Raw genomic sequence first — 144,179 nt, 5'->3', positions numbered from 1 at the left:
AGTTACACGCTTGTCATTTCTTGTACATTCACTCAGAACTAATGCACATCACTTTTTCCAATTATAATCATTCCACCATTTAACAAGCACAAAAGGCCTTAGATTCCAATTTGCCAGCGATGCTTCACTCTCTCCCTTGCTTATTTCTTGGCATTTAGGGCTGGATAGGTTGTGCAGAGTTCCAATAATGGGAATATATTCACCCGGCTTACAAGCAGGCTCACGCATGATGAAGGTAGGAGCAGCTCGTCTGGCAATAAGGTAGCAAATCATTCTACTGGTATGATAAATAATTTTTCTCTTCATACTTTTTCACTTATCAAAAATACAGTTAATAGGCCTTCGTTTGTTTATTTCTAAAGCTGATCCAGAAAGAGTACAATTAATTACATGATGGATTCAGTTCCCACCACTTTTCCTAGCTAGCTACATCAAAGATCTTTCTACTTGGCATTTTTCATTTTATGGAGCTTTCCCCACCAACCTAGCTTTCCCTCCAACATTTCTCAGAGCAAAAAATAAAACAAGACATAGCTCAAATTGTTTATCTTTAATCTTGGTGAGCTTTTTTATAATGATAAGAAGCTGGATTGTAGGATGAAACGCTGAAATCACTTTTCCCCTAAAAGGTATCCATGGATGTGAGGACTTAGGACTCCATCCTATTATATAAAAGGCTAAGCGTATTCAAGACAACTCACTTCCTACCCTGGTGCACCTCCAGAGGGTGCAAAGCAGGTGGCAGTGCTCACCCCCCGCATTCACTCAGCTGGGATCAGGAGTGGAGAAGGTGGCAATGTTCGCCCCCTGTATTCACCCAGCTGGGATCATATGTGGAGAAGGTGGCAATACCCACCCTCCGCTTACCCCAGCTGGGATCAGGAGTGGAGTAGATGGCAAAGCTTGCCCCCTGTCATCACCCAGGTGGGATCAGGCACAGAGCAGATGCCAATGTCCACCCCTGCCTTCATCCAACTGATATCAGGAGTGGAGCAGGTTGCAATGCCCACCCCCTTGAACCAACTGGGATAAGAAGTGGAGCAGGTGGAAATGTCCATTCCCCTTCACCCAGTTGGGAGCAAGTCAGTGTGGAGCAGATGGCAATGCCTGCCTCCTGCCTTCACCTGGCCAGGAGCAGGCATGGAGCAGGAGGCAATACCTGCTGCCCCTTCACCCAGCCGGGATCAGGAGCAGAGCAGATGGCAATGCCTGTCCCCCCTTCACCCCGCTGGGATCAGCTGTGGAAGAGGTGGCAATGCCTGTCCCCCCTTCATGTGGCCAGGATCAAGTGCAGAGCAGTTGGCAATGACCACCCCCTTCCTTCAGCCAGCCAGGAGCAGGAGTGGAGCAGGTGGCAATGCCCGCCCCCCCTCACTCGGCCAGGATCAGGAATGGAACAGGCAGCAATACACGACCCCTGCCTTCACTTGGTTTGGAGAAGGTGGCAATGCCCACTTCAACATGGCTGGGATCAGTTGTGGAGCAGGTGGCAATGCTCACCCACTTCATCTGGCCGGGATCAGGAGTGGAGAAGGTGGCAATGCCCATCCCCCTTCACCCAGTTGGGAGCAAGTCAGTGTGGAGCAGATGGCAATGCCTGCCTCCTGCCTTCACCTGGCCAGGAGCAGGCATGGATCAGGAGGCAATACCTGCTGCCCCTCACCCAGCTGGTATCAGGAGAGGAGCAGGTGACAATGCCCATCCCCTTCACCTGGCTAAGATTAGGAGCAGAGCAGGAGGCAATTCCCGGCCTCCCTGCCTTCATCCAGCCAAAAACAGGCATGTAGCAGGAGGCAATGCCTGCTCCCATTCATCCTGCTGGAATCAGGCACAGAGCAGGCAGCAATGCCCCTCTCCACTTCACTTGACCAGAATCAGGCACAGAGCAGGAGGCAATGCCCGCCACTTCTTCACCCAGCCGGGATCAGGAGCAGAGCAAGTGGCGATGCCCACCCCTGCTTTACCTGGCTGGAATCCGATGTGGAGCAGGCTACAATGCCTGCCCCTTCACCCAGCCAGGATCAGGTGTGGAGCAGGTGGCAATGCCCGCCTCCTCTTCATTTGGCCTGGATCAAGTGCAGAGGAGGAGGGAATTGCCCACCTTCCTGCCCTCCCCTTTCTAAAGCCCGTTGTATTTTTTCCCTGAACAGGCTTTGTTGCTAGTTCCCAATAACAATGGCTTTTATTTTGTTTGCATACTTCAGACTTGATTGTGTCTCTTTCTACATGAAAGTTCTGAGGAAAGTTACATGACATTCGTTTGGATGTGTTCTTAGCAACTTAATTTCAATTTCATCCCTCACAGCTTTGAAGAAATTAGAACCTTTGCTTGAAGGGAACCAGGTCAGGAAAACAAATACCAAGGCTGAGGAACATGATAGCCAGCTTCATATTATACATATTACTTCTGTCGTCTAACTGGATGACAGAGTTCTTAGAATGAGAGAATGGGGGTGGATAATAATAGAATAATGCTGATGCCCACTGAGTTTTTCTTAGATCCTCAAAGGGCAGCGTGGAAACAAACTACCCATCGAGTAAATATAATCCTGCCTTCTGAGTTTCTCAAGTATAGCATAAAGGCTGACAGTACAACCTTAAATACGATTACACATCCCTATAACTTAAATGGACTTAGAATGGTGTTCCTCTTGTTTAGGATTGCACTGTGAGTCTTTGAGATCAGAATATCTTTGGCAGGTACCATCTGTTTCTCTAAGGAGGCCTTTGTATCTAAATTATGTAGGACCTGTGTGTATTTAATGGATTGTGGTTTTCTAGAGGAGTCCTTCTCTGTGAGTTCCCCAGCTACAGACATTATGTGGAAAGTATCAAAGATAAGTCCTTACTTACTGTAATGCCCCACCTCGGGAAAAGTTCCTCACAGAGATTTCCTTAACGCCTAAGGAGTCAGGAAAAAAAAAGTTTCTAAATCTTTTAATTGTGTCTCCCAGTTTTCATAGTGGCTCTGAGTTAGAGCTAGGCACAAACAGCAATATGAACTTTAAAAAAGCCATGAACAGCCCAATCTGCTGTTTGCGAACAAGCTGTTCGTGAGGCCCCATTCTAAACAAACAGACAGTCTGGCACCTGCAATCAATTCCCATGGCAACTCAGGCAGGGATTGTCTGAACTCTGTCTCAACTCCTGCTGTTTCCCTGGAAACCCCAATCTAAGCCCAATTTAGCTTGATAGGCAGGACTTCATTCCAAGTGTGGAATGGAGCTCCAAATTTGTTACAAGAGGAAAAGACCAAGGGGGGGGGGGCTTCCAGCTCTGGATTTCAGGGAGAGACAACTGCTGTTAGAGAGACAGGGTGAGAGCATTGGAGCTTGAATTTTCTTTGTGTGGTGAGATAGGGATCTACCTCTTCGGGTTCCAGGTCTGCTGCCAGGCTCCAGTACCAAGCTATTATTTATTATTGGTACATTTCCTGCTGCCTGCTCAGGTAGGGTTTCTGGGAGTGGTGCAGTAGGGATCTTGATGGCTGGAGGAGAGCCTGCTGGCCCCCATGAACAACAAACAACGAACATGTTCATGACAGGATCATGTTCGTCAGTTTTCATTGTTCATTGTTCATAGATGGCAACGAACAACGAGCACCATGTTCGTGGTTATTTTTCTGTTCGTGCCCATGTCTACTCTGGATATTCTAAAGAAACGGCATTAAAACGAGGAAGACTTTCTTCTGTTTCTCTTTTAGTGAGTTTCTGAAGCTATGTTCAAAAGGGAGCCATAGGTGGGAATGAAAGGTGTGATATGCTTGACAAACTCTTCCATGAAACACACCCCAAACACTAAGGATGGACTTAAATCATATAATCACACAACAATAGAGTTGGAAGGCACCTCCAGGGTCATCTAGTTCAACCCCCTTCACAATGCAGGAAATTCACAACTACCTCTCCCTTCCACACCTACAGTGACTCCTGTTCCATGCACAGAAGATGGCAAAATGAAAATGGACATTTTAATTTCTCTCTCCTATGAACAGCCTGAAGGAAGGATTTAGAGCCCTCTTGTAATGGAGACCAACATTTTACTGATAAGTTCCTTCCTAGGTAGCTGGTGTGAGGGGATGCGAGGCCTAGCTGAAGAAATGCTGCATTATGAGCGTCCAAAAGAAAGAGGAAATGTCTCCCCCTGATATATGGAAGGAGCATTGTAGGGGCTATAGTGAAAATCTATAGTATTGAGCTTTTAAAATGCTCAATTGATTGAATAATCAGTTAAAGCATCATAGTTAATTGACTAGAAAAACTTGAATAGCTTGACAGACCTACTTTAGATGTGCTTTTGGGCAGGGCCTAATCCATCATCACTAGCCAACGGTCCAGAAAAGACGTTTAGCTCTGAATCTTTCCTGCCCCAGTGGGTAACAATTTACACTATAAAACTTGCAGCAGCCTCTATCGGCCACATGGCTGTAGCGAGCAAAGGCATTGAAGGAAATAGCTACGTGTTTGTATAGGCTCCCAAGTCTATGGAATTTATAATGTAAAATAGATGTTTAGACAAGTAGGAACTGCAAGGTCTTGCAGGGGGTATCTCATTTCCCTCCCCCCGCTATTTCATCTTTCCCTTCCCTGAAAGCCCCCATAGCCTGTCCCCCTTTCCTGTTTCCTTTTCTCCTTCCCACTCACCAGCCAGCCTAGTTTTACTGCCTCCCCCCTTATCTTCAGTGGGGAACCTGCAACTACTATTTCCTTTTCCTATCCTCCTGGCAAACCCCATATCCTCATTCTTCCCTGCTTCCTTCTCTTCTTCCAACCCAACTTTTATTTGCCTCCCATCTTCAGCTATATTTCTTATGTATTTACTTCATTTATACACCACCTTTCCCCACAGTCGGAACCCAAAGCAGTTTACATCATTCGCCTCACCTCCATTTTATCCTCAGAACAACTGTGTGTGTAGGGGTGGAGTCGGAGCAAAAAAACCCTTGAAAAAGGCCCCAGATCCAGCCCACCCTGGTGTTAAGGAGAGAGGAAGTGGCAGTCTGCCCCTGCCCTGTCCTCCCAAAGGGGGAGGAAGGAAAGAAGAGGAATCCTGCCTAACCAATTGGCCAGGCACTACTTTCCTTGTGTGGTTGCCAGATCCCCTCACCCTCCCGACAGGAGCGCCAGTACTTGGCACTCACATACCTTGTGTGCCTCACATACCTTGACTAGTATCTGTACGATGATCTCACTTTCGGTGTTGTCACTTCTGGGTGACATCATTGTGCAGGTGCAGGTGTAGGAGCTTGCACATGCTTTGCAGTGGGTCAATTTGGACCTCAACAGGCCCAGTTTGGTTTGTTTGGTGCTTATATCAGCCTGCTGCAAAGCACAGGATTGCTCTCAGGGCAATGCGATGAAATTACTTTCTGCATCTTGCAAGGGCCACGCAATGTCTCACTCACCTCATGTGGTGTTTGGACAGGCCAAGTCAGGCACTACTGTATTCTTTACTTCCTCTTACATGGGCTGAGCCAGGCACCACCACCTCCTTCACCTTGTGCGGGTCAAGTCAGGTGCCACCATCTCCCTTGCCTTGTATGGGTCAAGATGGGGACCCATTGCCTTGCTCAGGGAGCTGGGCACCACTGCCACCCTTGCATGAGGCTTGAGTGAGTCAGGTGCCACCTCTCCTGCTTCATTTTGTACAGGGCTCAGGCAGGCCAGGCACTGCCTCCTGCATCTCCCCCTGCCTTTCATGGAGCTCAGGTAGGCCACATTCAGCCCTTCTGGTACAGGGCTGGCTCGACTAGGTGAGGAGGGAGGCCATCAACCCACTGAGAGGTGTCTGGGTGCCCTTAATGGCCAATCTGCCTCTGTCTGTGAGGTAAATTGGGCTGAGAATGTGTAACTGGCCCAAGGTCACTGAATGAGTTTCCACAGCAGAATGGGATTTGCAGTCCTAATCTGAAACTTTAACTGCTACATCACATTGGTCTTTGTAAGATGGCTGCTGTTGAACAGAAGAAAACAGCCAGGTTTTCTGAGTAGGGTTGCCAGCCTCCATGTAGTGGCTGGAGATCTCCCGGAATTACAACTGGTCTCCAGGCCACAGAGATCAGTTCACCTGGAGAAAATGGCTATTTTGGGGCATGGACTCTATGGAATTATGCCATGCCAAGGTCCTTTCCTTCTCCAAACTCCACTTTCTCCACGTTTCTCCAGGTTTCACCCCCCAGATCTCCAGGAATTTCCCAACTGGAGCTAGCAGCCCTACTTCTGAGTCATGCAACTTAAGTAGTAGCAATTTGCCCAGTGGGTGCTTCTGGGCCTTGCCCCAATGAGTCCTACCTCAGATTACAAGACTGGAAAGTTCCCTGCTCACCCCCTGCCTTTTTGTGACAAAGGAAGCCTAGGAGGCTGTCAAAACTGTTCTAGTTAGTAGCTCTCGATGCATCCATATCTTAAAGCTAAAAGTGCTCTTTTTATAAAAACCCTAATTATTATTTTTTTAAAAAGATCTTTCTGCAAACCTAGGGAGTTTTTCAAGTTTGTAGAAAGATCTGTCTTGCCTGTTCAATCTCTGGATTTAAGTATCCTCAGATTTGGCCAGCTTTGAAATTAAATCTGTTCAAAATGATTTCCTTTTTTTTTGGTTGAAAGGAAAATATAGGACTTTTTGCTGCCTGAGGTTAAAGTTCTGCAAAATAAACAAAAGGCAGGGTGGCTCTGGAATCTTTTATTGTCTCGGATTTCTGCTCTGTTTAAATCTCTGCAAATTTGCATTTACATACCCTATTATATTGCTTATTGAAATGTCTCTAAAATTTGTTGTACTGACTCACACTGTCTAATCCACCTTGAGTGTCAGTGAGAAAGGCAAACTATAAATAGCGTAAATTAAAAAAAAACTAAAATAAAAAAAATGCAATCATGCTGGCGGCAAGGACATCTGTTTTACTTATAAGCCTTAATTACTGGAAGTATCTCCTGTATCCGGTCATGGGTTTCCAAATACATAAGATCATGCACGTTTTCTTTAGGTGGAGTGATTTTTTTTCCTGATTTCCGTCTACTGCTGCAGCCCATGGAGATTTTCTGAGGGGCTGGGGGAGTGTCAGCAAACCCTCAGCAATAGCCCAGGGGGCAAAGTGGGAATCCGCAGCAGGAAACAAAATGAATCACCACGCCTTTTAGAGACAATTTAAGTGCCCTTATTCCTTTATAAGGTGTGACTGGGGACAGTCCTATTTTTAAACATTTATTATATGTTGTAAAGTATCTAAGGGATTGATTTTGCAAAGAACAACTTTTAATTTTTTTTAAAATATAAGAGTCTATTATCATCGTCTATTGATTATCTTTGAACCATTGGTTATCATCTTTACTTATATTCCCATTTTAAAATTCCTTTTCGTGGCTCACTGTTGGAGCAATGGGTGGTCAGGGCACTTTTGTGTTATGTTAAACTGTTTGCATTTGGGATACATCAAAATACATAAAGATAAAAAAAATATTTGCCTGTGCGGCTGTTGTACTTGGGCAATCTTCCCTTCCCCTGTTCTTACAGTACCTATGTCCATTCTTTCGTAAAAGCTGAATTATCAGCTCAGTCCATAGGTGAATTATCCAGCTGTATCCCATAGACTCTACTGTGTCCAGTCTTCCTGGTTTATTTTTTATGATAATTCATCTCTTATGATCATTTCATCATCACTTTCAAGTGTATTTCATATTTTTAACTTAAATCTAAAGATCATCTTTTGAAGAACATGGTACAACAGGTCTGTTGGGCCATGGAAATCGGTGGGTAGTTGTAAGGCTGTTTAGAGGGTATGTGAAACCAAGGCTGTGTTTCAAAGATCTGTCTGAGAGCCAAGCTACAAGTGACGCCTTACACAGGTTGGACACTTGTCAGCTTCCCTCAAGTTTTGATGGGAAATGTAGGTGTCCTGGTTTTACAGCTTGGCTCTCCATTACAGCTGCAAGACCAGGATGCCTACATTTCCCATCAAAACTTGAGGGAAGCTGACAAGTGTCCAACCTGTGTCAGGCGTCACTTGTAGCTTGGCTCTGAGAAACATCTCACACGAAATTGATTTTTAATTTTGTTTTGCTGATTTCTGCAGTTCCTTTTCCTCTCTAAATGGCTTCTGAGGGTTAAAGAAACTCCAGACCAAGCTGAGCATGAGTAAACTTGAAAGGAACCTGCATAGATTTGCCAGTCTCAAGGTAGGGTCTGGAGGTCTCTTGGAATTACAACGAATCTCCATCCTGGAAAAAACAACAACAACGAGTTCCCCTGGAGAAAAAAGGCTGCTTTGGAGGATGGACTCTAAGGCATTATACTTTGACTGATTTTTGTCCTCTCTTTAAATTCCACCCTCCTCAAGCTCCACCCTCAAATCTCTAGGAATTTCCCATCTTGGAGCTGGCAACTCTAAACCTGCCCCTTGTGCTTTTTCTGGCAACAATAATTTCACATTCAGTATCCTCACAACTGTTCCTTCAGGCCCTTTCAATGCCTGGAAAGATCTTGCTTGGAGTTACAAAATCATGTAGACTGTGGATTGATGGACAGAAGTGAGGAGGGACAAGGGATGAAATCAACCCTTTTCCTCACCAGAACTGCACTTGCAGGAGGAGGAGGAGGAGGAGGAGGAGGAGGAGGAGGGATTTCACCCACATTGTCCTTCTTCTCTCCAAGCTTCCAACCCACATGGATGTTCCTGCACGTGGGTCCTTGAACCTTGGGAATTATCTTTCCAGGGATATGAAGGATGTGTATGAACAGAGAAGAATGCAGGAAAATTCTGTGTTCCATGCATTGACTGGTAAGATAGGATATCCAAGCCGAATACACAGTTCAGTGGTGCATGTGCAAATCTGTCACTGTCAGTTTTTTCTTTCTCCTTTCCTTCCTTCTTTCCTTCATATAAAAGTGCCTGCTTTATATATTGGCGTTGATGGTTTTCATACTCACAGGTGCATTGACTTTCCATTGTCAAGGGAGTTTCTTCCTAATGTTTCAAATGTGATTCTATAGTATAAACCTTTGTAATGAACACAGTTTTATACATCAACATACAGAGAGAGACTACAGAACTGGAACCTTTTTTTTTTTTAACTGGAACCAGAGACGCCCCTTCTACAAGTACTTTATATACTCAAATGTGGCAGTGGGGAGCATGCCTCGTGTTTCAGTGTGGGCTCTAAGAAATCCTTAAAAGCCGTTAAGTACTTATCATTTATATGCCCCTTTGGAAAATTCAGGTTTTTTCATATATGTTGTAATTCTTACAGCAATCCTGCAACAGGTCAATATTTTCATCTTGGCCGTTTCCAGATGGCTTACCTGCCTTGGGAACGTTGCGCCATCTTGCGGGGAAAACGCAAAATATCGCGTTTTCTCGCGCGAGTTTTGCGCGATATTTCGCGTTTTCCTCGCAAGATGGCGTGACGTTCCGGAGGCAGGTAAGCCATCTGGAAACGGCCCTTGCTAAGGATCAAGGGCAAGGATTAGGAATAGTGGCTTGCCTAAAGCTTACTTGTGAGTTCATGGCAGAAGTGAGGGTCTCTCTACACAAGACATCTTACTAGGGATTCTCATGTGAACTTCATTCCACATGTCCCCCCTCCAACTTTCCATGAACTTGCTCACACAGTCACACTTCAATTTGCTCCATGTGAATACATTCACGTGTTCCATATCAACTCCTCCTCAATTGCTAAAAGTATCCCCGTTTCCCCCACATCCATTTATTGAAATGCAGATCTTGACACTTTCTCACACCTTAAAGAAATGCAAATTGGCAAGCCAAAGTAGCCTCTCTTTTGTTCTCTCAACAAAAACAGAGCTGTAATGGCGCTCTGCCCTCTGGAATCACTTGCAGATGCAATCACACTAAGGGAGCTCCTGGGAAAGCAGCATTCATGTACACTGAGCAAGAACAGCCTGCAAATGAATGGAGGACTACACCTACAATCCTGCACTTGCGCATCCCTAGGTACTTAATATAACGTGTCCTTCCACCCTGAGACTCAGCCCATGGACTGCCTGATTTGTAAAGCAGTTTGTGCTCATGTTCTCCTGTGTGAATCTCTCCTGCAAGAAACTTATTAGTCAGCCTTGAGAAAGCCACTCTTTGTCTTAATCCTTCCCTCTCCATCTATGGTATGGAACTGTCCTACCTTACATGGTTTTATTTATTTACTTAATTTATACCCTACTTTTCTCCCCAATGGGGACCCTCCACAAAGGGCTTCCGTCCTCCTCTTTTCCTCCGCTTGATCTTCTCTGCAATTCTGTGAGCTAGGTTAGACTAATAATGTGTGATTGGACCAAAGGCACTCAGTAAGCTTCCATGGAAGACTGAGGATTTGTACTTTGGTCTCCCCGATACTGGTCTGATGCTCTTACCACTGCACCAGGCTGGTTTGTGAGGATGACAACAAGTTAATGAACATGAAGCATTTTGAACTTTCCAAAATGCAGCATAAATGCTCGTTATTGTTGTAGTTATTGTTCTTGTTGCCTAGCCAATTGCCTCAAGCCAGCTTGATGCATGTGTCAGCATCCCTGAGCTGAATGAAGAACTGCAGACACAAATGAATGCAGGCTGCATGGTTCCAGACCTGAGCTAACTGCCAGGGGCTATGCCCGATTTAGACAATTGGCAATCATAGCTGTCGGCTGCTTGGAAATAAAGCAAGGGGTTCAGTTTAATCCCCCTTGCTGAACAGGTTGCTGATTTTTCTGACCAAGGTTACATGTGTTCAGTTCCAGCTTCTCTGCGTGTGTGTACATAGTTGGATCAAAGTCAATATCTGTGTTTGTAGATATGTGTAAATCTGACTTCCCCCACTATATTTATTGACTGAGACGGTGACCCACAAATCATGTAAATATTCACAGCGCTTGCAGTTGAAGCAAAAAAGTCTCGCTGAAGTCCCTGGACCTCGGTGCAATTACGTAGGAAAAAAAATATTTGAGGATTGCAGCAAAATGAGGAAATTATTTGAGGAACTGGGGGAAAACAAGTTCTGGAAACACTGATTTCCTATTTATGTTGTTAATGAGGCTGATGCGATTTAGATTCAGTGTAACGCAAGAAGAAGAATTTGGCTGCTTCCTGTAGCAAAAATGGGAGAAGGGGTTGTAAACATTTGATGAAGTTTCCAAGTAGAAGTTTGGTTAATCATGGTGATGGGTAAGCAGAAGTCTTCTTGCATTTATCAGACTATTGGCTGGAGTCAGTCAGGTTTTCCACTGGGAAAAAGGAAAGAAAAGAAACCCTTTTGATCACCAAAAAGAATATGCATGCAGGACATCATGTGACCACCATGGTCAAAAGTCACATGCAATGCCAGTGCCTCCAATGAGGCAACCCCGGCGATCGCCTCCAGCACCCTGCACCCTGGGAGGGATAGGAAGCTGCCTGCACACCGCCCCAGCCGCCTGCCACACCTGGCCTGTAGCTACTGCAGCCTCCCAGCTCTCCTGCACTGCTGCTGCCACCAAACGCACCCCTCGTTGGGAGCAGCAGCTGCAGGCCAGGCGCAGCAGGTGTCCAGGGCAGCGTGCGGAGCAACAGAGTGGGAGCGCTGAGAGGATGCACGTGCGCCTCCCCAGCCACCCGCTGTGCCTGGCTGGGCTGGCAGCCTCTCAGCCCTCCCACACAGCTGTCCACTGCCCCACAGTCTGGGTGCGCATGCGTGCTCTGCGTGCGTGAGAGGGCAGGAGCAGTTCTGAAGCTTCCCCCCCCCCCCCGGCCTCAGGCACCAGAAACTCTGGCGCTGGCTCTGGCCACATGGGACAGGGGCTGTCATTGTAGGGTCTGGTATATCTTAGGAATGGTTTTGAGTCTAATTAAGGAGTGAATGAAGAGAGTTTATTCAGGAACTACAACTTTGATAGGAAGCAGAGAAATAGAATAGATACAAACTACCTCATTAAACTGGGAGAGAGGGACTTCCAGGAAGAAGCAGGAAGTAGCCTAAGAAGGACGGAAGAGAGGCAGAAGGAAGGATCTTATTTTGCTATCTGTCAGATTTGCTGCCCCCTGCAGGTATTCTGTGTCTTCTGCCTTCTCTGTACACAAGACATTATATTTCCAGCAGCAATAAGGGTGAGAATTAGGCGAGACGGTATAAAAAAGCTGCCTGGCTTTTTTGTATATGCTGTTAATTTAACAGATTTTGCATATGTTTTAATATTTTCTGTACAAGGTATTTACCCAACAGCTTTGGTATTTCACTTGCAACTCATGTTTATAGCTTAGAATAATGTCAGTCTAACATAGCTCATCATATTGTCATCTTGTAGCATTTGGGGAGTTCCCTTCTTAAGCATTTGTGTGCTACTTCAGCAAGTCTTTAACTCGGACCATTACCTTCCTCGAAATAAATAATTATATTTTTAACACTACAGTGTAATGACATTTTTAAAAGGTGCATTCTGAAAGCTCTGTGGCATTTTTTTTGCAAGACATTGTGTCAGATCCATGAAGGAAATGTTGACACAAAACATGCACCAGATATTTGTCTCTAGTGCTGAGATCTTTAATGCCATCATATTATTTCTCTGTGGATTCACTTAAACGTGCACTATCCATCTGTTTTCTTTTCATAATTCATTGATACAGGGAAAAGCCCCTGTACCTTTGTTTTTCTATTGATCTATTTTCCTTATTTGGAAGATTTTCATATGTTAAAAGTATAGTATGAACATAAGAAAACAATCACCATGGAGATAACCTTTGTATGTAGTTCCTCTCCCCTCCAGCATTAATGCAGTTTTGAGGTTAAAATATCAAGCACTTTAAAAAGACTTGAAAAGTTAGAATTAAATCTGCTCTTATTATTGTCTTAGGGGCAAACTAGATGTTACACACAAATGCATGTAACAAAAACCCTGACAGGTTTTATTAATGAAAAGCAGCTTTGGGAGCCTGTAGATTTGCACACTGGAATGCAGGGCTGCAGACAGGATTTGCAAGCCTTAACCATGAATTCTTTTTCTCTTAAAAATATCATTTCACCAAGCTACTGTTCCCTGTGTAGGGTTCCAGATATTGTACAAGAGCAAGCGTGTATCTGGAACACCGAGAGGAAAGGCAGCTGTGGGAGACTAGGGGAGATGGAGATTCTGAGTGGGAAAATAACAGTGGGGTGATAAGCACTCCTGTACTAAAAAAAACAACACATGTTGCCTCTCCAGGGACCTGCTTGAGGCAGCTCACAAAGTAAAATACAATAAAAAGCAGCATAATATTGATATCTCTAATTTAACAAACCATAAAAAATCAGCTAAAATGGCATTTGTGGTACAGATTATCTGTTTTCAGAGTTCAAGGCTTAGGCTGTTTCCACACATCCTTAAAGGGATAGCCTACTCACCGAACGCTACTGGCTTTCCCCCTTCACTCCACATGTCTCCAATTTCAAAACAGTAGCAGGCTGTTTGGCTTCCATTTTGTTGGCGCCTTTTTGAGGACTGAGGGAAAGTGCGTTCTCAAAAAAGGCACCATCCCTTTAAGGACTTGTGGAAATGGCCTTATTGAGTCTGAAGAACAGGAGTTGCATGAAGTTGTCTTGCTCTGAAGCAGAACATTGACCTCTGAAGGTCAGTGTTGCCTACTTTGACTGGAAGTGGCTCTCCGTGCTCTCAGGGTCTTTCACATCACTCATTACCTGTTTTTTTTCAACTGCCGGAAATTGAACTCAGGACCTTCTGGATGTGAGCAGAAGCTCTATCACAAAGCCATGACCACTGCCATGTTACCTGATAATGAGCTGAAGGTAGAGGCCATGTTCAGAAAGCCAGTGTGACATAGCAATTTAAAGCATTATAATTGGTGAGTGTGTGTTAGTGGTCATCAAGTTGCAGCCAATGTATGATGGCTCCTCATGGGGTTTTCAAGGCAAGAGACAGGCACAGGTGGCTTGCCATTGCTTGCCTCTGCATAACAACCCTGGATTTCCTTGGTGGTCTCCCATCCAAGTACTAACCGGGGCTGACCCTCCTTAGCTTCTGAGATCTGATGAGATCAGGCTCCCTTGGGCCATCAAGGTCAGAGTAGCTGGGGAGACTTAGGGCCAAGCTACAAATGACGAATGACACAGGTTGGACACTTGTCAGCTTCCCTCAAGTTTTGATGGGAAATGTAGGCAGCTTGGAAGAATGTTGGACAAGTGACAGTTGAAAAGTCCATTGGACAGCAGTCGGAGAGCCAAGCTGCAAGACCAGGACGCCTACATTTCCCATCAAAACTTGAAGGAAGCTGACAACTGTCCAACCTGTGTCATTCATCACTTGTAGTTTGGCCCTAAGTCTCCCCAGTTCTACTCTGACCTTGATGGCCCAAGGGAGCCTGATCTCATCAGATCTCAGAAGCTAAGGAGGGTCAGCCCCGGTTAGTACTTGGGTGGGAGACCACCAAGGAAATCCAGGGTTGCTATGCAGAGGCAAGCAATGGCAAGCCACCTGTGCCTGTCTCTTGTCTTGAAAACCCCATGAGGGGCCACCATATGTTGGCTGCAACTTGATGACCCCTAACACACACTCACCAATCATGATGCTTTAAATTGCTATGTCACACTAGCTTTCTGAACATGGTGTCATGGTCCAGTCTGAGAGTGAGGTCTCCTCTGGAGGAGAGGAGCCTCGTGTAGCCAGCCAGGACTCCTCAGGAGAAGAGGAGCCCTGGGTAGCCGGCCCTAGCCCTGATTCAGCAGAAGCCAGCAATCAGGAGCAACACCTGCTGGCTGATCAGAGCCAGCAGCTGAGACACCAGCACCCTCTAGCTCCAATACCACAGGGGAAGCTCAGCCAGGGACTTCTACAGGTGCAGCGCAGCCAAGAGCCTCCACCCCCCCAGGTTCACCCATGCCCAAGGAACGCCGCAGGCAGCACCAGAGACTGGAACTGCAGGAGAGACGGCGCAGTGCTCGCCTCTTGAGCCAATGGCAGCTGCTGGAGAGTGATGATGAGTAGCGTCAGGATGGAGCCCCAGCAGCTGGCTGAAAACCACGCCTGGCTATAAGAGCTAGTCTGGAGGAGCTGCCGGGCGTGGAAGCAATGTGTCTATTGCCTGCAACCACTCCATGTTCTGTGAACCTTGCCTGTGCCTGCTTTTGGACCTGATGCTATCGGTGACTGATCTTGGACTGTGCCTGACCTCGCTCTTGGACTCTGGACTCACTCCTGGCTTTATCTTGTGCTCTGACCACTGGTTTGACTTGGCTTTCGCTCTTGGAACTCCCCTTTGACTTTGGCCTTAAGGTTGGGACTTGAACCACACTGCTTGGGCTAGCCCAGCCCATGACACATGGCCTCTACCTTCAGCTCATTATCAGGTAACATGGTAGTGGTCATGGCTTTGTGATAGAGCTTCTGCTTCACATGCATTTGGCTAAGAACCTCATTTAGTGACCTTGGGCAAATTACACTCAGCCTAACCTACCTATCTTATAGTGTTGTTACGATGGCAAATTGGAGTCCAAAAATATACTGTTGGCTGCCTTGAGCTTCTTAGAGGAAGAATGGAATAAAATGTGATAAATAGATAGCATGGCAGTGTATTATCTTCTCTGGTAGAGGGGATGGGGTGGACTGAAGCATTCTCAGAAAAGCGCTACGGCCACCATGAGCACAATAGCAATAGCAAGTGTACCTTAAACCTTTAATCCTAGACCATGTGACAAATTTCCAAGGTGCCAATTGGCTTTGTTTCCACTTCCTGCCAATTTACAAGCAAAGAGTTTGCTTATTTACATTAAAAAAAATAATCCCACATTTTGGCCTTGCAGGTGCATAAAGCAACCAGCAATAAGGGAAATATAAATAAATTTCTACAATTAAAAAAAACAAAACCAGTGGAACATTAACCAGTCCCATCCCATCTCCCCCCCCCCCCTCGCATCCATCTGGCTCGAACCTGGATGGCCCAGGTGAGCCTGATCTCGTCAAATCTCAAAACCTAAGCAGGGTAAGCCCTCATTAGTACTCATTAGTACTTGGATGGGAGGCAGGCAATGGCAAACCATCTCTGAATGTCTCTTCCCTTGAAAACCCTATGCAGTCACCAAAAGTTGGCTGTGACTTGATGGCAAAAAAAAAAATCTTGTCATGGGAGCCATTGGTCCCAACAAGTGAACCATTTCAGTGGCTGCCGTCCCTAATGTCCTATTCCAGGTTGTGTGGGAAAGTCTTGAATGAGCAGCTGTCACAACTGACTGCACTTATATTAGGTGCGATACAGTTGCTTTGGCCATTCCAAAATCTATTCAACAATATAATGGAAGTTTATGACAGAAGTTGGACATCAGTGAGTTGTAGACTCAGCATGTAAAGTAGCAAAACCAATATTGCTAAACACACAATGCTATGAGAAATTGAAGGGTGATATCATGCACAAAATGATGGCCAAGTTGTGGAAGCACTCATAGGAATCTTCTACAATTTAGCAGTCACCACAAGTTAGGGTTGCCAGTCTCCAGGTGGTGGCTGGAGATCTCCTGGAATTACAACTGGTTTCGAAAAATCAGTTCCCCCAGAGAAAACGGTTAACTTTGAAGGAGAATTATATAGCAATATACCCAACTGATGTCCCTCCCTTCCCCAAACCCCACCCTCCCCAGGCTCCACCCCCCAAATCTCCAGGAATTTCCCAATGTGGACCTGGCAACTTTACCACAAGTTCTTCAAACAAGATAAGCAGTATACTATTTGAAAGTCCTCTGTATAGGATTCACTGCCCCCACCTCAGAGATTATTACCTTCCTTTCCTTGGGATCATTGCCATAGGATATATATTATCACGAGGGGTCATAACCTAGAGCAAGTGTCTGGAGAGAAAATGCACAAATTTTCTAAACAAATAACCTTAATTTTATATTTGGTCTAGCAGATAACATCTTTGAATTCTGTTGGGCTTTGCTTTAGTTTTGACTCAGAAAATAAAATGTATTAAGCTTTGAATAATTAACTCCAATCCCTTCTGTGAATGATTTTGGATGTAATAAACAGCCACAGGGTGGAGATCTGCTGGGCTTATGTTCTCGTGGGTTATCATAATCTACCTACTACCTCTTTGGCAGCGGTGGCAACTTCCCCATCTCTTTAGCTTGTGTCTCCCCTTGGTGACTGCCACCTCAGCAAGAGGAAGATCCAGCCCTGTTTGTGCAAAGATGGTGATTCAGGCATGAGCACAACAGACACAATCAACAGTATAAATTGTATATTCCAATCAGTGCAGGAAGAAAATGCAGAAGTGCTAAGTGTCCAATAAATACCATAAATAACCTACCTAAAAATACTGTCTAAATGTATCAGTTTTTAACTGAAGTTTATTTATTTGTTATTTATTAATTTGATTTTTAGCCCTCCCTCCCCACAAACAGGCTTAGGGTGGGGTACAATAAAATGCTCAATGAGCATTAATAATATATAAACATATATAAATAAGATTTAAAATACAAAAAACATAATACCTAAATACCTAAAACAGCATATCAGATGGCGGCCCCCTCCAATTTCCCCAATCTGAACATAACAAACCAAGAGGAGTGGGTGGGGGCCATAGTTTGATCATATTCTGGTGACAGCACTTATGGGGCTGTCACCCCCCTGGCGGGAGACTGGTAGGGAGGCACCTAAGCAATCAGAAAGTCACAGACTGGCCTCAACCACATGCCTGGTGGAACAACTCCATCGTACAGGCCCGCTGAAAGGACATAAGGTCTTGGTGTGCTCGGATGTCCTCTGACAAAGAGCTCCACCAGGTTGGGGCCAGGACTGAAAAAGCCCTGACCCTGGTCGAGGCCAGCTGGGCCTCCCTGGGGCCGGGGACCACCAGTAAGTTCTTATTTGCAGATCTTAATGCGCTCTGGAGTACATATGGGGAGAGACGGTCCTGCAGGTATGCTAGTCCCACTCTGTTTAAAGGTTAAAACCAAAACCTTGAACCTAATCTGGAACTCCATGGGGAGCCAGTGCTGCTGCTGAAGATGGGAGTAATTTGTGCCCTGTATGGTGTGCCCATCAGGACACATGCAGCAGTGTTCTGGAGCCACTGTAATTTCCGGGTTAAGACCAAGGGAAGCCCTGTGTAGAGCAAGTTACAGTAGTCTATTCTGGAGGTGACTGTTGCATGGATCACTGTAATTAGGTTGTGGGTCGACAGATGGGGCGCAAGCTGCCTGGACTGTTGAAGATGGAAAAATGCAGACTGGACAATTGCTGTGACCTGGCTCTCCATCGATAAGGAGGAATCCAGTATCACTCCAAGACTCCAGACCAATGAGACAGGCACTAACGGCGCCCCATGAAAAGTCGGGAGCCAGATTACCAGATCTGGCAAGCCCCGGCCCAAGTACAGGACCTCTGTCTTTACCGGGTTCAGCTTCAGCCAGCTCTGCTTTATCCATCCAGCCACAGCCTCCAAGGCTCTCATTAGGACATCAGGGGCAGAGTCAGGCTGGCCGCCCATCAACAGATAGAACTGGATGTCATCTGCATATTGGTGACAACCCAGTCTGTCTTGAACTTTGGAGAATGACATTCTTGTTTGAATAATCGAACTCATATGTTTACTGCAGTTTGAGATGACCTTGAGAAAGCTCGAGCGAAATGGGTTTTTTGGACTAGCAGCCTGTTGGGCAGGGCAAAGAACGGCTGCGTCTCCCAGTCTCTATATACCTGTAAAATACGAAGGACATTTTTTATTCTGGCAAATTAGAGACTGATGTCTGGGATGACACTGCAGCTTGCATAATCTTCTCGACCTGCAGAAGGAAAGAAAAAACAATTTACTTCAGTATTTGTTTATGCACTGTATCTTGGATGTCATGATTGTTGTAATATATTGTAATAACTGATACATTTAGACTGTATTTTGAGGTAGGTTATTTATTGTATTTGTTGTACACTTAGCACTTCTGCATTTTCTTCATGCACTGATTGGAGTATATGGTTTATACTGTTGATTGTGCCAGTGACTGAAAACCACAGGAGGGTGACACCCTACGATTTGGCAGGCCGTTATCTGTGGTAGCCTCTCTCTACTTGTGAGCACAACAGTTCGTTTGCCTCTCTGCAAGGAAGAGGCAGTGAGGAGCTGGTGGCTGCCAGCACTGTAGTTCCATCCAGACTGAGTTAAGGTGAACTACGAGCGGAACTACAAGTGACAAAAGGCACAGATTGGACACTTGTCAGCTTCCCTCAAGTTTTGATGGGAAATGTAGGCAGCTTGGCGGAATGTTGGACAAGTGACAGTTGAAAAGTCCATTGGACAGCAGTCAGAGAGCCAAGCTGCAAGACTAGGATGCCTACATTTCCCATCAAAACTTGAGGGAAGCTGACAAGTGTCCAATCTGTGCCTTTTGTCACTTGTAGTTCCGCTCTCAGTGTCCATACTTTGCGTCTGGTGAGAAATGTAATTATTTCTGTCCCAAAAGAATAAGAAAGGGTATGTACACCAGACAATGTTGAACAAAACATGAAAACAAGGCTGAGATTGGTGGCTGGGTTCCCCAAAGAAGACAATTCAAAGTATAGAACAAAAGGCCAACTCTAGTCTCATCTTCCTACACTAAAATAGTCCTGTTTGGGATGGAATGCAGGATACATTCTTTTCTCTGAAAAAGTCTTTGGAACAATGTTTGATATCTTAAACCTAAATTTTGTTGAGGCTTTCTTTCTCATAACATTTGATTAGTTGCTTAGTGAACTTTATTTTTTATTTTACTTCACTTATATTCCGCCTTCCTCCACAATGGGAATCCAAAATTTGAGCCCACTTAGGCTTTAGGACCATGATGTTATTTATTATATTTACATTATTTGTACCCCACCTTTCTCTCTAAAGGGGACCCGAAGTGGCTCACATCGTTTCCTCTCCTCTGTTTTTTACTCACAACAACCCTGTAAAGTAGGTTAGGCTAAGAGTATATGACTGGCTTGAGGCCACCCAGCCAGCTTCCACGGCAAAGCAGGGAATCAAACCTGGGTCTCTCAGATCCCAGTCTGTCACTCTAGCCACTGCACCACACTGGCTATCTGAGCAATCTAATCAGCCATCTATGTACTCATAGCCATTTTGATTGTTAGGGATTCATCTTGGAGCCCTGGAGCCTGTCGCTTATATGGATGCCACATTGTTGGCTGACTATGAAGCTGATTTTGAAAGAACTAAAGTCTTTTCTAGAAATCTTTAATAGGGGGCTTTGCCTAAAGCCAGTCTTCTACATGTGCCCAAATAACAAATCACTGTTACAGCTATAAATTTCTCACCCTAATTCTGAACTTCATTTTTAAATGACAAAAAAAAAACCCTGCGCTTCTTTGAAACATATTTAATTTCAGATCTGGAGTTTACTGGGAGAAGTTATATGAGAAACATACAGAGATTGTTCAAACAAGGTTTAATGAGGCTAGCAAATGATACTTGTTATATTATGAAGCCTCAGAATTTCAGATTCTTCCTCTGCAAATAACATTCTTCTTTTAAACAAAACAACTTAGGCATACTAATTCACTTTGTGAATGCCACATGTTCATGTAAGGGTCAGCTTTGTCTCTTTTTTTTTGTTTTTTTTTTTAAATGGTTCCATCCATTAATGGCTTTAAAAAATAGTTTCAAGGAGAATAGTCAAGGTCAAATAAATGTCTCTATGCTCACTGTACAACATAATGCTAGACCTGTCAGAAACAAGTTCATAGTTATTAGGATGACTGGATAGAAGTGAAACTTGAAGACAAAAGCTCGTGGACTAAAAAAACACACACCCTAATTCTATTATTAGGGGGATAAATAGAAATAGAAGTGAAATCCAATAAAACAAAACTATCTCCAAACTTCCTTGTTATGTCAAGTTTACAAAAGCATTTCCCCATTAAATGATTGTCATTTTAGTACAATTGTCATTTTAGTACAAAGGTTCCCATTGTGGTGTCTAAGGACCAAATTAGAGATTGTACAGGAGATCCATGATTTGGTCTCCCACTTTTTAAAAAACTTTAAAGCAGCCGTGTGGGGCTGCTAAGGGAAGAGGGAAGAATAAATGTTTACTCCTTCCCCCCATGCCATTTCCCTGGTCTCAATTGCCTCTTGCTGAAGTCTGAGTGGAGGGAGACAGATACAGACATTATACATCCTTTTCTAATAACAATTTGTGGGGTTGGTTAGGTTGGGGAACTGGCCAGGTGAAAGGGTTAAACATCCCACTCTAGTTTCCTGATAAAATTAGGACTTCCATATTTGATGTCAAAGAATATTCCTTAGTGATGACCAATACTGGTTCTTCCATATCACAATTTAAGTAAATATGCTTAGAGTTAAGGTGTAACTCTACCTACATAGAGAACAAGGTAAACAGTGTATGCATGTGTCTGTTTGAGAAACATTTCACTTTCCCCAGAGGTATTTTTGCACTGAAACTATTCATGTGCAAACACTTGATGCAACCCAATTTCTGCTTCTTGTGTTTCAGCTCTAAAATGTAAGAATGATAGGCATCATATAATTGCATATTATAAAACAGAGAATCTTGCTGACTGCTCTATCATTAGTTCTCTCTAACTTAGGGAATGTAGTGTTTAGGGACATGCATCTAAAATATAAATGAACTTTATACTGATGTTTTTATATCTTTATGCTACCTTGTTAATTTTATGTCTTTTGTTGTAACCCACTCCAAGCCTGCTTGCAATTTGGGTTCCCAATTTGGATTTTGGAAAGGCCCTACATTCTGGTTTTTGCGGGTATTTGGGTCCCCTGATAACATTTCAGGCTCAGGTTTTTTTCAGGATTCTGTAGTTATTTGGGTTCCATTATTACCTATGGGGAACTGGGGGGGGGGGGGGGTTTGGAGTGGCTATTTTCCAACCAAATGACACCAAAATAGTAGGGAACCTAGTACTTCCTGTAAATTCAAGTACTTCAAGTAAATTGGACCAAAAGGTTCCAATTTTAAGGGCCCATAAACAAGATGCCCATGGCCATCTTACTTATCTACATATGCCAGGGGCATCTTGTTCGTGGGCCCTAAAGGAGGAAAGTTTAAAGAAATCATAACCAAACACGCAAGAGCAACCACTGGGCAAAAGCCCCCAGATGCAAACAAAACCAACAAATCCAACTAAAATCAGTGTTAAACCAGAGAATCACAACAGAACCACAGGCCTGTGTGGCAAGCCCAGTATAACCAATGTCAAACCAGAAAATCCCATCAGAATCCCAGGGGTTGTTTCTTTATGAGAGTGACGAGAACAGCTTTTTCAGCATTGTATTTATTTATTTTCTGTACAGAAGTGTTCCTCCTAACATCTCATCCCAGTGGCTGGGAGACCTCCCACTGCTTCTTGTTGCCTGGAAAACTTAACGCTGTTGTTATTTCAGACTTTTCAACAAAGAAATAACATGGCTTATTTTTATGTGCTCTAATAATCAAACAGATTGATCTTCAGGGGGTATTGTATAACCCTTGTGGTGTGGATAAGTCTGAAGCCCAAAGTTCTTCTCTCAGGGAACCATTTTTGCTAAACTTTTTTAAAAATGGAAAGTTTACTTGTAAAGGAAATCCAGAATATGGGTTCGTTGAAGAGCACAAGTAGTGGGTGATCCTTCCCTTCCAGGTGAAGCTATACCTGGAACTTCCTTCGTCGCTATTATTTTGCATGAATATGCATATCCTTCTTTTACCTTTTCATGACAAATGTCTGTAGGTTAGTTTTTGACTGTAACAACCTGTGTTCTTGAACAACAGCACCTGGGGGAATAAATTGTTCTTGGCTTTGTAAGTTAAATATTATCTTTATGGAAAGTATTTGAGGATTGGAATGTTACAATCTGCATTTTTACCAGTGTGCTAGCAATTATAACATTCACTTGACTAACAAAGAGCTTACCTCTGATAATCATATACAATGAATATGATCTGATGTGCTAGGATTTCCTTTTATGGTTCCATGATTTAAAAGGCACTTCTGATTAATCTAAATGAGCAAGATTTAGCTCCAGCAGCACCTTAGAGACCAACTAGATTTCCAGGGCCAGACAAAGGGAGCTTTGACTCATAGAAGCTCATACTCTCGAAATCCAGGTAGTCTCTAAAGTGTTGCTGGACCCGAATCTTGCTCTTCTACTACAGGTCAAGACAGCTACCCACCTGAAACTAAATCAAAATAAAACTGAAAATTAAATCAGTATTATAACAGAAAGAAGATTCTAGAATGACTTCTATTATTAAAGGAAAAGCAAAATTCCTTTGAAACTGCAATGAGTATTATATACTGGCATGTATTCTAGTGAACAGAGTTTGAAGCCTTCCTCAATCTTCGGTGATTCTTCCTCCAACATAAATGCTACTGAAGTTGGAGAGAGGCTTCTTCAGTTTGAGGAAGACTCCTTAGGATGAAGGAATGTCCTGCAGCCTAAGGTAGGATACATGCTATAATGTCTGTGTTGTATCTGTAGTGGTTAGAGTGTCAGACTAGGATCTGGGAGGCCCAGGTTCAAATCCCCACTCTGGCATGGAAGCTTGCTAAATGACATTAGGTCAGTCACACCTTCTTAGTCTAACCTACCTCACAGGGTTGTTGTGAGGATAAACTGGAGGAGAGGAGTCATTTTGGGTCCCCATTAGGGAGAAAGGTGGGGTACAAATAACGTAAATAAAATAAAATAAAATAAAATAAATAACATTATCGTCCTAAAGCCTAAGTGGTCTTAGATTTAAAAGATTGCTTGGGAGTGCCTGTGTGCCCATGGGGACGTCAGGCTCCCGCTCCATCATACCGTAGAGTAGACTCCCCCATATCCCATGAAAACTTCCTCTAATGCCCTTTGATTTTTCAGTGTGCCATTTCCTTCATTGTCACCCTCAGAGAGCTGAGCCATGCAATATTTTTATTAGTTGGCCCCTTAGGTGTCTCTGACAGTGATTTTTTTTCACCCTGATAAATGGTAATGACATTTGTGGGGAACTGTGGAAGAGAAACCCCAATGCACAAACTTCAGACGTTATAAAGAGTCTGAATGTATACCTGACTGCCTCTCGTGCATTGTCAGTAGGATATGCAAGCACAGGTCTTTCAGACTTAATCATGATGCATGTGTCAGTCGGTGGTTTTCTTTTCCCCCTTTGTTAAAGACTCAAGGAAGGGAAAGCATCACTGGATAACCCTTAAAGATGCCAGTTTGTGCTTTCCTTCTGAAAGTATTTAATTATCTGTAGGTAACTTGCAGGCTGCCGTTACCAGCTGCTGCAAATCTTTGACCACCAGTTCCTGATCTTGTGTTTCCTAACAGGTTTTGCTTCTGTGTCGTGCTGTACTCCAACACTTATTTTTAAATAAGAAGACCCTGACGTTGGTGCTGTTCCTGTCCTCACTGCAATTTCTCCCCCCCTTAATTCAAACTCACTCCACCCCACCTCCCCTCCCATGACAAACATATCTTATGGGCTCTCCATTTTAACCAAGGCACTAAAGGCTATTTCAATTTGACTACAGCAGTTTTCTGCCAAATGGCTACTCTAAGTTATATTGTGCACATTACCCACCAGAAAGCACAGAGATGATGAGAGTGCACTGTCAACTACCCGGCACATCGATATGGAGGTTATTTGATTTGAAATTGGATTCTAGCCTTCCTTGATCTGTTGTATAAATGGAGAAGCATGTTTTGAAGAAACGCTCCCAAAGTTTATGAAGAATCTGATGGCCTTTTTCCCCCGCTCTCTCTCTTGACTTTGCCTTCTGCTTTGTTAGACTCCCCCACTTCTAGGTTTAATCTTTGTGATAAATATTCAGCAAAAAAGGGTCTATGATTTTAAAGCGGGAAAGAAAAACTTACTCAAATTATTCCCTGCATGAATTTCAGCTCGTATATTAGTCAGCTGTGGGTCACACACTTTTGTAGCAGGCTGCCTTTTTGACCTTTCTTTAAACATTTAAGACTTAGTTCAGGAGTTCACCGATGAGGATGAAACATGTTTCTTAAGTACAGAGTCTTTTTTTTTTAAGAGAGAAAACGTTCTAAACTTCTAAATACATAATATTCTCTGAGAGTCGCATCAGTCATTGTCAAGATGAAAGCCGTTTAAATGATAAGATCCAGATAAAGTGTAGTATCCCTCCCCCCTTAGGACCTTCTTCATAGCAAGTGGTAACATGCTGCATACCCAATGTGGGAATAGGGGGAGAAATACACAATTTCATTGTGGGTCAGATTGAATTTTAGACATTGTGATTCTGAAGGGAGGGAAAACTTGCTGTGCCCGTTACATGCATATCGCCAGCATGTGGATGGCCCTAAGGGCAGCACACAGAACTTCACAGACAACATATTAAATGGGCATGGGGGAAACATCCTTTGACCCACATAAAAGAGGCCTTTGTGCTGATCTCATGAGCACAAGGACTTATTTTGAAACAGATAGAGATGTGTAGTTTTTTTCAGAATCAAAGGTAGTTTGCCAAACTTTTCCCCCTCATGGAAATGGAAACATTCATTAAAAATATCCCTAGCATTAATTTTCAAACACATATCATTCTGAAAGACTTTTTTTTTTTCTTTTAGCATCCAGGAGGACATATTATAGAAGACGCCCGTCAGAAAGTGCTCCTTTTTATTTGGCATTAATTGAGGTTTGGCTTTTGTAAAATGCTTCAGGAGGGTTAAAAGGAGCAGGATGGAGAAGGAAAACACAGTGCCACAGCAAGTCCCTTGCAGGCTGGTCATGTGACGGATTCAAAGCTAAGCTCTAAAGCTGTCAGCTCCAAGGGTCTAAGAATTTTGCCATGGAATGGAGGTACATAAGATGGGGGAAAGACAAATCTTGCAAGGATTGGCATCTGGGGTCAAACTGTACCATTCACAGTAGATTTTATGACACTCTTTTGGAAGTCATTGTACTAGCGCTCGGAGCCCCTCTTTTGACAAAGTTCGCAATTGGGAACTTTTTTTAAAAAAGGGGGAAAAGATTTTGAACTACTTCAGACATATGATCTGAATCCGATCTATTGTGTGTTCATTTCTAAAGATCAGACAGTAAAGTCCCCCAAAGTGCAAGTCTCCTTTTTGGGAAGACTTATTTCAGGAAAAAAAGTTATCTAGTTTGATTTTATTTTTTAAAAAAATTGAAGTTGGACATGTTAAAAGGAACTCCATTAAGTTTATTTTAAAAGGTCTGGATATTCTAGAATTTACTGAAGTTGAGGAAAGTTGAGGAAGGAATATTTTCCATAAAAATGTTTTCTGGATGTTGACAATTCCAGCAATCATATTGTGTGTCTGTCTTAAAAGGCTTTCATTAGATGGTTTAGAAATAGAAAGGATTTACACTTCAATTTGATCTAAGATGTTTTCCTGCTGTGCATTGTTTTGCTGTGCTGGCTGAATCCCCCCCCCCCTTTATGCTACACAAAATTGCAACTTTCAAGTGAGTGTTCATGTTAATGAGATGTAAATAATTCTTGAAAAGCAAAGCTTGTTAAGACATTTCTCACGGTGACGATAAAATGAGGAAATAAGCAATTGATCACTTGCTGAATTTCATTTGCTCTACTAACTGCTAAGTATATTAAACTGCAGAATTATGGTTTTTGTGGGTTCTGGATAGGCTTTTATACATTATGTTTAAAGGGCTACTAGTAAACTATAAAAGCACCCTGGTTTTTATTACACATTAATTCCCTTGCCTCCAAAATACCATCGACACTGCAATTAGAATCTATTTGGTTTTTTCTTTTCAGTTCTGCTGTATTTGACATGTTACACAGATAATTTCATTTTCTGTTTTTAAAATGAAAATTAAACATTAGGCTGTGGTATTTTAAGACTATGAACAAAAGCAGCCAGTCTTTGTTACCCGCCTATCTTGAAATCACCTGTATTTTTTTATTGCTTGGACCGCTTTTTAGATACAAATTCCTTGGCCTCAGGTGTTCTAGTGGTGACAGCTCTCTGCCCCCTTCTCACTTTCCACTGCTTCTCTCCATTTGCTGAAACAGGTCTCCCCTCTAAGTTAACCCAGAGACTCCAGTTATTGTAGAATGCCACACCTTGGCTATTTTGGGGAGCTAGAAGAAGAATTAATATTTCTCCCATTCTGCAGTTTCTGTGTTGGCTACCTATCAGGTCCTTCTGCAGGTGCCACGTTGCACATGGGCAAAATCAGCAGCTGCCTGTGCATGTGCATTCTCTCTGGTGGCTCCCATCTTGTGTAACAGCATACCTAAAGAGATGAGGAAAAGCTCCCCGCTCCTGGCTTTCTGCAAACAATGCAGAACTGAATTATTCAAGAGGGCTTTTACGCAGGTAGGAGGGCTGCACTGTAAAGAAATGGTCTCAAAGAGATACAGGAGTAAAGGGCTGTTGTCTAAGGATGGCTTTTTAATTAGCAGGGGGGATAACTGCCTGTTTAAGTGGCTGAGGGAAGGTGCCCTGAGTTAGTGAATGATATATGATAGACCTCAAGGACTCATTTATGTGGTCCTTACATAATTTTAACAACCAAGATGGGCAAGGATCCTGTGTACAAGTTATGGCCTTCACAGATACTAGGATCCTGTCGATATCCATCATTATAACTGGTCAAAGTGGTCCAGAAGTGAATCAGTGTATTAAGCATTTCTTCCACCTTGCATATGTTACAGATCCGAGTGTATTTGTGGTATTTTGTGGGTAAAAAACTTTGCGAAGGCGTCTCAGCTAATTGTTTATTCATGGGGGAGGGGGAGACTTCTCATTCCCTCCTTGCCAAAGTCCCTTCATTCCCTGCCACCTCAAACATACAGGTTGCAACCCCCACCAGCTCTTAGGACACTGGTGAAGCACTGAATATGCACAAAGTACTAGCAAATGGCTGAGCAGAAGGCCAGTGGGTGAGGCCACTTTTTGACACAGCTTGTTCTTATCTGAAGAATCATCTTTACTGGATTACATTAGAATATAAAAAAAGAAAGATATAGCATGCTAAAGCTACAGCTAAAGGAAAAGCAAAAGAAAATGACTAATGTCTTGCTACAGCAACCTGAGACTTACAAAGATACATTAGTATCCATATTGTTGGAGGGTTTGGGAGTAGACTAGATTCCTCTACCTTCCCGCTTTCTCTATTGCAAATGAAACAAACCACACAAAAGACTGCAGAGATGGGCATGAACCGAAATACGAACCAAAGTTCGTGATGAACCAGCAGTTCATCAGAGCCCATTTCTGAAGAACTGCCACGAACTTTAGGTTGGTTCATTTGTTTTGTTTTTCGGTTCGTCACTGCAGACAGCCTGGCGCCGATCAATCAATTTCCTAGGCAACAGGGGATGGACTTCCTGCACATCTTCTGCTGACCCGGAAGTGGCCTTCTACTGACCCAGAAATTGTGATTTAATGATCTGGGTGTGACATTTTCACAAACCAAACAAACCGGTTCGTGAACCAGGGCAGGTTCATGAAAATTTGTGGTTCGTGAAATGTGACGAACCATGAACCATGTGGTTCCCCCCGCCCCCTGGTTCATGCCCATCTCTACTGCAGAGCTTTTTAAACACCTTCCCCCAAGAGTAGGGAATCCCCCCTCCATCCTTTTGAATGAGGACTAGCCTTCCCAGACTCCATAGCCAGGCTAAACCATAGGCTGAACTCTAGGTATGTAGCACACAGAGTCTAGGTTTTTGTGATGAGACTAGGGCTCTGCAATTCAGTATTCTAGAACCAGATATATACTCCAAAATACCTATTTAGTATTATTTAGGTATATCTAGATATATATGGCTTATTCAGGTATATTTGGATAAACTAGCATTTATATCCCCAAATAATCTGGATGTATGCGGGAGTATCCAGGAATCTCATTATAAAGATTGCAGCAGTTTGTTCCCTCCCCACCACCTTTGCAGGCTTCCTAAACAACAGGAGGGGGGGACGGGAGGCATCATTACTGTGTCAGTGTTGCTTGCTTGCTATATGCCATTTCCAGGTCTGGCTGCTGCCTTGATATTACTGGCTTGTTAGATTGGATGCTGAGATTCTCTGGTTTGATGTTGGTTATGTTGGGATGCATTGGTCCAGAGTTGTGCCTGGCATCTTTGAGTGACACTGGTTCTGTTAGGCGTGTAATAATGTTCCATGCTTCACTTTGCTTTTGCTGGGATTTTCTGGTTTGACATGGCAGTCCTTGTGGAATTCTCTGGTTTGACATTGCTTCTGTTGGGCTTTGTTGGTTCTACTCCCATGAACTCGCTAGTGGCCTTGGGTAAGCTACTCCTTTCAGTACAAGCTCCCTAGCTGTATTGTGGGGATAATAATAACACTGAGATTGCTAACTGCTCTGAGTGTGGCACTAATCTGTCCAGAAGAGCTGTATATAAGCACATGGTTATAATTATTCCCACGGATGCTGCAATCCTCAGGAATCAGGACTCATTTTTCAGGGGCACAGGGGCCCGAAACAGAGAGGGAGAGTCAGGAGTGAAGTGAAGCAGAGTTCACAATTTGTTAGAGCCATCCAGCCCAATATCTTTCAGCTTCAGTTCCCTGGCATCTTCAATGAGGGGATAAAAGTTAGACCGGATCATACAGGGCTGCTAGAAAATTTATTGAGGCACCTGTATGCGTGCTGTGATATGAACTCTAAAGTGCCAAATATTAAATTCCCTGTAAGAAGAGAAGAAGTTGGTTATTTCATTTTTAATGATATGTAGACAGTGAATTTTGAACATCTTAGTGTTTCCCAATGGAAGTTTGTAGGAACATGACCCAACATTCAGCACTAGTTTGCTAGCATAAGGGCTTACCATGCTTTCCTTGAGTTTTGCTCTCTGCCTGACAAAGGACTTTCCAGTGGCATCCGATTGACACGATGCCTGCTGGGACTGTTCTTGGTGGACTGATGGCTTACTCCTCCTCACCCTGGGTTGGGTCAGCCCAGAGGAGCAGGGATGGTGGTCTGGTTGAGCCACATACAACATGGGGAAGATGGCACTGGCTGGCTTGGCAGGCAGGCTGGGTGGGATGGTTGATGGTCTTTTTCCAGGGTCAGTTTTATCTCCCATCACTGCTCCTTTTGAGTTCTGATTAGTGCTGTATGTTTCATCTCTTTGCAGGGGTTCCCATCTTTTAATTTTGTTCAATGATTTCTAGCATTCCCCCCCCAAGTTTAATTCTTTAACATCGGGCAATTCCCCACGCATTAAAAATAGCACCCCACTAAGAGAATGCTGGTGGCTTCTTTTGCATGATTTCTGACATCACAGTTTCCAAAATGGAGATGGGCAGTTATGATTCCATTTTCATGGTGCCACGAAAGTGGTTGCCTAGCAACAGGACAGTTGGGGCAGCTGGAAGCACAGAAGCTGAAGAAGTACAGGATCTGAGAGGGGGATGTCCAAGAGGACAGAGCTTGGAAAGACAGAGGGGAAAAGGTTGGGCAAAGAGTGTGGTTCTGCTGTTGTGAGGAACCCTTGCGTCTTGGAGCCACAGAGAAGACATTTTCATCCAGCCTCTCCATTTTGTTCTGGAGAGTGTGAGTGCGAGCTCAGACTGAGACCCAAGTACTTTGTCACTTTGGATTTGGGACTTCTTAGTTAACAGTGTTTGTCCAAAACACCAAGTTTTATTCCCCTGCTTTACCTTCCCCCTCACCTTTAAATAAAGGTTTTATTTGTGCAACTAGCTGTTCAGGGTTGAATGGGGCATCCAATCGTCTGTGACCAGTAACCTGCCCCTTTTTAGGTGAAAAAGGTTTACACTTGAAACCAACTTCAACAGTTTGTAATTGATAAAGATGTTTATGATGTGGCTTCTATTTGGATGCAAGTAGGTGGGGATTCTTTTAATGCATGCTATTCCTTTTTATTACTATGGAGCAGTCCAAAATAGTTTCAGCCATAAGATGGCTGTGCAATGACAACTGGCTATATTTGACATCTGTGAGGACTGCTAAAAATTCTCATGTTTCCCTCCTCGTTAATAATTGGGACATTAGGCCATGAAGTAGTGCTGTGAGGATACATGTATTGCTGGTTTCCTTCATATTAAATAGAATTGGCACCAGGTGTGTTGTTTATAAGACCTGGCTAATCAGACAAAAGCTTTATGGTCTCGTTTATCAATAAGGAGTGATAAAGGTAGCCAACAGCAGCATTTTTCATCATGTAATTAAGCTTTGGATATAAACATATGAAGATAACTTTATACAGAATCATCTAGGCCGGCATTATCCAGCAACAACTCTCAGAGATCTTTTTGATCCCTGTTGCCTGAGAGAATTTTTAACTGGAGACGACAGAGACAAAACCAGGGAGATCATACATGCAATACCTGTGCTCTACAACAGAGCTATTTCCCTGCAGCTGCATGGACTTTGGTTTCAGTACATGCCCAGACATTTTGGGGTGTGTGTGTCTGGCTTTGTGTTGCATGGCTATCGCTCTTTTACTCCCTTGTTGTCTTGCCTTTTTTCATTACCGTGTCATATATTTATACGGCTATTGGCTGTAAGATACAGGAGATGAAACTTCAGCATGCTCAAATGCTCACCAAAAGTGTGACGAATCACAATGACAAGGTTGCGTTTGTAATACTAGGCATGGCTACTTGTCATACGATATAATCCTTTCCTACACTAAGCAGGCCATGGGATGCGACACAGCTGAAACAGGTCCTTCCTTGACCGCTTGTGGTTATGTTCATCTAATCATTCCCCTTTTTTAAAAAACCCAATTTCCAATCAATTCCTTTTTTCAGAGAAAATGAATGTAAAGTAAATCATTAATGAATAATTATGTGGAGATGATAATGTTCTCTGACTCTGGCTTTCGTGGCAGCTTTCCACTGTAATCAAACAAAATAGCTCCTTTGATAATTTCAGGCAGTGGCATAACTTCTTGTTATGTTCCATGGATGGATTTAGCTAGAAAACACAATGCCTCAAGGTGAAGGGGAAACAGTATAACTTGTTTGATTGTTTTGCGAGAATTGCTGCTGGTTTGAATGGAATTTTCTGGCCCAGTGAATGTTGTCTGCTTAAATGATAGCCAATAACAATTTGCTCCCCTTTGTTAGAGGCTAAGCTGATTTCAACAGCATGCTGAACAATCCAGTTAGCACATGACAACTACTTATGCTAAGGGCCAAACTGGGAATTACACAAATCTGGTTCCAGAAGGGTCAGAATCAGAGCAGTGGCGGAAAGGAGGGGCTTTTAACCATTTCCCTGGTTTGACAATCTCCTGCTCCAAATCATGGAGCCATGGAGACATAGCTCAGTGGCAGACCACCTGCTTTGTACGCAGAAGGTCCCAGGTTTGGTTCTCAGCATCTTCAATTAAAAGGATCAGGTAGCAGGTGATATGAAAGACCTCTGTACCTAAGACTCTGTGGTATGACTGACTGTCATGAGCAGACAATATTGATGCTGATGGACCAGAAGTCTGATACAGTATGAGGCAGATCATTATGTTACATGTGTTAATGTGTTCAGCTGCCCCCCCCCGGGAAGTTTTTCTCCCTGTGGAGTACCAAAGTTGTGTTTGTCTGCATTTGGAATACCACCAAAGGATAAGCAAAATGAGTGCAATTAGGTGTGTGGGGGGGAGATGACAGAGAAAGGGTCAAACAACCCTTCTTTCTAGCAATACCCTTCCCAAAGTGGCTTTTCTGGTTTTAAAAGGGAGGAGATGCAACATCAGATTAAATCAGACAAGCCAATGGTCTTGTGATAGACAGCTCCAATTCCACCTTTCCCAGAGATAGCCATTGAGAGTAGACAGAATGTTGAGGCCAGGATGACAGTTGAAAAATGCAGTTAGAACAGTCATAAGGGAGCTGAAGGAGAACTGTGTAGAGCAGACAAGAAGGTTTTAAGCCAGAGAGAGAGAGAGAGAGAGTGAGAGAGAGCAGTTTAATCTTTCTCTAGCAGATGAGGGAAACTATACTTCGTACTCAAAAAGACTTGAAAGTATGAATAAACTCTATGGTCTATTAAGGAAAAGAAACATACACACACACACACACAAAAACATATAAAGCCTCGGTTGCTCTATGACTACGGATCTGTAGAAATTTTTGGTAGCAGAAAAGTAAAGCATCGTGTAATTCCTTAGCCCGAAATAGCCCTGGACAGTAGATGGGTGAGGGATCATTAATATAGTGAACAGGTCGCTCTGTCTAGTGATGTCTCTGAGAGAAGGAGAGAGAGGACCCAGTGTAAAAATGGGTCAAGCTTCTTTATCTGGTACCTAGATACTAGATGGGTGTCAAATTGTGACTGCCTTACCTGCCGGAATCCCTGAACCTAAAGTAGAGAGGTTTTTATGTGGGGAGGCAGTGTGAAGGAGTTACAACAGGTCTCTATTCAGATTATGATTGACAAGTGAGATATGAAGTCTAGGGTCCAGCCCCTCTATGTTGGCTCGTGTGGGGAGAGTAATACATGAGTTGCAGACAAGTGAGAAGTTACATATAAGGGCCAGACAAGAAACAGTTTGAGGATACTTAGGAGATCAAAACAGTGGTAGCAGAACAAATCCAGGTTACCTTGAGGCTAGACTACTGTAATGCACTCTGCATGGATCTGCCCTTAAAGTTAACTTGGAAACTCAAGTTAGTTCAGAACATGCGGCCCAGTTACTAGTAGCTGCTAGGCAAAACATGCATGTCACACCCATCCTGCAGTTGATCCATTGGCTACCAATCAGTGCAATTCAAAGGCCTCCATGGACTGGCATCCACATGCCTGTGGGATTGCCTCCACGCCTATGTTCCACCATGACAACTTTGCTCATCTGAAAAAAATTTCTGAAAGCTCCTCAGTTGTGGAACAGTGTGCCTGAGGAGACCAGAAAGACTCTCACAGTTCTATTATTCTACACAATGTGGAAAACAGAAATGTTCAGAACACCTTCATATGGTGATAGGTCTGTAATCATCTGCAATCATTGTTGGTATCACTTGTTATTGTAGGTAGGTATCTGGCTTTTACTGCATTGTGTTTATGCAGAGGTTGCTTGAATGTCTTTTGGCTTACTAAAGGCACAAGATGACAAAGGTCTGCTATGATTGATGGCACAGGCTCACTTGCTGTCCTGGGGTTCTTGGTGACCACCGCAGATGACTCTGTTGGGTTCAGTGGGGAGGTGGGTTACTCAAGGGGAGTCCATGGTTGGGCCTTGGCCAATATGGAGGTCCCAGCAGGAAAGAGGGAGGGGAAAGTACAGCTAGCCTGGCTTTGTGGCCCAAAGGAGGGGTGGGAGTTTCCTCAACAAGATGGGTAGGGGCTCTTTTCTTCCTTGAATTTCCCAGGGGTGGGCCGAAAGCCAGCACAGCTACTGAAGCTCCACTATTAAAAAAGGCCCAGACAGCCAATCAGGAAGAAAGTGACTGGGTGGCACTTGAAAGCTAAGAGATGCCAGTCAAGGCCAAGACAGAGTGGGACCTCATGGGTGCCAATAGCCTCCCTCAAATACTTGCCCATTTGACTGAGGCTGTCCAATTGCAGGAGCAGGAGGGTGCTGATTAGAGATGGGCATGAACCGAAATATGAACCAAAATTCGTGACGAACCAGGTCGGTTCGTGGTTCATTAACCAGCGGTTCGTTAGATCTCATTTCTGATGAACCGCCATGAACTTTAGGCTGGTTTGTTTGGTTCGTTTTTCAGCTCATCACTACAGACAGCCTGGTACCAATCAATCAGTTTCCTAGACAACAGAGGATGGACTTCCTGCAGACCTTCTGCTGACCCGGACGTGACCTTTTGCTGACCTGGACATGACCTTTTGCTGACCCAGAAGTGACCTTCTGCTGATCTGGAAGTGGTGATTTGCTGGCCCGGAAGTGACATTTTCACAAACCAAATGAACAGATTCGTGAACTGGGGCAGGTTTGTGAAAGTTCATGGTTCGTGGTTCATGAAACATGATGAACCATGAACCACATGGTTCGTTTTTTCCTGGTTCGTGCCCATCTCTAGTGTTGATACTCCCAAGGAGGTCCATTGTTCATCACATCCCCACAATTTTCTACTTTGTAACCCATATTCTGCACTGCTCACACACAATACCTTGCCTTAGGCAGTTTCTGTTGCTTGCATTGTCTTTGTATTTGTGTATTCCTAGTCCTATTGCATTGTTCATTGGATAACTTATGCTTTATGATCATATTTTGTTTTCTTTGCTGTATAATCCACCCTGAGTCCCAGTGAGAATGTGGATTACAAGTAAACTAAACAAACAAATAATAATGGTGCGCATAATGAAATTCCCAAGCCAAAACTGAGAGCACTCCCAGCCGATCCCAGCTGCAGAGGGCTGCACCCTATCCTTTGTGGGGATTCTCCTCTAGAAGGAGAAAGCCTGGATGAATCAGTGGCTATAGATTTAGAATGCTTGGTCCAACTTACTTGAAACTTGAGTGGTCTTTAGTGGAAAGGCAGTAGTTGCTCCCTTGCAATTTTGGTGTCAGCTTCTTCAGCCACCCAAAAGTTCCCCAAAGGGAATAATTGCAGAACTTCAGGTTGCTTATTCTCTTCATCCTCTTTGTCAAGAGTGGAGGATTTTTTCCCCTCTGAAAGTAGAAAGCCTGGGAGAACCAGTGGCTGTAGAATTGGAACACTTGATCCAATTCGCTTGAAAATTGGGTACTCTTTAGAGGACAGACTGTAGCCACTCCCTTCAGTTTTGGTGCCATTTGGCTGAAAAACAGGCCCTCCACTCTTATCCCTTAGGAAATAACAGAAAAGCTGTCAATGCCCTTCCTTGCTTTGTTAAACAGACTACAACAAAGCATCATGGGATATGAAGAGTTTTCAGCAGAAAGGTTTCAAAAATGTCTGTCAGTCACTGTAAAAGTAGGAAAATTAAATGAATGCAGATAGGGTGTTTTTAAAATGCCAGTGCCCATCTGGAGCTCTCCTGCTAGGCTGCTGCCATTTTAGGAATCAGTAGGGAAAGATGTACGGCTGCACAGAGAGGGACCTACTTCAGGGGTCTGTAAAATCAAGCCCCTTTGTTCAATCTACTTGAAACTTAGAGTGTCTTTAGATTAGAGGGAGAACTCTGTTCTGTGCACATTTGATGTCATTATCTTTATAAACAGCTGCCACAGACCCTTGAATAAATTCTCCATTGAAAATAATATTCTGGACACTCTGGAACTCAAAAAACATCATGGATTTGACTCCCAAACTAGTAATGCCCTACCTAGAAATAAACAATCACAGTACTGCCCCCCAAGTCCCAAACAGAAATGATGATAATTTTTTCTCAGTGCACATCCCTAATAAATAATGCTTACCATGCAACTGCTGCTCTGCTGTTATTGCTGCCAGACCACCTGGCTGCTAGTTACAATAAACTACACTTCTCTAAGAGGATCACCGTACTCTTCAACCGTGTTGCAGATTAGCATACAACCTGTACTTTCAGACATCATACAAAAAATCAGTTGAGATTAGCCACATCTTTATAAAACTGCTCTAGGCCTGAAATCAACTCAATAGCTGCTGATAACATGGGTAAATATAACAGCATCTTCATTGTTATCAAAGTGCAGATGATACTTTGTTATTGTAAAATGACTGACACTGGCTATCTAAATCATCAATATATCTTCATTTAATTAAAAGCAATGGACATCTTTGTTTTTATTTGTCGCATTTCATCTCACTCTTTCCCCAAGGAATACAGGGCAATATATGTTTTTCTCCCCTCTTCCATTTTATCTTCACCACTACAATGCTGAAAAATAGGTCAAACTGAGAGAAACTGACCAACATAAAGTCACCCAATGCGCTTCTATGGCAGAGTGCAGATTTGAACTTGAGTCTCACAGATTCTAACCCGACAGTATAACTCCACTACACCATGACGCACTGAATGTGTAAAATCTCGACAGGCTCTTGATCACTCTGTGTTTCTGCTGAGGTGTGCTCTCCTTTCCTGTATGGAAGGATAAAATCCTACTGCAAAGATGACGTAGGGAGCAGAGGGAATGTGTCAAAGCGGACCACATGGAGAGTCATTACGTCCCTGCTTTGATTAGGAGCATGATGGTGATTAGGAAATAGCAGTGTAGTGCAAGTTTAGTGTAGTCCTATATGGCAAGTCACAGGAAGTAACAGATCCATTTGGAATGGATGCAAAGGACAGCAACTAGGATGATCAGGGACTTGGAAACTAAACTGGCCATGGAACATCGTGCAAAGCTCCTGGGAAGACAGCGTCTTCATGGTGCGATTTTGCATGAGAACCAGAATGATAACGGGAAATCGCGCCAGGAAGACACTGTCATTATGGGAGCTTTGCCCAATGTTCCACAGCTTATAATAAGTGTGAAAATGGCCTAAGCCCTATGAGGAAAGACTGAGGGACCTGGGAATGTTCAGTTTGCAGAAGGGGAGGTTGAGGGGAGACATAATTACTCTCTTTAAGTATTTAAAAGGCTGTCACTTAGAGGAGGGAAGAGAGCTGTTTCTATTGGCAACAGAGGATAGGACTTGAAACAATGGATTTAAACTACAGGAGGGAAGGTCCTGGCTGGACATTAGGAAAAACTTGGTCCCATTAAGAGTAATTCATCAGTGGAACTGGCTGCCTAGGGATGTAGTGGATTCCTCCCTCATTGGCAGTCTCCAAGGAGCGGCTAGACAAATACTTGCCAGATTTGCTTTAGGCTGTTCCTAGGCAGGGGGTTGGATTAGATGGTCTATAAGGCCCCTTCCAACTCTATGATTCTGTGAATCATTTCTTGCATCCCACAGTTTGGGTTCACCTCTTCTGATCTCCTACCTAGTGTTGGTTGTGGGTTATATTAATGACACATGGGGAAAGTCAGGGCACTGCCACAGAGTAAACAACCAGTGGAGACGAATAACTTTTTGTATCCCACTGCCCAGAACTTGTCCTGCTCCTTCACTGTCCTGTAGTTATAGCCTGTGGCAGTCCCTAGTCCTTCCTGCTACCACTCCCCAAGTCTGGGCGATGGCAGTAGTTGCCTGGCAGACAGTGCAACAAGCATTTGTTGTGATAACAGACTTGAAATACAGTCCATCTGAAAAACAGTTATTGAATTAGTAGGAAATAAAAAGGCCACTTAGATACGTTATATGGCATTTTTCAAGTATTTTACTCATTGCTACTGACAAACAGTGGTCTCTAGATAGAACAGTGATCGTTTTGTGAGCATTCTTTTCTCCTGTTCTGTAAATCAGCAGGATGAAATAAAGAACAAATACTGCAGTCTTCGAAGTTGCCCAACCCATGGAGACCGAGAGAGCTCTGACAGACTTGCTCTTATATGGTGGTAAGAAAAGATTTTGGTCTACTGGTTTTTCACATGGAAAAATGCTCAGTTTTATGATAGGCTAATTTTATCCTGTATGCATTTTTTTAAAAAGTACTATCTGTAGGTGAGTAGGAATGTGGTTTTTACTGTCTTTAATTTTGGCATCTACATCAAAGACATTTTTGGTTGCTGTGGAATTCAGTGGGTTGCTTACCTGAAAACAAAGGTTGCCTTTAAACACACACACACATCTGTGAGATGATGTTGACATGTTAAAGTTATTGTACTTGCCTTTTTTCTAGTTCAGGAGAGATCAAGAGAGCCCAAGAAGAGATCTGTTTTGCTTTGTTTCCCTAGGACAGTGATAGCTAATTGATGATTCGAAATCTAGACCCAGTTCCCAAGGGAAAATTATCTATCCCCAAGGATCTCATCACATTTGTATTCATTTATTTATTTATATGCCTTTCTCACTAGGACCCAAGGTGGATTACGCAGAGTAAGTAAATACAATCAACAGGTCTGGAACGTCCAAATAAACATTGCAATAGTATTTGTATAGTAGAGATTTGGAGTCAACCAAAGATCTGAGAATAAAACTGTACCAAAACATAAGTTATTAACATGATGTGTTAAAACAACTCACAAATTGTTTTAACACTACTTACAGCAACAGGCAGTATGAGGTATACACAGTAGAACAAACCATAATCTCTTAACTTTTGCCCAAGTACCTTTCTAAACCGTTTTGTACAATAGTTTCAGTTGGATAACTGTGTTGTTCTGCAGTAGAAAAGCAAGATTTGGGTCCAGAAGACTGTACAATACAATATCATTATCTGTGTTGAAAAGCTCTCTTGAATTATTCAGTTTTGCACAGTTTGTGGAAAGCCAGGAGTGTGGGAGCTTTCATGACCTCATCAGGCAGGCCTGATAAGAAGGGGGCCACAACAGAGAAAGCACATATATTGGCATTTGTTGATTTTGCCCATTTGCTGGTTGGCACCTGCAAAAGGCTATGCAGGTTGTGTCAGAACATAGGGGGAGAGGCAGTCCCATAAATATGAGGGACCGAAGACATGAAGGGCTTTGTATGTAATAGCTTATACCTTGGCCGATTCCAGACGGCCCTCTGCATCCCGAAATGTCGCGTGTAAAACGCGAAATATCGCGTTTTCTCACACGAGTTTTGCACGAGGTCGTACAAAACTCACGCGAGAAAACGTGGTATTTCGCATTTTCCGCGCGACGACGCGTGACATTTCGGGATGCAGAGGGCCGTCTGGAATCGGCCCTTATATTGAGCCTGGTAATGGATGGGCAGCCAATATAGTGACTGCAGAATGGGAGTAATTATGCCTGCTCTATTTAGCTCCCAATAATAGCTGAGCCACAACATTCTGTTCTAACTACAGTCTCCAAGTGGACTTTGAAGGGAGACCAATATAAAGTACATTACAGTAGTCTTGATGTTACTGTGGTGTGGAGTGAAGGGGGTGGGTTTGTCATATCTGTCAACAGAAAAGTCTCTATACAAGCCATACAAGCAGCCCAATCCTAAGGCCTGGCCCACTGCCTGTGCCTGCACATCAACGTAAAAGCGGTGTTGTGCCGCCACTCCCTATGGACTTTTGTGGGAGAGCCATGCCAGTGCCCAAGCTTGGCAAGGCAAGGTGCAGCCACCGCCAACAGCACCTGCCCACCATTCCCCTGACAACTTTGTCCATGCTAGCCAATGGCTGCATTGCTCCCCTGACAGGTGCACGAGGGGTGAACAGTGGTGCAGCCAATGGGATAGCTGCAATCTCTGCTGCCCACAAATACCCCCCTGTCAAGGAGCAGGCAGCCCTGCCTGAGGGGGTGTGTTTAACAGGTAACACTGAAGGTGCAGACGGCACCCACCCTCTTGCCTCTTGCCAGTGGCTGCAGCACACACCTGCAAATCCTACCCCTGCCACCACGAGAAAGAGGTTCCCCCTCCATGGAAAGTGGAACCAGAAAGGCTGCAAAGAGTGAAGAGGGGCCCAGCAACAAGGATCAGCTTCCCAGGGTCCAGGAGAGGCAGCTATGTAGAGGTGAGCAGGGGCAGGTGCCGCAACAACTGACAGTGCTGCCCATTGGAGACCGTCATGGGCGGGCTGGTTGCGGGGGGGGGGGGAAGCTAAGTTTTCCCATTCAATGGGTGCCTATGGGCTACGCTGCCTATTTTCACAGCGTAATTTTCTGCCGCTGCAGGGGGTGTGCCTGGGCCCAGAGCAGCTTAGGAAGCTGGCTAACCCCTGGCCTGCCCCCTCTGGTGCCGGCACCATAATTTACACTGCACTTATGCCTCCATCCAGCTGATTGTCCTGGCCACCACCAGGCTGCAGCAGGGGTGTGCCTTGCCTGGCTGCCAGGGGAGGGGCGATTACATCCATATAAATTCATGTTATGCCGGCATACCCCTTCGTCTGCTCCCTAAGTGCTTTCCTCCCTCCCGCTCAGGATTGCACTGTAAATAAACAAGTGGCACCAATTTTATTAAGAAAGTCTGATCACTTGTTGGAAGGACAGTTTGCGTAGAAAAATACATTTCTTGTTCTTGGACTATTGAGCAAAAGAGGCCCATTCCTCCTCCTTGAAAACAAAATAATGCATATCTTTAATTCCACATCTATTAACAGGAGCAAGATGATGCACATCTGTCAGATAATTCAGATTCATTAGTTACACTTGTAGAGAATGTATTGTTTGAATGAAAATTTACTGATTGCTTTCTCCAGGGACTATATTTCGACCTAACGAAATAAATTGAACAAACATGGCAGTTGTAGGCTATAATTGTATGCATGCTTATTTGGAATGGAACTCACTGAGAATTTACTTCAGATAAATACATGTTGTAGCTAAAGATTTCAAGACCAGCCTTTGTAACCCGCATTTCCAGCAAGCAAGCAGTTTGTGAAGAACCTACAAGAAATCAGCCTCACTCAACTTGTTCCTAGGCCTTGCTATACTGCATTGACTAGTTTTGTGAAATGATGGTAAAATTTCTTTTTCTCTTTTCTTTTTTCCCCTTAAAACACTGCTTTAACAGTTCATGTTTTTGAAACTGGTTTTAAAGAAGACATTTCCTTGGTGCGATTGCTGTTTTTTGTGTGTGTGTGTTTTTTTAACTACAGCTAGGAGTCTTTGTAGCCAATCTCCACTGGGGTAGAACTAAAATCTGGAAGTAATCAGCAACCTCTGAACATCAGAAATTCTTCAGAAAAACATTTAGACACAGCTGGAGTCTGCGAGCAGTTGGGATAGGATTCAGGTACCTTAATCCCTCGAGGTTAGTTGCCGTCCCCCATCTTCCTTATCTTGTATGTGGAACTAAAAAGCCCCAGGGTGTTGATGGTTGTAAAGAAACCACAGCATCTCTCACCTGCTGGGAGCCATAAATAAAGAACTAGACCTGCCATTGTCAGTTTGTGCTCCAGCTCCTTACCACTGCAGTGGAATTCTTTTCTTCCTTGTATGGGGGGATTTGAGAAAGAGCGAGGAACACTAACTGTTTAGCCATGTAAACAAATCAGATAAGTAACAGAAATTGCCTCCGTTAAAGCCAGCAGTTTTTGACACACATGCTTGACCTGTAATACAAGCAAGACTGGTTAAGAAGTAAACAAAATTGCACCCTTCACTTCAAAGAGTTATTGTAGTAATTACTCCAGAAGCCACATTGCCCACTGAGGTTCTTTGGAACCTGCTAAGTTCAGACTTTGTCCTATTTTTCCCCTTCTCTTTTGACGTGTTTTGAGTTTCTTAATTACAGCAAGTTTGGCTGGATGATCTGTGTGGGTAGACAGCCAGGATTTATTTGTAATCTTTGAATGCCTTCACTAAACAATCAATTAGTGAAATTATTTTGCTGTCTTAATGAACAAATGATGATGATATTTTTCTCTGATTTTTTGCAAATATCTGTGCTATGTATTTTCAGCTAGGGGCCAGGAAAAAAATCTTTATGTCATGTTATAGTCAACAGAATTGGAGTGACACAAGCTTTTCTGCAAGCTCTTAGCTGATGGGAGGGGCTATCTAATAGACAATGACTAGTTTCTAAAGTTCCGAGCCAAATCATCTCTATGCTTGAAAAATATCCTAGAATCTTGCTAAGATCATTATCTGCGCCCAGATACCACCAACAGTCTGGGCTGATCCATTCTTCCATAAGGCACTCAGGGATCTACTATGGCAGGCCTCCAAATGGGAAATGCCCTCCCTCCAGGTATTCTACTTTGTACTTTAAAAAGAACCTGAAGAACGTTTTAAACATTCTCCAAGTTCTTTTAGGGAATCCACTCTTGATTTCCCCGGAGACTTCCATTTCCTCCTCCTGTAAAATGTATTTAAGTTCTACTAGAGGCCTTAAGCCAAACATTTTGTGTTTGATGTATTGTCGAAGGCTTTCACGGCCGGAGAACGATGGTTGTTGGGGGTTTTCCGGGCTGTATTGCCGTGGTCTTGGCATTGTAGTTCCTGACGTTTCGCCAGCAGCTGTGGCTGGCATCTTCAGAGGTGTAGCACCAAAAGACAGAGATCTCTCAGTGTCACAGTGTGGAAAAGATGTAGGTCATTTGTATCTACTCAGGAGGGGTGGGGTTGAGCTGAGTCATTCTGTAAGAGTTTCCCAGGGTGTGGAATGCTAATGGCGGGAGGCTTCACTGTAACCTGAGGAGGTTCTTTTGCATATGGATTGGTGCTTGATGTGCTAATCTTCTCTGCAGGGCTATTGTCGGGTGTGGAGTGTTTTGTTGGCCTGGTGTTTTTCAGAACTGGAGCCCATGCTCTGTTCATTCTTAAGGTTTCTTCTTTCCTGTTGAAGTTTTGCTTATGCTTGTGAATTTCAATGGCTTCCCTGTGCAGTCTGACAAAGTAGTTGGAAGTGTTGTCCAGTATTTTGGTGTCCTGGAATAAGATACTGTGCCCTGTTTGAGTTAGGCTATGTTCAGCCACTGCTGATTTTTCAGGCTGTCCAAGTCTGCAGTGTCTTTCATGTTCTTTTATTCTTGTCTGGATGCTACGCTTTGTGGTCCCGATGTAAACTTGTCCACAGCTGCAGGGTATACGGTATACTCCTGCAGAGGTGAGAGGGTCTCTGCTGTCTTTTGCTGATCGTAGCATCTGTTGTATTTTTCGGGTGGGTCTGAATACTGCTTGAAGGTTATGCTTTTCCATAAGCTTTCCCATCTGATCAGTAATTCCTTTGATATATGGCAAAAACACTTTTCCTGTAGGTGACTGTTTTTCCTTGGTTGTTTGATTCATCCTGGGTTTGATTGCTCTTCGGATTTCATTTCTGGAGTAGCCATTTGCCTGAAGTGCGTGGTTTAGATGATTAATTTCCTCATTGAGAAAGCGCGGCTCACATATCCGTCTTGCACGATCCACTAATGTTTTCATTATGCCTCTTTTCTGTCGGGGGTGGTGATTGGAGTTTTTGTGTAAGTACCGATCAGTGTGAGTTGGTTTCCTGTAGACCTTGTGACCTAACTGAAAGTTTGCTTTGCGGATGACCAAGGTATCCAGGAATGAGAGTTTTCCCTCACTTTCTTTCTCCATTGTGAATTGTATGTTCAGGTGGATGTTGTTGAGATGATTCAAAAACTCCCTCAATTCTTCCTCCCCATGGCTCCAAATGATGAATGTATCATCCACAAACCGGAACCATACACTGGGTTTGTGGGGTGCTGATTCTAGAGCTGTTTTTTCAAAATGTTCCATGTAGAAGTTTGCTATAACTGGGCTGAGTGGGCTCCCCATGGCCACCCCATCCATCTGTTCATAGAATTCGTTGTCCCATTGGAAGTAACTGGTTGTCAGACAATGATGGAATAAGGCTGTTACATCCTCTGGGAAAATCTGATTAATCAGTGCAATAGTGTCTTTTACTGGAACCTTGGTAAACAGGGATACAACATCAAAACTGACAAGTATGTCTTGTGGATTGAGTTTCAGAGAACTGATTTTGTTGATGAAATCTGCTGAATCTTTGATGTAAGACGAGGTTTTCCCGATGTGGTCCTGCAGGAGATCTGCCAGATGTCTAGCTAATTCATATGTCGGTGAACCAATGGCACTCACAATGGGTCGGAGTGGGACTGAATCTTTATGTATTTTGGGGAGTCCATATAGTCTAGGTGGCTGTGCTTCAGTCTTGCATAGTTTTCTGTGTGTGTCGGGATGTAGTGAGGAATTCTTGATCAGCGCATTTGTTAGCCTGGTGATTTTGCAAGTGGGATCTCGTTTTAGTTTTTTTGTAGGTGGAGGGGTCCAGGAGTTCCTTAATCTTCTTTTTGTATTCCTCCGTTTTCATGATCACTGTAGCATTGCCTTTATCAGCTGGTAGAATGATGATGTCTGGATCTGCATTGAGGGTCTTGATGGCATTTCTCTCCTTGCGTGTTATATTGCTGGTGGGAAGCTTTGCCTTTCGTAGAATCCTGGCTGTCTCTCCTCTTATTTCCTCAGCTTCCTCTTCAGGTAGATGACGGATGGCAGCTTCTACATTTGCAATGATGTCTTCCACAGGAATTCTGGTGGGGGTGACTGCAAAGTTTCCTCCCTTTGCCAAGATGGAGGTTTCTTCTGGTGAGAGTTGACGGTCTGTCAGATTGATGACAATGCGTGCATTGTCGAGCATTGGGCTTGTCTGTCTTTTTTCCTGTAGTTTGTTAAACTTCTGCTTCTGTCTGGATGTGTGGTTGGTAAACACTTGTTCCATCTTCCTGTAGGTGAGATTATCGACCTTGTCCCAATCCTGACTTCTCATTTTATGGCTGGTGTTGATATGCAAGCAAAATAGCTCCTTGTCTGTGGCAGCAAGTTCTCTGCGGGTAGTGTGGATTCTCTCACGTAAGAGGGCCTGTTCTAGACGGTCATAAATGCGGTTCGCCTGTGTGGTTTTGAAGATTCTTTTAGTTGTGAGAAAAGATGGAATGGTTCTTGTGTCCCTGCAGCGTAGAAGAAAGGTCAAAGAACAGAGTAGATGTGCTTTCTTGTTCCGAAGTGTTTCCAATCTTCGGGTCTGTTGGAATGTTTCCTCCCCGTAGAGGTGTTCGATGTATTGTCGAAGGCTTTCACGGCCGGAGAACGATGGTTGTTGGGGGTTTTCCGGGCTGTATTGCCGTGGTCTTGGCATTGTAGTTCCTGACGTTTCGCCAGCAGCTGTGGCTGGCATCTTCAGAGGTGTAGCACCAAAAGACAGAGATCTCTCAGTGTCACAGTGTGGAAAAGATGTAGGTCATTTGTATCTACTCAGGAGGGGTGGGGTTGAGCTGAGTCATTCTGTAAGAGTTTCCCAGGGTGTGGAATGCTAATGGCGGGAGGCTTCACTGTAACCTGAGGAGGTTCTTTTGCATATGGATTGGTGCTTGATGTGCTAATCTTCTCTGCAGGGCTATTGTCGGGTGTGGAGTGTTTTGTTGGCCTGGTGTTTTTCAGAACTGGAGCCCATGCTCTGTTCATTCTTAAGGTTTCTTCTTTCCTGTTGAAGTTTTGCTTATGCTTGTGAATTTCAATGGCTTCCCTGTGCAGTCTGACAAAGTAGTTGGAAGTGTTGTCCAGTATTTTGGTGTCCTGGAATAAGATACTGTGCCCTGTTTGAGTTAGGCTATGTTCAGCCACTGCTGATTTTTCAGGCTGTCCAAGTCTGCAGTGTCTTTCATGTTCTTTTATTCTTGTCTGGATGCTACGCTTTGTGGTCCCGATGTAAACTTGTCCACAGCTGCAGGGTATACGGTATACTCCTGCAGAGGTGAGAGGGTCTCTGCTGTCTTTTGCTGATCGTAGCATCTGTTGTATTTTTCGGGTGGGTCTGAATACTGCTTGAAGGTTATGCTTTTCCATAAGCTTTCCCATCTGATCAGTAATTCCTTTGATATATGGCAAAAACACTTTTCCTGTAGGTGACTGTTTTTCCTTGGTTGTTTGATTCATCCTGGGTTTGATTGCTCTTCGGATTTCATTTCTGGAGTAGCCATTTGCCTGAAGTGCGTGGTTTAGATGATTAATTTCCTCATTGAGAAAGCGCGGCTCACATATCCGTCTTGCACGATCCACTAATGTTTTCATTATGCCTCTTTTCTGTCGGGGGTGGTGATTGGAGTTTTTGTGTAAGTACCGATCAGTGTGAGTTGGTTTCCTGTAGACCTTGTGACCTAACTGAAAGTTTGCTTTGCGGATGACCAAGGTATCCAGGAATGAGAGTTTTCCCTCACTTTCTTTCTCCATTGTGAATTGTATGTTCAGGTGGATGTTGTTGAGATGATTCAAAAACTCCCTCAATTCTTCCTCCCCATGGCTCCAAATGATGAATGTATCATCCACAAACCGGAACCATACACTGGGTTTGTGGGGTGCTGATTCTAGAGCTGTTTTTTCAAAATGTTCCATGTAGAAGTTTGCTATAACTGGGCTGAGTGGGCTCCCCATGGCCACCCCATCCATCTGTTCATAGAATTCGTTGTCCCATTGGAAGTAACTGGTTGTCAGACAATGATGGAATAAGGCTGTTACATCCTCTGGGAAAATCTGATTAATCAGTGCAATAGTGTCTTTTACTGGAACCTTGGTAAACAGGGATACAACATCAAAACTGACAAGTATGTCTTGTGGATTGAGTTTCAGAGAACTGATTTTGTTGATGAAATCTGCTGAATCTTTGATGTAAGACGAGGTTTTCCCGATGTGGTCCTGCAGGAGATCTGCCAGATGTCTAGCTAATTCATATGTCGGTGAACCAATGGCACTCACAATGGGTCGGAGTGGGACTGAATCTTTATGTATTTTGGGGAGTCCATATAGTCTAGGTGGCTGTGCTTCAGTCTTGCATAGTTTTCTGTGTGTGTCGGGATGTAGTGAGGAATTCTTGATCAGCGCATTTGTTAGCCTGGTGATTTTGCAAGTGGGATCTCGTTTTAGTTTTTTTGTAGGTGGAGGGGTCCAGGAGTTCCTTAATCTTCTTTTTGTATTCCTCCGTTTTCATGATCACTGTAGCATTGCCTTTATCAGCTGGTAGAATGATGATGTCTGGATCTGCATTGAGGGTCTTGATGGCATTTCTCTCCTTGCGTGTTATATTGCTGGTGGGAAGCTTTGCCTTTCGTAGAATCCTGGCTGTCTCTCCTCTTATTTCCTCAGCTTCCTCTTCAGGTAGATGACGGATGGCAGCTTCTACATTTGCAATGATGTCTTCCACAGGAATGCAGATCCAGACATCATCATTCTACCAGCTGATAAAGGCAATGCTACAGTGATCATGAAAACGGAGGAATACAAAAAGAAGATTAAGGAACTCCTGGACCCCTCCACCTACAAAAAACTAAAACGAGATCCCACTTGCAAAATCACCAGGCTAACAAATGCGCTGATCAAGAATTCCTCACTACATCCCGACACACACAGAAAACTATGCAAGACTGAAGCACAGCCACCTAGACTATATGGACTCCCCAAAATACATAAAGATTCAGTCCCACTCCGACCCATTGTGAGTGCCATTGGTTCACCGACATATGAATTAGCTAGACATCTGGCAGATCTCCTGCAGGACCACATCGGGAAAACCTCGTCTTACATCAAAGATTCAGCAGATTTCATCAACAAAATCAGTTCTCTGAAACTCAATCCACAAGACATACTTGTCAGTTTTGATGTTGTATCCCTGTTTACCAAGGTTCCAGTAAAAGACACTATTGCACTGATTAATCAGATTTTCCCAGAGGATGTAACAGCCTTATTCCATCATTGTCTGACAACCAGTTACTTCCAATGGGACAACGAATTCTATGAACAGATGGATGGGGTGGCCATGGGGAGCCCACTCAGCCCAGTTATAGCAAACTTCTACATGGAACATTTTGAAAAAACAGCTCTAGAATCAGCACCCCACAAACCCAGTGTATGGTTCCGGTTTGTGGATGATACATTCATCATTTGGAGCCATGGGGAGGAAGAATTGAGGGAGTTTTTGAATCATCTCAACAACATCCACCTGAACATACAATTCACAATGGAGAAAGAAAGTGAGGGAAAACTCTCATTCCTGGATACCTTGGTCATCCGCAAAGCAAACTTTCAGTTAGGTCACAAGGTCTACAGGAAACCAACTCACACTGATCGGTACTTACACAAAAACTCCAATCACCACCCCCGACAGAAAAGAGGCATAATGAAAACATTAGTGGATCGTGCAAGACGGATATGTGAGCCGCGCTTTCTCAATGAGGAAATTAATCATCTAAACCACGCACTTCAGGCAAATGGCTACTCCAGAAATGAAATCCGAAGAGCAATCAAACCCAGGATGAATCAAACAACCAAGGAAAAACAGTCACCTACAGGAAAAGTGTTTTTGCCATATATCAAAGGAATTACTGATCAGATGGGAAAGCTTATGGAAAAGCATAACCTTCAAGCAGTATTCAGACCCACCCGAAAAATACAACAGATGCTACGATCAGCAAAAGACAGCAGAGACCCTCTCACCTCTGCAGGAGTATACCGTATACCCTGCAGCTGTGGACAAGTTTACATCGGGACCACAAAGCGTAGCATCCAGACAAGAATAAAAGAACATGAAAGACACTGCAGACTTGGACAGCCTGAAAAATCAGCAGTGGCTGAACATAGCCTAACTCAAACAGGGCACAGTATCTTATTCCAGGACACCAAAATACTGGACAACACTTCCAACTACTTTGTCAGACTGCACAGGGAAGCCATTGAAATTCACAAGCATAAGCAAAACTTCAACAGGAAAGAAGAAACCTTAAGAATGAACAGAGCATGGGCTCCAGTTCTGAAAAACACCAGGCCAACAAAACACTCCACACCCGACAATAGCCCTGCAGAGAAGATTAGCACATCAAGCACCAATCCATATGCAAAAGAACCTCCTCAGGTTACAGTGAAGCCTCCCGCCATTAGCATTCCACACCCTGGGAAACTCTTACAGAATGACTCAGCTCAACCCCACCCCTCCTGAGTAGATACAAATGACCTACATCTTTTCCACACTGTGACACTGAGAGATCTCTGTCTTTTGGTGCTACACCTCTGAAGATGCCAGCCACAGCTGCTGGCGAAACGTCAGGAACTACAATGCCAAGACCACGGCAATACAGCCCGGAAAACCCCCAACAACCATTTTGTGTTTGTTGTGAACTTTTTCATCCCATCAATTTTTTGTTTCTAGTGTTTCCAATTCATTCATTCCTTTACTACCATTCTACACCAGTGTTCTACCATTTATACGCTAAAAAAACCAAGTTAGAAATTACATAAATGTGGCACAGGGAAACAAAAGAGAGCATGAAAATAAAAAACGGGTATAATAAACAAACAAACAGGTATAATAAGTAAATAAAAAAGCATGTTTTAAAAACTTTTTTTATTTATAAGATGCTTGAAAAGTTATATAAACCAACGAAGTATAGGACATCAAATAGAATATATAATAAATTAGTAAATAACTTAGAACAGCTGAAGAGGGGAAATAATATGAACAGAAAGCAGATACCCTAAACACTCCCCCCCCAAACAACCCATAGGAGAAATTCCTTAACTGTAACCAAAAATCATATTCTTATTTAAAATTACAGTACCAAACCAGCAAGAATGAGAAATTTGTTAGCATCCCTAATGCTGAGCTACTACTGTTTGTGAATGTGTCACCCATCTGTAGCTCTTCCATTGAGGCTGACCGATAGCAAGCTGTCACTTCAAACAACACAATGCAATACAAGATTACGTGTGGATTTATTACAGAACAATAAATAAAGTGCCCTGCTTGTCCCATCAGTGGTCTGTTGCAATGGCCAGCTAGTTTTCCTGGGTCAACCAACAGGACGTAGAGGTCTTCCCTCTGATGCTTCTTCCTAGCGCCGGTATTCAAGAGTTTTACTTCCTCTATGTGAAGGTTCCTCTTAATCATTATGGCTTGTGGCTGCTGATGGACCTATTCTCATAGATATGTCTGATTTCCTAAAGGAGTGATGTTTCTTAGTAGATCAGGAGCCACATGTGGCTCCTTGACAGGGCTGGATCTAGGCTTGCCGGCGCCCAGGGCAACCCTAGTCCGACCGCTTGCACACATGCACAATGCGTGCTCCCGGCGCTGCGTGATGATGTCATTTCAGTGACATCATCACGCAGGGTGGAGCGGTGGAGGCAGCATGCGGGGCTCGGAAGCTGCCCGCGCTATTCGCCTCCCCACAGGTGAATGGCACGGGCGGCCTCACAGCCTCCCACGCTGCCTTTCACCTGCCCTGCAGGACAGGAGGCAGCTGGCTTGCCGCTTGCGCCCTGTCCTACAGGGCAGGCAAAAGGCAGCGCGGGGCTGCGAGGCCGCCCGCGCTATTCACCTGCCCCGCAGGACAGGGGGCACCCGGCCACCCCCTGTCCTGTGGGGCAGGCGAATGGTGCAGGTGGCCACGCTGCCTTTTGCCTGCCCTGCAGGACAGGGGGCGCGTGGCAAGCCGGCTGCCCCCTGTCCTGCAGGGCAGGCAAAAGGCAGCTCGGGAGGCTGCGAGGCTGCCCGCGCGCTCCCGGCAGCTGGCAGCTGCTCCCGGTGCCCCCTCCCTGACGGTGCCGGGGACAGACTACCACCCCTGCCCCCCTCGATCAGGCCCTGCTCTTTGATACTCCAGCTATAGCTCTTCTGGGAATCGTTCCCTAATGGGGCACCCAATCCATGTTTCAGGAAAGCAAACAAGGTCCTTATCCTGTATTGTGGTTGATAGTTGGTTCCCACTTTTAGAAACAGCCACTACCATAGTGAACGGAGGATGGGTAAGCTGTAAACTGCAGGTCTCATGCCAGGGTTGGAAGTAAAGGTAGAAATTAAGATGAGGGCAAGCTGGCCACAGAGAAACAGCCACCCAGGAAAAGAGCAAGCTGGCCACAGTGGGTGAGGGTGAGTTTACTCCCCTTTCTCTATGACAAACTTGCTTTCCATCGAGTCTTGACAGGCCCATTCTCTCACACGAGCTGCTATTCCTCATACTGAGGAGAGAGTGAGAAGGCAGAGGGGAAACTTTTCCTCTCAATTCAGATATCCAAGGGCTGGAAAACGTTCAGCAGTGGCGGGGAGAGACAACCCTACTTGCTTATCAGTAATCTGTTCATTAAAAAGGTTATAGTAATATCTTTAATATTAATACTTATATTATTGTATGTGTGTTCATGAAGTGGCACACAGAGAATGCAATAGTTATGTGGGTCTTTGGGGTCAATGTGAATGTGTCTCTTCATAAACCATGGAATGAGTACCACTGCCCTAAGGAATATGAGTTTGAATTCATGCTTTATGCAAGGAGCATTAAACCAGGTTGCATGCTTTCTGAAGAAGAGACCCTCTTCTTAAGAAACAGCCCACTCCAGATCAGATCAGGGGAAACTAGAGCCTGTTAATCTCCACATAAGACTTTATTTTCAACTAGGGTTGCCAGCTCCTGGTCCAGAAATTCCTGGAGATTTGAGGGGTGGAGCCTAGAGAGGGTGGGGTTTGGGCAGGGGAGGGACTTCAGCTGGCTATGATGCCATAGATGATAAATAAATCGTTATGTAGACCCCAGAAACCTAATTAAGGATTCCATGTTTGGGCTGTTAGCAGAGTCTATCGTGTGGCATAGGAAGCGTGATTATAGGTGGTTGTGAGCTCGTTCTGTTGGCTGATGTGTGTGCGGGAATAAAAATAATAAATCATACACTTGGTTTATATTTCGAAAAGAAATAAGAGTTCTTTATTGCAGGAACTCCAAACTCTGATAGGAAAGGGAGAGAGATAGATCCTAACTACCTGTCTAGTCTAAAGATGGACATGGATTGCAGGGCAAGGCCTGCATCCATGCTACTAAGATGGAGGGAGGAGAAGGAGAGAGGTGTTGCCTGGAACAAAGCCAGGAAGAGAAGGAGTGAGAGGGAGGAAGTCAGGAGGAGGAAATCCTGAGAATAGCAATCTGCATATTAAAGGACAGTCAGAGCAGTAAACAATAGTTAACAGTAAACAGAGTGCCCTGACCTATCTTTCTAACTTTTTGGTTTGTCCCCCTCTGAAACCTGAAGAGAGAGACAGCGCTGGATCCTCCTCTTCCAACAACAGAGACCACCTTCCAAGGCAGCCATTTTCTCCAGGGGAACTGATCTCTGTCACCTGGAGATCAATTGTAATTCTGGGAGATCTCCAGCCACCATCTGGAGGCTGGCAACCCTATTTTCAACTTTCACAATGGACCTTTTTAAGAGTCTGTATCGTCCTGGTGCAATTAAAGGCAGGCTGGTGGTGACAATTACAAACTAGTCCTTAGCAGATTAAATGGCTGAATTAAGTCTTGGTTTGAGTGTTTTACTCTTTTTCATGCATAGAGAAGTTTAAAAGGAGGAAAAGGCAGAGGAAAAAGCCTTACACGTCTTAAATTACTTATTGAATTGCTTTGCAGTACAGTTCAGTTTTATTCTAGTCAGTTACAACTTTCTAAGGCCACTGAAGTCAATACAGCAGGGGCTCCCAAACTTTTTAAACCTGTGGGCACTTTTGGAATTCCGACACAGCATACTGGGCCTGGCCACAAAATGACTGCCACAGGAGGCGAAGCCAACAACAAAATGGCTGCCCTAGCTTAGCTTCAGTTAAACAGTGAAGAAGATCCTTGCGCTGTGGCAGTTACTACCACAGCAACATTTTTTAAAATCTGCAGAGCCAATCAAATCTCAAGTGGCCAAACAGACGCCTTGCTGGGCAAAAGCTCCTCCTGGGCCGTTTCCACACAGCTTACCTTATTCTGCAAAATAGCGAAATCTCGCGAGAAGACGCTGTTATCGCGTCTTCTCGCGCGATAACAGCGTCTTCTCGCGAGATTTTGCACGAGATTTCGCTATTTTGCAGAATAAGGTAAGCCGTGTGGAAACGGCCCTGGCCTCTCCCTCTTTATAAACTCTTGGTGGGCACCAGGAAAGGTGTCAGCAGTCGCTACAATATTCACTGGCAGCATGCTGGGGACCCCTACAATATAGGGTATGTTTAGTTCATTCTAGGAGGACTAATACTCTTCTCTGCAACTGCCCAGATCGGGCCACTGCAGAGCGCAGCAGCACTCCTGTGCTCTGCAACGGCCTGATCTGAGCCAAATCAGCGCAAATCAGGCCTGGATTGGGCCCAAATCAGCCCCCTGCAGAGCGCAGGAGCACTCCCCGGGTGGCCTGTGTGATGATGTCATTTCCCGGAAGTGATGTCATCACACAGGACAGGAGAGCACACATGCTGTGCACACACGTGAAAGGAAGAACACAAGATAGGTGCCAAGCCTCAAGCCTCCCGTCTGGGGAGTGGGGGGACCTGTCAACCCTATTTCAAGGAGATTTTGTTCAGGGTCCCACTGCTTCATCTTTTATACATACCATTTGGGGGTCCCTTGCTCTTCCCAAACTGCAATTCTATCATTGCTTGAGCTTGAGTTCAGAAGCAGTGAATACTAAACGTAGCATCTCTGAAGAAGAGTGTTGGATTTATGCACAAATTAAGCCAGCTGAAGTGAAGAGCATCTAAAAACAAAACAAAAAATGCTGAATTAACTTTTTTTGGTAATGCTGTGGGGTCTCTTAAATTGACATCATTAGGGCCTCAGCATGTCTTAATTCAGCCCTGCTAGAGAAGTGAGAAAGAGACAGTCACTCTCACGTTGACTTCCTGTCTGCTCTTTGCTTCTGCACCACTCTCTTGTTTATTATATACAGCCTTCTCCTGTGTAGGCTTTTCTTCAACTGGCCTTTTATGTCCCTGCCAATCACATGCTTGCAAGGACTGGACAACTGGATATGAGAAATATCTGCCTGTTTTTCATTCCACTTGAATCTGGTATGGCAGCGTCTAGTCTCCATGACTCATAGTATTGCTTCTTTCTCTGGGTTGCATTGGTAGTTTGGGCGAAGCCCTTTTTGTTTATCTCACATTACAAGTAAGTTCTAAGGCTACTCCCCGGCTCAAATAGCTAATGCAGGAAATTCTGCTGTTTTTTGTAATTTAGATAGATTATATGTTTCCCTGTACACCTTATGCTTCTGATGCAGTAGCAGTAAATCTGGAAAAGAGCAAATAAAAGGCCATTAAGTAAATAATAATAGTGTGAAAATTTATTTGAGGGGTATGTTTTGTGGAGTGCAAGATGTGGGTGAAAATTGTGTGGCCACGATCGTACTTGTGCCTGGGTTTATAAATTCCTATCAGAAAAAGAAAGGCAGTATTTGTGGTTCTTTAGTGGGGTGCAATCATGTTGTAGTTGCCTTGTTTGGGGCAGAATCATAGACTGCGATGTTAGAATTAATGTGAAGCCACTTAAAACATTTAAAATAGTCTACAAACTAGATCCTAGGAAGGCTTTAAAGCTGAGTCGATGATTATGTTTCACTATTTACATTTCAGTGGCTGAGACTATTTTCCATTTCTTCTTACATGATATTTGCTTAAAGTAATTATACCAACTGAGAACAGTGGCAGATTGAAATTAAATGTTTGGATTAAATATTTTGTCAGCAAACATGCAGCAACTGCTTTGCTGCTGCTTCTCTTCATCTCTGCATACTGATTACAGTAAAGATTAGCTTTTATCTTGGCAGGTTTTAAAGAGCTTAGATAAAATGTTATTGGATATGTGACTTTAATATCACCAACAGAGAATCCAAATTCAGAAAACGAAACCTTAAAACAGAGGGAAAAAATAAGTATTGGGACGGGGGATGGGGAGACGGGGGGACGACTATTAAAAAAATCATTCTGTTGAACAGATCTGTCACCATGTTTCTTATTACTCTGGGTGTCAATTAGGAAGCAGGCCTGATTACCTGAAATATCCCCAATTACAGATGAATCAAATGCAGATTTCCCCCCCTTGCTGCTAGACTTGAACACACATACACATGAAGCTGCCTTATATCGAAACAGACAGTTGGTCTGTGAATGTTAGGACTGTATACTCTGACTGTCAACAGCTCTCCAAGGTCTCAGGTGAAGGTCTTTCACATCACCTGCTACCTGATTTTTTTTAAAGCTAGAGATGATGCCGATGGAACCTGGTCAGTTCTATGTGCCAAGGAGATGCTGTACCACTAAGCCCCAGCCCTTCTTTCCAGTGCATACCTCTTCCTGCTCCTATGCAATATGGGCTAGGAACTCAAATGCATAGTGGCCATTTTCACGCATTCTAACTGTCAGACTGTGGCTAAATAAGGCTCTCACTACAGGGTTCCCTTTAGAAGCAAACACAAGTCCATTGTTTGGAAAAGGAAACTTTACTGCAGAAAAGGTCCATTATAGTCCACTGTCCTGAATAGGAGACTCAGGATGGTACATGATCATTGTTACCAATGAAGGGCAAAGCATGAGGTACAGAGTAACAATACCCATCTGGATTAGCCTCCCCCCACAGTTCTCAAAACAACATCTCTCAGTCCTGGGAAGCTGCTCTCCTTCAAGGCCAATGCTTGGTGGAACGGTGTTAGACAAAACAGTCGCCTCTGGTGGGAATGCTGCCTGGGAACTGGTGCACCTGGGAAGAAAGCACTTAAACACTAGAAGCATTAGAAAATGGAGTCAGCACAGTTTAGATATACACTGGACCTGACATTCTGCCCCCCTTAAAACAGATCCCCCCCTGGTTTATATGGGTAGCGAGTATGAAAAGCTTTGGTTAATCTAGGAGCATGAACATGTACAGAATTCACCCACTCATCGTACCCAGAATCAAAGTCCTTCCATCTAATGAGGTAAAAAAGCTGATTTCGTTTGAGTTTAGAGTCCAAAATTTTTTTTTTTTTTTTGTAAAATTTTTATTGGGTTAGAACATTAATATTTTTACATTACATTGCATTCAATTATCCCCTAATTTTTCGTTTCTAACCCCCTCCCTTTCCCCCCCTTTTGTTGACTTCCAACAGCTTTCCCACCCTCTGTCCCTTTTCCCTTACTTCTATTAATTTCCTCTATCTAAAACAAATATATATTCTCCATTATATTAAGCAGTACATCTTTAACTCTTTTACTTACTAAACATCCAAACTATACTTCTTTAGATAAACAATTTATCCCATTTTCCAGTTTTGAATATTTCTGTATGTCATAAACCATAAAAATTTCCCACATTTAAATCAAACAATTTGATTTGTTCTCTCTATATTAATCATTTCTTCTTTTTATAGTATTTCTATATAACTCATCACATAGTCAGTCATTTTGACTCTTCTATACATTCAGTTTGGTGCATATAAGTCTTATCAAGTAAAAAAAAAATATTGTTAATTACTCAATCCTCATGTTTAAACCGTTAATTATTCTCTATCAATATTCTATCAATTAACCTTTACATATCTATATATATCTCAATCAATTAATTAATCTAACTGCTTATAAATTCACATTTCTCTTCCTCCCCCGGTAAAGTCACCCCTCTCTTTTATACTTTTATTGTACTTCAGTAGTTCTCAAACTGCCACAGTTTTCCTCCCACCTCCCACTTCTTCTCCAGATATTGTTTCAGCTTCTCCCAGTCTGTGTTAAACTGCCCTGAGTCCAGATCTCTCAGTTTTCTTGTCATCTTGTCCATTTCAGCCATATACAGCAATTTGTAGATCCAATCTTCAATAGTTGGCACTTCTTGTACTTTCCATTTCTGCGCATACAAAAGTCTAGCTGCTGCAGTCATATAAAATATCAACGTCCTATGGTGGGCTGGGATTCCCTCCATTCCCAAGTTTAGCAGCAGGAGTTCTGGGTTCTTATTTATTTGAAACTGTAAAATTTCACTCATTTCTCTTATTATTTCCCCCCAGAACTGCCTAGCTACCTCACACGACCACCACATATGATAGAGGGAGCCCTCATGCTTTCTACATTTCCAGCATTTATTAGAAGTGTTCAAGTTTCCTAGCGCAATCTTCTTTGGTGTCATGTACCAACGATAGATCATTTTGAAAATGTTCTCTTTAATATTAATACATGTCGTTGTCTTCATTGTAGTTTTCCACAAGTATTCCCATGCCTCCATTGTTATTTCTTTATTAAAATTTATAGCCCATTTCACCATTTGTGTTTTAACTGTCTCATCCTCGGTATACCATTTCAACAGTACTTGGTATACCTTGGATATTCTTTTCTTGTCCTCTTTAAAAAGGGTCTGCTCTAGTTCCGAATTCTCTGTTCGTATACCTCCCTTTACAGAGTCCGAGTTATACAAATCTCTGATCTGTCTATACTGGAACCAATCGTAGTTCGGTGATAGTTCCTCTTGCGTCTTTATTCTAAGTTTAGACACTTCAGTTTTAGTTATTTCTTTGTACGTTAAACATTGTTGTTCATTATCAACAGCTCTCGGATCTATCACCTCGTATGGAACCACCCACAAAGGGGTTCCTTCTTGTAGGTAAATTCTGTACTTCTTCCAGATTGTATATAAACTTCTCCTTACAAAATGATGCAGGAACATCGAGTTGACCTTTACTTTGTCATGCCATAGGTATGCGTGCCATCCAAAAATTTTTTTATATCCCTCTAGGGCTAATAGTTTCTTATTCTTTAATGTCATCCACTCTTTTAACCAAACTAGGCAGATTGCATCATGGTAAAGTCTCAGATTGGGCAGTTGCATTCCGCCTCTTTCCTTTGCATCTTGTAGAACTTTTACTTTCACTCGAGGCTTCTTGCCTGCCCAAACAAAATCTGATATTTTCCTCTGCCATTTTTCAAATTGTTTAGAGTCTCTGATGATTGGTATTGTCTGTAGCAAAAACATTACTCTTGGTAACACATTCATCTTAACTGCTGCAATCCTGCCCAACCATGACAAATTCAGTCTATTCCATTTGATCAAGTCTCTCTCTATCTGAGTCCATAATTTTTCATAATTATTCTTGAACAAATCTATATTTTTTGCAGTCAGCTCAACTCCCAAATATTTCACCTTACTAGTTACTTCACAGTCCGTTGTTTCCATTAACAATTGTTGTTTCTGCTTAGTCATGTTTTTACATAATATCTTTGACTTCTTTTTGTTAATGAAGAAACCTGCCAAGTCACCAAACTCCTTGATCTTGTCTATCACTTTTGGCATGTTCTCCAATGGATCTTCTACAATTAACATTATGTCATCTGCAAATGCTCTAACCTTGTATGAATAGTCCTTTATCTTTATTCCTCGTATTTCCTCGTCTTGTCGTATTTGTATCATCAGAATCTCCAATACTAAAATGAACAACAATGGAGATAACGGGCAACCTTGTCTTGTTCCTTTACTAATCGTCAATTTCTTGGTCAGTTCATCATTCACTACAATTGCTGCAGTCTGGTCTCTATAAATTTCTTTAATTGCTCTGATGAATCTTTCTCCCAATTGTAGCTTTTCCATAGTGGCAAACAAAAAATCCCAGTTTAAATTGTCAAACGCTTTTTCAGCGTCTACAAAGAAGAAACCAACCTCTTTGTCACAACGCTTATCATAATATTCAATAGCATTGATCACTGTCCTTAAATTGTCTCTTATTTGTCTGTCTGGCAAAAAGCCTGCTTGTTCCTCCTCTATGACTTCCGAGAGCCACCCCTTCAGTCTCTCCGCCAATATCTTCGTAAAAATTTTATAATCATTGTTAAGTAGTGATATAGGTCTGTAATTTTTCACGTTAGTCAAATCTTGGCCCTCTTTTGGGATCAATGATATATTCGCTTCGCTCCAAGTGTCTGGAATTCTTTGATCCCTAAAAACTCCGTTCATCACCTCTTTTAGGAATGGTGCCAGTTCGTTGGCCATTGTCTTATAAAATTTAGCCGTAAGTCCATCTGGCCCTGGCGCCTTTCCTAGATTTGCAGATTGTATTGCCTTACTTATTTCCTCATCAGTTACTTCACTATTCAACTTATTTCTCCAAGCTTCCGAGATCTCTGGAAGTTTGGTTTTCTCCAAATATGATGCTATTGATTCTTTGGTTACTTCTTTTTTATTATACAGCTTAGCATAAAATTTATAAAAGGCTCTACTAATGGTAGTCTGCTCCAGGTACGTTTTATTTTCTTCACAGATTTTATTTATTATTTTCTTTTCCCTTTTCTTCTTCAATTGCCATGCCAAATATTTCCCAGGTTTATTAGCACCCTCAAAAGCTTTTTGATTCAGTCTTTTAAGGTTCCACTCCAATTCTTTATTACTCATTGCTGTTAACTGTTCTTGAAGAATTTTAATTTCCTGATGTATTTTCTTTTTCCCTGGTCTCTTTTTTAACTGTATTTCTTTGGCCTTTATTTTCTCCTCAATCTCTTGTCTTTTCTCCTCTTTCTTTTTCCTTGCTCTGCCATTTAAGTCCATTAGTATGCCCCTTACAACCGCCTTGTACGCGTCCCAAACTTTACTGGTTGGTACTTCTTTATTCACGTTATATTGTATAAAAAACTTTGTCTCTCTTCTCAATATTTCCATATTTTCACTTTCCTGTAGCAAGTCCTCATTTATTCTCCAGGCTTTCCTTTTTCTCCTTTTTCCAAATTTCCACATAATTGGATTGTGATCTGAGCCTACCATCGGCATTATTTCTACCTCCTTAGTCCATAACGCTAAGTCCTTTGAGGCCCAGATCATATCAATTCTTGATAATGTAAGATGCCTTGCAGAATAAAAAGTAAACTGTTTGGTTTTAGGATATTCTCTCCTCCATACATCTTCGAGAGTCTCTTGTTGAATCAACTCAAAAAAAAGCTTTGGCAATAGTCCTCTTTTCTTTTGTGCTGTTGTAGTCTTTTTATCTAGTTCCAAATCTGTCACTCCATTAAAATCTCCAGCAGGAATTATCTGGTCATATACAAGATCGTCTAAATGCTTCCTTAAATCCTCAAAGAAGCTTTCCTTTGCACCGTTAGGTGCATAAAGTCCGACTACCAACACTCTCTTTAAATTCCAATTACATTCCACCGCTACAAATCTAGCTTCCACATCTCTCATAACAAATTTTGGCTGCAGCTCCTCTTTTATGTACAACACCACTCCTCTTTTTTTCTTGTTAGAGGCCGCTACAAATTCTTTGCCCAATTTTCCAGATTTTAAATATTTTACATCCTGTTTTCTAATATGGGTCTCCTGCAAACAAACAATATCACATTTTTGTTTTAGTAGCCAATGAAAAATATTTTTCCTCTTATTCGGTGAGTTTAGTCCATTTACATTCCAAGATAATACATTACACTCCATATTCATGGTTTTGTTGGTAAGTCTTTTTCATTGTCCTTGATAAATCTCTCCATCTCCCGCTCAGATCCGATGCGTTTTTTTGCCCCTCCAAACTCAAAGGACACTCCTTCCGGTAACTCCCATCTGTATCTGATATTCATGTCCTTCAAAGTTTGAATTAGCACTCTATATTTTTTCCTGTCCAGTAACACTGATCTGGGCAGTTCCTTCATTATGATAATCGTCTTGCCATCAATCTCCAATGGATCTTGAAATTGTTTTGTCACAATCCTCTCTTTCATGTTTCTAGTTGTAAACTGCACAATCACATCCCTTGGTAGTTTCCTCTGGGTTGCAATTCTCGAGTTCACACGGTACGCCACATCTAGGATAGCCACAATTTCCTCCTCCTCCTTCCCCAGGTAATCAGCCAACACCTCAGTCATCTGTTCTTGCGCTGACTTCCCTTCCACTTCTGGCAGACCACGAAAACGAAGCTGCTTCTCCATGTGTTTAGTTTCTGCAACTGACATCCTCCCCTTCACCAGTCTCATCTCTGTTTGTTGCGTTTCTATTAAATTCTCCATCGCGTCTTCTACTGTTTTAACTCTCTGCTGCGTTCCTTGTAATTCACTACTAATCGTTTCCACGCCTTTTTTCACTTCTGACAGCTCCGACTTTACTGTCTGTGTAACTTCTTTGACCTCTTTAATAAGCTCCAATTTCGTGTCCTTAAGTTCTTTCATCATGTCTATAAGCTTTTTGTCCAAATTTTCTATTGCCGATTGCCACTCTTTTTTCGACATCGTGGGGCTTGCTTTAGCTCGCTCCCACGAATCTGCTCTCTTCCTTAGCTCCGTGGCGTATGTTTAAACGTTTTCCTTTTTTTCCCAATCTTTGCCAAAATTAATTTTTTGTATCCAAAATGTCGGGCGTCTTTTCTCTATGGTTTCTCTATGTTATTGTAATCCAAGATGGCCTACTTCCTCTTCCGCTGAAGCCGCGACCCTTCCCTTTTCAAAAATGGCGATTCCCTACTTCCTGTCCGTCGGCAAGGGCCGCTTCCCTCCAGCCACTCTATTGTTGTTACGCACTTCCTGTCTCCCGTCTTCCCACAGCAGGTCTCGCGATGGTGTCTTTTTCCCACAGCTCCAAAACCACAGGTATTCAAAACAATAGTCCGATTTTTGCAATAACTTCTTTAAATTTAGTCTCTTTTAAAATACAACTCCTGCCGAGTCTTCACCTCCTTTTCACTAGTCTGTTGCAGTTTAAAAATCTACTTTCTTTCCTCTCTGTTTTTATCAATCTGTCCCGTTTCAAGAGATAGCGATCTTTACCTTCTCTTCAACTTTCTCGGGTTGTAATCGCTGTTTCGATCTTAAATTCTCCTCTCGACTTCCCTCCCCGATCGAAGCTTGGGTATGTAGGTCTTATGCCAGCCGAATTGGCCCCAGAACTGCCGCAGAGATTATAGCCGACCCGTCGCAAGGTGGGACCTCAAGGATTGGGGGGGAGACTCCTTGAGTAGAGCCCCCCCTCATCCGAGATCTAGCTCACCCTAGGGTCTTGAGCGTTCTTTGCCTGCTCCCCGCCTGAGAGCAGTCGGCCGCGGGTTATTTTCACCCCTCCGGCCGGTTAAAACGGCAGTCCGGTCAGCTCCGCAAATGGAGCTGCGTTAGACCTCCATGAATCCCAAACCGGAAGTCCGGGTTTAGAGTCCAAAATTTGTTGTACTTCATAGTGTATTTGGTCGTCAATTAAAGTTGGAATGGGTGGAGCTTTGATGTGCCACTTGTCATCGGTAGGAGCTCTTTTTAAAAGACTGACATGGAACGTATCATGAACATGGCGTAAGTTCTTGGGCAAAGTTACAGCAACAGTCACTTTATTTATTATTTTGCGCACAGGGAAAGGTCCCAGGAATTTCAGAGCGAGTTTGCGGCTTGTCTGAGCTAGTTTCAGGTTCTTTGTGGAAATATACACATGATCTCCAGGTTGTAAATCCCATTCGGCCACACGATGGCGATCTGCGTATTTTTTGTAATCCAGTTTGGCTTTTTCAAGATGTTTCTTAATAAGAGTCCACTGTTGCGCCGCCTTCCCCCACCACGAAGATACATCTGGCAAATTAGAGGAATGGAGAGGGGGAGCGTCCAACGGGAAGGGATTGAAGTGAGCTCCATAGACAATTTTGAAAGGGGCCTCTCCAGTAGAAGCGTGTACACTGTTGTTATATGAGAATTCGGCCAGAGGGAGAAGGTCCACCCAATTATCTTGTTGGAAATTAATGTAGCAACGAAGAAACTGTTCTAGTATCTGGTTTGTTTTTTCGGATTGTCCGTCGGTTTGTGGGTGGTGGCTTGAGCTGATGCCTTGCTCAATATTCAACATTCTCAAAAGCTCCCGCCAGAAGTTGGCAACGAACTGTCCGCCGCGATCCGAAATCACCTTGGACGGAAAAGAATGTAATTTTACGATGTGTTTTAAAAATAAATCTGCTAGTTTTCGAGCGGTGGGTATAGCAGTACAGGGAATAAAATGAGCTTGTTTGGAGAACAGATCTACCACGACTAAAATACAATTATGTCCTTTTGAAATAGGTAGATCAGTGATAAAGTCCATAGATATTATTTCCCAAGGTCTGTTGGGTGTTTCCAATGGTTGCAGGAGACCCGGAGGTTTTCCTTTTCTGGTTTTGGCGCTGAGGCAAACGGGGCAGGAACTAACATATTGGGAAATGTCTTTGCGCATGCCCGGCCACCAGAATTGCCTTTGGATTAGATGCAATGTTTTCAGATACCCATAATGACCAGCAGTGGGAGCATCATGACAGCGCTGCAAGACCTCCAGCCTGAGGCTGTCTGGGACATAAAACTTGCTCCCAGCTAGCCAATCCCCTTGTGGGGATTGGACCAGTTTGTTTCGCGGAGCTTTATCCCCCTCCTTCTCCACCTCAGTTTTAAGTTTCGATTTCCACTCCTGGTTGGCCGGGAGGGGCTGCTTGGCTCGACTGCGAGTAGTCACCACGCCCCCAAGTTGCGTAGGCGAGAAGACCGTGTCGACAGTCTCCTCCCGTTTGCTCCTGTGTTGGGGCATGCGCGACAGGGCGTCCGCCAAAAAGTTAGTTTTGCCCGGGAGATAATTTAGAGTGAAGTTGAATTTGGAAAAGAATTCCGCCCATCGCAATTGCTTGGCATTCAGTCTGCGCGGGCTTTGGAGGGCCTCCAGATTTTTATGATCTGTCCAGACCTCGAAGGGGTATCGCGCCCCCTCCAGCCAATGTCTCCAGTTAGTAAGGGCTGCTTTTACTGCAAAAGCCTCCTTCTCCCACACATTCCAATTTCTTTCCGCCTCCGAAAATTTTCTAGACAAGAACGCACAAGGCCGCAACTTTCCATCCTCCCCCTTCTGCAGTAAAACTCCCCCTATTGCCGTGTCGCTGGCGTCGACTTGCACTATGAAAGGGGACTGTTCGTTGGGGTGGGAGAGGATGGGTTCCGTTACAAATTGCTTTTTTAGGCATTCGAAAGCAGTTTGGCAATCGGAGGTCCATTGTAGTTTGGAGGAGGGTTTTTTAGCTTGGTCCCCTTTATCTTTTGTTTTCAGCAATTCTGTTAAGGGGAGCGTGATTTGGGCGAAATTTGCTATAAAGTCTCTATAGAAGTTGGCAAAACCCAGGAAGGATTGCAGTTCTTTACGGGTGGTGGGTGTTTGCCATTCTTGGATCGCTTGTATTTTGGTTGGATCCATTTTTAAACCCTCTTGGGAGATGCAATACCCAAGGTAAGTGAGTTCGGTTTTATGGAAGTCACATTTGGACAACTTGATGGGCAGTTTATTATTCATCAAGGTGGCCAGGACCTTTTGTACCATTTGAATATGTTCTTCCTCTGTGTCCGAATAAATTAAGACATCATCAAGGTACACCACCACCCCTTTGTACAGAAATTCGTGGAGAACTTCGTTTATCATGGACATAAATACAGACGGGGCTCCCGTCAATCCAAAAGGCATAACTAGGTATTCATATTGTCCGAGGGGCGTATTAAACGCGGTTTTCCACTCATCCCCTGCCTTGATACGGACGTGGAAGTAAGCATCTTTTAAGTCTAATTTTGTAAAGATCTTACCTTGGGCCACGACGTTGAGAAGGTCTCGGATGAGTGGTATAGGATAGGCGTTGCTGGTGGACACTGCATTAAGTCCTCGAAAGTCCGTGCACAGTCGTAGTCCCCCATCCTTCTTTTTCACGAAGAGAACCGGAGCGGCGTGGGGGCTGTTGGCTGGGCGGATGAACCCTCGTTGGAGGTTGGTGTCGATGAATTTCCGGAGCTCTTCTCGTTCATGGAGACTCATGGGATAGAGTCGTCCTTTGGGCAGTGAGGCTCCGGGTAAAATTTCCACCGCACAGTCTGTTCGTCGGTGCGGGGGTAGAGTATCAGCTTCCTCCTCGGAAAAAGCGTTTAGAAAAGGCCAATACGGTTCGGGTATTTGGTTGATTTCTTCTTGAGTGAGAAGGGCCTTTTCAGTATGAGTTGGATCATCGCCCCAGTTTTGGTTCCAACGGTGATTTTTACAGTTGGCATGACTGAAGGTGATACATCCTTGTGCCCAGTCTATGTAGGGATTGTGATCACATAGCCACTTGCTGCCTAGAATTAACGGGTATTTGGCAGTAGAGCTGATGACAAAAGACCTCTTTTCCCAATGTTGTCCCATGCCTGTGATCACTGGGATGGTCTCAGTTGTAACAGGGTTCATATTGGTGCCATCCATTTGTTCAAAGATTACTGGATTTTGTAATTCCCGAGTTGGTAAGACTAGTCCATTGACTAGAGCTGGGGCGATGATGTCTCTCGAACAGCCCGAGTCGATAAGGGCTTGCACTCGAATGTGCATTTTTCTCTCTGGGTTGATTAGAGTCACTGGCATGAATAAGATGGACCCAGGCGGCCGGTTCCGTGCAGGGACTGGCTTGGGGCGGATCTGTCGTTTGGGCCCTTTTACGACAGATCCATCTCGTTTCCCGACTGGGGGCTTTCTGGATTGACTTCTGCGTTTGGGGAAGCGGGGTCGTATTCCATAACTTCTTCCGCTTCCAGCCCTCTCTCTGAGGCGGGCCTTTGGGAAGCGCCGCGGCCTCTATTCGCTCATGGCGCGGGAATCGGGCGTTGGAGAGTAGGAAACGGATCAAGGGTTGGGCGCCGTAGTTGAAGCGGAGGTCTTTGCACAGGCCGGTAGGGGCATTGTGCTGCAAAGTGACCGGCTTGTCCGCATTGCAAACACAGCCCTTGTTGCCATCTAGCATCTCTCGCTCCACGGGTGGCGTATCCAGCTCCCCGTCCTCCCTTCTGTAAAGTCAAGGGTCTTCTTTGTCCCGTTTGTTGTTGTTGTTCAACCAAACGGACTTCCAAAATGCGATTCTCCACTTCGCATGCAAGTTGGATCCAACCTAACAACGTGGGGGGATTGTCCTGCATGAGGGCTCTGTCCAAAAGTCTCGGGTTTAGTCCTTGCTTGAACAGAATGATCTTGGTGGACTCCTCACACCTAGGGCATTTGGCTGCCAATTGTCGGAATTTCGTGATATAATCTCTTGCTGACATGCTGCCTTGTTTAATGGCTTGCAATTCTGTACGGGCCCTGGTTTCCTCTAAGGGGTCTTCATATTGCGCTCGAATAGCATCCACCAACCCCTGGAGAGTATCGAGTTCCGGGGCCCCGATATTGTATAGTCCTACATACCAGTCTGCTGCCTTGCCTTGTAAGCGGGATCCAAGATGTTCAATTTGACTGGCCTCGCTGCCGAAGAGGTGTCCCCACCGGTTGAAAAATTGCACCACTTGCACCAGGAAAAATCCTAGTTTGGAGGGATCCCCATCAAAAGTGGCTTCCAGTTTCACCCAGCCCATCGGGAGATCTTGTCTCGGAGCCGGTGCTGGGTAGAAGTCCATCGGCAGTCTTAATTGCGCCTGGGGTGCGAGAGGAGGTAACTGGGGCCCCGGTTGGGGCAACGGTGGTGGTTGTATTGGCGGCGGCAACACCGGCTGCGCTGGCAGAGGTAGCCGTGGCTGGGCTGGAGGGGGTAGTCTCGGTTGGGCCGGAGGCTGCAGTGGTGGGCGAGCAGGTGGCTGCAGTCTTGGTCTGGCTGGTAACACGGGGGGCGTCGGCAGTAGCTGTCGAGGTGGAGGAGGCTGGTGTGGTTGAGTGAGGAGCGGCCGCTGAGGGAGGGGTTGGTGGTGTCGTAGTGGTGTAGGCCCTCCCGGTTGATTCGGGGGTGGTAAGACGGGCTGATCCTGTGGCCAACGAATCGGCTGCTGCAAAGGTATGGGCTGCGGTCGAAGTGGGAGGGGCCGCAGCGGCGAAGGCCGGATGGGTGGAAGGCCGCGCGGGCTTGCCCCTCCAGGCGTCGTTATTCTGGGAAGCAAAGGCTGGTCTCGTGGCGCCGGTAGACCGTCCCCTGGAGTTTGCAGGATGGGGACAATTTCCAGCGGTTGACGAGGCGCTCCCTCCTCAGGTGGAGCCGGGCGCTCTTCCGATTGGTCCGGCCGGACCGTTATTGGAGAAGTATGGGGGGGTATCACCGGTGTCTCGCTTGGCTTTTCTTCCCCTTCCGTAGGCCGCTCAGCGGGAGTCTCAGCTGGAGTCTCGTCCGGCGGCAGATCCCCTCCCGATTTAGGAGGTTCAGTTGGAGTTTCTCCAGGTGGCTCAACCGGGGTATCCCCTCTAGGTGGAATTTCGTCCTGTCTGGGAAATTCCGTGGGCTGTTCTCCCGGTTCTCCAGGGCAGGCTTCCTCCTCTCCCGTAGGTGACGGCTGTTGCTGGACTCCCTCCACCGGATATGAGATGACACTTTGGAGGGTAGCTATCTGCACCGCCATCTCTTCAGGTGACAGTCTCTCTCCTGCCCCCATTGCTGAGATTAGATGAATGGCATGAGCCAAACTTTCTTCCATATCCATCAGTCTAGCTTCTAACTGTTGCATTCGACTTGGCCCCGGTTGCTCCATCATGGAACCTCCGTTCGCTGCACTCACCGGGGAAAATGGGCCCCAAGGCGGAGGGTCTCCTTGATCGACTCGCGATCTCGCGGCTAGAATCCCCTTGGCCAGGCCCGTCACTGCCGAGATGCCGGAATCTACAGCATGGGTGCGACTTTGCATCTGCACCCACCTTTGTTCGGGAACTTCCGTTGGCTCTTTCCACGGAGCAAGTTCTGAATAATCCCAACTCAGGGCGCCGCGGTGGGATGTGTCCCCCTCCGTTTGTTCGGTTATCCTGTTCCAATATCGCCATGGTTGGCTGCTATCTAGCTCAGGGACAGTTTCTAGGCTTCGGCGTCCGTCCATCGAAACTCGTGGATGCAGTCCACCAGCCCGGTGCTCTCTCGTTTCTCGGGGTCTGGCTCCCCACTCCGACGGGGTGGGTAACGAGATCAAGGGGAGAGCGGCTGCCGTCGGCCTTGTCCCTTCGGCCCCGAGGTCGATGAGAGGCGGGGTAGGAGTGGAGGCTCCGGTCCCGGTCCCGGCTAGTCTCGGCTCCTGGGAGTCTTGAGCTTGCACTGGTTGACTGTCGGGAGACGCATACGGATCAAACAAAGGATCCCTGTCCGGGATAACCTTGGATTCCGCTGGGCCCGACTCAGGCATGATTGGTAACAAAATGTCAGACTGTGGCTAAATAAGGCTCTCACTACAGGGTTCCCTTTAGAAGCAAACACAAGTCCATTGTTTGGAAAAGGAAACTTTACTGCAGAAAAGGTCCATTATAGTCCACTGTCCTGAATAGGAGACTCAGGATGGTACATGATCATTGTTACCAATGAAGGGCAAAGCATGAGGTACAGAGTAACAATACCCATCTGGATTAGCCTCCCCCCACAGTTCTCAAAACAACATCTCTCAGTCCTGGGAAGCTGCTCTCCTTCAAGGCCAATGCTTGGTGGAACGGTGTTAGACAAAACAGTCGCCTCCGGTGGGAATGCTGCCTGGGAACTGGTGCACCTGGGAAGAAAGCACTTAAACACTAGAAGCATTAGAAAATGGAGTCAGCACAGTTTAGATATACACTGGACCTGACACTAACCAGGGGTGCCAAGAGCCACCAGTGAACCCCAGGCTAATATCCACCCTGGGCCCCCAGTTTCCGGTTTAAACACTGTATTAAAGCAAATTGCTTGACCCTCATGGTGATCAGGACACCCTTTAGTCACTCGCTTTTGGGACATGATTCTAACTGGGGAAAATTGCATGCAAATGGGAAATGAGATTGCAGCAACCTGGATTTATATGCTGTTGTTATGAGCCTGGGCCTAGTGAGGCCTAGTGGCCTGGGGAAGCCTGCACTAAAGTGATTGCAGGGCCTACATTTCCCAGGTTCCCTTTGGCCCCTGTGATTGGACAAGAGGGATTCTGAAGGAAAATTGCACCAGTAGGAAAGTAGAGGGATGGTGTCTGAGAGAAGGGATAAAAAGCCTCACCACAGTGGGAGAGTGTTCAGTCCTAGGGAGCAGAGCTGAGGGGGGGCTGCAGACAGTCAACTGGCTCACCCCTTCCCTCGTCCAGAAGGGGTGAGACAGTTGGCAGCCAGTTGCCAGGAGACAGGTTCAAATATTAGCTCAACAGTCAGAGTTTCAAACATTAGTTCAACAGTCTAGTTAGACGCGTTAGAGTGTGTTAGTTTGTTTATGCTCTTTATTTTACAAAGTTTTGAATACCAGTTATTAAGAAACCTTTTAAATAAAGTTCTTTATTATTCTGCCAGGGTCCTCATGCCTCATTTGGCCACAAAATAAATAAAACCTACTGGGAAAAAGAAAACAGAAGGGGTTGTTTGGGTGGTCTGGGCCCTTTGGAGGAAATGTGTACCAGAGTGGTGGAAGCCTATAGAGAGCTTCTCTGGCTTCAGCCAGCTGTGACAGCTGTCATCGAACATATGTATGTAGCCTATGAAGAGAAATGCTTAGGCTCCTCTCTGTGATCCAAGGCCCTAAGAAGCAAGATTCTTCTTGACTGCACAGAGAGATGCATGTGCGTCCATGTCGGCATGCACAAGCTCTGTACATGTGTATCAGATAATGTGTGCAGATGGGGAAGAACTTGCCTTTGTATTCTCACTCTACATACATGTTCAGTTTCCTAAATGAATATTGGAAAAAGCTATTGAGAACTAAGTGCAAGCCTCACTCTTTTCCATTGAAAATCAGTGGGACTTAAGAGTGGTTCTTCTTAAATGAGTCACATCCTCTACTGTGAAGAGAAATTCTGTTTACTAGGAAGGCAAAAGAACAGGTTAGAATTTATGGTAAAATTTATAAGGAATTTGCATGCAGCCAACCAAGCTAATAAATCCTTAGATTTATGATCCCTTTAACCGTAGATCTTGAGAACTGACATAGATAGCATATTTCAAACCAAGTGAATCTCATTCAATCTCAGTGTCAGTGTATGTTGACTGTAAAATTGGTTAGGATAATTCATACACCTTAACCTGTCTGAGCAAAGCTTTCTGAGCAAATGATGGTCATAACAATGCTTGGTAGAGTCTTCTCTTACCCTCATTCCATAAAAATCGTCATCTGACAGTTGGAAAAAATGGTTGAGAATCTTCCCTTTGAGTGGAAACAATGGTAGAAGCAATCCATAGTATGTATTACATCCTGTCTGACTGAGCAGAGTTTCAAACATTAGCTCAACTCTGGGAAAGGCTTGCCAATCTCCTGGTGAAGCTAGAAAACAAAAAGGGCACCCCCAGGAAAAAAGGGGACGATTCAAAGGACAAGAATCCGGGGAACTATAACAGTAAACTATCAAGAACAATTAATATATATATTTTTACATGTGCAAAGTGCTAAAGTGCAAGTGTATACAGAATCAATACAAAGTGCATGAGTTACAAGCATTCAGGGGTAGTCTGTCAGTAAATAATTAGTCACAACAATTGAATATATAGTCTCAACTGGTGGACAGAGAGTATGCAGAGGTGGGAGAAAAGTGTCCTGCTTGAGCTGGAAATCAGTCCATTAGTCCATAAGTCCACAGATAGGATAGGACGGGCCCTAAGGCACTGCTAGCTGACGGGCTTCCGTGCAATTTTCTATTCCCGTTTCGGTGTTTCTTCTTCTAGGGCTAGTTTTAATGGAACTCTGCAGGCGTCTCTCCTCACACCACACTCAGTTGAAAGCACAATGAAGCCGACAGACACCTATCCTAACTGTAGACTTATGGACTAATGGACTGATTTCCAGCTCAAGCTTTTCTCCCACCTCTGCGTACTCTCTGTCCACCAGTTGAGACTATATATTCAATTGTTGTGACTAATTATTTACTGACAGACTACCCCTGAATGCTTGTAACTCATGCACTTTGTATTGATTCTGTATACACTTGCACTTTAGCACTTTGCACATGTAAAAATATATATATTAATTGTTCTTGATAGTTTACTGTTATAGTTCCCCGGATTCTTGTCCTTTGAATCTCCTGGTGAAGCCTAGAGATCTGAAATTACAGCTGATCTCAGACTATAGAGCTTAGTTCACCCGGAGAAAATGGCTGCCTTGGAGGGAAGTTTATATGGCATTATACCCCTCTAAGGTCCTTCCCCTCCTCATACCATGAACTAAAGCTAAACCTAAAGGCAGTTGGTGATACGAAAGACCTCTAATTGAGACTCTGGCCTATACCAGTCGGAGAAGATGTGTAACTTTGCAAAGTGCAAAATGCTATCCTTTAAATCAAAATTGGCGCAGTTGTACAGAAATACACCACAAAGTCCAGCACAGCAGTTTGTGCCAGTTACAGAGACCATGCCCCATATATAGCTGCACACTATATATGGGACTTCTGCCCAAGGATACTAAATATAGTTGGAGAAGAGCATTTTGTCTACTCTTGCTCTGCAGTATGGTACATGTATAGATCAGAACGGCTTACATGTCTCAGTAACTGATTTTCCTATAAAGGTTCTCTTGGCAGCTTTCAAATTCCGAAGTTTGGAAGCCATTAGCACAGCTGCACTACCGTATGCTTGTGCAAAAATACCTGTTTTTATATTCTGTTGGCAACTGTGTGAATTGTAAGGCAGCAGTGTGCTTGACCACATACAGTCATTTTCATTCTCATTTTAATTGCCTTTTAAGGAGCACTGAGGAGGTCCAAATAAATATAACGAGCTTCATCAGCCACCTGTGAAATCTCCCACTTGCAGCCACACAAATATCAAGATGTAAAAATAATAAGCTGGTCTGAGAACTGATCGCTATTCCACCTGTGTGACTTTAACAGGTAGGTAAGCAGGGTCTACAGGAAAATGGGGCAGGGGGGGAAGCAGGCCCATTTGACTTTGAATGAGGAAATCCTTTCTTGAGAGGAAAACAAAAGGCTGATTCCACAGGAGGAGACTTTTGCAATCACTTCTGAGGAATCACTTTTGCAATCACTTCCAGTTGGAAGCTACATGGTGACATGGTGGCAGGGCCCGTTTCACTCACAGTCCAAATTTGTGGTGGATGTCCTTTGTGTGATAGCCAAGAGCCACCTCACAAGATTTAGGCCATTAATAGTTTAATGTGCAATGTCCCCAAGAGGGGTTTCATCCAGATATTTTCATATGAGGAGCCATGCTTCTTAATATGCCTTACTGTGGGGAGAAGCATTACTTACTGCACTACGGAGAGCTTTAGGTTTCCCTTGGCCTCTAGGACACGGTAGATCAGACCCATAGGGGGCAAATTCACAGTAATATTGTATAGTATATGTGACTACGCCCTAAATTGTATGTGTGTGTGCACCCTGACCTGGATGACCAAGGCTAGGACAATCTCCTCAGATCAGAGAAGCTAAGCAGGGCCAGCTCAGATTAGTACTTGGATTGGAGGCCACCAAGGAAGACAAGGGTCCCTATGCAGAGGCAGGCAATAGCAAACTACCTTTGAATGTCTCTTGCCTTGAAAACCCCTGCAGGGGTCACTATAAGCTGGCTGCAATTTGATGGCACTTTAGACACCCACATATGATGTACAATATGCATTCACAGTACAAATGAGTCTGCATGCTGACATACAAAATCAAAGAACTGGAAGTGTAAAGATTCATTGGGCGGGGAGATCTGATTTTACCTCTTCCTTTTTGCTTCCTCAAGCCATCCCCCCCACCCTTCCTGCTTTCTGTCTCATTCATCTCCATTGCCCCTCTAGCCTTTGCTGTTCGTGTCCTAGCCACTTCTGCGGTCCTGTGGTCTTGCACCAAATCTCCAGGCAAGTACCATGATGTGCACTGCCACTGAGGTTGTTACAACAACTCTTCAAATTTCGTTCATCCCTTAGGTTTGCAGAAACCTAAATGGCATCCTTGGTTGGATCCAGCACAAGGTTGTGTCAAGTGCTGCCAGCCTGTTAGTTGCACTAAAAAGGAAAGAAATAGGGAATATCCACTCATCTTTTTCACAATAGTTAGAATGTTCCTTTGGACCAAACAGTTTGGTAGATTCGGTGCAAACCATATTGGCTACCTAGGTTAAGAAATCACAATATAACAGCAGTGTTGTCTACTTGGATGTTTACTGTGCATTATTCCCTTTTGGTTAAAGTACTGGCAATGTTTAAATAGTCATGCAGAGTCTGAAAGGAGCATCTTATCTGGAAATAGCTTGCTTGCCGTGAAAACATGTTATTAGAGAAAGGTTGGGCATGTGTTCAGGTGGTCCTTGTAATGACACTGTCTGGGTTGTCCAGGATGGTGAGAGGCAGTCTGTGGTACATGCAGGCAGAAGAGCCACATATTTGAAGATACATACAACATGTCTGCCACGCAACCAAATTTTATCTTTGCATCTGTAACTCTAGTGCAATTAACTTATGCCCTGATGTCATTCTGCTGAACATGTTTGTACTGCTTCTAGCTGCAGCTAATCATACGAACCAAGGCAGGAAAGCTCATAGACTAATGGCACCAAGAGATGTGATAACTTGTACTACATATTGCGGAGGGTTAGAGTTGAAACTTGACTTGGGACTTCAGTGTTCAATGGCAACTCCAGATACATTATAACATGCAGCTCTGATTTATGGGTCTTTTTGTGTGAATGCTAGCATGTGTGCATGTCCAAACCTTGCCTAGGAAAGTAAACCACACAAGTCAAGAAAGTGACTTACTGTGTCTCGGAAGCAAAACATATTTTTCTTACGTCTAGGATCAATCCTCTAGATTGAAGTTTGATAGTACAGTGGGTGCGGAGGGACTAAGAGGTTAACCATGCTCATGAATGCTTTTGAAGTAGAAGAAACTGAAATATGAGGGCAAGCGTAACATATGAAACCACTTTTAACACTTAAAAATGACAAGATTTCAAGTTGATGGTGTCTCTTTAAAAGCACTGCTGTATCGGCATGCCAGAGGTTGCCGTAATAAAAGTGACTTCTCCCGGTTCTTCTCACAAATGTCCTAACAGCTTGTGGACTCAAAACTGAGATTTGTAAGCAGTACTTTAAGTATTATTATTTTGCCACAGATGCATCTCTTGCTCTGAGCCAAGGCAAATGACAGATGGGAAGATATTTTAACAAGCAGTTGCTTGGTCGTCTGCATTACTCCAAGTGTGGTGTTAGTTTTTGTCTACCACACGTTCTTATGCTGTAATGACTCCCCCCCCCCTCAAAAGGTTTGTGTGTTTCGTTGTGGTTCTTACCATGCGAAGGCCATGAAGCCAGGCCAGACAGTGGAGTGGATCATCCTGCAGCATCTTGTTTTCCTTAACGGCAAGTCTCTTTGCACTCATCATGCAACCAGTTGGATCCAAATAGGAGAAACTGAGTCCTTAACATTAGCGCTGTTGGCGAGAAGGGGATGTGTGTGTTGTACATGAGTGCATTTTTTCTTCAGCGGTTCCTGGGCAATAGCATTGGCACTGAGCGGCTCAAACAACAATATTCGATTTATATACCACCCTTCAGGACAACTTAATGCCCACTCAGAGTGGTTTACAAAGTATGTAATTATTATCCCCACAACAAAACACCCTGTGAGGTGGGTGGGGCTGAGAGAGCTAGAAGCTGTGACTGACCCAAGGTCACCTAGCTGGCTTCAAGTAGAGGAGTGGGGAATCAAACCCGGTTCTCCAGATTAGAGTCCCACACTTTTAACCACTACACCAAACTGGCTCTCCACACGAAACTGGCTCTCAAAGGGATCAAACTGCAAAAGGTTTGCTTTAAGTTGGGGAGGGGAGCAGCAGATGGCACGGTGCCAATGGTGCCAGTGTCACGATCGCCATCCCTTTCTGAGTGTTTTTATGCACAATGCAAGGAAAGTTCAGCAATATCCACAAGTTCACGTGGGATTGAGGAGGGAGGGGTTTCCTTCAGCTTCTGAGCCCCGCTGCTGCAAAGGCTCATGTTATGCAGATTACCATGAAAATTGGAAAGAAAAAGCAATTATTAAAGGAGGGCTGCACTGAGGAAGTCCCTCCCAGGTATGTGGAGCTGGTTCATGTCCATTCAGTGTCCTGCTGCTGCTACTGTCCTTCGCTTAGGTGCCTTGGTGCCAGTGCTACCACTGTGACTTAAGACGACCTCCAAAGATATCGGAGCACCAGGAGAACTTTCATCTTGCCCAGGAGGAATTTCATCTTGCTCTGAAAGGCTTCTGGCTTTTGGGGCTTTTCTGATTAAAACTGTTAACCCAGTGTTAATTAATGGGGAGGTGTAGCAGGTGTGTGCATTGCACACTCGCGCACACACACACATTTCCAAATCTTTCCAGATCAGTATTCCATGTGAAAGGACCAGTCTGGTCAGATTTTTTATTTTCTTGCACAGCAAGGGGAATTCTCTCCTTCAGCTGTTCCCACCATCATTTCTTCTTTGTTTTTATTCAACTCTGGGTTAATGGTTTTAGTTGGAAAGGGAGACCGGCAACCAGCAATCTGTCCGGTCTTCCACTTTTGCTAGTAAAAATTATGGGGAGGGGGGAAGAGGGCTATCCTCCCTCTACTTCCCTTCCCATAAAGGAAAAACCAACATTCAGCGCAAGAACAGGCAAGTGGTTGGCAAGTTTAAACAGAGGGTCCTGAGCTGCTGCAAAGCAGATTAGGGTGAGGAAGATTCACCTTCTCCTCATTGTGGAAACTAAAAGGCACAGGGGAAAACAGCAGGATCCACAGGTAATTTATTTGCTTTGTCAGTATCCTAAAGAAGCATTTGTTTTCTTTTGCTGCACTGTGCTGGTCGGCAATGGAGCGCTTACCTGCTTGCATGCTTTGCCAGTAAGTTTCCCGCCATCCTGTGTGCCTGGCCTCCAACTAGAGATGGGCACAATCCAAAAAAAAATACCGATTAAGCCGTTCGAGGATCCAGGCCGCTGCCAAACCCAGGCCACCGATTCTAACCGATCAAGTCCCATTTCCGATCCGGACTCGGGAAGGCCAAAGCGGGAGGGTGCCCCGCTGTTTCCAGCGATATAGGAATGGTGGTTGGTGGCAGCGGCCGCCAGGCCCGGTGGGCAGGGGGAGGCGGCGATGAGCCGCCTCCCTTCAGGGAGGGAGGGGACATTCACACACACACACACTTAGGGGGGGGAGTTTTTAACCCAGCAACAAGCCGCCTCCCCTCAGGGAGGGGACGTTCCCAGGGCCGGATCTACAGTTGCCAGCGCCCAGGGCAACCGTAAGTCAGGCTCTTGCACGTGTGCGCACTCCTGGGTTGCCCCCCCTGCCCATGCAGCAAGCCAGCTGTCCCAGTACACTGCGGAGCTGGCAGCAGCGCGAGTGGCTCAGTGGCTGCCCGTGCCATTCACCTGCCCTGCAAGACAAGGGGCAGCTGACTTGCCCGCGCGCCCCTTGTCCTGGGGAAAGGCGAACGGGGCAGGCGGCCTCCCAGCCTCCCACGCTGCCTTTTGCCTTTCGCCAGGACAAGGGGCGGCTGGCTTGCCCATGCGCCCCTTGTCCTGGGGAAAGACAAATGGCGCGGGCAGCCTCCCAGCCTCCCGCGCTGCCTTTTGCCTTTCCCCAGGACAAGGGGCGGCTGGCTTGCCCACGCGCCCCTTGTCCTGGGGAAAGACGAACGGCACGGGCGGCCTCCCAGCCTCCTGCGCTGCCTTTTGCCTTTCCTTTGTGCCCATGGCTTTAGAACACCCCTCCCCCTCCCTCTCCTGGGTTGCTGCTCCGTGGTTGGAAGGAAGCCTGATAATCAAGGAAAGCTGGGCTTCCATGCGTGTTTCGAGGGCGACAGAAGCAGGGCAAACACAGCTCATTCCCCTGGCTCCGTTGCCCCGGGAATAAATTACTGGTGCCAGAGTGTCTGCAATTCCAAACGGAAACCGATATATCCGATCAAGTCCCGAACAAGCAAACCCCCGACTGCTGGATCGGTTGCCATGGGCGGAACCAATTAGCTGAGTCACGATGGCGCAAACGCCAAAATCGGGTTTTTTTGAAATCGTAATTCAGATCGTGTCCATGTCTACCTCCAACACTTATTTTCTTTGGGGTCTATTGTGTGAGTTTTCATGTACTTGAGGAAAAACTCATTCAGTTCTTTTTTGGTTAAGCATGAATAGAGTCTTGTTTCCCCAACTCCCCCCCTGAAAAGAGCAGCTGCCCCACACTCGCCTTGATGTGCGCCTTCCCCAAGCATTCCTCAGGGTCCATAAATACAGGACCCGGTTGTTGTGTGCTCTCAAACTCAGTGATTTAGAGGCAGGGCTGTGTTTTCTGTGTGGTTTTGGTGCCATTGCATGCAAAAACAGCTGCCTCAAAGCCTTGTGTCCTCACCCTCACCTCCTCCTTGAAAAGAACAGCATGTGTTTGCACATGCACTGCCAGTGCATGCACAATGGGCCAAAACTCATGAAAACAAAAAAAACCCCAAATGGATCAGTTCTGAGCCAGCACTGCCCCAACCAGAACAAACAGTAATGGCATGGAATTATTCCGGAATCCACTGGAAATTTTCTTGGTGCACAACCATAATACTGGGTTGGATCTCACCTGATTCTCCTCCTCATTGCAGCTCCTCATCCTCATAATATTTTGGTTCACGTCAGTTGCACAATCCCTATATAGCCTTTTCATTTGGTTCACCTGGCCCCTCCTCTCTCTTTCATAAGTGAAAAGCTGCTCAGTTCCAACATGTTCTCCATATGTACATTTTTTTTTTAAAAAGGAGGTCTAGCTCTTACCTTTCTGTGCTTCATTTTGTTGTGCTCTGCTATTTGAAGCATTTAATTTCTCCAAGTCCACTGGCTCTTCATTGGATATCAGGAAGTCAGTTAAGTCAGGCACAGGGTGGAAGAAATCTACACAGCATAGGTCATGTATGTGTACAGGATTTAATGTCCATTGTAACGCCTGTTTAAAATTAGGACCCTCTTCCCACACTCTTCTTCCATTTGTAACAGGATTCTAGCAGTGGAAAAAGAAAAAGGGAAAATTTATTATCTTTACCTCTGAATGCCTACACTGCAAGGAAGTGTATTACTGTAAAATGGGAATCTTGTTTCCTCTCAGTCTGCAATCTGCCAGGGAGAATCCCCTTGGTGAAAACTGTCGTCCCTGAGAATTCCATCCCAGTTGGGTGGCAGATAAAGGGAGAACTGGAAATGTGCTTCCCCTTTCGTTGCATCTAGAAAGGAGACACCTTTTCCTGTGTAGGTGAAAGTTTAGAGGAAGGATCCTTTGTGTGATGGGTACAGTTCTTGTAATTTTTATCCCAGCCGGGTTGTGTGTGTAGAGAAGTTTACGTGAAAATGTGTATCCCCTTGAAACTCCTGAACTAATTACATAATCCAAACAAGTGATATTAAAGAATTCGAACAAAATTAGCAACTAGCAGAACAACCCAAAGTCATACCCAAATAACATTAATGTGCACATCCCCACAGTTATTTGTATTACAGCACTGTAGAACATATTTAAGAAGCATGCACATTCCTACACATTTAGCATATAGTAGGCTTGTTTTTCTGTACATAACCTGCGTACGCTATTTATTGTAGATGCTTGTAAACAACTCTGCTTGCTTTTCTTTCACTTGCCATTCAATGGGAAAGCACAGCAAAGGAAATCTAGAATTGGAGCCTACTTCTTTTGAATGATGGCTAGTACTAAAACGGTAATTCCACATGGGAGCCAGAGTGGTACAGTGGTTAAAGTATCAGGCTAGAATCTGGGAGAACCAGGTTTGTATCCCCACTCTGCCATGGAAGTTTGCTGGTTGATCTGTGGACAATCACCCTCTCATCCTAACCTACCTAACAGAATAGCTGTGAGGAAAAAATAGAGGAGAAGAGCAGCATTGATTCCCCATTGGGGAGAAATGTGGGGCATAAATGAAGCAAATAAATATATACTTTTGGAAGATTGTCGTGTGGATAATCTTGAGGGAATCAGATAAAATCACACAGTAAGGAACAAAAGACCACACCCATAACAATGACTCTCCAGGTTTAGAATTAAACCAGAGAGAAAAGAGAGCCACAAAAACAATCCATCAATGTGCTCACTTGTATATTAACAGCTCATATCAAACTGTTTGAGAACCAGTTAAATCATAAAATTAAACATTAATGTAAACAAACAAGCAGAACTGTTTTAATTCTCTTCAGTTCACTGACTTTTAAAATGTTTTATTTTTTGGAACAGTAGACAATCAGGCCTTCAAGTCTCCATGAAAACCAGTGTGGAGAGACCACTAAGTAAAGAGTGGGGGGAATAGCACCAAGAAGGAAAGAAGAGAATTCACATGGTTCCCGTTGCTAAGGAAACCATCATTTGTGCATGTTCCTTATTCCAACTTTGGCTCTCAGAGAGTGTCAATCATGTCAGGGCTTCAGGAGGGAAAAAAAAGAGAGAGAGAAAGAGTAGATAAATGTATAGACACAGATAGTGTGTGTGTGCGTGCGTGCGTGTGCTGTGTAATTCAACATAGTAAATTAAATATTGAAAGTAATTCAACAATGGGACATTGTCAATGCATTACATGAATTTCTTTCTGCTAAAAGATATCATTCAGAGTTAAGACTGATTCAGTACAGAGATGTGAGGTATTTATTTATCTGAACATTTATGTTCCGCCTTTGTATAGTTTAAGGTGGTGAATGGTTGATTGAAATAACAGCAGGTACCATTTTAAGCATTGGGGGGGAAGGCAGCATGGTATAGCCCGATCTTGTCAGATCTCAGAAGTTAAGCAGGGTTGGTACTTGGATGGGTATCCATTAAGGAAGACTGCAGAGGAAGGCACTGACGAATCACCTCTGCTTCTCATTTGCCTTGCTGGGGCCTCCATAAGCCAATGGCGATTTAATGGCACACAACATTTTAAGCAACACAAAGATTGATAAAAACATAATAAGAGCACAGAAAGCCCGACACCAAATGGATCAAAGCTCAGCAAGAGAACATAATCCAGTTGCTCATCCAAAAGCCTTGAGAAATTAGGAGGTCTGGTGCTGTTCACTAGGCAATTCATTTGCCAGGACTAAGATCACCACTGAAAACACTCACTGTGCCCCCATGCTGTTACCTCAGTTTGTGCCCCTCAGCGGGATGTCACTGTCCTCATTAGGGGACAGTTCCCAGTGTTCAGCCAACTCCTTAACACACGCTACAGTTTGATAGGCATGATAATTCTGTATTGGAGGAGGAAGAATGATATGGATGATAATAAGAATAACATAGGCTGACTTTAACAAACCATATTTAATCATTATCGTATTGTATTATATATGTCTGGCTTTTGAGGGGAAAAGGACTGATTTGCAAATTTATTTATTTAGCTATATATACACCACATTTTCCTCCCCGGTGGGGATCCAAAGCCTCTTACAACATTCTCTCTTCCATTTTATCCTTGCAACAACCCTGTGAGGTAGGTTAGGTGAGACAGAGTGACTGGCCCAAATTCCATGGCAGAATGCAGTCTGAATCTGGGTATCCCAGATCTTAGCCTGACACTCAAACTCAGATGTCTCCAACATGGTGCCTGTAGATGCCATGGCACCCACTGACATCTTTCCTGGACATTGTCAAATGTTTTTAGAAAGTGGGTTGGGCCAGGCAGGCCAGACTAACCAACTTTATTGTAGCATAAGCTTTCGAAAGCCACAGCTCTCTTCATCAGATGCATGTGACGAAGAGAGCTGTGGCTCTCAAAAGCTTATGCGACAATGAAGTTGGTTAGTCTTAAAGGTGCTACTGGACTCTTTACTATTTCACTTGAACACATGACTCTGTAGGCACAACTAGACGTAGCAGTGTCCCTGAATCCAACCCAGGGATGCCACTGCCATGTCAGAGTCTTAACGGGGGAATTTAAAATACCAGAAGACAGCATGTTGAGACCAGATGTTCTTGTTCCCCCACTTCTGTGCACACCTTTTAAAGTGTGGAACACCGTCCCCCCCCCCCAGTGCCTGTTTCAGCACTTTAAAAGGTGGTGATGGTGTGAACAAGAGCTGTTTGTTCAGCCATGCTGACTTGTGGCATTTTTAAATTCCACTCCCCATTAGACTCTAAAATAGTGGTGTTGTTCCTGGGTCAGAGCCACAGATGCCTAGTTGTGTCCTGCCTTACACCAAGTCAGCTCTTTGGTCTGTCAAGGTCAGTATTGTTTGCTGTCCACCAGTGAATATCTCAAGCAGAGGTCTTTGACAGACCCTACTACCAGATCCTTTTAAACTGAAGATGCCAGCAATTGAATCTGGGATCTGCATGTAAAGAAGACCCTGGCTTTAAGCCACAGCCCTTGTCCTTTAGTACTTGATTAATAGAAAATGATGCCTCTACATAAGTTAAGTATTGTAAATCGCCTTGAGTTTCTGTAAGGTAGAAAGGTGGCTAATAAATGTTTTAAATAATAAATAAAATAAGTGGGGCCCGAGCTGCAAACCTGTGGACCCTAGAAACCAGGGCAGCCATTCTCATATTGTAACTTACATGATTTCTGAATGCTAAATGTCAGGAAAAGCAGCATGTCTCAAAGCAGGCAATGTACATCATCAAAAGTAACATCAAATAGAATGTCAGGGATTGCTGGAATATAAGTGATGCATTTGATCGAGGATGTGAATTTGGGCAGAAACAGGACTAGGAAAACCTGACCTCATCAGGACTAGGAAAACCTTGGCCAGCAAACTCTACTTCCTTTTATAATTTCAGCAGGGAGGCCAATGAAACTTGAAAAGCAGTAGTGCAGGCCAAGAAGAGATTCCTGACAAAGATGTTTTGGAACCCTAATTAATAACCTAAACAATGCCTTTGAGAAGTTTTAAAAGAAAAATGGAAACAGCAACTCCAATCCCTTTTTACGTTTTGTGACTGTATGTAAAACATGTCCCGCTTTTGCAGATGTGAACCCAAAAAACTAGGAATTGGGTTTCAGAAAGGCAAACTAAGAATATTCATCTCTTTCTCCATCCTCAGGATTTCCTGGTTTCGATCCTTCTATCTTCCCAAATGTGTGTTGCTTTCCAAGCAAACCTCCAAATATTTCAAAATAGTAAAGGTTTTCCATTTGTTTGTTTGTTATTATTTATATATTTATACCCAGCGCATCTACCTACTGGGGACCCAAAGTGGCTTACAACACCACTCTTCCATTTTTTCCCTCATAGTAAGTGCCCCATGAGGCAGGCTAAGCTAAGATTGACTGGCCCTGGGTCACGCTGTGAGCTTCCAAGGCAGAGTGGAGATTTGAACCTACATTTCCTAGATCCTAGCCCAATATACTAACCACTGCACCACATTTGCTGTCTTAGTTCAGTGGTTTGTTCCTCAACAAATGTCGACTCCCTTTGAAGCGATGGATTAAATAAGCTACGCATGTCTGTTTGATGGCATCTTTCAGGCACCTTTATATAAACTATGAGGAAAAACTTGAAGTGGAAACTAACAAGAATCTTTGGCCTCTTTCTGTGTTCTGCATTCCTTCTTGTTTTGGTAGTGCAGAGAAATGACCCTTAAAGTTATGGTGTCAGGTTGGTAATAAACCAACTTCCAGGGGAAACCTCCCGCCACAAACCTGTTACTTCGTTCTACCTTCTTGTGTTTTATCCTGTAATTAGACTTGCCACCATCAGGGACAATCTCTGTTATTAACAGCATTTCCCTCACGTCTGTGAGAGGACCAGAAGTATCTAAGTGAAAACATTCCCCTTAAGTACCAAGCTGAGACGTGGACAGAAGCTGGCATCCATACAAGCCATTTCCCCCCTTTTATTAACCTTGCTATCATTAGGGACTGACACTCTTGTCTATACAATTCAACCTGTTTTACTTTTGAGTTGTGTTGCCACTGGGGACCAGCCTTAGAGTTTTGTTTCAAATGTCACCTTTGACACTAGAGTTCAGGCCAATCTCTGCCTATAAAAATGTGTATAGCATCTTATTGCTCCTTATAAAGAATTCAGATATGTATACCAGATACGATGCTCTGCTCCTTCGAGTTCTCAGATAGAAGCTTGATGTGATCAAGCTTTATATTTAGCAAGGCCATTCATAAAAGGGCATATGTTCTATCTAGAGTTTCCAGCTTTTCCGACAACCTCCTGTGCCTTTTAACAGTGGCCTGGAATACAGAAAGTCTGCTTTCCACGCTTTAAGAAAGAATGATGGGAAATGCTTTGACAGTTGAACTTATTCATGCTGAGTAATCATTAAAGGTACGGAGCTATTGTTGGGGGTGGGGAGAGAGAATTCTCTAATAGCCTTAATTCTCTTAAATCTGTTCCAGTTGAAGAACACAGTTTAAATCAGATAAAAGGATTCAGATCTAGTAGTGATGTTTCCTGTTGATAATGAATCCATACAAGAAAACATTTTTATGTCTATACATAAGAAGAGTCCTGCTAAATCAGACGAGTGGTCCATGTAGTCCATCATCCTGTTTTGCACAAAGACCAACTAGTTGCTAACAAGCAGTGTGCAAAGTGTTACCTCCTAGCACTGGTATTTAGAGGTTGACTACTTCTAAAAATGAATGTTTCTTTTATTCACCAAGGCTAGTAGCCACTGATAGACCTATCCTCCATGAATCTGTCTAATCCCCCTTTAAAGCTTTTATACTTGTGGACATCACTATGTCCACTGGAAGTGACCACAATTTAATTAATTAATTAATTCTTTTTAAAAAAAGTGCTTCCTTTGTTAATCATGGCTCTATTGTCCATCAACTTTATTGGGCACCCTGAGACCTACTGTTATGGGAGACAGAGTAAAATTTCTCCCTATCCACTCTGTCTTCCACATGCATATCTTTATATACCTCATGTCCCCTTTTAGTTGTCTTTTTTCTCAAGTGAAAAGTTCCAGTCTCTTTAGTCTTTCCTCAGAGAAAGACTAAAGGCAATCATCTTGGTTGCCTTTCTGCATTTTTTCCTTTGTCTTTGTAATAAATTATCACGGCACTGCTTTATACTGTGCCAGACTCTTGGTCCTTCTAGCTAAATAGTGTGTGCTGTGGCTGGTGGCTCTAGAGACAGTCAAAAAAAGGTCTTTCCCTAGCACCTGCTACCAGACATCCTTGAACTGGAGGTACTGAAGAATAAACTCAGGACATTCTGCAAGCAAATCATATGTGCTTCCACTAGGTCACACAGTCCTACTCCCATGATCATTTCAGATCATGTTTCAACCACCTGTGATCTGTAACAAACACATTTATTAGTGTGCTTGTAGAAGAAATCACTAGTGAAATCCGTTTTATTCTCTTTTTTGCTAATGTAGCTTAGTCACCTGTCCAACTTTTCATTTATACTATCTTGGTTTGGATTTCAGTTATCAAAGTTTGGCAGGAAAAGTTGAGGAATAGCACAGTGCCATTTTAATTTCTTACAGTGGCTTTCATATGCCAATGGAAATATATTTTTGTCTTGAATATATGAGTGTTCATCATGATTGAACGAGCTTTAGTATGTTTGTGTAACCACAATCATTGTGTGTATGGAGAGCAATAGATTCACTGAAAGGATCCACAGAGGGAGAGAATGTGAAATTTGGTTGCGCGTGCTCAGTGTAATGCTTTTAATTACCCCCAAGGTAATCCTGTTTGCTTCTCCAGAAAATCTAAGCCATTTAGTCAATTGACAAGTGAGGGAAGTAGTTATGTCCTGATTAATATCCTTCCGTTACATATACTAAATGAAAGATTTACACTATCTAAAGAGAAACCATGACATATTCTGAAAGAAACATCAAAATATTTGAAATAAGCATCTGATTACATGAGACACTAAATGTGAAGTGTCCGCGTGTTAGCCCAGGAGACGTGTCTCCAGCAGGAAGACAAACAGCCCATCCCACATAGCCCTTTTCTGTCTAGAAAAGCAGAGCCTGATTTAGCCTCTTTTACACAGTGTATGCACTCAGGAGCCCATCTGCCCATTTTGAAGGTGAGTGTGGTCACATGTTTTATCTTGTGTTTTGCATCTTGTGTAATCAGACCCTGAGTGGGGTCAAGACTCCAAAAGAGGCCTCAGTAAGGGGAAGAAATTGATATATTTTATCAAGGACATGGGTTGGGGGGGGGAAGAGGGAGATTGGTAAGTTGTGATTAGAATCAGGCATGAACCGAAATACGAACCAAAGTTCATCATGAACCAGGTCAGTTTGCGGTTCACCAACCAGCAGTTCATGGGAGCTCATTTCTCATGAACCATGATGCATTTTAGCCTGGTTTGTTTGGTTCACATTTCGGTTCATCACTGCAGACAGCCTGGCGCTGATCAACCAGTTTCCTAGGCAATGGGAGGGGGGAATGGGCTCTCTGCAGACATTCTGCTGACCCGGAAGTGATGTTTTCATGGACTGAATGAACTAGTTCGTGATCCGGGGTAAGTTCGTGAAAGTTTGTGGTTTGTGAAAGGCAACGAACCACAAACCACATAGTTCAGAATTTTCCCAGTTCATGCCAGTCTCTAGTTGTGATAGGATCTGGAGTGAAGGCATGTTACAAATTACAAGAGATCTTGGCCCCTGACTTTCAGACCCTGATTTATACCCTTAAATGAGCTGGACTGCTGGATTCAAGACTAGCCCATGTTATAACTGATTACTTTCTGTTTGTTTTGTCACTTTGGAGAGAAAAGCAGTGAATAAATATAGTAAGTAATGAAGTTCAATAAACCTGGGTGCTGCTGACTCCAAGATTTTGTTCCTGAATTAGCAGTGGTTATCTTACTGTACATCCTAGTGCCATATTATTTTTAATCATAACAGCAATGGTTCAAAGATGATTCCTGGGAGGCCCACACTTCAGTTACCGATCCATGAGAAGAATTTTTCATGATTGCTAAGACCCAGTACTCACATTACCGTGGTGGCATGGGAGATACTGCAGTGGCTATCCTTCTAATTGGGATGAATAGAAAATTCCCTGGCAAGGCAGGGCCAAGTTATGCCATAGCTCTCTGCCTGCTAGTGTCCTTCCTTGGGAAACCAGGTTAATGATGAAAGAGAGAGGATCTGCAGCATGACTTCCTCCTGTGTAGGTTTCACACTTTAGCTTATGGTGTAATAATGTTGTCCCAGCTCCAACACTGCTAGAATAAAGAGGTTTCCTGAAACTGGAATGATGAACACATTTACTGGCAGGGTTCAAGCATCATTTCTATGGATTCAGTACAAATTGTAAGATGGGGCAACTAGATCCTATCACAATAATGGACTTGCAGCTCAGACTGGGTCCCCTGAAGCCTCAGACCTTGAAAAAAGGAAGCCATTTTTCCTCACATGCTTGGGTCTTGCTTATTGGGCAAGTCCATTGGATCTTTCCCCCAAATTAACAAGGTTACAACCAGGTGAGTGCTTGGTTTGACAAAACTTTTTTGAAGTTCCACTTTGAAATTACAAGCCAAAGCCAGCATAGTACAGTGGCTAGGTTTTCAGACCAGGATCTGGAAGCTGGATAACCTTGGGCCAGTCACTTTCTCAGACTGACTTATGCCACAGGGTGGTTGTTAGGATAAAATGGAGGAGGGGACATCTCTGTACACTGCCTTGAGCTCCTTGGTGGAAGTGCACTGGGAAATATACTAAACTAGCAACAAAGCCCATTGTGGGAAAAATACAATGGGCTCTAGAAAGGGGAGGGTGGGCAGGTGGGCATTCCCTCCTCCTGTGTCACTGATCCTGGCCAAGTGAAGGGACGGACATTGCCTCCTGCTCTGCACCTGATTCCAGCCAGGTGAAGTGGGGGGAGGTATTGTGGCTTTCTCTGCACTTGATTCTGGCAGGTTAAATGGCGGGGTGGGGGTGGGGCATCACCTCCAGCTCCATGCCTGATCCCAGCCAGGTGAAGGCAGGGGTGGGAATTGCCACCTGCTCCACTCCTTTTTTTTTTTTTTGAAAATTTTTTTATTGGGTTAGAATCCATTATTTTTACATTTACATTCAATTTTCCCCAATTTTTCATCTCTAACCCCCTCCCTTTCCCCCCCTTTTGTTGACTTCCAACAGCTTTCCGACCCTTTGTCCCCTTTCCCTTACTTCTATTAGATTCCTCTATCTAAAACAAATATATATTCTCCATTAATCTAAGCAGTACACCCTTAAGTATTTTTAACATTGTATACCCAAACTGTAAGTCTTTGTTTCCATCTTGGATAAACAATTTATCCCATTTTTCAATTTCAAATATTTCTATATATCATAAACCATGTAAATCATACATTCATTTAAATCAAACAATTTGACTTATTCTCTATATATTACTTATTCTATCTTTTTGTAATAATTCTGTATAACTCTCATCACATAGTCAATCAATTTGACTCATCTGTATCTTCAGACATTCAGTTTGGTACATTTTACAAAACTTACCAAAGAAAGAAAATATTGTTAGTTAATCAATCCTTATATTTAATCCTTATAGTTAATTATTTTCTATCTATATTCTGTTTGTTAACCTATATATATCTATATATATGTCAATCTATTAGTCTAACTGCTTATTAATTCACATTTATCTCTTCTCCCCCCGGTAAAGTCTCCCCCCTCTACTTCAGTACTTCAGTAGTTCTCAAACTGCCACAGTTTTCCTCCCACCTCCCATTTCTTCTCCAGGTATTGTTTCAGCTTCTCCCAGTCTATGTTGAACTGCCCTGAGTCCAGATCTCTCAGTTTTCTTGTCATCTTATCCATTTCAGCCATATACAGCAATTTGTAAATCCAATCTTCAATAGTTGGCACTTCTTGTACTTTCCATTTTTGCGCATACAAAAGTCTAGCTGCTGCTGTCATATAAAATATCAACGTCCTGTGTTGGGCTGGAATTCCCTCCATTCCCAAGTTCAGTAGCAGGAGTTCTGGGTTCTTATTAATTTGAAATTGTAAAATTTCACTCATTTCTCTTATTATTTCCCCCCAGTACTGCCTGGCTACCTCACACGACCACCACATATGATAGAGGGAGCCCTCATGCTTCTTGCATTTCCAGCATTTATTAGAAGTGTTCAAATTCCCTAGCGCAATCTTCTTTGGTGTCATGTACCAACGATAGATCATTTTGTAAATGTTCTCTTTAATATTAGTACATGTCGTTGTCTTCATTGTAGTTTTCCACAAGTATTCCCATGCCTCCATTGTTATTTCTTTATTAAAATTTATAGCCCATTTCACCATTTGTGTTTTAACTGTCTCATCCTCAGTATACCATTTCAACAGTACTTGGTATACCTTGGATATTCTTTTCTTGTCTTCTTTAAGAAGGGTCTGCTCTAGTTCCGAATTCTCTGTTCGTATACCTCCCTTTACAGAGTCCGAGTTATATAAGTCTCTGATCTGTCTATACTGGAACCAGTCGTAATTAGGTGATAGTTCCTCTTGCGTCTTTATTCTAAGTTTGGATGCTTCAGTTTTAGTTATTTCTTTATACGTTAAACATTGTTGTTCATTATCAACAGCTTTCGGGTCTATCACCTCATATGGAACCACCCACAAGGGAGTTCCTTCTTGTAGATAAATTCTGTACTTCTTCCAGATCATGTACAGACTTCTCCGTACAAAATGGTGCAGGAACATCGAGTTGACCTTTACTTTGTCATGCCATAGATATGCGTGCCATCCAAATATTTTTTTATATCCCTCTAGGGCTAGTAGTTTCTTGTTCTTTAATGTCATCCATTCTTTCAACCAAACTAGGCAGATTGCATCATGATAAAGTCTCAGATTGGGCAGTTGCATTCCGCCTCTTTCCTTTGCATCTTGTAAAACTTTCACTTTCACTCGAGGCTTCTTGCCTGCCCAAACAAAATCTGATATTTTCCTCTGCCATTTTTCAAATTGTTTAGAGTCTCTGATGATTGGTATTGTCTGTAGCAAAAACATTACTCTTGGTAACACATTCATCTTAACTGCTGCAATCCTACCCAACCATGACAAATTCAGTCTGTTCCATTTAATCAAGTCTCTATCTGAGTCCATAGTTTTTCATAATTGTTTTTGAATAAATCTATGTTCTTTGCAGTTAATTCGACTCCCAAATATTTCACTTTGCTTGTTACTTCACAGTCCGTTGTTTCCGTTAATAATTGTTGTTTCTGCTTAGTCATATTTTTACATAATATCTTGGACTTCTTTTTGTTGATATAAAAACCTGCCAAGTCTCCAAACTCCTTGATCTTATCTATCACTCTTGGCATGTTCTCCAATGGGTCCTCTACAATTAACATTATGTCATCCGCAAATGCTCTGACCTTATATGAATAGTCCTTTATTTTTATTCCACGAATTTCCTCATCTTGTCGTATTTGTATCATCAGAATCTCCAATACTAAAATGAACAACAGTGGAGACAACGGGCAACCTTGTCTTGTTCCTTTACTTATCGTCAGTTTCTTGGTCACTTCATCATTCACCACGATTGCTGCAGTCTGGTCTCTGTAAATTTCCTTAATTGCTCTGATGAATCTTTCTCCCAATTGTAGCTTTTCCATAGGGGCAAACATAAAGTCCCAGTTTAAATTGTCAAACGCTTTTTCAGCGTCAACAAAGAAGAAACCAACCTCTTTGTCACAACGCTTGTCATAATATTCAATAGCATTGATCACTGTCCTTAAATTGTCTCTTATTTGTCTGTCTGGCAAAAAGCCTGCTTGTTCCTCCTCTATAACTTCCGAGAGCCACCCCTTCAATCTCTCCGCCAATATCTTCGCAAAAATTTTATAGTCATTATTAAGTAGCGATATAGGTCTGTAATTTTTCACGTTAGTCAGGTCTTGGCCCTCTTTTGGGATCAATGATATGTTCGCTTCACTCCAAGTGTCTGGAATCCTTTGATCCCTTAAAACTCCATTCATCACCTCTTTTAGGAATGGTGCCAGTTCATTAGCCATTGTCTTATAAAATTTAGCCGTAAGTCCATCTGGCCCTGGCGCCTTTCCTAGATTTGCAGATTGTATTGCCTTACTTATTTCCTCGTCAGTTATTTCACTGTTCAACTTATTTCTCCGAGCTTCCGAGATTTCTGGAAGTTTGGTTTTCTCCAAATATGACGCTATTGATTCTTTATTTACTTCTTTCTTATTATACAGCTTAGAGTAGAATTTATAAAAGGCTCTACTAATGGTAGTCTGCTCCAAATACGTTTTGTTGTCTTCACAAATTTTATTTATTATTTTCTTTTCCCTTCTCTTCTTCAATTGCCATGCCAGGTACTTCCCAGGTTTATTGGCACCCTCAAACGCTTTTTGATTCAGTCTTTTAAGATTCCACTCCAATTCTTTATTACTCATTGCTGTTAGCTGTTCTTGAAGTATTTTAATTTCCTGATATACTTTCTTTTTCCCTGGTCTCTTTTTTAGCTGTATTTCTTTGGCTTTTATTTTCTCCTCAATCTCTTGTCTTTTCTCCTCTTTCTTCTTTCTTGCTCTACCATTTAAGTCCATTAGTATGCCCCTTATAACCGCCTTGTAAGCATCCCAAACTTTATTGGTTGGTACTTCTTTATTCACGTTGTATTGTATAAAAAACTTTGTCTCTCTTCTCAATATTTCCATATTCTCTCTTTCCTGTAACAAGTCCTCATTTATTCTCCATGCTTTCCTTTTTCTCCTTTTTCCTAGTTTCCACATAATTGGGTTGTGATCTGAGCCTACCATCGGCATTATTTCTACCTCCTTAGTCCATAACGCTAAGTCTTTTGAGGCCCAGATCATGTCAATTCTTGATAATGTAGAATGCCTTGCAGAATAAAAAGTAAACTGTCTGCTTTTAGGATATTCTCTCCTCCATACATCTTCAAGAGTCTCTTGTTGAATCAACTAAAAAAAAGCTTTGGTAATAGTCCTCTTTTCTTTTGTGCCGTTGTAGTCTTTTTATCTAGTTCCAAGTCTGTCACTCCATTGAAGTCTCCAGCAAGAATTATCTGGTCATATGAAAAATCGTCTAAATGCTTCCTCAAGTCCTCAAAGAAGCTTTCTTTTGCACCGTTAGGTGCATAAAGTCCGACTACCAACACTCTCTTTAAATTCCAAATACATTCCACTGCTACAAATCTAGCTTCCACATCTCTCATAACAAATTTTGGATGTAGCTCCTCTTTTATGTACAGCACCACTCCTCTTTTTTTCTTGTTAGAGGCCGCTACAAATTCTTTGCCCAGTTTTCCAGATTTTAAATATTTTACATCCTGTTTTCTAATATAGGTCTCTTGCAAACAAACAGTGTCACATTTTTGTTTTAGTAGCCAGTGAAAAATATTTTTCCTCTTATTCGGTGAATTTAGTCCATTTACATTCCAAGATAATACTTTACACTCCATACTCATAATCTTGTTGGTAAGTCTTTTTCATTGTCCTTAATAAATCGCTCCATCTCTCGCTCAGATCTGATGCGTTTTTTGGCCCCTCCAAACTCAAAGGACACTCCTTCTGGTAACTCCCATCTGTACCTGATTTTCATGTCCTTCAAAATCTGAATTAGCACTTTGTATTTTTTCCGGTCTAATAACACTGATCTGGGCAGTTCCTTCATTATAATAATCGTCTTGCCATCAATCTCCAATGGATCTTGAAACTGTTTTGTCACAATCTTCTCTTTCATATTTCGTGTTGTAAACTGCACAATCACATCTCTTGGTAGTTTCCTCTGGGTTGCGATTCTCGAATTCACACGGTATGCCACATCTAGGATAGCCACAACTTCCTCCTCCTCCTTCCCCAGGTATTCAGCCAACACCTCAGTCATCTGTTCTTCCGCTGACTTTCCTTCCACTTCTGGCAAGCCACGAAAACGTAGCTGCTTCTCCATATGCTTAGTTTCTGCAACTGACATTCTCCCCTTCACCAGTCTCATCTCTGTTTGTTGCGTGTCTGCTAAATTCTCCATCGCGTCTTCTACTGTTTTAACTCTCTGCTGCGTTCCTTGTAATTCACTTCGTATTGTTTCCATACCTTTTTTCACTTCTGACAGCTCCGATTTTACTGTCTGTGTAACCTCTTTAACCTCTTTAATCAGCTCCAATTTCGTGTCCTTAAGTTCTTTAATCACATCTAAAAGTTTTTTGTCCAGGTTTTTATCCAGGTTTTCTATTGCCGATTGCCACTCTTTTTTTGACATCGTGGGGCTTGCTTTAGCTCGCTCCCACGAATCCGCTCTCTTCCTTAACTCCGTGGCGTAAAATTTAACGTTTTTTTATTTTAAATGTCCCGGTCTTCTTGCAAAAATTAAATTTTAAAGAGTCCAAAATGTCGGGCGTCTTTTCTCTATGGTTTCTCTATAATTTTGTAATCCAAGATGGCCTACTTCCTTTTCCGCTGAAGCCGCGACCCTTCCCCTTTCAAAAATGGCGATTCCCTTCTTCCTGCCCTCCAGCAAGGGCCGCTTCTCTCCAGCCGCTCTATTGTTATTACGCACTTCCTGTCTCCCGTCTTCCCACAGCAGATCTCGCGATGGTGTCTTTTTCTCACAGCTCCAAAGCCACAGGTATTCAAAACAATAGTCCGATTTCTTTAATAACTTCTTTAAACTTAGTCTCTTTTCAAATACAACTCCTGCCGAGTCTTCCCCTCCTTTTCGCTAGTCTGTTGCAGTTTAAAAATCTACTTTTTTTCCTCTCTGTTTTTATCAATCTGTCCCGTATCAGAAGATAATGATCTTTACCTTCTCTTCACTTTTCTCGGGTTGTAATCGCTGTTTCGATTTTAAGTTCTCCTCTCAGCTTCTTCCCCCAATCGAAGCTTGGGTATGTAGGTCTTATGCCAGCTGAATTGGCCCCAAAACTGCCGCAGAGATTGTAGCCGACCCGTCGCAAGGTGGGACCTGAAGGATTGGGAGGGGACCCGTTGTGTAGAGCCCCCCCTCGTCCGAGATCTAACTCACCCTGGGGTCTTGAGCGTTCTTTGCCTGCTCTCCGCCTGAGAGCAGTCGGCCGCGGGCTATTTTCACCCCACCGGCCGGTTAAAACGGCAGTCCGGTCAGCTCCGCAAGTGGAGCTGCGTTAGACCTCCATGAATCCCAAACCGGAAGTCCACCTGCTCCACTCCTGATCCCTGCCAGGTGAAGAGGGGGCAGGCATTGCCTCCTGCTCCATGCCTGATTTTGGCCAAGTGAAGGTAGGGGGCGGGCATTGCCACCTTCTCCACTCCTGATCCCAGCTGCATGATGGCAGAGGTGGTCATTGCCTCCTGCTCTGTGCCTGATCCCACCTGGGTGATGGCGGGGTGTGGTCATTGCCTCCTGCTCTGTGCCTGATCTCAGCTGGGTGAAGGGGGGAGCGGGCATTGCCATGTGCTTTGCTCCTGATCCCAGCTGGCTAAAGGGTGGGCAGGCATTGCTACCTTCTCTGCGCCTGATCCTAGCTGGGTGAAGGTAGCAGGTGGGCATTGCCCTCTCTCTGCTCCTGATCCCAGCTGGATGAATATGGCTGTTGTTGAAGACTGATTGCAGCGCCTTGTCCATCTGGAGAAGGGTCTGCTCTCTGAAAATGGGATATATGAATATTAATAAGTGATTCTCTCACCAGTTGGACTGTTTACATTTTGAATGGCTTGTTCTTGATAATTGACTGAATATGTATTGTTGCTTATGACTTTTGTATATTTTGTATAATTCACATGTTGCACTTTGCACTTTAAAACTTCTAAGAAGACTGAAAAAAATTATAAAAGTATTTACTTTAATTCAGATAATTATCCTGCCTCCTTGTGGTAGTTGGTTTGCCTGTTCCTGATCCCAGCTGGGTGAAGGTAGCAGGTGGGCATAGCCCTCTCTCTGCTCCTGATCCCAGCTGGATGAAGATGGGGGATGGGCATTGACACCTGCTCCACTCCTGATCCCAGCTGGGTGAAGGTGGGGGGCAGGCATTGCTACCTGCTCTGCATCCCAGCTGGGTTACGGCTGGGGGCATTGCCACCTGCTTTGATCCTCATTCTAGCTGGGTGAAGGCCGGGGCAGGCATTGCCTCTTGCTTCACTCCTGATCCCATCTGGGTGAAGGCATGAGGTGGGCATTGATACCTGCTCTGCTCCTGATCCCAGCTGGGTGAAGACCGGGGATGGACACTGCCACCTGCTTTGCTCCTGATCCCAGCTGAGTGAAGGCGGGGGTTGGTCATTGCCACCTGCCCTGTTCATGATCCCAGCTGGGTGAAGGTGGGGAGCAGGCATTGCCACCTGCTCCATTCCTGATCCCAGCTGTGTGAAGGTGGGGGGATGATATTGCCACCTGGTTCTCTGGATCCCACCTGGTCCTCTTTGGATTCCTCTCTGGATCCCAGCTGGGTGAAGGCAGGGGAAAGGCATTGCCACCTGCTCCGTGCCTGATTTTGCCCTGGTCTTCCCGCCGCAGTGCACTCTCTGGAAGTTTGGCTGCCTCATCTGGGCTTCCCTCCACAGCAGAACTTTCTGGAGGCACACCTGGGTAGGAAGTGAGTTGTTTTGAATACGCTTAGCCTTTTATATCGTAGGATAAATAAATATTTGATCACCCCTATCAGCACGTGTCTTTATGCTCCCGAAGAATATTAAACAATTGGTGAAGCAAGGCAGAAATTATGCTGATTTTTTTTGTCAGTTGGCATACATAGTTAACATCACTTATCTTTGCTTTCTGCCAGTTTACCAGGGTCGTTTCCACACATCTTACCATCGCACAAGACTCGTGGAACAAGGGCATCTTCATGGTGTGATTTCTGATGTTGTCATGCCACGAAAACAGGATCGTGGTGAGACAATATCAGAAATTGCACCATGAAGACGCCCTCATTCCGTGAGTCTCGCACGATGGTAAGATGTGTGGAAACGACCCAGGTCTAGTCATTAAAGCAATGGACTTATAATTTCCCCCTCCCGTTTCCTTTTTTTAAAAAAATGGTACTCATTGGCCACCCAGCAAAAAAGTTGGTTTTACTGAAATTCCATATTGTACTGCATGAAGGAATTTAAAGCCATGTTATTTAAACACTCAACTGTTGACAGGCATATTTTTCCTTCCATGAATCATAATAAAAAAAAAACCAGGTATGACCCATTAACCACTCCAACCACTTGTATTTCTTCTATACATAAAAAAATGTGGTTGCTTAAAAAGATATATTTGTAGACAGTTCATGCCCTTCCTGACTAATATTGGTTTCAATATATTTAGCACATCTTTTTGATAGATTTCTTATTAGTATGAGCCAAAACAAAGAGCATCTTTCATTGACATATTGTCGCAAAATACAGTAACAATCTGTTGTACCCTTTTGTAGAAAGATACAGACTCCTCACACAATGCAGCATATATCAGAGGAAGAAGGAATGTATCCTTGTCAGGGTTTTTTTTCAGCTAGAACGCGGTGGAGCGGAGTTCCGGGACCTCTTGAAAATGGTCACATGGCTGGTGGCCCTGCCTCCTGATCTCCAGACAGAGGGGAGTTGAGATTGCCCTCTGCTCTGCAGCGCGGAGGGCAATCTCAACTTCCCTCTGTCGAGATCAGGGGGCAGGGCCACCAGCCATGTGACCATTTTCTCCGAGGCCACTGAGTTCCACCACCTCTTTTCCCAGAAAAAAGCCCTGATCCTTGTGTATATGTGGGGCCAGTATTTTCATGCCCCAAACTAATTATGTGCATCATCTTGTTGTGGTCCAGTTTAATTTGGGCAGAAGGTGAATGGGGATGTACATGTGAACGAGCATCCAAATGTACATCCCATTTGAATTAATGCAGATAACATCCATTCAATAGATGTATTGATTTGACAAATGTGTCGGCTGCCTCCTCACAGATGTTATCAAGGCTGCTCTCAGTGAACACAATACATTAAAACCACACAAACTTGAGCATAAAAACAAGTTGTTAAAAACAAGCCAGAACATGAAAACAACATAAAACATAGAGTCCTCCGGCTACAGCAGACCCTTCTACAAAATCCTGGGTAGAGTGGGTACCAGGTAGGCTCCTTGGAGGACATTTTAAAGATGAGGTGCCACCACTGAAAATGCCCAGTCTCTGGTTACTACCACCCTTACCTCTGCAGACAGGGGCACAGAGAGCAGGGCTTGAGAAGCAAGCAAGAAGTTGTGGCAGTAAGGTCTTTACATTGTGTATTTTTTTCTTCAAGCAAGAAGCAAATCAAAGGAGTTATTGCATTGGAGATATGATTGGTACACACTCACAGCTAAGATGAGACATTTGATTATTTTTAAATATATATATATATTTACAACATTTAAATGGCACCTATACAGAAACCTCAGCATCGTTGTGTAGATCTTTGTACCTGGGCTGGAAGGGGTGAGTGTGTTGTGTTGGATGTGCAGTCCACCATCCCTAAGTATTGGTTTAACCCTACCTGCAGTGTTTGGAAATACAGTAATTTTGGCTCTTCCAACCAATATCCTGATATATGATTATTTTGTGATTGTCCCCACCCATTCAGCTTTTGTGCCAAAGATTGTTTCCCAAAACTTGGATCTAAGGATTAGAGTGGACCAAAGACAGTTGGTGTGTGTGTGTGTGGGGGGGGGGTGTCTGGTTCCACAAAGCACAACTAGTCCACCCCCATGATAATTACCCTAGTCACGAAAATGCTATTTATCTTACTTATCTTAGGCTTAGCAAGGATTCTTTGTTATAGTCTTCAGTTGCTGAACATTCTATCTATATTTTTAAATACTTTGAAATAATTAGAGACGTTGGACGAGGTTAAACTGGGTAAGAAAATCATTAAAGATCACATGGCTTCATTTCAAGGTCCCCTTTCCTCTAATCCTTTGCATTTATCCACTTGGCATAGACTGCATGAAACAGAGAATTCAGATATGCATAATAAAATAGAAGTTTAGTGCCACCTTAAAGATTAAATTCCACCCCCCCCCCAGCATAAATAAGGTTTCTTGAGTTTTAGACCACTTCATCAGATACAAATGTAAGCCTGTACTGGAAAAAGGGTTTGGGGCGTAGGACCTAGGCCTGATTAATAGACTGCAGATACATAGATAGACCAGACTAGCAGATAACTGAGCTGTACCTAGGGTTGTGTTAATTTGCATGTTTAGCAAAGTCCCATGGGGCATGTATATAAAAAAGAGGTCACCATGACTATGAGGAGTGGTGTTATACAGGACTAGGCTAGCTGGAAATATTAGAAAAAGAGAGAGCTGAAGCTGCTGGTTTTTGAAAGGCAAAGCTTGTTTCCAAGCTTTGGAGCGAAGAAGATCACAGAGCTGAATCTGCTAGCTGGAAGAGCTAAACCCTTCTGCTTGGGAGAACTGCAGTAACTGACAAGAGCTGAAGAAGCAAGGAAGAGCAAAGCACAGGAATTGCTGGCAGCTGAACTCGTTGACTCTTTGAGACCAACACTCTAGTACAGAGCTGCCCCACTTCAACTTGCTAGGAGAAAAGGGGAACTGCTCCTAGGGCAACAAGCAAGCTCCAGGATTCAGACAGCAACTCCATAAGAAGAGTCCTGCTGTGGCAAGGCCTTTTGGATATTTCGGACTCTGTTCCAGGCATAGCCTCTGGCCAAATCCACAGAACTGTCTGCGTACTTTACCAAGGGATTGTGAATAGGACTTGGCGCTGGGGTCACTGGTTACTGATCCAGTATTGATAACTTTGGGAATGTTTCATAGTTGTGTTTAAATTAATTGCATTTATATTTTGAATTGATAAACATTGAACCTGGTCCTCTTGACTCTGGGGGTTACATGTAGGTGTGATTTATATTTCGTTAGTCTTTAAAGTGCCATTGGATTCCTGTTTTTTGTCTTTTTGTTGCTACATACCTGCATGGCTATCCATCTGAAACCTTCCAAGGTGCACCAGAATCTATTTACTGTGATTCAACGTATTTCAAGACTTTTCAACCAGTTTCTTTATAGAACTGGTTCTGTTGCCCCTCAATAAGGGTTTCTTGACCCAATGTGGTAAATGTATTCTTGTGCATTCCCTTCATTTTCTACACTGGAATCTTTTCTCCTTTCCTTTTTTCTGCTTAAGAAAGCATCGGAGGAGGTGAAATCAATATAGCCATTGTTGGACCATGGAATGAATTCAGTTAATGATGCCATCGTAGCTGAGCTTTGCATACTCAAATTATATCTCTTTCGATACTGCCCATTACAGCACGTTGCTGTGGAAATAGGAATGATGAGTAGATGTGATATAAAGTTGTTTGTCTCCTTCCTATTTCATGCAGCTGACTTTGCAACTTTGCCTTCTTGGGCTGTTTCCACATGCCCTTAAAGGGACGGCCCACTCACCGAATGCTGTCCCTCGTTGGTGTAGTGAGCAGGGCTCCAGTGCATTTCCCCCTCTTCACTGAGGAATATAATGGGATAGTGACATTTTCCAAGTTGCAGCTTGACAAATCTAATACTGGGAATCCACAAGCAGCCGTGTGTCGGCCTTCTTTGTACCTAATTCTGTTTCTTTACGATGTCAGACTAAGCAGTTTGCAATTCAGTGGGTGAACCAAAGATTGGAGGGTCTGTTAGGCAAGTTTGCAAGATTTCAGAGACAGCGTGATCAAATAAAATTACTGGCTTTGTGAAAACATCCTACAGTATTTGTGCCAAGGTGAAAGTAATGAGATTTAAATTAACTATAAAATAATTTGAGCTGAACAACAGGGGAAAAACAAACTCCTAATAGCATGTGGAATAGTTTGCCAAGAAAAGTGGTGTTAGCATCATTATATTAAGCCATAAAAAGAATGGTCTAGACAAAGCAGCGTAGATTATATTGTTAGGGGCCGAACCTACATTAGCTCTTTAGAAAAAAAAATGGATTAGATGACCTAATAAAGCATTTCTACCATCTAATGATGATGATAAACTAAGTCAATACCTCTAGGGGATTTTCCTCCTCACAAACCCTGAGGAAGAAGTAATACGGCCAAATTAATTCTTTGTATAATTCAAGTGAGTTACATCAATACAGAAGTGGACCCAGAGTCTTTAGCACCAGACTAAGCCTAGAGGGAGAGAAAAAAGTGAAGCCCTTGTCTTTTTCAATATGTTTCCAGACATGTTCTAATAATTTTAGACCTCTGAGGAAGAATTGAGACTTAATTCTGCATTCCAATGCTGAGTCATTCTGATACACTGCTTGGTCCATGTGTTTTTAAGGTAACATAAAGCATAGTACTTCAGAGTATTTTGGCACCTTAAGGAGACAATACAGCTCTGGCATGTTTCTCTCTTTCGCTTCCCTCAGTCTAACATTCTGTGTTACTTTTGAAAATGGATATGAGTTTATAATTGCCACTTCAAGATGGAATGTACTTATAAACAATGTGCTTTTGAGAAGAAAATCATGCTTGTAATGGGTACTTATCCCAACATAAAGATGGGGAAGGTAAGCAGAAAAGAGGCATTTCCTGTGTGCTCCTCTCATGGGAGTCAAGTCAACTGAATTGGCAATTCAGAGTTCTGTTGTCATGCCATTACTGAGTTGGGTGTAAGGGGAGTGCACAAAAGCCAAGGAGGAAAAGGTAAGGAGAAAAAAAGATGAGTGAAAGAAGAATAGAACACTATGAAGAAAAAAGATAGCGCTGGAAGTATCTCTAAAGTCCTGGAATGTTTCCTGAAATTGTCTGTAGAGCCATTCCGTATGTCTGTTTCTTCTTGTTCTCTGTGGCATCTCATTCAAAAGTATTTGCAAAACATTGACTTCTGTTCACCCTCAGCTTCATATACAGATCTGTTTATAAGGTAGTGGTGACTATATAAGTATTCATAGGTTACCCAGGAATCCAACTTTTCTGTCCTATGATGGCCACACCAAATTTTAATCAAGACCAACTGGTATTAACTTACTGATATTTGCTTACTACAATCTCACTCTAGCCTGGAAGATGGCTTCTTATCTTGATATGGCTGACCTGGCCACCTGGATCCATGCTATGGTAACATTAAAACTTGACTATTGTAATGCACTATACATTGGTCTCCCATCTAAGTTAACTAGGGGGCTCTAATTGGTGCAAAATGCTGCAGCTCGATTGTTAGCAGGAGCGAGCAGGAATATGAACTGACTCCCATCCTACAGTCACTCCATTGGCTACCTATCAGTTACCATGCTCAATTCAAGGTATTGGTTATTACATACAAAGCTCTTCATGGTCTTGGCCCAGCATACCTACGGGACCGCCTCCCTCCCTATGTCCCCCCATGGCAGCTCCTCTCATCTGAACAGGGTCTCTTGCAGGTGCCAGCCTGCACATGGGCAAAATCTACAGCAGCCCGCACACGGGCTTTCTCTGTGGTGGCCCCTGAGGAAGTCAGGAGAGCCCCCACTCTCCTGGCTTTCTGCAAACAATGCAAAACCAAATTAATCAAAAAGCTTTTTACTCAGAGAGGGGAGAAGTATTGTAGGGAGGGGGTCTCAGATGCTCCGCTAACGAGTTAGGGACCATAGACTTCAACACTATGTTGCCCTGTATATTATCTGTTGCTTTGAATATGTACTCCTACATACTACCTGTGCTTCATGGTATCTGCAGAAGGCCCTGTTTAGATGAGTGAAGCTGCCGTGGTTGAACATACTGAAAGAGTCAGCTTCACATATATGAGCCACCTTGGCCTTGGGCTTTGAATGTAATGGTCATGACATTGAATTGAGCTTGGTAAATGATGGGAAGCCGATGAAGTGACTGCAGAATGGGAGTGATATGCTTGCTCCATCATAGCTCCTGAAAATAAGACCTGCAATGTTTTATACCAGCTGTAGTCTCCAAGTTGACTTTGAGGGGAAACCTATGTAGAGTGAATTACAATAGTCTAGTCTCTATGTTACCATGGCATGAATCCAGGTGACTGGATCAGTAGGAACTGGTTTGTTTGGAGTAGTTGATAAGAACAATAGGACCCAAAGGGGTAAATCTCACAGCCTTTGACACTGAAAATGAAATAAAATAGTAACTGTGTGATGTGGAAACATTAATCCTAGCTACTGTAACCTCAAGTCTAGATTACTTCAGTGTACTGTGTGTGAGGCACCCCTTAAAGGTAACTTGAAAACTGCATTTTGTCCAGAATGTAGCAGCCCAACTTCTGTTGGGGATACATTGCTGGCAATATATTCATCCATCTTAGATCAACTTCACTGGTTGCTTATTTTTTCTGGGTGCAATTTAAGATGCTAGTTTAATCTTTAAAGCCCTCTGTGGCAGAGTAGGATCTGTATACCTGAAGGACCTCTCCCTATGTGAGCCTGAGTATCAGTTATAATCCTCAGAATTCTTCACACAGAAATATGTAATCCACAGCAGCCTGTCTCAGGACTTTATGGTAGTTGACTCTGACTTGTGGAACGCGTTCCTGATAGAGAAGCATAGATCACCCTCACTCCATAATGACATGCTTGGGATGTTTACTGAGAGTGCGCTGTCAGTTTCAGATTCTTGATTTTGTATTTAAGAAGTTTATATCCAGGCTGCTATGATAAAATTATATGACATATTTACTGTAAATTATCCTACTATATAAAAGGCTAACCATGTTCCAGACAACTCACTTCCTACCCTGGTATGCCTCCAGAGGGCGCTGCTGTAGAGGGAATCCCAGAAGAGGGAGTCTGTTCCTCTGAGAGTATGCCGCAGAGGGAAGCCCAGGCCAGGATCACGTGTGGAGCAGGCGGCAATGCCTGCCCCTTGCCTTTACCCATCTGGGATCAGGAGTGGAGCAGGTGGCAACGCCCACTCCCCCTTCAACCCACTGGAATCAGGTGCAGAGCAGGCAGCAATGCCCACCCCTCCTTCACCCAGCTGGGATCAGACACAGAGCAGGTAGCAATGCCTTTCACCCAGACGGAATTAAGAGCAGAGCAGATGACAATGCCTGCCCATCCCCCTTTCACCCAGCTAGGATCAGACACGGAGCAGGTGGTGGTGCCTTCCCCCTGACTTCACCTGACTGGGATCAGGAGCGGAGCAGGTGGCAATGCCTGCCCCCCTTCATGTGGCCGGGGTCAGGTGGCAATGCCTGCCCCCCTTCAACATGCCAGAATGAGGAGTGGAGCAAGTGGCAATGCTCGCCCTCCTTCACCCTGCTGGAATCAGGCTTGGAGCAGGTTGCAATACCTGCCCCCCCTTCACCTGGCCGGAATCAGGCGTGGAGCATGAGGCAATTCCTGCCCCCTTCACCTGGCTGGGATCAGTAGTGGAGCTGGTGGCAATTCCCACCCTTCTCCCTTCGCCCGGCCAGGATCAGTCACAGAGGTGGAAGCAATGCCCGCCTGCCCACCCTCCCCTTTCTAGAGCCCGTTGTATTTTTTTCCCATAACAGGCTTTGTTACTAGTATATACATATATATTGTATATTTTTATTTGTAAATTGTCTTGAGTTTGGCTAGTTTGAAGAAAGGCAGTCTAGAAATATTTTAATAAATAAATAAAAAGCAGGCAACCTTTTCTATATATATATGTTCTGAAAACAGGCATTAAACAGTTGTAAAAGAGAAGTAAAAACGGCCAGGCAAGAAACCACTGCAGAAAAAATTAAATTGACATGGCTTATATGGGCTTCCCAAATGAAAAGAAAGCCTAAAAGAACTGATTTATGTATTTTTACAGCTCTATCCAATAGTGCGCAGAATGAACCAGTTATTCCCTTCTTGAGTAACTTGTCTCCAAATTGCAAATTAGAGACTGAACTATAATTACCCTGATCTCTGTTTAGAAAATACAACAGCCCTTGAGAATATGGAGTTGGCCATTTTTGGTTTTTTAAGGAAGCCCTGCTTTTTAAGGAAGCAGAAGATTATGGAATTTATTTTGTATAAAAAAAAATAGTCTTTTATGCCACATGGCAAATTGTCTTACATATTTGTTCGGGGATACTGTAATGATTTTAAATGTGTGTGTGTGTGTCTTTAACTGCTTGGTGTGGTACAGATGAAGAGAGAGAGTGAAAGAGAGGGTTGAGTGAGTAGTATGATTGACTGATGACTGAGAGTGTGGGCAGAGTGAACTGCTGTTTCAGTTACTGAGTGAAGAGAAAAGATTCAGTCTGGGCAAAGCAGGCAAACTGCGTGCAGCCTGAGCGTGTTTAGGCTGGGATTTGTGGGCTTTGGGCTATTTAAAGGGCCCTGCCACTTGCAAGCGGCAGGGAAGGACCCTTTAAACCCCACGATCCACGAACCACAAACTGGTTCGTGAACTTGCCCCAGTTCGTGGTTCCTGGTTCATGAAAATGCCATGAACCACAAACCCCATGGTTCGGGGTTTTTGTGGTTCGTGCCCATGTCTAATTGCTACCTGCGGCCTTTATTTGTAATTGTTTCTCTCTCTCTGTGTGTTGGTATAGTGAACATTTTTTAAAGAAGAAAAAATCTTGACGTATTTCTATGCTAAACGGTGCTTATTCGGTGCATTGTAACAATCAGTATGCTAAAATGTTAGCAGTTAACATTATCATCAATAGGAAGAATTTAGTCACAAAATATCCTGAAAAGCTTGTTGAAATAAAACATATACATATTTACCCCTAAATATTAATGGGGAGGCACATCGATACTACATCGATACCATTTACTGAGGCTTGTGATATTCAGACCACCATTCTGTTTAGAGTCTTAGTGGTGTGATTTAAGGAACAGACCTTGAAGTCTCTAAACAAAAGACTGTTTTGGATTCCATGTAAAATCTGTGTTGATGGAAGGGAGCCAGTTTGGTGTAGAGATTAAGAGCAGCAGGACTCAGATCTGGAGAACCGGTTTTGATTCCCCACTTCTCTGCTTGAAGCCAGCTGGGTGACCTTGGGTCAGTCACAGCTCTCTCAGAGCTCTCTCAGCCCCACCCACCTCTCAGGGTGATTGTTGTGGGGATAATAATAACATACTTTGTAAACCACTTTGAGTGGGCATTAAGTTGTCCTGAAGGGTGGTATATAAATCATCATCATCATTCCCCCCATCAGCAGAGTGAGCCTTCCTTGTCTCCCCACTTCTGCTGCAGCCCAGAATTCCCCCACCCCAATGCTGCTCCCGATATTGCTTCCTAGCCCTGGAATTCGCATCTAGATGTGAAGGTATGCTTCACTCATGAAAGTAAGTAGGTCTAGGTAGATAAGTATGAGATGATAAATGTTGGAACAAAAAATCCCAACTTAATATATGCTGCTGATGAGATCTGAACCGGCCAAGACACAGAGAGAAAGATACCTTGGGGTTGTAGTGGACAGCTCAAAGAAAATATTAACTCACTGAGTGACAGTGGTGGAAAAAAGCAAGCTCCATGTCAGGGATTATTAGGAAAGGAACTGAATATAAAACAGCCAATATAATAATGCCCCTATATAGATCTATGGTGAGGCCTCATTTAGAATACCATGTACAGTTCTGGTTGCTGTATCACAAAAAAGATAGTGCAGAGCTGGCAAAAATACAGAAAAAGGCAAGCAATATGATTAAGGGCTTGGAGTGTATGAAAAGAGGCTGAAGAGACTAGATCTCTTAAATTTAGAAAAACGATGATGGGGGGGCATGATAAAGGTTTATAACTTACAAGTGGGGACCTTTGAGAATCCCTTTTGGGAATGGAAATTCCACTTTCCTTTCTACCTCTCCATGTCTTGTTCACCTGGTGGAGGCACATCTCAACTTTTCTAATGTCTCTGCTGCTGTCCTGTTGGCTTGTTCACTCTGTTACCTCCTCTCCTGCTGTTTCTGCCTGCCCACCCAGTGGCATGGCCTCTCTTAGCCTCCTTGCCACATTTATGAACTGGTACTCTGTTCAGTCATGCTGCCACCCCAAGTGCCTGCCTCACTTGCTCAAAAACTTGCTTGTAACATCCCTTCTCTTACCATCCCCACCACTACCCCACTCACTTATGCCACTGCCCTTCTGCACTGCTCACTCATCTGCCCAGCTGTGGTAGTGCTTCTCTCAGCTTCTCTGTCACTGCCTCCGCCCACATGCCTTAGTTACTTTGCTGCCCTGCAGCAGTTCCTCGCTTGGCTTCCCTGCCATCTCTCCCTTCTTCAAAACATCTGCTTAGATCTCCCAATGTAGTAAGAAGTTGAGGCTTGGGGGCTTTTTAAAAGTCCTCTCTTTCATTTTCAGATTTTCCTGCAAACCTTGGGGATCCCCCTTCTCTGTTCATGGCCCCATAGTGTGTATTTTTGATCTGCATTTTGTGGCATTTTCAGAATTAGCTATATGATACATGGGATGGTATATGTGGATGAAAATCATTTTTCCTCCTCACCCCTAGCATTAGAATTTGAGGTCACCCAATGAAACTGGTAGGCAATAGATTCAGGACAGAAAAAAGTACTGCTTTATTGTAGAATTAAGTGCCAGTGGATATAGAGATGGTCATGAGCTTTAAAGGGGGTTGGATGAAGTCATGGAAGATAAGTCTGTCAATGGCTACAAGCAATGATGACTGAAGGGTACTCAAAGTCCACAATGAACTTCTGATGATCAATGCTAGGAGGCAGCATCACAGGGCAGCATCACGGGGCTCCATGCCCTGCTTGTTAACTCTCCAGATCAAATTACTCACTATTGTATGAATACTCACTATTGTATGAAACAGGATACTAGACTACACAGACACCAGTCTGATCCAGCAATGTGCCTCACACATTCTTTTGGGAAGGCCTTGGCCTATAGAATTGGCTCATACCTGCGGACAACATGGAGCTGTATCAACTTGATTAACTTAAAATGGCTACTAATCAAAGCTGAAGTGATTGTCAATGCAATACTGCACTGTTGTTTTATAGAAGTAGTGATAGGAGAGCTAATAATAAAAGGTAGAGGTAAATAGATTGCCCACCATGCCATTCAGAAAGCCCATCAAGAATGCATAGAATTTTGAGTGCGGAACACAAGTCAGCATGTCCAATGGGGCCTCTATTACAGTTGGGAGAACCTGGACACCCGTTATTATAATTTCAAGGAATTACAGAGATTAGTTGTCAACCAATACAGAGTCTTAATAACTATGCTTGAATAACAATAACTGTGCATTTCTACCGTTATTCTAGACAGATTAGTACCCCACTCAGAGCAGTGAACAAGGTCAGTGTTATTAGTTTCCCTACAATACAGCTGGGGAGCTGAGGCTGAGAGGAGTGGCTTACCCAAGGCCACCTGCTAAACTCATGGCAGTAGAAGGATTTGAACCAGGAGAGTACTAATTCACAGTCCAACTACTTAACCACTATGCTACAGCAGCCATCTTTTTTTGATCCTCCACGTCTCTCCAGAAAGGGTCAGTGTACATAGAAAATCCACTGGTGTATGGATGAATCACCCAGTTTTATAGGTGCTCTAGCCTAGCGTGCCCTTTCTTTTCCAGCTCTTATGATTATCTTCCACAACATCAGCCACTGCTTCCCCCAGATTCTATTTAGAAGTTTCTCGGTTCCTACTTGAGCCTCTTCCATTTCATCCTTCCCTCTAAAGTTACTGTTGTCAGGGAGTCTGCCAATTAAATAGTTCTCTCCCTTCTTTTCAGTGAATTATACATTTCTGTTTGGATCTGGAAATCTTGGAAATCTGTTTGGATCTTGGAAATCTTTTTTTGGGATATGATTTCCTTCATTCATTCTAAGAGAATTGGGCAAGAGAAGATGAGCTGTAGAGCAAGGACCAAAGATGGATATACTGATAGCTATATGTGCTGGACAGACAGACTGGACAGTTTTGGAGAACAAGCTGCCTTTGGTACTTTGTGCTGCTTCTTCACGAATTCTGGGTTGGGTCCTTGGTAAAGCAGTACTTAGAACAAGAGTGCCATGGACAATGCATTGCTGGGAATACACAGTCCCATTGTTTTAAAACTGCTTTGTTATTAGTAGATCTCAAATGCAACTGTGAATAAATAATCCTAAACTTTTAAAAGACACTTGCTATATACTGTTGAACAAGATGGGCAAAAGGAAAATAATTTTCATTATGAAAAATCCAGTAAATAATATATGCTGAATAACAGTGTGCAGCTCCAGAGTCTGGAAGAATATTGCTTAGAGAAATTTTTGTTTAAAACATTTATTGGAGACATATATTACAGTATATCATTTTCTGGCTCGGAGCCATGCAATATGTGTCTTTACAAAAAATTACCTTGTAATATGAGGCCCTCCAAGGCATAATTATATAATAAAGTTCTTATTGGGAAAACTGGAAGTAGGCCAAGCCTTGTCCAAATATAGTGGATGTCAGTGCCAAATTTATTATCCTTAGCTATTAACAGGAGAAGGCAGGTTTTGTTTACCAAGCCTAATTCTCTCCTAATTACAGCCACTATAAAATAATTACTATCCATGGGATAACAACACAAGACAGAGTGACTAACAGAAGAAACTGCAGGGGTTAGAAAACAGAGTGCAATTCTGTGTCATTTTGAACAGATTGTGTACTGCCATGAACAAATTAACGGACTTCATTAAGGAATTATGTTTTTAAGAGTGGCTTTGCGGTGAAGCAGTAAAGCAATTAATGTGTCTTCTTTGGTCCTCTAGATCTGAGTTCCATTACAGTTTGAGATAGCGACTTAATTTTTTTGGTTTTGATATATCAGGTTTAATAGGTTGCAGACTGTGTTTGTGGAGCAAGATACTTAATGAAAATCTACTAGAAGGAGGCTGCTGTGGACAAATGCTGTCCATTTGACTTGGTGTTTTGTGAGCAAATTCTTTTTTGCCAGGCAAGATAGCAAATGAAAAGAGCCTATCTGTACACCATGTCTCTTCAATATAGATTCCCCCCCACCCATTTTTACTTAACAGTTGAAGGGCAAAAAGAGAGAGAGAGAGAGGAAATTCTGTAATGATATTTTGAGCAACTAAACACTGATGCTTGCAATATTGTTACAATATTTCACTGTTGCTTTGCTCACAAACCAAAAAAAGAAAGAAAGAAAAAAAGGGGGGGAGGGATATTATACTGCTGAAACATGCTGCTTCATTAAAGTTATGGCATTCTCCATTCCAGCATCCCCTAATGTCTTGCTGTCTCATCGCACAACCCCAGAGGTGCAGAACAGACCCAGCTGTAGGGTTCTGTGCAATTACAACATATGTATCAAAATCAACCCCTATATAACATCCTCCCAGTTAGGCTAGAGGTCAATGTTTCCTCCCTCTGCGGAAGGCCACTTCACCCTAAAGAAGGACAAACTCCCTTATTTTGGTGACTTCATGGAAACTGGCAAACTCGGATGCACTTGGGGAGTCTGTTTTACAGACCACTTTTAATAGGCCTCCAGATGGCCACATGAAAGCAGGAGGATTATTATAGCAGCCCCCAGCTGTGTCATTCTAGATAAAGGTATATAAGAGTTCCCTTTACAACCCACCCCCTTTTAGGGATTTATAGCTTGATCATAAAAAAAATTCTCCCTGCACTGTAAGCAAGCAGCTAAGTTAGCCTAGGAACCATCTTTTAGATTTATTTATTTTACAAATTGCATATCTTTCCTTGTTCGTGGGCTGCAAAGTAGGGCTGGCAGAGAGGGGGAGGATTCTTGAAAGATTTCTTTTACATTTATTGAAACAATTGCTGCCAAATGTACTGGCTCCTTGGACCAGATCTCTTCCCCAGCAGATTTAAAGCAATATTTCCACTGGCATTCATTTTATTTCTACCAAATTTTGCCCGTTATGGATCTGTTATGAAGAATGTTAGTTGAACATTCAAGGAACCAGGGCGAATCACTGAAAATAAGAGAGATGTGTTCTGTAATGTATCATCCTGACCCAAAAGTTATCATTTGATTGTTCTGAATATAACCATAATTCAAGAATGCTGTACAAAGTTTGAAGGCTTCCTTCAACTTAAGTGGAACTTCCATTGGAAGACCCACTTAAGTTAGAGGAAGGTTTCTTAGGCTGGAGGAACTTCCTCCAACCTAAGGTAGAATAACCTCCATTATATCTCCACAAAGTCTGCACTATGGCTTCACTTTGTTACAACATAGGTGAAAGACAACAAAAGTCCTAAACGATCTATTTTGGAATTGAAATTGGCATAGATTGCTCGATTGCATTACAACTTGTACACCACTTTCCCAAGAAGTTCAAGGATTTTTTTAAGAACTTAAAAAAAAAACCTCCACCTTTTCTTGCTAGGTGGGCTTTTGGGGGGAGCTGCTTGTAATTGTTGATCTGATTTTGAATTGAGCTGAGGGGACCTTACCCCTTACTAGTTTCAGTCCACAGGAAACATGATGAACTGTATAGATACCAGCATTCCTCAGGCTTAAACGAGACAATGTTTTCTGTACAAGTTGAGTCAGGGTTTGAGTCTGAACTGAACCAACTGCTATGCTAAGTACTAAAAGCATAGCATATCATCAAACCATCACTATCATACTTGCATAATTATGGGTGAACTTCCGTTGATTTCCACTCTTTTAAAACTAGCTTTCCTTGCTAGCATTTTTATATATATATATATATATATATATATATATATATATATATATATATATATATTTCATTTGCAATTCTCCTTTCTTGCTGAGACTCAGAGCAGATTAAACAATTTTAAAAATGTAATAAAAATGTACAAATGATGCATTAAAACGGGAGTACAAAATTAAAGAACAACACAGAAACAACAGTCTAATACATGCATTAAACAAAATTAGAAAACAATGCAGTGAAACAGTATAATACACGCAATAAACTGCAATAAAAACTGCCTAATTTTTCCATAGACATTAAAACTACAACCCAGTTCACATTATAACCCTCACTTTTTTTTTACTGCTCATGGGAAGTGTTGGAATAGATACAGAGATAAAATAAATGCATTAGGCATGTGACCTTCCCCACTAGTTATCCACTTTCTTCTCAGTAATTAAAAATACCTTTGAGAAGGGCAGGGTCACCAGTGGCAGGCTTGGTTTGATATGGACTGTTGCTGGGTCTCTCCTTATGGGGAAATTATGCTCCTGAGCTAGGCATACTGTTTACCTGTCTACTGCGGGCAAATCCCTGCCCTTACCCCAATTCCCTGCCTTTGAGAATTAGAGGAGAAAAAATAGCTTCCAAAGTGATGCTGTAGGAATTTCCCATGTCTCTGTGGTCTTTAGTAGAGATTAGCAGAAATTGCTAAAGCATTGTTTAGAACAGGGCTTTTTTTCAGCTGGAACATGGTGGAACGGAGTTCCAGCACCTCTTGAAAATGGTCACATGGCTGGTGGCCCCGCCCCCTGATCTCCGCTGGCGTGGAGTGCTATCTAAACACTTTGCGCACGTGTATGTGGTACCAGGGGCACTACTTTCTGCCAAGAATTGCCCCCTGTGCTGGCAACCCACTGAGTTCCACCATCTCTTTTCCCAGAAAAAAGCCCTGGTTTAGAAGTAATGCCACATGCTCCTCAAACTCCACCCTCCCCAGGCACTTCCCTCAAAGTCTTGCAGCATTTCCTGAGACAGTAGTGAGCATGCTATTTTTGACTCCTATATTAAATTGTAAAATCTCATGCTTCCCTTTTTGTAACTTCCTGTTGGGGAATATGGGTTTGTTGTTTCCATTGTGTCTAAGGCAGAGGAAGCCACAACTCTCATATTTCCTCACAGAAAATGGCACTCATGAGCAAGATCAAGAATCTAATTTTAATTTTAAGATAAAGTTCAGAAAAAACTTATGTCACTCCCTATCACCAGTGGGCTTTTAAAGAAACGTTTGCTAAGTCCAGTACCCAGAGAGTGGAAGAGAAAGGGTTAAAATACAGCCCGAAGGGAGAATGAGTGATAGGCTGCTTTCCTCCATTCTGATTGGCCAGAGAGAAGGTAACAATTGGTGCTGACAGAATTGTTGGAGGAGATGAAGTATGACAAGGAAAGTCAGTCTAGTAACTCTGTGTGTGAGGAAAAAGGAAATTTTGCCCTACCTGGAACAACTTTTGGTTTAAAGAAAACTTCAGTTAACATAGAGCAGAACCACAAGTGACAAAAGGCACAGATTGGACACTTGTCTGCTTCCCTCAAGTTTTGATGGGAAATGTAGGCATCCTGGCCTCGCAGCTTCGCTCTCTGACTGCTGTCCAATGGACTTTTCAACTGTCACTTGTCCAACATTCCACCAAGCTGCCTACATTTCCCATCAAAACTTGAGGGAAGCAGACAAGTGTCCAATCTGTGCCTTTTGTCACTTGTGGTTCTGCTCATACTTAAATGTGAAAGGTAGCACTGATTTAAACATCAGGTTAGAATCGGAGGTGTGTTGTTGGCAAAGGAAGTGGGTAGTGAAAGGATTCTCCTTCAGCTAAGTGATCAGGGTTATGTCTTTTGGTGAAGAATAATTCCTGCCCAGTGTCTAAAAGAAGGGCTTTGGTTCTGAGGGGGACCCTAAGTTTGGTGTAAAGGGGAAAGAATTCTGTATTTAAGTCAGAATAGCTAAGCTGTGAAGTGAAATCTATGAAGAAACCTTGTTGAAGTAACCTCAATCTGAGCCAACCTCTCACATTTAAGATCTGTAATGACTGAAACTAAGCTTTAAGAAGATTATTGTGCCTAATGCTTGTAAAGTATTCTTTTCTACAATCAAAATTTTCCTCAGCTTTACTTTCCCTGCCTACCCACTTACCAATCCTGCCTGTTTAATAAATCTGCTGTCTCCTTTTGAACTTGACTCAGCCTCTAGTACCATTTCATTTAAAGAAGATGTGGGCTCTTGCTTCTCCCCTACCAAATATTTAGGCTGGGATATAAGCCCAAAATATATATATTTTAAATGTGGGACAAAAGGAATTTAAGATTATATACCCAGAGACACACACAACCAGAGGCTGCCCAGCCATAGCAAGCAATCTTGACCATTTTGGAGGGAAAATCTGCTTTCCAGTGGGGAGGAGAGCGGGGTTTACATCATAAGTCCATATTCCAAACTTCTCCCATTGAAACTTTGACACAAGTTTCCTCTTCGTGCTGTCTGATCCATTAACAGTGTGGTTCATGACAATTCATGTCTCAGGCTTTGACATATGCTCCTACTTTTTACCACAATCCATAGACATCTTTTTTTTTTAAATCACACTTCTGAGAAATAAATCTGTAAGATATTTTGGATGTGTGCTTCTGACTCCAACCAGAAAAGTAAGAATATAGCCTTCTGTTTATTACTCTCTTCTCTTTTTTTAAAGTCACAGATTTGCATGAATAACTATTTGTGGCAAAACACACACAAAACACATTTTGATAATTCCATATGTGTGTTTGGGAAAGAAAACTTACACAATTATGGCAAACTGAATAAAAATCTTCCAAAACAACTGTAGTGTAAATATTATAAAAACATGCAACATGTTTACAAAGGGGAGGGGGGGAAGCATAACAGATTTTTCACTCCCCCTCTGTTGCCCTAATAGGCCTCTTGTTAGTCAGTGGGTTGATCAGTAAATGCATTTGAATGCAATCCTTGCCTTCAAATGCTGCCGAATATTCAAGTGTGAGATGTCACGTACCATAGCAAATTTGCTGCAATGCCTAGGCACCAAAGGGTGAGTTAAGGATGGACTGTCAACATTAAGGTCACGACCGGCAATGCAAGTAATGTGCAGATCTAGAGCGCTAATGAGGGAAACAATGACTTCCACAATAATGATGCACAATACTGAAAAAAAAAACATCCCATGTATTCTTAGCTAGTCCAGCAAATGTCACAGGCCCTGAACGAGAACAAGAAATTTCCTTACCCTTGCCAGCTTTTTTATGACTTGTTTATATGTAGTGACATAGATGTTGTTCTGTTTTACGTGTGGGCTAAAGCAGTGTGGGTATAATAATGCAGTCTGCTCTTTGTTTCTAGAGTAGCATTTATATTTGAAACTGGAAGAATGCCCGTCATTATGATGGGTGTTAGGAGAGCTTAAGACTGAAATGTTAGCGCCTGTCAGCTCCCACAGTTTGAACTGGATGGTGCATCGTCAAAGGAAAAGGAACCCTACACGAGTTCCAGTGCATGCTGGAGGCAGAATGACTGAGGGCCAAGCTACACATGACAAATGACACTTGAACGGCAAGTGGATTGAGTAGAGGGCAAGTGAACAGGGAGAAATACACTTGCTGTTCAAGTGTCATTCGTCATGTGTAGCTTGGCCCTCAGAGCACCATCACAGGAATGCCACTAAGGATGTTATGCTCTTGATCTCAGGGATCTGGTGGCATGCCCATTGCCCATGCCTGGATTTGCCCTGCAGCCACCGGAGTCCCCCAATGGCAAGCTCAGTGCTCCAAGTCCCAAGATGGTGGCAAGCCTGGATAGAAGCCAAGGTGGAACACTTGCTTGTGGTTTGAAACTTGAAAGAGTCTGTGACTTAAGTGTTTATAGGATTGGGCCTCACACTGGTGCACATCAGAAGGGATGAGTCTGTAGGGTCTGCAGTAAAAACTGTCAGGGAGTCTGGACCAGTGCTGATGCAATTCCTGTTTAGTCAAGCTTCTCATTCCTTAGTGTTGCTAGCCAACTGGACACCTACTTGCCATTTCAGTAATCTTGTCCTGGAACCCAGCACTGGAGTTGGTCTCCTGTCTTTGCACTGCTGGACAGCTCCCTTCTCTTATTTGTCAGACTGTGGATCTCCATTGTTGAAGAGCACAGGACATGATTACTGTCCTGCTGGATCAAACCAAAGATGTGCCTAATCCAGTTTCCTGCTTTCTCAGTGGACAGCCAACAAGTGGGGTATGACAGCAATTGTTGTCCCCTGCTGTTTGGTTCCCACTCTTCATATGGTTCTGGGTAGCTCCAGGACTGTTGCAAACATTGCAGAAAATGCCATTGTCACTCGAATTTCCTTTGTTTGAAAAGCATTGTTTTTAAGGAGACCCTCTGTGTAATCGCTGAAGATTTGTTTGCTGTTTAAAGCAAGCATTATTATGAAAAGTTTCACATCTGTGCAGTGACAACTTTAAACTTGGTCTGGCTGGGTAGCTGCTGATCATGGCCACTTGGTTTCTCACCTCCAGCTGGTCTGCAAATAGCCTGAGACCGGGGCTTGCTGGACTCTTTCTCTAGACAACTTTAGATGGGAGTATGTCCCACTCACAGCCAGAGAGATAGAGACTGATATGAACAAAAGAGTATCTTAAAGAATATTGATGCCGTTTCCACACTGGTTATCTCTCCCAGGTTCAGTGCTGCTGGGAAGCAGGGCTGTTTTCCCTGCTGCCCCACAGCATTATGGTGCATTCGTGCATTTCCTGGGGTTTCCCCAGCTCTTCTTTGATCTTTCTCAAACCTTGTTTGCAGCAATGTTTCAAGAAAGATTGTAATAAAACCAGGATAGCTACTGTGCGGGTAGGAAAATACAGATTTCCCTGTCCACATAGCAGCCATTTTCACTGAGCGTTTCCCTGTGCATTTCCTACCCCCACCACTGGGAGCCTCTTTTGTTTTTATTTTAAATCATCAGTTTCTTTTTGTTATATTGATACATCATTATAACAATATGTGTAACAGAAACTCTAAACTCCCAGCTTTCACTTTAAAAGGTAAGTCTCTAGCCCCTTCCATTGCAGAGATATGCCTTTCTCCTTATATCTTCACAATGGAGACATAAGTGACAATTGGGAATTCACAGAACCTGTTACACTGATTGACATACCAGAATGTGAGATCAACAATTAAATTATTTTTTGAAAAAGCCCCAATAACTGAAGGGATGGGGGATGATCACAATTGGGGCAGGGAAACTGGGAAAACTTGTCACATGGAATCCCTGTAGCTGCTCAACTGTATTGGCATCAGCCAATATACCAGCAACAGGGAAACCATACAAGCCTGTTCCTGTGTGGAAACTACCTTAGTTAGTGTGGAAGGTAGCAGTTGGTAAACTTATCCACTATTAATTTATGTAAACGTCTTTTTCTACATACCACAACATCTGACAGAAAATGTCATAAATTGATTGTATGTTTTGTGAAGAATTACGGTCTCTTGTGTATCCTGATCTATTGCTAATCAGCTTTATGAGCTGACCTACATGCCATCATAAGAGTTGCATCTTCCTAAACCCACTGGCTTCAGTGGACTTAGAAAAGTGTAACTCTGAAGAGCTTGAGAGTGATCCTAAGCAATTTGATCCAACTAAAGTCTATTGAATTGGGCTTACAGTAAAGTGTTCTTAGGATTGCACTATCAACATTCTGATATTGTGGGGCAGGAATTCCACATTAACAAGTGGTGGACCTGCAAGGACGTCTGGGAGTGCATCTCATTTTCTCCTCTCCCAACATCTTTTCCCTTAGCTGTCGTCATAGGTTCTCCCCTTTTCCTGCTTCCGTCTCTCCTTTCCATCTACCTTTGTCTACCCCCTGTCTTCATCATTACCTCTAACCCCTGCCCCTGGCTTCCCTATAGCCCAATTGCATGGTGCTGACTGAAATAGACCAGTTGTATTGTGGAGAACTTGCAAGGACTTGCAAAGGTACTTCATTTCCCCCTGCATCCCCTTCTTTGCACTATTACCTCTACAGCAGGCAACTTCCATATGCGTACCCTTCCCTATGTCCTTCTCTCCTTCAAACCCATCTCACCTTTTATAAACCCCCCATTTTCATCAATATTTATTAATTTACTTTTTTAATATACTGTTTTTTCCACAAAGCAGGGACCCAAAGCAGCCTATATAATTCTTCTTTCCACAATATTATCCTAACAACAACCCTGAGAGGTAGGTTAGGATGAGTGTGTGTGACTGGATCAAAGTCACCCAGTGAACTTCCAAAGCAGAGTGGTGATTTGATCCTGGGTCTCTCATATCCCACTCTGAAACTCTAATCACTACACTGGCTTTGAGGAGGGTGCTGATATTGAACAGTAACAACAGTAGTCCTGCCTCCTCCCATTGCCTTTTACTAACAGAAACCAAGCCTGGAATATTGGCTAAACTATTATGGTTGTCTAACAACAGCAATTGAAGGCATCTGGTTAAAAGTAAAGGCATTCTTTTTATCATTTTGGGTTTTTTTTAACCTGCAATGTATTTTTTTTAGATTTCAGGTTTTTCTGCAAACCTGGAGCATTTTTCAGGTGAGTTGGAAGATCTGTCTTGTCCATTCATTGGTCTGTTCTCCAGCTTTATGTATCCACAGATCAGGGCCACATGGCTATTAGTATATAAAACAAGTGGGAGACCCACAAGGACTTTGGGTGGGCATCTCATTTCTCCCTTCCTCACCATATCCTCTTTCCCTTCCATGCCTCCCATAGCCTCTTCTTTTCTTGCTTCCCATCTGTCTTGTTTGCTCCTGTCTTCATGTTTCCCTCCGCCTTCACAGGCTCTCCCCTATTGTGATGCCAGCTGAACTGGGCCTAGTTGCATGGTGGAGAATAGGGGTGTGCGTTTCGGATTCCCAGTTCGGTTAAAAACCAAACCAGGCCCAATTCATAAAGATTTGGTATTTCCAAATCGGGACCAGTATGATGGCCTCGATTCAGAAATACCAAATCAAATCTTCCCGAAGCGATTCGGGTCGCTTCAAGAAGCTTCGGGGCATTTTTAAAGGGTTCCCTCCCACCACGACCCCACTTATCTGGGACATCCTGGCAGTGGCGGAAATGGTGGCGCAGGCAGTGGAGGTGCCTGCTCCGGCTTTCCCCACCGCCCAGCTGGCTGCTGCGGAGGCGGAAGCAGCGGCTCAGGCAGTGGAGCTGCCGGTTCCAGTCTTCCCCACTGCCTTGATGGCTGCTGCGGTGGTGGAGGCGCCTGCTCTGGCCTTCCCCGCCGCCCTACTGGCTGCTGCACAGGCAGAGGAAGCAGCACGGGCGCCAGAGGAACTGGCTCCTGGCTTCAGGAAAGTTAAGTGGGCTTGGGGTTGGAGGAAAGGGGACTCAGGGGGGAGGTGGGGGTCTCACTTTGGTATGCTCCGAATCATTACGAAGCATACCGAAGCGGGTTTTGGGTTATTCTGAATCTTTTTTGGAAAACCAAATATTTTCCTGGTGCACACCCCTAGTGGAGAAGCTGCAAGGACTTCTGGGGGCACTTCATTTTTTCCTGTATCCCCTTCCCCTCAGTATTTCCTCTTTCCTTCCTTCTGCAAACCTAGGGCATTTTTCAGGTATACAGGAAGATCTATCTTGTCCGTTCATGGCTCCAATCTTTGGATTTAAGTATCCTCAGATCAGGACCACTTGGCTATTGGTATATGATGTTTTAATGTTTTTATAGTGTTTTTACTGTTTTAAACTGTTGTTAAACCGCCCTGAGCTCGTTTGACGGGGAGGGCAGTCTAGAAATGTGATTAAATATAAGATTCTACTCTGAGGCCTGCTAAAACTACCAGCAGTATATTATGTCAAGAACTCTACTGTTAGTTTTAATGGGAATACAATGAATTGTTGTTTCAACCAACATCCCTCATCTCCAAGTCTTCTTCTATTCTTTGACCTGATTTTATTTTTTTTTTTTTTGTTTTTTATATTTTTTTATTTTTCATAACTACAAAACACTACACAAAACTATCACAAGGAAAGGGGAGAGGGAAGGGACAAAGGGGGGGGTGGAAAAAGAAAAGGAGGGGAATGAACTACAAACACTAAACACTACACTTCAATGTTTCCCTTCATACTGTCAGTACAAAAATAGCTCCATAAAATAATGATGGAGTGGTTAATCATACAGAGAATAAACATTTCAAATTCTGGTTAAACTTTCCTCCCCCTTCTAGGTCCCGGACGCAATTCTCTCTGTGCAACTGCTGTTGCGATGCTCTCCTCCTCCCCCCCCCCCTCCGGCTCCTCCTTTTCTTCGTTCTTGGTGCAGCAGAGTTCTGGGTTTTTATTCTCAAAATCCTTTAGTTGATCTTCTGATAATATCTTATAGGCCTGATCTTTATATCTGAACCATATTCCTTCCGGGAATAACCATTTGTACTTTATTCCATGGTCCCTCAGAAGTGCTACAAACTTTTTATATTTAAAACGCCGTTTCCGGACTAGAAATGGAACGTCCTTCAAAATCTTGACTTTCAAACCCATAAAGTCCAAATCCGCATTGTATGAGTTATATAGGATGGTGTCCCGAATCTTTTTAGATGAAAAGTCAATAATGATCTCACGAGGCAACTGTCGCTTTGTTGCATATTTTGAAGAAGCCCGACGGACCTCCAAAATGGCGCTTTTAACCTCTTCTTTAGTCGTCCTCGCGGGTGTCGCCAGTAATTCCGAGACCAAATCCCACAGATCCTCATTTTCCTCCTCTTTCACGTTTTGGAGACGCAAAATTGTCTGCGTTCGTTCCACCTGTAGCCCGATCAGCTGGTTCTCCACCAACTTCAGGTCCTTTTTTGTAGCCTTCACAAGTGACGCACTTTCCAGAGCAGACTTTTCTGCCCCCCCCGCTGCTGCCTTAATGGTTTTCACCTCGCTTTCAATTAAGCCCACCCTTTGATCAGTTTCGTTCAGCTTGTCAACAAAGGGTTTTATAGCTTCCACCACCGCCCTGCGTACCAACTCTTCGAGCGACTCCCCCTTCTGCAAGGTAGCCGAGATTGACTTACCGAGAGCGGGACTTTGCCTCTTTGCTGCCATTTGGGGGGGGGGGACGCCAACAAAATTCTGGAACTCAACGAAGGGGAAGAGCGAGTCTTCTTCAGATCAACCTCTCCTTCACAAACGCTTGTAGAACAGAAGGGATTCGCTTGTTTACAGGCTTCCGCCTGTTTCTTTTACTTGCCGTTTCTCGTTGCCCGGCGGCACTCGAGGCGCCGCGCACATCTGCCGGCCTCCATAGGGACAAACGGGCAATTCCCCCCCCGCATTGATTTCGGGGAGTTCTTCCCGCCGCGTCCCGGACCCTGGCTCCCTCCCTGGGAGTCCTGGGGGCTAATCCTTGCGGGTCAGCCGCCCGGTCAGGGTGCCCGGTCGTTTCCTCCCAGACCAGCCGAGAGGAGCGTCCGGCATGGCTGAGAAAACGAAACCGAATCGACCTGATTTTATTTTTTGAAGACTTCTTTCTATTGCATAATCACTCTTAAAATGGAAACATTTCCTTGTTCTTCTATCATGTACATATCTTATATATTGCTTATCCTTATATCCAGTTGATTTTTAACAGGCTGCTCAGTGTTCCACTTGATAAAACTGTTTAGCAAATACACTAATGCAGAGAAGTTGTACCTTCACTGTTATTGTATGGGCTGACTTTTGGGGGGGGGGGAGTCCTCTGAGATCTTGAGCTGATGTCCTTCCGTGTTCTACACTGAAAATTAATATGCAACCACACACTAATATACCACAGATAATAAATGACAAATTGTAAGGGCTACTGAGCACCCCCACATTTTCCTGGTGGATCAGCAAAAAGTTCAGTGGGACAGGTGTTTGTATAATTGTGATACATTGAGGAAATTCCTAGATTATAACCGTGTGTGCCTCTAGGCCTGATGTTGGCTGTGGGACTATGAGTGCTAGTCAGTTCTTATACAAAGCAAAAGCCTTGGATGAAATTGGAACACTTGACTGTTGCGCTGTTCTTTCCTTGAAGATATAAAGGTAATGGTAAATATCATGGTAACAGTTGTCGGATTCTAGTGAGGCTGCACATGTCCCAAATGATGTGGTCAAAATTTAAACTTAACTCTGCTTATAGTGTCCATTTTAAAATCAGTTCCCTATATACTCAAATCTCTGATATATTAGCACTTAAAATGAACTTCTTAGCTTAAGAGCTGCTTCTGCAATTGCACTGAGTTTGCTAGTCCTGTTGATATGTGATCTGAATCAGAGGGCCTGACATTGGTACATGTGATGTACACACAGTGTTGAATGGTTGCCTAGGCAATGCAGTACCTTTCCCCACATGTAAACCACCATTTCCAAGGGCAGTGTGAGAATGCCCATGTGTAAACTATTTGTTCCAAACTGTATTGCAAATAATAGAAAATAGAGATACCATATTTCATGAGCTTGCAACCTTCTGTCTTTTTCCAATGATAAAAAAGGCATTTCTGACATAAGAACAGGAAGAAGGGTGATTTATGCTGATATACCCACTCACACTGCAGACACTCTTTTTACTCCCTATATTGTTCAAGAGGATCACCTGGGCCCCACGAACAAAATACTGGGGGAAGGCTCAGTGGGCTACACCAGAAGAGCCTACAGACTCCTCTCAGCTATTGTATCTTGTAGGATACAAGCCATTGTTTCATTTGGAATTTTTCTGTTCTGCTACAGATTCTTCCTTTCAGATGAAACTGCATTCTTCTTCTTCTGCTGCTGCTGCTGCTGCTGCTGCCACCACCTCATTTCCCTGACCATGCTACCAAATTTTGGTAGAAATGTGACTGTCACAATTGATGCTTCTTATGGCATTAATTTTATAAAAATGGCATATAATGTAAAATGATATTAAAATGGTGTAAAAGAAACAAATGCATTGGGAACAACAGCAATGAATAATGTAAAAAACAATACAAAAAAGAAAGGAAGCATGCAATGATAATATACTTAAACTAAAAGAAAGAAGGGCATAGTTTAAATCTCTAAAACGAGGGTATGTTTGAGCATTAGAAGATTCTACTCAATTTATGCTCAGATTATGAGATAAGCGGGGGTCATTCATCACTACCCACTTCCTGAAAACTGTTGTCTTCTCCCTTGTTTTCCTGATTGAGGGTTTTTTTTTTTTTTGCATATTTTGCCTAGCAGCGGGCAAGTGAAGAGAATATATTCTACAGCATCCTGGCTATTATGGGAATTCCAAGGATGGTGTAGGTGTCCTCTGATTCGTTTGGGGAGTTTGCTGTGTGATGGCTTTGTGATTGTAGCTGACTTCACCTTGCAGCCACTATTGTTAACTAGGAGAAAGGACAAAGAGTGCCCTAACACTAGGATTCAATGTGCCTGGTCACTCAGAACTGCACTCTGGGAATGCCATGTATCACTCCATACAGATGAATCACTCCGACTAGAGACCCACAGGTAGGAGCTCTTTTCCTGAATCAGATTGGCTGTATCATCTTTCATTCATAGTTTAGGAACCTGAAGACTAGATTACTGTAATATGTTTTAAGCATGTCGACTTGTTCAGAAGCTTTGAGTATTGCAGAATGCAGCAGCATGTGTCCTGGTAAACATGGGTCGTAAAAAGATTGAGATTTTATTATGTTTTTAGTACTATCCCTTTGTTTTTCAAGAAAAAAGTAGGGCTCTAACAAAGAAATATAAAATATGAATAGGTTGCAAGCAGGGCAAGAAGAGGCCGTGCAGTTGCTCCATCTCACTCCTGCAGATTAGGTCGTTGCTGAGGTAGCACTGGGTGGCTGTTGGGCAAGGCCAGCCAATGGAAAGGAGCGCTTTCTCTTCCTTTCCTGCTACATTGCAGAATGGCTGAATGCTGGTGCAGTCCAAGAATAGAAGGGCCAGCGTTGCAACCAAACTGGTGGAAAGGGCTCTGCTTCCCCCTCCTTATCTTGCTGCTAAGCTGCATAATGCTGGAGGAAGTCAGATCAGGTAAGCGGACACAAAGGGTCTCACTGTCTGTTGTTTGCTCTAGCTATCTGTTATTCATCTGGAACACTTTAAGGTGCTAATTTGGATACAGAGATGCATAAACAGCCTGCTCCTTATTTACCACAGAGACATCCCCCCCCCTTTATTTTCCATCATGAAGGTCTGAGAGTAGTGTTGCCAGCTCTGAGTGGAGAAATTCCTGAAGATGGGAATGGAACTTGGGGAGGCCAGGGTTTGGGGAGGGAGTGATCTCAAGTGTCATGCCATAGAGTCCACCCTCCAAAACAACCATTTTCTCCAGGGAACTGATCTCTGTAGTCTGGAGATCTGTTGTAATTCCAGGAGATCTCCAGGGCCCCTAAGGAGGTTAGCAGGCCTATCTGAGAGTCATCCACCCACTTGACAATAACATATATTCATCATGGGCACATCACCAGGATGCGAAGAAGGCACTTTTGCTAGTTACCACAAAATTTGCTAGTTAAACTGAAGCTGTGAAACTTTGTTCCTTTTGTACATCCATCCAGTCCAGAGCTAGATGGGACAATTAGAGGTTGTTGTGGGGAGCACTGGAATAAATTTTCATGACGTGCTTTTAGCAGACACATAACCATCTTGTAGGTATTGTATGTAGAGGTTTGATCAAATTTTGGTGGCGATTGGCTTTGGAGCAATAACCCCACAAATTTTTTTAGTCCACAAGCATTTTTCCTAGCCTGCCTGCTTGAGTGATTCATATGTAACACTTGGATGACCAGAACTGGGGAAAATGGAAACCAGCCCTCATCCAGCATGGAAACCTTTCCTGCTTGGGAGGCGATTCTTACTAAGTTTTGTGTGAGTTTTGTTATACATTCTGAGGGCGAGAGCAAAAAGGCTGGGAGTGATTTAAAAGATCTGTGTGGTATAGGCTTTAGAATATCAGAGTAAGGTCTGGAAGACACAGATACAAATCCATAAAGGTTGCCTGCTGACCTTAGGCCAGTTGCTTTCTCTCAGCCTACCTTAAAAGAGTGATGTGAATATAAAACAGGGAAGAAAGAACCATGTATGCCCGAGTGTCTTGGAGGAAGGCAGGTTAAAACTGCACTGTGCTCCCAGTTTGTAAGGATACAGTGAGTATTTGCAGATCGGCTTGTAAAATTAGCTGTGAAAACTGGAGAATAGTCAAAAACTTTCATTTTTGTTCTGATATGTAGGTCCGCCTAATGGAATACATGAGCATGGAAGATCCTTTCTTAGTTCTGATATTGGGGCTGCTTCTTTAGCCCTCTGCGTTTGTTGCCTTGTTGTACCATGAAAAGCTAATCCCTTCCATGCATATTTGCCAGGAAAACTGTCAGTCCCGGCAACTATTTCTTAATACATTTCCTAGGTTTGAGATCCGTTCTGCCTATTGATAAGGCAGGCATAGGAAATTTGTGAGTCTTCAGAGCATTAGATGAAAATGCCCATAAGTGAAGTCTGGCTTCCCGTGCTTTTAAAATGCTACACTATATCAGTCTTATGGTTTCCTGGCATAACCACATACTGTATGCCGTTAAAGGACAGAAATGATTTATTGTAAAAATAGTTCTAAGTAAAGAAATGTCCATTGAGGATACAATAATTGTTTTCATTTTCCCTTTCCCTGTGCCAGTGGAATAATAAAATGCTAATAGATGCAAATTATGTGTGATCTTTAATGCATACTAAAGAGGAACAATTTGAAAAAAGAAGAAGAAACTACCTTTCTTTAGTGATTTCCTGTAGTCAACACATAATTTTGATTCTGGTTCCATAAAGGCAATTGCAGTATTCACCACCCCCATTTTCACAGCTCTAGATTTAACTGCCCAGCGACTGACAGACGGCAACAATTGATGCATTCCTGAAGGGTTAAAAAAAAAAACAACAACCAAGAAATAAATCCAAACAAATATTTGACTCCAAATAAATTCCACAAGGAAATCTTGGGAAAGAGAAAACAAACATTGCCTCAATAGAAGAGCCACTCTGACTTGAAGAACAGAAAATTGAAATACATGAAAAATCAATGAGGTAATAATTAAATTGTGGAGCCCACTGTACAGTGGCCAACACTCAGCATGCATTTGCTAATGCATACTGGGAGCTAGGGTAATCAGCAGCTAAAGGAGAGCAGAGAATGGCTGTCATTCGGCAGCTAATTTCATGATCCGGCTCTTTAAAAACACATACCTGCTCCCACACTATCCAGAGAGATATTTATAGGAGGTTAAAGATACAAATTAAAGTCCAGGAGACTATACATTCCTGATTACCCGGCATTCTTAAATCAGCCCTTTCCCCAGTCTCACACCTGGGCCTCAGCTGCAGTGTAGCTGTCATTTACGCTGTCCATGGCACAGGATTGATGACAGTCATTCGCTGATGAAGCTGTATACATCATTTCTGTCCGGGCTGCACTAGCCAGATGGACCCTGACCATCCATCGCCTGTCAGGGACACATCTGTTCACACTGCTGCTAGGGGTACTAACAAGTCATTGGCTTTCCAAAAAGGACAGTGTCAGCTGCATAGGGCACAACATAAAAACTCTTCTCTCCCCCCTCCTCTCCCTCTTAATAAAGATAGTAGTGTATAACGGCTCTTTTCCATGTGAGAACATCACGAAAGGAATCTGAGGTGAACAGAATGGGAAGAACCTGAATCTCAGCTCTTTTAATATGTTTTCTGCTTTTCATTAAGGTCAGGTGGGAACATATCACAGGCTTGCTTTCCTTATCAAGGGTGAGATTAAGTCAGTACAAGCCCATACTGGGTACCTGGCTGAAGCGGTACCTCCCATCTTCTACTTCAAGTCTCACAACAGAGATGGCACCAAGAAAAATATGGAGTTCTTTTCATGCTAGTCTCATATATATAAAATTCTAGCCAGTGAGATGAATTTTTAAAAATCTGAACAATTAGGTCTTCAGAAACAGACACACACACACCTTCTCTCACAGCATACACTTCACATTTATGCACCAAAGGAAATAATGTTATTGTTGGATATATCGCAAGTATTCCCTATTCATAGAAACTACCAACAATTGTAGTGCTTATACATCTCTGTAGCTTCATAGCCAGTAATGATGGCACATTTTATTGCTTGGAAAATTCAGTAAGTCTAAAGGGGACCTATTGTGTCCTTTCAAGATCATCATAGGTGTGCTTAAAATCTTGTACATCTGGGTCCTTCCTGAGCTAAGAATTTCTGCCCCTGTCTTCCTGAATTATTAACATAATATTGCAGCCATGCTAAAGTAAAACTATATGGGCATACTTCTTAAAATAAGCAGCTCTTAAGAGCAGGCATGTTGATCAGATTTTCTCAAGAGGAGACAGAAGCTGACACTATTTCACCAACACAAAAATTTATTTATTTATTTAGATAATTATATACTTCTCCCCTGCCACACTCACCCCCCACGCACACACTTTGGAGGGGGGAAAGTAAAACAATACTTGGGCTTGTCTTAGATCCATTGACTCATCTTCTTCAGGGCTACAAGCTACAAACTACGGGCTAAGAGCAAGGGGCCAAGAACCCTTTGATTCTGGTTCTTTGGCCTGTGCCAAATGCTCGCTTCTGTGACTATCCCATGCTAATTAGTTGCAACAGAAGAGAGAGATGCTCAGTCCAGATCCGATACAACTAGCCCAAAATATTTCCAGCCTTTATCCTCTGCTAGATGTCGCAAGCTCTTCTGAGAAGTTGTTTCATGATCAATGTTGGCATAGTCCAGCTTCATTCTGATCCAAGGTACAAATATGCTTCCTGTTTAGTTTCTTATTTAGGTATTTGTCAGTTGTTTCAGTTCTCTGCTTTTGGGTGCTGTTTTATTGTGCCATCATATAGTAGCTATGCATGCAGCGTACATAATTTATATTGTAATGTATGCTGCAGATTTATTGATGCAGCAAGGATAATTGAATAGTGTACATTTGTACACTGAGAGAGCTGTTTCCTTAAGACTGCTTCTCAAGTTCATAACAGTTTAATCAGGTACTTCCTGATTTGTAGCTCAGTTCTTAACTATTACAGTAATGCTGTCTGATACTTTTGGCTACTTGTTAGGCAGGATGGAGAAATGGTGACTAAATGGCACAGACATTACAAAGGCACAAAGAGAAATGGATAGAGATTTGGTAGAAATCATATTCAGGCAGACTTCAGGACAATGCAGATCATAGGACACTGAGTAGCTTGTACCATGCCATAGTTCATGCAGCTACTAGCAATATCGATTTGCAGGTACTGCTTAATATCAGGCTGTTGGACAAGTATCATGCTACTGGGCAAATTTGTGTTCTCCTAAGCTATGTGCTATATGAGAAGTTGAGTCCACAAATGGATGGGTGGATGGATGGATGGGACATGGGCTGCACTGTTGATCCAATGAGAAAGTGTGTTACTAATTTTTTTTTAAGAACATGAGGTTTGTGGCTACTTTCATGTGATTAATATTGGTGTAATGTTGCATTTGAGAACAAAGCAAGATCTTGAAATGGGACAGGCATGACAAAATGGAAGTCAACTAAAGGTCAGCTGGATGAGATGAGTCTTGAGAAATGTTATGGCGTTTTCTGCTAAAAGTAGATTCTTCCACCGGGTAACATACAATTGGATGGCCTGAATTAATTAATTAGGAGTCATCACTGCTTAAAAAAATCCTCCAGGGTCTGGTTAATGGTGTCATCACTTGACAGAAAATATATAGGCTTGCTAATACCATGCAGACACTACTGGTGATTTAGGTTAATAACTTGAACTAAGGAGGACTAAACGCACAGAGTTGACCAGATCAAGCACTTAAGTGATCATTCAAGGCTTTGTTTCTCTTTCCATATTGCTTCCTAGCAGGCAGGCCTCTCTTCTAGTTAGATTAACTAGAGAAACTTGCAACATAACATTTTGCGGCACCAGGCCTTAGGGGGAAAAAAGTAGAGTTATTACTATTTTCCAAAGATGTTATTTGTGATTGGATGCTTCCAGTCACATGTACAAGGTAGAACTCTAGTCTGGACAATTGTCCAGTGCTGTGCTGGACAGTTTCCACTGCCCACTCAACCCATAGTTCTGCCTCCACCACAACCTTCACCACCCAGTTTCTACCTAAGAAGTAGAACAACTAATAAGCTTTGCCCTTTCCCCTATTCCTCTTTAGAAATAGCAGAAATTTAAGACTAAAGTATATGTTACGTCAGAGTTCAGTTATTGGATCTGCCGATATATAGCTTGCTGACTTTCTTTCTTTCTTTGTTTTCTCTCTCTCTCTCCCACTCTCCCCTTCCCACATTTATATCACACCTTTCCATATAATTCAAGGCAGCTTGCATAATAATTAAAATATTTCCGACTTAAAGATAAAATCTCTCCCTCACTTTAAAAGATGTCTGCTCTTCAGACCACCTCAAAAGCCCTGGAAAACAAAGTTAGTCTTAGAGCAGAACCACAAGTGACAAAAGGCACAGATTGGACACTTGTCTGCTTCCCTCAAGTTTTGATGGGAAATGTAGGCATCCTGGTCTCGCAGCTTCGCTCTCTGACTGCTGTCCAATGGACTTTTCAACTGTCACTTGTCCAACATTCCGCCAAACTGCCTACATTTCCCATCAAAACTTGAGGGAAGCTGGCAAGTGTCCAATCTGTGCCTTTTGTCACTTGTGGTTCTGCTCTTAAACTGCCGCAGGGTTCTGGTTCTAGGAAGATGAATTCCTCCTCCCCCTTGCACCATTTTCCTGATCCCCTCCCTCTCTTTGCCAATCTTTTTTCCCTACTGTGGCTAAAAAGCAACAGGGGGAGGGGCGGGGTCTGACTATGATTAGGGAAACGGGTTGAAGATAACCCTTATTGATTGTAGCCGAGTGATTTTTGAGATACTAGTGAGAGCAGCTTAGCAGGTACAGAGAAAATTATGCAGAATTAACTAGATAAGGGGAAGAAAGTTTGTGAAGAAATGTGGCTTAACAAGAATTATATCTCAGTTCTGATTGGATGAATAAAGGTTTAATAGGAAAATATCTTTGATATGTGAAGTACCCACAAGACCTTGTAGGAGGCCTCTCATTTCCTCCTCCCCCACCATGTCCTCTTTTCTTTTCCTGCCCCCATAGCCTTTCCCCCCTTTCCTGCTTCCTTCTTTCCTTCCAACTCATTTTTTTCCTGCCTCCCTGCCTTCATCTTTCTCCAGTCCTCACCCCAATAGCCTCTCCCTTATGGTCCAGTGGCGCGCTGCCTGCTGAGCCGGGCCCAGTTGCATGGTGGGGAACCAGCAAGGACTTGTGGGGGGTACTTCACTTTTCCCTTTATCTCCTTCCCCACTCTGTTTCCTCTTTCCCTTCTCCTGGCAGCCTCTATCTGCTCACCTTTCCCTGTGTTCTTTTCTCCCTCAAACCCACTAACAACTTATTTATATGACTCTCATCTGCACCTATTTCTTAATCCACTACATTTATACACTGCTTTTCTCCACAAAAGGGACTCAAAGCAGCTGATATTATTCTCATCTCCTCCATATTATCCTCACAGCAACCCTGGGAGGTTAGGCTGAGAGTATGTAACTGGATCAAAGTTATCCAGTGAGCTTCCACAGCACAGTGGTGATTCAAACTTGGGTCAAATCCACATTACTCATTCTAAGTCGCATGTTCCCCGCATTCCCCACGCAATCCCAAGTGCTGGTCACATTACCTCATTAAACAGACGCATTTCATTCGCATTTCTCCCGAATATGTGGTCACAGGTTTTCAACGGGAGTTTCATGGTGGCCGTGAACGGGCCAATGCGCAATTTACGCGGTTTTTTTTAAAACCACCCCCCTTCCTGTCTCTCTGGCCGTTCCGAGAGTTCCTATTGGCTGATTCAACTTGCAAGTGCTCCGTAGTCTGCAAAAGACTGTTTTTGACTTCATAGCATTGGATTTATTGATTATGCTGTTTCTGAATCAAATCTGGTAGTTCGAAAAATCATTTTGGGGTGAATCCATCCTCAGAACGGACTCGCGAAACTTCCTTTTTAACTGTTTTTTATTTTTTTTATTTTTTATTACCGTAATATCAAAATTACGAAATATCAAAATAATGACACTCCAAGGAAGTGAAACTTCAGTAAAATTCAGGCAATGAACTGTCCTGCATAGGAAATGCCCACGAAAGCTTCCCACATGCTTCCAAATTTCCAAAAAAGAAACGGGAGAGAGCCATCAGTGCTGTCAGTGGGGGAAAGAGAGGCATCATTATCTTCAATGATATTTCTTTATAAGGCATGATCGAAATAAAGGAAAAGTGCGCTCAAATTTTTTTTTAAAAAATGGGCGGGAAAAAAGGTCCCGCCCAAAAAAGCGGTTTTCGAGTGGCCGTGTGACCGGAGGGACACGCGAGAAAGACGGATTGGAAGCAGGAATGTGAACAAAGAGGAAAAAATCGCGGATTGGAGGCAAACGGAAGATATCCGATAAACATGCGGGTAATGGGTGAATGTGGATTCGACCTTGGTCTCCCAGATCCTACTCTGAAACTCTACATCACACTGGCCTTTGTGGTTAGGCTGTATGTGTCTGCTTTTAAACTGTAGCAAGCAGCCAGGCCTGGGTCAGTCATGAAAGTTGCATGTTATCAAATCATCTGGTGGTTGTTCTTCGGCCTGGCCCCAATGAGTCTTCCCTCGAAGGCCAAAACAGCTCGGAAATGGGCCCTGCCCCCCCACCTTTTACAGACAGAAACTAAGCCTGGAATAGTGGTGTTATAGTTGCCTAGCAGTAGCCCCTGAGGGCATCTGGTTAGATCTACAGGTGCTCTTTTTATCATTTTTTTAAAAAACTCCCCAATGTATTTTTTTTTATTTCAGATGTTTCTAGGGCATTTTCCAGGCATGTAGGAAGATCTGTTTTGTCCATTCATTGCTACAATTTTATTTTATATTTCAATTTATATTTATATTTCAATTTATATACCACCCATCCTCAGGGGCTCTGGGCGGTGAACTGTTTAAAATCAATAAAAACAAGAAAACAACAATACTTAAATCTCTTGGCAGTTATTATTTAAGATAAATCTGTGGCAGATAAGAGGTAAAGACAATGCGCAGAGATAAGGAGGGAAGGCCACAAAGGATGGACTAACTCAGTGGAGAGCATTGGCAATCATTGAGAATTGAGGGTAGTTGTAATAAAAGGAGTCACTTATGCCGAAAGGCATAATGGTGTAGTGATATGAAGAAAAATGTAAATTAGATAAGAAAGAGAAGGATGTTATATACTAGGGATGTAAATTTCATTTTCAAAAGCAACCATTTAAACTATTAAACTATTAAAATGTTCACAGTCTCTCTAGTTCATGTACATATTCTTACATATCAATTCTGCTACAGATTTTTTTTAAAGAAAGTCTGTGTGGCAGTATCCTACCGCTGTTGTGTTTGGAATGACTCATTCTCCCATGTTCCTCTCTGATTTTGCAATCCCTTGTAGGTTCCAGAAATATTGTTTTCAGGGTTAAGGGACCACTGTACAAGTGTGTGTGTGTGTGGGGGGGGGGATGCTGGGGTGAGGAGTGAAAAGTCACCTCTTTCCTGTTATGCTCCTTCCAATACACATGATCTCCATTTTGTCCACATATTTTCAGCCTCAGTACACACATATCAGAATTCCGTGGTTCTGGTTCATGTGGACTGAAGCTGAAAGTATGCACGTTGTTCCTTTCAGACCAAATGGTGATTGTGCATATTGGGAGGATCATGTGTAGCAAGTTCTCTCCATACACAGGGTAAAACATAATAACTGAAAAGTGCTTTTGCCTTTCTCCCCTCTACAGTGCAGCTAGTCTACTTCAGTAATGAAGCAAGACTAGATGTGGTCAACAATTGTTTAGATAGTGTCTAAAAATAAATTCTCTCTGTCTCTGCAGGTTTTGAATTTATCTTACTGGTCCTTGTGATGTATCAAGTTTTTCTTGGTGTGAGTTAGATATAACAACAACAACAACTGTGCTTATATACCGCTCTTCTAGACAGATTAGGGCCCCATCCAGAGCGGTGAACAAATTAGTGTTATTGTTATCCCCACAATGCAGCTGTGGAGTTGGGGCTGAGAGGAGTGGCTTACCCAAGACCACCTACTGAGCTCATGGCAGTAGTGGGATTCGAACCGGTAGAGTGCTGATTCACAGCTGAACCACTTAACCGCTGTGCTACAGCAGCTGTGCAAATTATGTTTATACTGTAAGCCACTGATAAAGGATTTGTGCTAAAAGGCTTTGTGTTTGATCTTGGCATTTTGTCATAGCTTATAGTGTGTGTACAATGCATTAGTATTTTGTTTCTGAGATACTAACATATTAAACTATTGGTGTTATGTTCTGTGCATGTAATTGAATTGCTTTTATTTGCATATTGCGTCATACATCTTTTCCTACTTTTTATTTTCTCGACCTTTTTCTTTACCCTATCATTTTTGTTTGGATATTTTTCCCTTTTTTGTGTGTGATTCTTGGTTGGTGATACACCAGATTTGAGATGAAATATAGAAGCACTTTGTTTTGTAACTCACGTTTCTACTATATGATTCCTGAAGAAACTCAGGGAGATGTGCAAGGATTGACATATTTCATATAATAGTAAAGAGTCCAGTAGCACCTTTAACCAAATTTATTGTTGCATACGCTTTCAAGAACTGCAGTTCTCTTCGTTATTGAAAGCTTATACTACAATAGAGTTGGTAGTCTTAAAGGTGCTACTGGACTCTTTTGGGACTACAGACTAACACAGCTAACTCCTCTGCATATTTCATAGGATAGCTTTGACTGACTGGCCAAGGCCACCCAGTGAGCTTCATAGGTGAGCAGGCATCTGTATCTGAGCCTTCTTGACCAAGTCTAATGCTTGGCATCTGTGAGCACCATGGTACCCACTGCTGAGTTCTAGGTACCCATTTGCTTCTTTGACAAAGCAACTCTTTCCCAAAGCAAAGAGCCTGCCATCACTGGAGAAGGGGGTGCTTCAGAAGAACCCAGAAGGCTCCTCCTTTGTGTCTGTAGGAAGCATCCATTCAGAAACATAGGTCAGTGCTTGGCTTGCATCTTCCAAACATTTTGTGATTGGCTCCAGTATCTCATAGCAGCCATTTTGTGGTGGCACCCTCTCCTGCTTACCAAAATTACAAAAACTGCCTATTGGCTCAACAAGACTAAAGGCTCTTGTTCTATCTTCTATGCCCCATTGTGACTTTTCTTGCTGAATGTACATGTGAGATATGAGCTAATCGGTGTCTTATACTGGTATTTTTTTAAAAAAAAAAATCAGTTGCCTGGTTTCCCAGGATTTCGGAATTTGAGCTGGTGCCTAGATATTGTTAGTGTTTTCACAAGTCTATTTTCTCCATCCTGTGGTCTCTCCCATAAGAGTGCAAAGATAAGGGATTCATTTCTGCTCTTCCCTTTCTGCTAGTATGTGTTACTCATAATAGTCTTTGGACCACAGATATCATGGTGAAAACCACATGCTTTGCACATTACAGCAGGACCAAAGAATTGAGAATCTGCTGTACAATGTAAACAATGAACAAGTTTCAAATGAGAGATCCAGAGAAACGTGACTTGACATTGTGGTTTGAATGAAAGGAAAATATGATATGTCAGCATCAGAAGCATTGTCTGAAGGAAAGACTTCTGGATCCCTGGCTACAAAATGACCACAAAGCATTTAAAGTGCATTAAAATTACTGTCTGGGTCTCACCTTAGATGAAAATTGTTGCCGGATCATACTTGGATAGATTCACCTGGAAAATTGCCTTGACAGATTGCTAGCTACACATTACTTATCTAGAGAAAAAAGAGGGCTGCACAGCAAATGGTCCAATCTTATTGTGTGAGGACGATGGGAACAAAAAGGGGGGAAATACTTTATGAAAACACTTAGTCTTGTTGAACATGAATGACAATGGCTCCCCAAGAGCCATACAAAATTTGTTGTTGTTGTTGTTGTTGTTGTTGTTGTTGTTGTTGTTGTTGTTGTTGTTGATGATGATGATGATGATGATGATGATGATAAAATCACCCTTCAGGATGACTTAACACCCACTCAGAGTGGTTTACAAAGTATGTCAGTATTATCCCCACAACAAACACCCGGTGAGGTGGGTGGGTCTGAGAGAGCTCCTAGAAGCTGTGACTCGCCCAAGGTCACCCAACTGGCTTCAAGTGGAGGAGTGGGGAATCAAACCCGGTTCTCCAGATTAGAGTCCTGCTGCTCATAACCACTACACCAAACTGGCTCTATGACTATGTGATTGCTGTTAAATCTGCTCTTGTACCCAAATGGAAAGATAAAAGGAAGTAAGATCAGGATACTTGGGATATAACCGTTAAAGGGGATAGGGATAAGGAATTGCTTATCAACCCAGACTCTACATTTTTTGAGAGTTTGTACTTTATGCTTTACGGAAGAGAAAGTGTGGCAGTATTAGCAAACCACCAAATGGGGTAATGTGCACATAGCAATACATTTTACCTTGAGTCCAAAATGGCACAAATTAAGGAACTTACATTTTACTTTACATTGGTTGGACTGACAGATCTATAAACATCTCAGAGTTATAGTGTGACATTATGCAATGTGCTCTAACCCCTATCACCACTAGTGCAGTAGTAGAAAGCTGTCACTCACACATGGAAGGTGGAAAATTTCCTTTCAGTGATAGCCAAACTTCCTTCTAGTGATGGTCCATCGTGCTTCACAGGGTGGTATTCTGGAAGGCTCTCATACTTAGTGAAGGGGCTTTTGGGGGGAACAGTGTGCTGCCATTTGAAGGGACAACATAAAAACACCCAGAAGCAAACAGATCCTTTCTAGATGCTATGTTGAATCCTAGCCGTTATATTTATTTTGTTAATTTCTTTTGAAAGAGAATTGAGATTTGTATAATATATTTTGCAAAAAATAAAAGTCACAGCTTTTTAAAAAAAGTGTGCAGATATTTTCTACCATCCTTTAGATATGAGATTTTTAATGTTCTTTTTAAAATCCTTTCTAAAGTACTTGTAAAGAGCACCTGAAAATATGAGATATTCCGTGCTCTCATAGCCTAATGTAAACAAGCCCTTGTTAAATACAATTCACTTTCATCATAACCTAGAGGCCATTTAACTGGAGGTTGTGGTAGAGAGATTCCTCAAGAAGACCAATTGAGGTGGCTCTGTTGGCCCACTTGAGAGTGTCACCGCCGTGTTGACATTTGTATGTTTTGAAGACCAAGTTTAGCTGCTCTCAAGTTGTTATGATTATTAAGGAATTGCAGCCCGTAAGTCCAGGGGGCATTTCTTAATTCGGCGGATGTAGAGCCACCTATTTGACATCTGCATCTCTCCTGGAAAACTACAAAAAATAAACTGTCAGGATACTTGACAGATCTCTTGTCACTCTCTCTTGCTCTCTAAATTAAAGGAAAAGCCTGAAAATTTGAAATAGCTTTTCCTTGTATGCAAGTAATTAGAACTTCTGGGGCTTAGGGAAAACCTGAATGATAAGTTGTTTGGAGGGGAAATTATAATTCCTCATACTTGAAATTGAAGTGAATTTGAAGCCAATTTAATTAAAGACAATAGGAGCTCTTCAAAAAAGTCTAGCACTTACACATGCTATTTTTGTTCTGCTCTCTACACTTCTCTCATTATGCCTCTGACTGGTCTCAGGGTAACAGTAATGAACGAGATTGGCTTTATATTACTCAGTAACTAACTATAACAGCTAATGATTGTTTACTTCTGAAGAACTCCACAGCACAAACTACTAACACTAATTGACTAAAGCCAGGATCCTCGAGTCATTTTCTCTGGAGTAATCCTTGTTACTTCATTGGGTGCAGAATAAGTGGGTATTTACTGGTTATGCCTCCTCCTGGTCATGAAAGGAAAGAAATTCCCACTTCAAGGATAGGTAATAGGAGATGGGTGGAGTGTTCCTAACAGAACAAATAAACAAAGAGTAATTTTTCAACTTTTGATTACTATCCACTTCATGGTTGGCAGTTGAATGTAGAAATGGGTTCTGTTCAAAAGCACAGCTATATTACTGCCTCACACTTCATTACCGTTTTATCATATTACTCTATCTGTCATTGTCCCTTCCTCCTACACTTTGCTGCTATTAAATCTACTACTATTGTTTGTATTAAGGATGTTGGTATCCTATTTGCCCTTTCTAATTAACAACTCTGGGTTTGCTTCCAAAGGAGGGCAAGCAGAACTCAGCTCGCAGGGCAGATCTTTTTTGCCTCCCCACTGAAGTTCCTAGTGTGCCGCCAAAAATGGGTATTGGAGATCGGTGGGATTCTGAGGATCAGTATGGGGGTCTAACTGGTGGTCTGCAGGAAGGGGGAAATAACCCCCTCTTACATAAGCCCTTCCACTTGCCATCCCCAGTCATTTCAGAATCTGTATTAGTAGCAATGATGTTTGCCCCCTCTCCCAATGAAGACCCCCCAGATGCATAGCTCGGATCAATCTAGGGTTATTTAAAACTACTCTTCTGCTCCAGTGTTCCAGGGTTTCCCATTTATGGTGGGATAGGCAAAACATGGCTCCCACCTCTTCTGAGGGCAGAACAGAGCTGGTGTTCACTTTCTTCCCATTTGTAACAATAATGGCAAGGAGTGAGAATAAAACAAAGTATATGTCATTTATGCACTTTTTAATGGGGGGACGCTAGGGTTTTTTCTCCCAGAGCTGTCAATATTACACATATCAATGAACTCACACAGTTCACTTGTCTCTATTCAAATGAGCTTTGCATCCAGAACTTGCATGATAAAATTTTTTTACAAACATTGGTGCTGAAATTGTGATATGAGCAAAAAATGTCACATAGTGGTACAGATTAATGTTTCACCCTAAATAAAGTGATATGATCACTATGTACATAGTATTAGACGTTAACATTTCATAGAAAGTAGAGAAGCTGCTTATTGTGGCATCCCATGACCATTATTTTCTCTCTGCAAATACAGTAATGTTGCCCAGTTCTGACAAAAGACAGCTGTGGATGGCCAATTATCATTGAAATTCAAATTCAGCACTGCAAACTCTATAAGGTATGTCATGCTATTGCACACCCAAACTGATCCCAAGTCATGTTTTCACCTGTCCTAGTAATGATATTTTTAAACCCTGTTATTATTGGCTGCTTAAAGTGCTTCATGCAGTTGAATTATTCTGGGCCAATTTGGCTGAATTTAGGAATACAGAGATAGGGCTGCTGTCACCCTCCTTAAAATACATCTAGTTGTCATCTGGAGACTATTGGAATTGTATCTGTGCAATTTCACAAAGTAAAATAAATAACCCACGACTCTGTCAGAAAGGGGGTATGTGAATCTATGTATATGGGCAAAGATGTGGGCCACCATGTTATATTATGTGCATTTTTTCTCATTATTTATTTCTTTTCAAAAACATCCATTTTTGTTAGATTACTTATTCATGTTCATAATCATTATGATGTTCATAATCATTATGATGTTTGTACCTGTTAGTTTTGATTTGTATCCATTATATTCAGTGAGCTCAGTGTACTTAATTTTGGGCTCTTCTGCACACTCGACTTATTCCTGGTTTTCTTAGCAGTCAATTTTCTGCACGTACCTTAAATAATGAGGATTTCCAAGTGAAGGATCTGTCGTCATTGGTAGCATCATCGGTGATGTCACAGCAACCCTCCATTTTCTGTGCGTGCAACAATGGTTTAAAACCATTGTTGCTGAGAAACAAGGAACCATAAGCCAGTGATGTTTAGGGGTGTGCATCTAGAAAGTTTGGTTTGGGGCGGGGGCGGGCAGGGACCAGAACAATCTTGTTTCATTACCAGTTTGTTACGGCAGTTTTTTTTCCATTTTTCCATTTTGGTCAGCTGTGCACGCTTTAGCCACACATGCCCAAATGCATGTTGGTTTTTTTTCAGGGGGAGGGAGGAAACAAGGCTCTGGGACAGCTGTTTTTGTGCTTAACCAAGAACAGCATCAATGACATTTGATTTATATACTGCCCCTCAGGACAACTTAATACCCACTCAGAGTGGTTTACAAAGTATGTCATTATTAGCCCCACAACAATCACCCTGTGAGGTGGGTGGGGCTGAGAGAGCTCTGAAAGAGCTGTGACTGATCCAAGGTCACTCAACTGGCTTCGAGTGGAGGAGTGGGGAATCAAACCCAGTTCTCCAGATTAGAGTCCCATTGCTCTTTAACCACTACACCAAAGTGGCTTCCACAAGCACAATAACACATACACACAACAATGGACCCATAGAAAGTGAGTGTTGGGTGAGTAGAGCAGCAGCAGGGCAAGTACAGAAAACTCTTCTGCTTCATGTTAACTTTTTTCTTTTTTCTATAGTTCCAGTTGTTGGAAATACAATGTCTTGTGTACAGAAAAGGCAGAAGACACAGAATACTTGCAGGGCGCAGTGGGTCTGACAGATAGATGGCAGAGTGGGATCCTTCTTTCTTCCTCTTTTCTTTTCTTCTTGTGTGTCTCCACTTTGGTATTCTTAGACTACTTCCTGTTTCTTCCCGGAAATCATTCTCCCAGTTTTGTGAGGTAGTTAGTATCTATTCTGTTTCTCTCCTTTCTGTCAAAGTTGTCATTCCTGAATAAACTCTCTTCATTCACTCTTTAATCAGACTCAAGATCATTCGTAAGATCTGCCAGAGCCTACACCAATAACTTACTATCTTTGCATTCTGCTGTTGCCTGTTGGTTTCATGTTCCCTTGTTCTTTGTTCCCACAATAAGGAGCAAATCCAAATCCTTCCTTTTGATGCTCAGTGTTCTGCCACCCATCTTCTCCATCACCCAAGTGCAGGCAGACAGGCCGCATGGCTGAGTGCCCCCCCCCAAAGACCTGTTTTCCCCATAAGTTTTCCTTTTGCTGTGGGAGCAGGCGGGATTGTTTTTGAAAGGGTAGAGTGGTCAAATGGCTCATGGGGGGATTGTAAATGAATTTACTCAGATGTAAATCCCTTTGCAAGAACCTGATTGGTGGGAGGGGGTGCACTCACATACGTTGGTCTCATTCTCTCCCGCCAACAGAGTTAATTAATAACATAAAGTCTCTGTCCCCTTGGTAATAGATGCAGAAGAGTTAGCCGTGTTAGTCTGTAGTAGCAGAATCAAAAAGAGTCCAGTAGCACCTTTAAGACTAACCAACTTTATTGTAGCATAAGCTTTCGAGAATCACAGTTCTCTTCGTCAGATGCATTGAGGGCAAGAAGAAACTGGTCAGATATATAGGTGGAGAGGGGAGGGAGGAGTAGATGCAAACAGTAGCTTCTGATATGCAGATCAGTTTGCTTCTGTTAAGGAAGTCAGTTACTTCTCATTATTAGGGGTGTGCGATTCGGGTTTTGGCAAACCTGAAAAAACCCGAATCACCCCGATTCGGAGAAATCCGAATCGAATCGGGTTTTCCGAATCACCATAACCCAAATCGATTCGGATTGATTCGGGTTTTTCAATGGGAAAATGCCTCCGTCTTCCCGGATGCCTGGGGGAGGCATTTTCCCACCGAATCAAACCAAAATTGGTGGGGACCTTCCGCTAACTCCCCTCTAACAACCCCCCAAGGTTCAGACCGATTGGACTTTAGGTCCCCCTATCCTCACCCAGGTCCCCCTATCCAGGTCCCCCTATCCTCGCATAAGAAAGGGAACGGTGAGCATATTGTTAGCTTGCTGCTGCTCATCTTCTTCTTCATTATTTCCTATGGGGAAAAATGAAGAGGCAGGCTTCCTTTGCCAGGGGTGGCATTTCGCATGCAAAATGCCCCCCAACCCTCAGGGGCCCTTCTCCCACCTTTCCTCCCACCCCCCACCAAGGCTCAGCCTGCTCCCACTTGGGGGGGCATTTCATGGCCTCCCCAAGTAGGTGCTCTCAGCCCCCAAAGTCCACCCCTTACAGCCCCACACAAACCCAATTCCCCCCCAGCTGCCACACACAGACCCAAATCCCCACATTAGCCCCTCACAGACCCAAATCCACCCCCAGCAGCCCCACACCCATAACCCCAGGAACAGGCTGGCAAAGGCCAGCCCTCTCCCTTTGTTCCCTATGCTGGGAACTTCTAAACTCTCTTTCCCTGGGAAATTCTGCACAGCCCAGGGGTGCCACAATGGTGGGCACACTTCTGAGTGCCAGCTGGTCCCTGTGAAAGAGCACCTGAACCACAGACACCCTCCCTCAAATTCCCCCACCACCTACAGAGATGGCTGGCCGGCCAGCCCCATTGTTCCCTATGATGGGAACCAACTGCACAACAAAGAATAAAACACGAACAACACAAAATAAAGTTTTTAAAAAATTATTTTCTCCCTTTCAAAGTACAAGTAGGCAAAGCATTATGACACATTACACCAGCAGTCCCCCACGCAGAAAAATAACACAAATCACTTAACATCAGAGAATCACAAAAGCACAATTCCTGTCCAAAACACTTTATTTCTCGAACAGCTTTAGGTTACACAGCAGGGGGGCACACCAAAGGGCATTCCAGCATTCCACCTCACAAAAATAACACAACTCACTTCACATTAAAGATTCACCCCAAAAAATTGCTGTCAAAAGCACTTTATTTCTTTAACTGCTTTAGATTACACAGTAGGAAGGCACAACAGGGCATGAAAGCAGTGTACTACACAAAAATAACACAACTCACTTCACATCAGAGAATCACCCAAACACAATTGCTGTCAAAAACGGTGAAGTGGGTTGTATTATTTTGTGTAGTACACTGCTGTCATGCCCTGTTGTGCCCTCCTACTGTGTAACCTAAAGCAGTTCAAGAAATAAAGTGTTTTTGACAGGAATTGTGCTTTTGTGATTCTCTGATGTTAAGTGATGTTGTGCTGCCTTGTGAGACAACTTTGCCCAGTGGCAAAGGTAAGAAATGAAATGAAACACACTGACTTTTTAGTGAGAAGGGCTCATTTCAATTTAATTTCCCAGTTTTGTTTCAGCATTCCAGAATTCTGTGTGTAATTTTGGCTCTTTCATTATGCACCCCTCTGATGCCTTCCTTAATGTGTCTGGATGTCATAGACTGAATTCCTAGCACCTGTGATCTGAAGCCAAATATGTACCAAGGGGAGCAAAATAGCAGTTCTATTTGGAGTGCTGACAGGCCTGTTCATGAACATTATAAAGTGGCGGCTCTGCTCTCTTAGCCAGTTAGCTAGAAGAGTTCATTAGACTCCCTATGAGGTGCGAAAGAGGGAAAGGAAGCTGGTGTGGAGTTATTCATTGTCTTATGACTCCATTCTAATCACTTCAGTCAGCGTGACTGACAGAGAAATGCTTTCCACTGTGATTGAGAGTATTGATTTCTCAGCCCCTTTTGGGGCACACTGGAGAGACACAATCAGAGCCTTCACGTTCAAAAAACCTCTTCATCTGCCTTAATCATCTGATCAATAATCAGCATCAGGACTAGGGATCTTCAACAAAGCTTTCTCCAATGTCTTTATTTTCTTTCCTCTGTTTGGCTAGGAATCTGCTGAGTCAAGATGATCTTAAGAGATCAGAAAGAAAGAAATGGGAGCACATTATCTGCAACAGTATCCTGAGTCTGTCTGTCTGTCTGTCTGTCTGTCTGTCTTTTTCTTTCTTTCTTTCTTTCTTTCTTTCTTTCTTTCTTTCTTTCTTTCTTTCTTTCTTTCTTTCTTTCTTTCTTTCTTTCTTTCTTTCTTTCTTTCTTTCTTTCTTTCTTTCTCCCCTCGCACAACTTTCATGGACCATTGGTTACCAAATTATCATCTCCATAAACTGGCTAGAGAGAGAAACAGGGAACTTACTAGCAAGTCAAAGTGAGCCACCCAGCTGGAACTGGATGGGGTGAAAGCAAAACTACCCTCCACAATAAGATAGTCCATGACTCTGAGTAGTGTTTTGGACAATGGCATTTCACTGGAACAAATTCCAAACTGCATTTGTTGAGAGGACAATAAGTAACTGTGAAGTCCTTTGAAGTTCTATCTGTCTCTGTGTTAGATTCTATATCTAAGAATTTTCCTTCCTCTTGTTTTGTATCTGTCTTGTAGGGGTAGCAAGGGAATCTTTGCTGATTTGGTTATTTTATTGTAAAAGAAATGCTTCTTTAATTCAAGAATGTGATAACATTACATGTTCTGCTAATATAGTCCATTTGTTTAGCTACACAGGAATTTAAATGTGATATTTTATGCAGCTTGATTAGAATGATTGAAAGTGTGGATCATTTAAATCATATATCTTTGCTGAGGGGAATAAAAAAACCCAGTAGCATTTATCCAAAGCTATCTGTATTTCCTAACCATGAAATATTTCCAATTAAAATTTCATCCATGTTTAACCCATTTTTCAATTGAATTATGAAAAAGACATCGTATAAAACAACGTATCATTGAACGTCTCCTCTCTGAAGGGGGCAAGTGTTTCTTCCACCAGTTTCTGAAGCAGCTCATCCAATATAATCATGGCATTCATTCCCATTTTTTAAAGATCCAAGTTGTCCAGCGTTCTTCTGTGCGATGAAGTGTCAAGCAGCCCAGTGCGCAGGACTAATTCCTCAAGTGAAAGAGGCAGCGGTTTCCCACAGCAGCTCCTTGATTTAAATTACAGAGCACATTTATTATGCTTCTGTTCCTCTGACTGTGAAATACCATAGTACAGTAGCTTTGTTCTGACCCCTTCTCCAAAGCCCTGCCTCAAAGTGTGACTAATCTAGCGCTGGATGACAGCTAACTTCAACATCAGACAACACGAAAATTGAAGATACTTTTTATCCTCTTGCCAATCTGTGGAGCGTCTGAATAAGCCTCGTCAACTTCATTACAAACTCATCATCTCTTGTGTAGATAATGATAGCCTAGGCTGGTGGAGAACTCAGCTTCTTGTTGTTTTTACTGACTCTTTCTGCCTCCGGGCCAAGCATCTGTGGGGATAATGAATGGAGCGATTCTTTTGGCGCAAAACAAAAGGCTCTTGGGGTGGGGAAAGGCCCATGGCGTCAGTCTAGGCCCAGCTCTCACAAACGAAAAATTCTTTGTTATGAATTGGTTCTCAGAAAAGAGCTCTGTAGTAACCAGAGAAGAGGACACAGAGTAACTTTGTACTGGGGTAGAAGCCTAAAGGCAATGATGGCCATATGAACGAATATGCAGAAGGCCTTTCAGTCCCACTCACCACTTTTTGGTTTCTTTTTGTCTCACTGTCCTAGCACTGAAGAAGGCGATGACCTAATGTAAATACAATTGCACACTTTAAAAAATCCAGTTTAAGCAATGAGACTGAAAACATTGTGTTCAGCATTCAGGTATAATAGCTACTTTTTTCCACTCCCACCTCCTGGATAGTTATTTTGTTGCTAATCCATCAGATAAGCTGTGGGACCAAACTGTATTTGTACAAGGCTTGTGATTCTAATTTTAAAAGGATTTAAAAGAAGATAATTAGGAAATTTTCAAGAAGCGTTCTGTGGTGTTTTCCCCCTTTAAGCTCACATTCATTAGCAAAAAACAGAATTGTTAGGTACAGTTTGTTTTCAACGGTACTGAATCATGCACAAAGCAAAGTGTCTTGGTATTGAGGAAGATAAGACCTTTCATAACAGTTTTTTTTATCAAGAGCTTATAAATGAAATAAGCCCCTTAGCTTATATAGAACAAAGACCTTAAATTCATTAGAGTCTTTCCTAATCAGAATTGAAGCTGTGTTTGTTGTCTTTGCTACTTACAATGACGGACTGTTACATGTTAGTTTGGATGACCGCTGGTATGGAGGCAGACCTGGCACTGGCCTGGGAAACTAACCATGCTTGCACAGGCCAGAAATTTAGCCAACAGCCCTGTAAGTAATGTGCAGCTCTGAATAGGGGAGGCTCTCACCTCCTCCCCACACCTTTTTCCTGAGTTGCAGTAGCCCCTGTGGGGAGTTATTTGCATATTGTTTGAGATGCACTGAGGTGAAAGTAGTCAGGGCCAGGAAACCCAGTTCCAACTTTTAAAAAAATGTGTAGTTTTGCCCTAAGGTGGACTTTTACGGGCCAAAATTAGACACCCTTTAGAATTTCACAAAATAACAGAATTTCCCAGTGCTATTCACACTGACGTTTGTGTATAGTTGCTTAAAGAAAATGATAAAATAATAGAGGATATGCACTACAGAAAAGGTCAGATCTGTTGTATTTAGCATCAGAATCCATGTGGGGAGACCCACATGGGCCGTGTTGAAAGAAAGATGTAATAAATGTGGGGAGGTACTAGAAGCAACTGAGGACTTAGAATGAGGTTGTGCTGCAGTGATTTCCAACATTCTGTCCTTTGGGGAATCATTTCCATATCAATTTGGTTAGTGAGATCTGGGATCCCTGAATGTTAATTAGCCTTGGAAACCTTGTGCATTGCAGAGGTTTCTAGAGGGCATAGTTCACACCAGACTTTTCCTGGGCTTATAGACCCTCCGTGTTATGGTGGGTGAATTGAAAGCACTCTGAGACATACTGAACAGTCTTGTGGCTGTGCAAGCTGTTATTGATTGATCTGTGGTTGACAGTGATACAGATACTTGACAAAATTGGTAATGTGAGAACATGGGGTACAGAACATTTATTTTATTTTTATTTTTAAAGTTTTATTTCTTTTATACCCCACCGTTCTCCTGTAGCAGCTTACGTCATTTTCCTTTCTCCCAACAAGTGATGATTTTTTTGCTGGGCTCTAATATGATTAGCTTAGATTCACTTAGTAGACATACTGATTTATTTTGAGGTTTATTTGAAATCAATGGCAAAAAAATGGTAAAGTGCAAAGTTCAGACTTAAAGGTTGAGAGTATTTTAACACCCCCAAATCAGCATCAAGCTGATCACTGAAGATTGGGCTTGCTTGGCATCACACTTTTAGGTAGCAATTTTAAACAGATACTTACAAAAAAATAATTACATTTATGATAGGCGTATATTTCCATGCTCCCACATGAGTTGTATGATAAAGCAAGCACACATGATGTCTGGTGCCATTTTTCTCGCCTTTTTTAAATTTTACTTTTTTATACTCCACCTTTCTCACCAAAGGGACCCAAAGGTGGCTTACATAATTCTTCACTCCTCCATTTTATCTTCACAAGTTCCCTGTGAGGTAGGATTGGCTGAGAGACTGTGACTGGCCTAGGGTCACCCAGTGAGCTTCCATGGCAGAGTGGGAGTTTGAACCTGGTTCTCTTAGATCCTAGTCCTACATTCTAACTACAACACCTCACTGACTCTCTAGTTTTCTCCCTGAACATTAGAGTTGCCACTATTTTTATGAAGGCTCCTTGACAAGGCAGAAATTTGACAGATGAAGTTTCCCTATCACTGTATCACCACACTTCCAACAGTTTAACCTATTCGGTTTCTGTTTCATGTTTGAAGCTTGAAAGCCATTCAAGGGGGAAATGATGTCAACTCTACTAGCCACTGTTACTCTCCTTTCATTGGGTTGGAGCCCATGGTCTGTTATGCTAATGATAATGTCTTCCCCTGGTTCAAGACACCTTTATTTGACATAAGAGGCCCTTCTGCTAGTGGAAGCACCTCTAACGTCTTGTGGAAGTGCCTTTTGCCAGAGGACAGTACCATCATTAGCTGAACAGATCCATGGGATCAAGCTATTACTGGACAGGTAATGATGCTCTGTCCAGCTATTACTGGACAGGTAATGTTGGAGCCTAACTACATATTAGGTTTCCCCACAGGTTGTGTCTAGCTTCCCCACTCTAATTTTCAGTCAATTCCCAACTCAGATTTGGATCATAGAAATCGGGGAGGAGGAGCTTTGGTCTGTCCCCCATCTCATGCCATTTTCCCAACTTGAAAGGG

The sequence above is a fragment of the Eublepharis macularius genome, chromosome 2 (genome assembly GCF_028583425.1).
Source record: "Eublepharis macularius isolate TG4126 chromosome 2, MPM_Emac_v1.0, whole genome shotgun sequence".
Taxonomy (NCBI): domain Eukaryota; kingdom Metazoa; phylum Chordata; class Lepidosauria; order Squamata; family Eublepharidae; genus Eublepharis; species Eublepharis macularius.
This window is presented reverse-complemented; position numbering follows the sequence as displayed.